This window comes from Colius striatus, chromosome W (genome assembly GCF_028858725.1).
Source record: "Colius striatus isolate bColStr4 chromosome W, bColStr4.1.hap1, whole genome shotgun sequence".
Classification (NCBI taxonomy): Eukaryota; Metazoa; Chordata; class Aves; order Coliiformes; family Coliidae; genus Colius; species Colius striatus.
The window spans coordinates 12,287,376-12,431,554 of NC_084789.1; the positions used below are offsets into that span (position 1 = coordinate 12,287,376).

Sequence of the window (144,179 nt, forward strand, 5' to 3'; positions counted from 1 at the left end):
CCTCTGAACATTTCCCTCTGCAACTAAGGATCTGGTCCTTGCTTTGTGAAAATGCATCTGCATATATGGAAGACAATGTAGATTTGCAACGAGCATGCCAATAAATGCCATCAGGGCAGTGATCTCTTTGGTACCACAGTCTAACCTTCCTGCCGCTCCAAGTCCTACTGTGCTACCTAAATTGGATCTGTACAGGACATGTATACAAAAAGGATTTTTCTTCCTGAAAGTGGCAAAACCAAATTATAACTGTACTGTAAGACAACTCCTTGAGATCAGCAGTCTCAAGTGCAGTTTATCAGCAACAACTCCTGTTGCTTCTGCTTTTAAGAGAGGCGTTCAGAGTTCATTTTTTGAAGTTTGGCAGAAAAATTATCTTCCAATTTCATCTCCAGAGCACAAATACTTGGAGGATTCTTCTCTAACTTGAGATCACTAATAGATTGAGTCAAGGCCCTGGCATTTATTTTTAAGGCTTTTATGCTGTCAGCACTGTCTTCACCATCAGTGATAGGACTTATTTCTTGAATTTTCAAGAGATCTCCAGTACTGCAAGTCTTCTGTGTGTTACTGCAAGTCATTCTCAGGGCTCTTCTTGGAAGGTCTTCCTTTCTCTAGCTAATCTTCTGAAGTTTATAAGGGAGCTTGTTTTTCTCTCCTGCAATATCAATACAGTCAAGTGAACAGACTTGTTCCTTTCTGGTTTTGTTGTTATTGACAAGACTACTCAAAGGAGATGATAGGGACGGGTTCTTTTCTTGCTCTTTCACACTGTAAGGAGGAGTGGGGACTTCAAACGTGGCATGAAACTGGGAGTAATCAACATGGAAAAAGCCATCTTCTAGGGACATTACTGGGAGGAATCTGTGACCCCAAAGAACTTCATCTTCTGTATATGAAGTCCTGGCTTGACACGTCATTCCTATGGAAACAGAAGCATGAGGATGACACTCTAATCTGAGCAAGTAGATCAGCATATGGAACAAAAAAAAAAAAAAAAGAGGTAAGGCTGATAGACAAAAATCAGTTGCACTGATGACAAAATAGAGTGATTGTTCGTAGCTAATCTGACAGTCCATGGAGTTTAACTGAAAGAAGGATAAGAATGCTCTTTGATTAATCAAAACTGAACAAATCCTTGAAGGCAGAGGAAGATCAGAATATCAATGAAGCTACTGAATGGTCTGGACTTTAACAGTATGCACAGTGCTGCTTACATTGTCACAGGATTCATAACAATTAAGTCCTCAAAAACAAGGTCATGAAGTCAGTTGTCATCCAGACACCACCAAAGTTACAGAATAAGTTTCAAACCCCCGAAGTCCTGCTCATATTTGCCGATAACCATGTGCTCCTGCAATCTTTGGGACTATGTGGTCTGTATTTGTATTCTAAAACTGTCTAAAAGTAATTTTGCAGCACTGGCAACTTTTTCCAGTTCAATTTCTTTTGGAATAGTGGTCTTTAAAAGAGAAGGCTCCTAAGGGTGTTGTACTCCTCCTCTACATGCCATATTTAAAGAGTGACAGGGTACATCTCTTCTTGGATATATTTGGGCATCAGTAACACAGAGCCTGTTGGGGAATGGACATCTCCTCTTGGCTAGAGTTAAAGGCCACTGAAGCTCTGTAGCATATGGCAGAACGCACTGGAGCATCCAGGATTAGCATCCTGAAAGGATTAACAGCTGCCTCACTAAATATATCAGGACTGAAAAAAACAAGAGACTAAAAATTAGAGCATTCATAATATTCCAAATCTTACCAGTGGTCTCAACGATTCCTTCAAGGATGACGACTATTTCAAATTGCTTGCTTCTTAGTGATCTTTGTGAGAGACAAAAAAAGGGGCTCTTGGAGTTAATTTTGTGACAGATGGTTAGTGGGGAAACTAAAAACAGCTGATCAGTTCCAGTTCCAAATCCAACATCCAGTTCACACTGATCTAGCAGCAGAAATTCTCCCTCTCGTGTCTGTCGGGACTAAAGGTGAAAAAAGCATTTAGCAATCACTGTGTGAGGCAAAACATGAAATCAATGCAATGGAGGTTCAAATCAATGCAAGGAAGTTTCAACCTGCCTCTTTCAGGATATTATAAACTACATCTTGGCTCGTTATCATCTATATCTGAGCTCTAAGGTCTTCACAATGGAGGTAAAAGTAATGCTAAATACTATAAGGTTGCTATATATGACCAATTTTGACTTCTTTTATGCCACTAGGTCTCATCATAGAATGGTAGGGGTTGGAAGGGACCTTTAGAGATCATCTGGTCCAACTCCCCTGCAGAAGCAGGTTCTAAGATGATCAGGTCGCATAGGAACATGTCCAGGTAGATCTTGAAGACCTCCAAGGAAGGAGACTCCACACCCTCATCTAAAAACTTTACTAGAAGAGATATCTCTATATTTTGACAAAAACTTTGAGTGCCACACTACACACCTTAACAACAGATGTTCACTATGAACACCCTGCATCAAAAGTCCCCTTAATGACAACAAAATCTACAAGCCAGGCACATCTTAACCCATTGCCTGAATTCATCTTTTGTATTTGTCTATGGCACTGATTTGTTTGGCAGCCACTGGGATGTACTAACTCATGGGCATGTACCACCTGCTGTATGTTGATCTTCACAATGAACTTATGATCATGATTAACCCAAGTGTCCCATTTTTATTCACATAATTTCACAGGTCCAATGGATATATTGATATGATGGCTTGCCTCTCTAAATTTTCCTGGTATACAAAGTATAGCTAAAAACTAACATCAGCCAGGCAGCTCCTCAGTTGATGGCTTTGAAGGCCTCTGGTGGAAACTGCCTATTTAAATGAGAAGCTTTGCAGAGTCTATTTATAATCCTTTCTGCTTATTGATTGATTAGAAAGCACTGAACTCTTCAGGAGCTGACTATTGATTATAAATGTAGCTATAAATGTAGCTTGTTCTGTAATTACTACATAGTTTTAGCCTGTGTTAACTTATTCTGTTGCATTGGTATTGACAAATGTATTGGTTCCATTGCTTGGAAACTCTGTCTATTAGTCCTGAGAGCAAGCTGAAGCTGGCAGTTTTGCCTTGGACTTAGATTTGATCAGTATTTTTCTAAAAAAAGAATCCCTAAGCAACTGAAATACCTTCAGATTGTCTCTGCTTCACCTGCATCTTGAAACTGCTGAATTTTTAACCCCTTGGTATTCCCATAACCAATTAGGTAACTGCACTGCAAAGAGGGACCAAGAGAGACAACAGGCACAACCTGAAACAAGAGAAGTTCAGACTGGATTCAAGAAAAACTTGTTCATCATGAGGAACGTTAAGCAGTGGAAGAGCTTGCCCAGCAAGGATGTGCAGTCTTTGTCCTAAAAGGTTCCCAAAACCAGACTGGCAAAAGCCCAGAGCAACCTGGTCTGACCTCCTAACTCACCCCACTTTGAGCAGGAGGTTGGACTACAGATCTCCCAAGGCCTCTTCCAAGCTGAGTAATTAATTGTGTGATATCAAACCTCACATTGTTTGCACCTTCTCCAGGTGCTCTGCTTATTGAGATCACAATATATTAGGGCTTCTTACTTACTTGCAAGGGCCTGACATCTGCCTTCTGTGAACTTTCTGTTACAATTTGTTTGCTTTCAGCTTATTCAAAGCTGTTAATTAGTGCAGCTCAAAAAACAGGCCATAACCCTAAGCACATTGGTTTTATGGCTACTGTGCTTCACAGTTGTATTTTTAAAACTATTGCTTACCACACATTGAAAACAGGCTCTGATGATTTTACATCCCTCGTCTTTCTCAATCAAAATACTAGCTGAAACACTTTACAGATCACTTTACACACTGACATATCAATCAGTGACATCTGCAGCCCCATCAAGAGAACATAAAAATAGGTATTGTAACTGTTTTTTACTAAATCACTACCAATTGCCATAGAGAATCACAGACTCTTAAGGGTTGGAAGGGACCTTGAAAGATCATCCAGTCCAACCCCCCTGTCAGAGCAGGACCTCATCCAGGTGGGTTTGGAATGTCTCCAGAGAAGGAGACTCCACAATCCATCAGGGCAGCCCATGGTGGATGCTGGTTGCTGTTGCCATTGCCAGATCACTCAGGTGCACTAGTGAGATCCAGGAATTAATAGGCAGAAAAACTACAGTTCACTGTGACAGTGAAAAGGCCAAGACCTGAAAATGCACATTTTCAGCAGCCAATTCCAACCAGTTTCTATTTCTTGCCCCAGGAGTTTGGGTGTTTCCTACTTCTAGAGCACTCCATGTAAATTAGGAAGAGTCAGGTTTCTGGATGAGTTTTTGCTGAAACACACACACACACTTAAGTCTTGTAACTGTTTTGCAATCTCTCCATAACTCAGTCCAAAAAGGGCCCCAGACTTTTCCATGACATCACAACACCATGCTGCTGGGCAGTCCCCTGGGTCAAACACAAAAAAAGCCATCACAGCATGATGACACCACTGCAATCTATTGAATATCCTAGGGCATGCCTCACTCTTTCAGTAAATGCCATTCCCACAGACTTAAGCCCATGTACAGAAGACATAGAAACTAATGCCATGCTGTGTAATGAAGACTGAAGGGAGGTAGCTAGTACATAAACATTTAAACTTCCCTGTGTCCACAGCCAAAGGTCACAAAGCAGGATAAAAACAAGTCATGGGTACAGTGAATGGTTGAGAGAAATCAGTTATCAAAGATTCATTGTCTAGTGTATGAAAGAGATCAGATGGTCAAACAGGTCCTTGTGTTTTCTGTCCCAATCAGCTGCATAGCAGCATTGTGTAGCAAGAGAATCACCAGCAGGAAGCACACCAGGTTGTGTGTTTGGTGTCTTATTGCAAAATAAGTTTACAGAGAATTAGTAGCACTGTAAAAACACAACTAGGACACTGCTGTTCTTCCACTTTGACTTACATTCCATCTTAGATGGTTGACTGAATTCAATACTTTAGAGAGGGCAACAAAAATCATGGTTCAGCTGGCTTTCCAATTCCTACTAGAACTGCTCCACTGTCACTCCTGACAGCTAGTTCCCATATAGATCTCCAACCACTTTTGGAAGCTTAGCACATTCTCCACTTTAAATGGTATCTGTGTTCTACCCAGACAGAAGGAAAACAGTCTTCAACAGTGAGCACTGGCCCATCACCTACTGAATCACAACTTGTTTCAGCTGATGATTAAAATGGCCAAAGAGCTGCTCCCAAGAGAGGATTACCATAGAGAATAAAAAGCATTTGTGGTATTCAAATATGATATTCTGAAATGAACATCATCCCTGGGATGCAGCTTCTCATGCTCCCCATTGAGTGTGCTCCTGTGACAAGATATAGCTGGTATGAGCTGTGTCGCTTCAACACCATGTGTCACACACACTGTTTTTCCTTCATTCTACCCCTGCCTGATGTACTTTCTGGAACTCCAAGTCTGTCAAACCCTACAGTCTCTCTTTTTTCTGTTGTGAACTCCTTTGAATTCCAGTTTCCTTGCATGCTGAATTATGCTGACCATTGTCAGTGATTAAGGACCTTTCCACTAAAGCAAGGGTATAACGTCTTTCAAATATTGGGCTGAAATCATGGGGTCAGGAACTGCAAGTTAGAGCTCCTCAAGCTTCCCTAAGGTGAAGAGGCAGTCAAAATGGATTTCATTCTGATTTAATGTCGCCACAAATACATTTCTTAATCCCAGCTGTCACCTGCTAAGGGACATGCCTTAATATCCCTCCCTACAGCTACTCTGTGTTCTGACACATCCATCCTTCCTGACCAAAATGCCTTCCTCCCAGTCTCACAATGCACTGGAATGCCCCTGGGAGGTCTCTGATGGGATTATCTTTTTCCCTATGCCTGTTTGGTTCTTTTTGTGGCTTCTACTATGAGCAGCCACAGCAAATTTTTCCAAAGCCCTTCGTACTGCCTCGGTGATATCCACTCACACGTGCTAAGCAACAGGGCAGAGCAGAACTCACCAGAAGACAGCAGCCTGGGCTGCTCAGGAGAATCATAGAATGGTAGGAGTTGGAAGAGACCTTTAGAGATCATCTAGTCCAACCCCCCTTCAGAAGCAGGTCCACCTAGATCAGGCCTCCCCCATGCTACTCACACTATGGGTTGGTGGTTGCACCATGGGCACATGGTTATACTTGGCCAGCACCTTGTTTGCATAACCCACCATAAACTGGGCACCCCATCCCGCCCACTGTTGTACCAGGCCTCACCTTGATCAGCTTGCAGCGGATCTGGGCAGATACCATGTGGCTGTTGCGGAGGTTGCCAACACGGAACATGAGGCAGAGTTTGCCATCCTGCTGTGAGACCACCGCAGTATGGCTGAACATGAGGGTCTCAGCTCGCTTCTTGGGTTGGGACATCTTGATGAACATGCAGCCAATGACAAATGCATCAACAATGGATCCCAGCAGTGACTGGAAGAGGAAGAGCACGATGCCCTCCGGGCAGCGCTCGGTTATGTAGCAGTGCCCGTAGCCAATGGTGGCTTCAGTCTCTATGAAGAAGAGGAAGGCTGAGGGGGAAGTTGTAGACGTTGGCCACACATGGGCTGTGTCATCATGCATCCGGTGCAGATCACCTCGCAGGTAGGCAGTGCCCCACCACATCGAAGCCATGATCAGCCAGGCCACTGTGTAGGTCAGCAGGAAGATGAGCAGGTTCCAGCGCCACTTGAGGTCTACCAGTGTGGTGAAGAGATCGGAGAGGTAGCGGCTGCTTTCCCCACCCAGGTTCCCGTGTTGCACGTTGCAGCGCCCGTTCTTGTCCACGAAACGCTGCCGATCTCTGCGGCTGCGAGCCGGGCCCACCGCCTGGTACTCGTCCCCAAACTTCCTGCGCACGGCTGACATACTGCTGGCTGAGGATGCGCCCGCGGAGGATGCGGCGGGGCGGGGATGGGTGTGGCAGCCGCGGCAAGTCGCTGCCGAACGCGGAGCCGGACCCCGAGGAACGAGCGGGAGCTGGATCGGGGAGAGCAGCCGTGACGAGACCGAGGACAGCGGGACTGCGCAGCCGGCGGCTGAGCTGGAGCGGGGGGGGGGGGGGGGAAGGCGGAGCTCGCCGGAGACTGAAGCGGGAGCAGAGGTGGAGACCGTCGGGGGGAGAGGACGGACGTGAGCGGCACCGAGGCACCGGCAGCGCTAGTGGTTTTAAAAGGAAATCATAGAATGGTAGGGACCTTTATAGATCATCCAGTCCAACCCCCCTGCAGAAGCAGGTCCCACCTAGATCAGGTCACACAGGAACGGGTCCAGGCGGATCTTGAAGACCTCCAAGGAATGAGCCTCCACACGCTCCCTGGGCAGCCTGGGCCAGGGCTCCCTCACCCTCACAGTAAACCAGGTTTTTCTTTTATTTAAATGGAACTTTTTTTTTTTGTGTTCCAGCTTCATCTCATTACCCCTTGTCCTGTTGTAGACACCATCGAAAAAAGGGATGCCCCATCCTCCTGACACCCACCATTTAGATATTTGTAAATGTTAATGAGATTCCACCCTCAGTCTCCTCCAGACTAAACAGCCCCAGCTCCCACAAACTTTCCTCTTATGAAAGATGTTCCAGTCCCCCCATCATCTTGGTGGCCCTGCATGGGACTCTCTCCAGCAGTTCCCTGTCCCTCTTGAGCTGGGGAGCCCAGAACTGGACACAGAACTCCAGATAGGGCCTCACCAGGGCAGAGTAGAGGGGGAGCAGTGTAGCAATGTACCTGAAGGAAAATGGACATGTGGCCCATCCAGACTCTGGTTATATGAGACCGTAAGCTACAAAGGCTCAGATACAGCCCTCAGACTTTAGCTATATCAGACAGTAAACAATGGGCCCGAAGAATAGTCAAGGATAAGCTCCTTATTAGAATGCAGATATGAAGGCAGCTAGGTGTGTGGGAAAGAAACTGTGCAAGCTTAGAATAGAAATTAGGTAAAATAATGTAGAAACTGCTACTATCAAGATATTCATACATTGCAGCAGTGCAACCTATATTTAGTCAAAGATGTAGAGAATCTAGGTAATGCACAGGCAGCACAGTTGACTCAAAGCTACTTCCTTATATGCTGCTTCCACCCATGTGATCACCCAGGGCCCAATTGATTAACTTGCAGCACCTGTTTCTGATAATTGGAAGTAGCTTGCCAGCTGCATTAACTTGTCCTTACCATCTTTATTCAAGCTGGCTGGTCTAAACCACATTTGTGCCTACAATTCCCCCCTTTTTCTTTTTGGACCAGCCAGCCTTCAGCAACACTTTTCAAAATTAAAGGTACATGAAGAAAACAAATATTTTTACCCATGATCATGAGTTTACAACAAAAGGTCAATAACAGCTACATCGCTGAACAATATAATACAGAAATCCATAAACATAATCTGATATATGTTGCTAGGAGGGACACATACTGGTGAGAAGGGATGAGTTCTCTGTACTTCCACTGATATTTCTGTTTCCTGAATGTAGTTTTGGACTTTTCTTCAACTTCTTTAGCATGCTGATCTGTGAGCATTATCTGTAAGATGGAAATATCTCTTCATCTGTAGAAAACACACCATTTTTGCTTTCAAGTTTCTATTGGTCGTCTTGTTAAGTTCTTCAATTCTTTTAAAGCAATACAGATAGCTGGAGGAATTTACAGCAGCATATGTGGTGCCACAGTTGAGAGGGTTTACATTTTAATAGGGTGATGGATTGAGGGTGGATCACTTGGTTCTTTCCTCAAGATTGTTTTTTCCATTGCTCTTACAGTCATTAAGTCCTTTCTGTTGATGTGGCTTGATCCATTTTGCCGGAATCCACCGGGGACCTTGATCTGTAATGACACAAGCATAGCCTCTTCCCCACGTTAACAGATCTGCAGGTCCTTGCCACTCTCCAGTAGCAGGATTCTTATACTAAACTTTAGTTTTATCAGTAAAATCCAAATCCCGACTCATTTGGGCAAAGTGTGTTAATGCCAGTGGTTCATTCCGGTTTGCCACAATTCTGAGATGATTCATTGTATAAAGGGCTTTCATAAGCCTATCTTGAGGGCTCACCCCCTCTTCCCCCGTTTTTTGTTTTTTTAGCAGTCCTTTTAAGGTTTGATGAGTAAATTCGATAATGGCTTGACTGGTAGAATTTCCTGGGATTCCAGTAGTATGTTTGACACTCCATAAGTTCATAAACTTACGTGTTCTACTGGCTATGTATCCCGAGCCATTATCAGTGTTTATCTCTTGTGGAACACCAAGAACTGCAAAGCAACTCCTCCAATGTCTTATAACATCTCGAGCACTGTCGATTGTTAAGGCTTTGGCCCAAACCATGGCTGAATAAGTATCAATAGTGACATGTATACATTTAAATCGTCCAAAGGGAGCATAGACAATGATATCCGATTGCCATATTCCTAAGGTTGCCAGACCCCTGGGATTGACTCCTACTCCTAAGCCAACTTGATTCTGGCATGCAGGGCGTGTGGAAACAATACCCTGAGCGTCCGATATGGTCAGATCAAACTGTCCTACCCGAGAGCAAGCTTCTATCATGTTGACCAAAGTTGCTGTCCATGGGAGAGTCTGCAGGATCTTTTTACAATCATGGTTAGTGTTAGCAACTGCTAAGTGTAATCTTATTTCCGCTTTTACTTCAGCCAACATATTTGGTATACGATCCAGAGCTGCTCTTAGACGGTCTAAAAAAGTCATAAAAGGTTCATTGGGTTTCTGTATAATGGTTGTGTATGAGGGAAAACTCATGAGGGAAACTAGCACCCCCATGTCAGGGACCATCTTAAATGCTTGACAAGCCAGTGTCTGTGTTTGTTGTAAAATAGCTTCATGGAGTCGGGCTTGTACCTGAGGGTCAGCGAACGGTCCTTTTCCTAACATCATATCCGCTGTGATGACTCGTAATGGATCTCCCTGCTGTAAGTCCATATTTTCTACTATTGCCACATTGACTCTTTTTTCCCATTCAGTCTCGCCTAGTAATATCTGAGTGGGCTTCAGGAAGGTTTCTGCTAGCTTCCAGCAGTCAAATGGAGTCATTAATCCACTGGTGAAAATATGATCTAATAAGGTTTGAATGTATGGGTTGGTCAAGCCATATTGCATCACAGCTTTCTGGCCTTCCCTTACCAACTTCCAATCCAGCAAGGTGTCCTGGTTTAGGCCCATCAGGGAACAAAAGACCATGATTAGCCTCAAGTACCAAAGACCTGAGAATTGCCAAAGGGCAGGGAGTGCTTAATTGCCGCTTAAGGTCCAGGACAAAACAGACCAGGCTACTTGGCTTGGGGAAGAAAACAGAAAATAATTTGATGCAATACCAACTAAAGCATAACCATAAAACCCCAAAACATAATCAAAATAAAACAACACAGAGTGGTACAACAATGAAGAGTCCAACCAGCCCTTTAAGACCACCTTCTCCCCACTCCTCCCCTCTTCCCGGGCTCAGAGCCCTGATCCCGGTGTTTTTACCTCCTCCCTCCATGAACGGCCCAGGGCGGCAGGGAGTGAGGGTTTCAGTCAGTCTATTCCTGATAGCTTCTGCCATTTGTCCCTCCTCAGGACAGGTGGGCTCCGCACCAGTCCTCCCTGCAAGTCCGTGGGGTACCTCACACACACGATAGCCCTGCACGAGCTGCTCTGACATGCATTTATCCCAAAAACTACAGCTCCTTTCTGCCTCTTGTGTGGGTCTGCTCTGCGGCACGCAGGCTCTCCAGCACAGCCTGTGCCATGGCCGCCTCCTCACACAATCTCTCGCCAGTCCAGGTACACTCACATGGAGCTGCTGATGGCTTTCAGTCCTGCCACAGCCCTGCATGGGTTGCAGGGGTACAGCCTACATTGTCACCACGGCTTGCAGAGGGGTCTCTGGTCTGGTGCTCCTCCTTCCTTTCTCCTCTGACTGTGGGGTCCGTGTGGTCACCTCCATCTTGTATCACTCTTACATCTCCTCCCAGCACTTCAAATTCCCGTCCCTAAATAGTTATCGCAGAGGGGCCAGATTGGCCCAGCCAGGCCAGAGGTGAGTGTGAACCTAGGAGCCAGGGGAGAGTCCAGAAACTCTTTACCGGGTCTTCACTGCAATTCCCTCCCCCTGTTACCAAGCAAAAGCTGCTCCTTGCTAAATCATGACACAAGGATATGCTGGAGAGTGTCAATAGGGTTTTCCTCTTTGGTCATCATCTTTCCCATTATACCGGTTTCGGAGAGTAACTTGCCTTTTCAAAGAGGAATCTAGGCGATTTTCTGCCAAAGGTTCTTAATCTAACAAATTTGGCTGATCATGTCAGGGTCACCAAATGTAGCGGTGCAAGCTATATTCATTCAAAGATGTAGAGAATCTAGGTAATGCATGTGCAGACATGTACACAGGCAACACAGTAAAACCAACAGAGTTGACTCAAAGCCACCTGTCTGTGTGATACACCATTGCCAAGAATACCTAGAATACCTAGCTGGGGCACTCTGAATCACTTTCCTCAACATGGCCCGTGTACCCTGGACATCGTCTGGACCTGTGGAGGCCTCAGCATTATCTAGATCACCATAGACGACTTCCAGCACAGCTAATTCCCTTAGGTACTGGATGCCTTCATCTGCTCTAGTCCACTTTCCTCGGGCATTTACAAGATCTTCCTTGAGTGGGTATCTTGCCCTTACACTTGAGAGGAGCTGTTTCCAGAGACTACAAATTGAGGTCTTCTTTCCAATGCTTCTATCAATTCCCTGGTCCCCAGCAAGAGATCCCAGCTGTTGGGCTTCTCTACCTTCCAATTACTGACTGTCAGCCCCATTATCCCAGCATCAGAACAGTCAGGCACAAATCTACTCACCTGGCTGGCGACTGTAATCTTTTCGCATATCTCGAAGTTCTGATGAGGTCAGGGATCGAGTAGTTTCCATTTCCTTTTCGTTTTTTTTCACTCCTTCTCCTGATCTCTTTACCGAAGGACCAGCTTCTTCTTCTAACCTTTCCTTTTCCTCCTCTTCTGCCCTTACTAATCAATGATATGGACTTGACCTCCTTATCCACTGTTTCTTTTTCACTACTGGGGCAACCACTGTGGTTGTTTGATTCCCTGACTCAACCATGGTTGTCTCAGATACAATTTGAGTTTCCACCTCGGCCATAGTTCTCTGAGAGGACTGGACTGCAGCTTAGTAGGCAGAGGCTAGGCCCCAGTATAGTGCCTGAACCTGATGGGCCTCATTGGGGTAGGTAAGACACCCTTCTATCAGGTGGCGTGCCAGTAAAGCAGGGTTTTTTATCTGTTCAGGTGTAAAATCCCAGGTTACAGGAGGTGATAACCATCCTAGGAATTTGCCCAAATTCTTCCACACACCCTGCCACCCAGGGACTGGCCGCTTCAAGGGGCATTTTAACATCTTTCCATCCCAAAACTGTTCTCTCTGATACCTAGATTAATCCAGATTTCACAAAATCTGTAATATACCAGACATGTTAATTAGTAATATTAAAGGTCTCATATAAGGGTGACTAAGGACCTGGGAAGTCTGTGTAACAAAATTGTCTACATCAGTCCGAGCTGAGGAGAAGGAATTGCATTGCCCCATGACCTCCACAAGATAGCTCCCACAGCACAGTAAATTCATCAGAAAGAGAATTATTATTTGGCCATCATGTTCCCAGGCCCTTTCATCCTTTTCACAAAATCATACAGCCAACTTAGCAAAGCTATCAATATTAGAGCACAGCAGAGAGTCAGTGTTAGTAGCAGCATGTTACCAAACATTGTGAAGTGAAAGATAAACTGTATTACAGCAAAGCTCTGTGACCAGCACAGGAGCTTTGCACTCAGCTTACTATAGTTACAATGCATTTAATGTAAAACTGCTATTCTCTCACCACAAGTTGGGCACCAAAAAAGACTGTTAGTTTGAGCCTGGCTGGATGCCAGGTGCCCACCACAACATTCTATCACCCACCTCCTCAGCAAGCCAGGGAAGGGGAGAAAATAAGATGGGAGTCTCGTGAGTTGAGATAAAAGCAGCTTAAGAAAGAAGCAGCAAAGCCGCGTGCACGAGAAGTGAAGCAAAAGCAAATTACTCTCTGTTACTCTCTATTTCCCATCAGCAGCGATGTCCGGCCACCTCCCGAGAAGCAGGACTTCGGTACACCCCCCCCTTCCTGCTCCTCTCCCCCAGTTTATATTACTGAGCTGACGTCATATGGTATGGAATATTTCCTTGGTCAGCCTGGGTCAGCTGTCCTGGCCGTGGTCCCTCCCAAGATTGTATCCACCCACAGCTATTGGTGAAGTTGGGGGAAGGAATGCTGGAGGGACAGCCCTGCTGCTGTGTGAGCAGTAGTCCTAATAGATACCAACAGTAAGCACAGCACTGCAAGAGCTGCTGTGGAAAATCACTACCATCCCAGACCCACTACACAATGTTATGACCTCCTCACCAGTGTGGAATAATGGCCTGACTGTCAGAACTGCCCCAAGAATTTGGTCTTCCACTGCCCCAACCAGGGGAAAAGGAAGTCCCAGACGTACAAGTACGCCACAAAGTGAACTCTGGCTCTTTTTGCATGGCCAAGGAGAGGATATGAGGAAATTGGATGGTGAACTCACTTTTAAGCTGGAAGATCATGTATGTGAACTAAGGGGGAAGACAGCTGTTAGAAAAGGATCACCCAAGAAGGCTGTCACCTCTTTCGATGCCTATGAGGAGACTTCAGGTCTGAAAATTGCAAGGATCGGATAGCGAATACTCTGATGAAGAACAGAAATAGAGGGTTCCTGCCTCCAGCCAGGAGGAGGAAAGGGATGACCGAATCTACTGGACTGTGTGAGTTTGATGGCCTGACACATCAGAACCATAAAAGTATAAAGCCTTAGTAGACACAGGGGCACAGTGTACATTGATGCCATCAAGGTACAGAGGCACGGATTCTATCTGGATCTCTGGAGTGACAGGGGGATGTCAAGAATTATCTGTATTAGAGGCTGAAGTGAGCTTAACAGGGGACAAATGGGAAAAAAACCCCATTGTGACTGGTCCAGAGGCTCCTTGTATTCTTGGCATAGGAGAGGGTACTTCAAAGACCCCAAGGGGTATTGATGGGCTTTAGGTATAGCCACTGTAGATACAGAGAAAATCAAAAAACTCTCTAGTTTACCTGGCCTCTCAGAAGACCCTTTTGTTAAGGGATTGCTGCAAGTTCAAGAGCAACAGGTACCAATTGCTATCAGGACCGTGCACCGGAGGCAATATCGCACGAACCGAGATTCCCTGACTCCCATCCGTGAGTTGATTCATTAACTGGAGGCTCAAGGAGTAATTAGCAAAACTCATTCCCCATTTAATAGTCCCATATGGCGTGTGAAAAAATCTGATGGAGGGTGGAGATTAACAGTAGACTATCGTGGCCTGAACGAAGTGACACCACCACTGAGTGCTGTTGTACCAGACATGTTAGAGCTCCAGCATGAACTGGAGTCAACAGCAGCCAAGTGGTATTCTACTATTGACATTGCCAATGCATTTTTCTCAATTCCTTTGGCAGCAGAGTGCAGGCCACAGTTCACCTTCACATGGAGAGGTGTCCAATATACCTGGAATCGATTGCCCCAGGGGTGGAAACATAGTTCTACTATTTGTTATGGTCTAATCCAAACTGTGCCGGAAAAGGGTAATGCCCCTGAACATTTACAGTATATCATAATTGTATGGGGCAACAAGGCAGAAGAAGTGTTTGAGAAGGGGAAAAGAACAATTCAGATTCTCCTAAAAGCTGGTTTTGCTATAAAAAGGAGCAAGGTAAAGGGACCTGCACAAGAGACCCAGTTCTTGGGCATAAAATGGCAGGATGGGAGTCAGCATGTGCCTATGGATGTTGTGAATAAAATAGCGACTATGTCCCAACCAACTAATAAGAAAGAAACACAAGCTTTCCTGAGGCTTGTGGGATTCTGTAGGATGCATATCCCAGGTTATAGTCAGATTGAGAGTCCTCTTTTTAGAGTAATCAGAAAGAAGAACTGTTTTGAGTGGGGCCTCGAGCAACAAGCTTTTCATCAAATTAAACAGGAAATAGCTCGTGCAATCAACCTCGGCCCATCCGTACAGGATGCCGTGGTTTGGCCCAGCTAGCACAGCAGCACCATGACAGTCTCTTGCTTGGTGCTCACATTCACGCCCACCCTCGTTAGGATGGCAGAGGCCCCAGAGAAATGGGATTAAAAAGATAAGCAAGATCTCTATCTCTCATCTCTCCTTTCTTCCCAGGCCCAGCTCACTGCTCCCAATATCTCTACCTCCTCCTCCTCCTCCCTCAACAGCTCAGGGGTATAGGGAATGGGGAATGTGGTCAGTATCTCACAGATGGACTCTGCCGCTTCTGTCTTCTCAGATGAGGACGACTCCTGGCATTCTTCCCCCGCTCCAACATGGGGTTCCTCCCCCGGGACACAGTCCTTAACAAATTTCTCTGGGGTGGGTTGTTCCCAACAGCTGCGGCTTCTACCAATACAGGATCCCTCACATGGGACACAGTCCTTGGTGAATATCTCTGGCGTGGATTCTTCACTATGGTTGCAGTTTCTGCAGTTACAGGGTCTGTCTCTCAGGACAAGGCCTCTTCTGGGTATAAGTTTAATGAGCTGCTTTGTCGTGGGTTCCTCCCCACAGTTACAGCTGTGGATATTCGGGACACAGCCTACTATGGCCATAGTGATAAAGAAGAAAATCACGGCCCCTGGCTTGAGGTCTGCAGTGAAGTGTTTGGGTCCTCCCCACAGGACACGGACTCCTCTGGCCATAGTCACTGTCCCTGGCTCGGGGCCTTTAATGAAGTGAATCACTGCCCCTGGTCCAGGGACAGCTTTAGCAAAATCAGTCTCTGCCGCTGATGCAGGGTCATTATCAAAATGAGTCTCTACCGCTAATGCGGGGTCTTTAAAGAAATAAAAATAAATCTGAACTTCACCAGTCCTCTCCGTAGAATGCAGGGGAGTCTCTGCTCCAGCACACCTCCTCCTCTCTTTCATCACTGACCTTGGAGTCTGCATGGTTGTTTCTCTCACTGTTCCTTGCACCACCACCAGCCAGAAGAAAGAAGAAGGGGCAGAACAAGGAAGAAGAAGGAGGAAGAAACCTCCTTTTCCGGCTTCTTCTTAAAAAGTGATCATGGAGCCATCTAATTGGCTCAGCCCCAGAAGTGAGTCTGGCTCAGAGCTGGGGAGAGTTGTGAGCAACTTCTTACAGGAGCTGTCTTTACAGCCCCTTCCCCCTTACCAGAAAAGGCTGTCATGTCAAACCATGACACAGGACCAGATGGGCAAAATATCCTCTACACTGCCGCTGGAGAGCATGGTCTCACCTGGAGCCTCTGGCAAAAAACATCTGGATAAACCTGAGGTCGACCATTAGGGTTCTGGAGCTGAGGATATTGAGGATCAGAAGCCCACTACATCCCAACTGAAAAAGAAATACTAGCAGCATATGAGGGACTTTGAGTTGCTTCAGAAGACATTGGCACAGAAGCTTATCTCCTCTTGGCACCACATCTGCTTGTGCTACACTGGATGTTCAAAAGGAAAATCCCTTCTATACATCATACCAGCGCTACATGGAGTAAGTGGATAGCATTGATTACACAACGATCTTGGCTGGGGAAATCTAATCGCCCAGGAATCCTGGAAGAGATCATGGACTGGCCAGAAGGCAGAGATTTTGGAGCATTGCCTGAGGAAGTAGCTCGTGCCCAATAGGCACCACCATATAATGAACTATCAGAAGATGAGAGGCATTATGCTTTGTTTACTGATGGATCCTGCCGCGTGGTAGGAAATCATCGTAAGTGGAAAGCTGCTGTGTGGAGTCCCACACGACGAGTTGTTGAGGCCACTGAAGGAGAAGGTGAGTCAAGTCAGTTTGCTGAACTGAAAGCCATCCAACTAGCTCTAAAGATTGCAGAATGAGAGAAGTGGCCAGTACTCTATCTTTATACTGACTCCTGTATGGTGGCTAATACCCTATGGGGATGGCTATAGCAATGGAAGACCAACTGACAGTGCAGGGGTAAACTCATCTGGGCTGCTGCATTATGGCAAGACATTGCCACACGAGTGGAAAACACGACTTTGAAGGTACAACATGTAGATGCTCACGTGCCCAAAAGCCGTGCCACTGAGGAACAATGGAACAATGAATAGGTAGACAAAGCTGCCAAAATTGAAGTAGCTCAGGTAGACCTAGACTGGGAGCGTAAAGGTGAGCTATTTCTAGCTTGATGGGCCCATGAAACATCAGGACATCTGGGAAGAGATATATAGAATGATAGAATGTTAGGGGTTGGTAGGGACCTTTAGAGATCATCTAGTCCAACTCCACTGCAGAAGCAGGTTTACCTAGATCAGGTCACATAGGAATATGTCCATGTGGATCTTGAAGACCTCCAAGGAAGGAGACTCCACAATCCCTCTGGGCAGCCTGTTCCACTGCTCCATCACCCTCACAGTAAAATAGTTTTTTCTTACATTTATGTGGAACTTTTTGTGTTCCAGCTTCATCCCATTACCCCTTGTCCTGTTGCTAGCTACTATAGAAAAAAGGGATGTCCCAACCTCCTGACACCCACCCTTTAGATATTTATAAATGTTAATAAGATCTCCCCTCAGTCTCCTCTTCCCCAGACTAAACAGCCACAGTTCCCACAACCTTTCCTCATATGAAAGATGTTCCAGTCCCCTGATCATCTTGGTGGCCCTGCGCTGGACTCTCTCCAGCACTTCCCTATCCCTCTTGAGCTGAGGAGCCCAGAACTGGACACAGGACTCCAGATGAGACCTCACCAGGGCAGAGCAGAGGGGGAGAAGAACCTCCCTTGACCTGCTGCCCACACTCTTCTTGATGCATCCCAGGATGCCATTGGCCTTCTTGGCCATGAGGGCACATTGCTGGCTCATGGTTAGTTTATTATCAATCAGGACTCCCAGGTCTCTCTCTGCAGAGCTGCTCTTCAGCAGTTCGACCCCCAGCCTGTACTGGTGCATGGGGTTGTTCCTTCCCAGATGCAGGACTCTGCACTTGTCCTTGTTGAACCTCATGTGGTTCCTCTCTGCCCAACTCTCAAGCCGGTCGAGATCCCGCTGAATGGCAGCACAGCCTTCTGGGGAATCAGCCCTTCCTCCCAGTTTGGTGTCATCAGCAAACTTGCTGAGAGTACACTCTGTCCCCTCATCCAGGTCGTTGATGAAAATGTTGACCAAGACTGGCCCCAGAACCGATCCCTGTGGAACTCCACTGGCCACAGGCCTCCAACTCGACTCTATGCCATTGATCACCACCCTCTGGGCTCTGTCATTCAGCTAGCTCTTGATCCACCTCACTGTCCACTCATCCAATTCACACTGTCTTGAGCTTTGATGAGGATATTATGGGAGACAGTGTCAAAAGCCTTGCTGAAGTCAAGGTAGATGACATCCACTGCTCTCCCCTCATCTAGCCAGCCGGTTATGCACTCATAGAAGGCTATCATGTTGGTCAAACAGGATTTCCCCTTGGTGAAGCCATGTTGACTCCTCCTGATAACCATCTTTTCGTTTATACGTTTAATTATAATATTCAGGATGAGTTGTTCCATCACCTTTCCAGGGATGGAGGTGAGGCTGACCAGCCTGTAGTTTCCTGGGTCATCCTTCCTGCCCTTTTTGAAGACTAGAGTGACATTGGTCTTTCTCCAGTCCTCAGGCACCTCGCCTGTCCTCTATGATTGTTCAAAAATGATGGAGAGAGGCTTAGCAATCCCATCAGCCAGCTCCCTCAGCACTCTAGTATGCATCCCATCAGGACCCATTGACTTATGAGTCTTAAGCTTGGCCAACAAGTCTTTAACTTCTTCCTCTTCCACCCAGGGCAAGTCCTCTGCTGTCCTCAGACACCAGGGGACCCTCTGTGTTTAGCAGCGGGCCCACATTCCCCCTCACCATCCTTCTGCTGCTGATGTATTTGAAAAATGCCTTATTACTGTCTTTAACTTCCCTGGCTAAATTTAATCCTAGAAGGGCTCTAGCCTTCCTAGTTGCACCCCTGCATGCCCTGGCAATGTTCCTATACTCTTCCCAAGAAGCCAGCCACTGTTTCCAACTCTCATAGATGACTGCTTTCTGCCTGAATTATCCCAGCAGATCTTTGGTCATCCATGGAGGCCTCCTATCTCCTTTTCCTCCTTTCTTGTGCATTGGGACACACTGATCCTGGGCTTGGAGGAAGTGATGCTTGAAGATTGACCAGATCTCATTGACACTTCTGTCTTCTAGAATCATATCCCATGCGATTCATCCAAGTAGATCTTTGAAGAGGCCAAAATTGGCTCGTCTGAAATCCAGGGTCACAGTCCCGCTTTGTGTCCTGCCTCTTCCACACAGGATCTTGAACTCTACCATCTCGTGGTCGCTGCAGCCAAGGTTGCCTCCAAGCTTCACATCCCCAACCAGGCCCTCCTTATTTGTCAGTACTAGGTCCAGCAGCACATCCCTCCTCGTTGGTTCCTCGATCATCTGCGACAGGAAGTTGTCGTCAACCATCTGTAGGAACCTCCTGGACTGCGGAGAATTGTGAAGATAGCTCAGCTGTCCAACAAAGGAACAGCAAGGTGCTAATCTTCAGTCTGCATTGGGAATAAAATAAGTATTCCAAGTAAGCATGGCCTAGTCTATCGGAGTTCTTCCCTAAGGACCTCCGTGCATTCCTGCTTCCTGACAAACTAGCAGGGCATCTGTAGGAACACAGCTGGGTTATTAGAAGCTGATGTGATTCCAGTGCAGCTCTCATGTTCTTGATCTGAAATCAGCAATGTTAATTGCTCACAGCTTCAGAAGCTCAAAGCTATAGTGACTTCCCCTCCCCTTGTTATTTTTAATGGTGTTTCTCAAAAATAACTGGTAGTTTCTCAGTTATATAAGAATAGTATTATAATTCAGGTCAGTCATTTCAACACTTTATTTCGAGCAAAGCATTGTTAGTACAAAACCATAGCCCCCAGATATTGAGTTTATAGCAAATAAGTCTGGAGTCACTGATGATGACTCTGTTTTTATTCAGTTCAAGACTGAGAACTAAATAAACTATTTGTTGCAGAGATTTCAGCACAGGGCCACAAAGATGATGGAGTGTCTCCCTTGTGATGAAAGGCTGAGGGAGTTGGGGCTCTTTAGCTTGGAGAAGAGGAGACTGAGGGGTGACCTCATTAATGTTTTCAAATCCATAAAGGGTGGGTGTGAGGAGGATGGAGCCAGGCTGTTCTCACTGATGGCCAATGATAGGACAAGGGCCAATGGGTACAAGCTGGAGGTTCCAAAGAAACACAAGGAAGAATTTCTTCCCTGTTGAGGTGAGGGAGCACTGGAAGGGGCTGCCCAGATGGGTTGTGGACTCTCCTTCTCTGGAGACATTCAAACCCACCTGGACGAGTTCCTGTGTGACCTGCTCTAGGTGGTCCTGCTCTGGCCGGGGAGTTGGACTTTATTGATGTAACTCCAATTTCTTGTCATGCATTCTTTAAGTCTTTGCCATTCTTTGTGAGCAACATCTAGAATTAGAGTTACCATAAATCTTCAGCTTGCTAGGGAAGTGTTCTCCTCAGCAAACTGTTAGTACTGCCGTGTAAGCAGTATGTGAGTGAATGTTGGAGATTCATTAGCAGAAGAGCCATTCTGGTTGCCTGCAAACACCCTCTTCAGTTGTGAGGTGACCTGAAGCTCTTTTGTGCACAGGAGGAATATTGTGTATGCCCATCATGGGAACACCTTCCTCTTTACTTCCTCCTCCTGGCTTGCACAGGATTGTTGTGATAATGTCTTGTGATAGAGTGGATGTGTATCATGGGGCTTGAGTGGACGTTACAAACATGCTGGGCTTTCAAAACAGCAAACTTGGCTAAACTCAGTCTGACTAAGAGCCTCACTGCCTGGAAATATCTCTTTCATGACATTAAAAAACCATATTCTACAAATGTCTGTTCATAAAGTGGAGAACCCTGACTGCATTTTCCAGAGAGTTTTGATTTCTGAAGGCATTTTGATGGCATGCACGGGAAAAAAACCCATTATCTATGACTACAGTGGGTACTCTACAGCAATATCTCAATCTGACTCAGCTACTGCTGAGAAAGACATAATAGCTCTTTTATTTAGTTGCTTAGGAAGAATACAGGACCATTTCTTTTTAGTTCTTTCTTTTGTAAGAATATAGTTACTCTGCATGTCTGATCACAACAACAGTATCCCACTAGCCAGATGTTTATTAATAGGGGTTTCCTATCTCCCTGCACAATGCTCCCATCCACAAAAAGTAGTTATTAAATCCATCAAATCTTGTGCAAAACACAAATGTTTAAAAGAAATGCAATAGCCTACAGTATTTCAGAATCATGTTTGTATTCAGTGAAGCAATCATAGCAAGGTAGTGTAAGTTTAAAACTCCTAGAACCACAAAGAACTGAAAACTGATTTGGAGGGTTTTTGCATTTCATGGGATTCCCCTTCTTTTTGTTGTTTCTTTTTTTGTTACCTTTTTCTCTTGTAAACTAATAAGTGAAAGTTGCTTCAATTCAAATAAGCTTGAGGATACAAGAAAGAGTAATTTCATTTTTTTCTTCCCTGGTAACTGCAGCAGACTGGTAAAGTATTATTAGATGTTCTTGTAATGATTAACTTCTATTTGAAGAGGCCATCTGATCCTGTATACATTTAATAATATTGCTGCCATCATATCTGCAAAACCACACTGAGTAAACCCTTAAGCCATCTGCAGTGAACAACTAACTGTAATGATGTAGAACAGATTTGCCAATGACTCGTGTGCCTGTGACTTGACTGAGGAAACTGCATTCATGGATAAATTTTTCACAAATGAAATGAAACTTTCTTTCCCTGTGATCAAAGCAGCCTGACAAGTCTCCATGTGCTTTTCTCACTCTATTTGGGCAAATTTTAGGAGTTTTTCTATACTTTTACAACCACAGCAGTGACTGCTGCAGGTGGAAGCACTGCTGTTTGTATCCTGACTCAGAAGAGGAAAAAGGTCTTTTCTTTGCCACTATTCTTTGTTCAGGAGAATACAAGGAAGCATTTCTCCTTTGCCTTCAATTAATGCCATTCATCACCATAATACTGTATCACTAATGAACAGCTTTGGAGAAATTATTACTTAATTACACATTAAATTCTATAAAGCAAAAAATTATCAGGAATGTTTAGTAAATACTTTGATAAATAGCCTGGTTATTCTTTCCAGAGTAATGTTCTGAGCTGCAGATTGTTTTAATCCTAAGAGTTTGACTGACCAAAGTAGCTGTAATCCTAAATTATTATTTAGTATTGTATCTGTTAAGTAGCTAATAGATTGCCCTGTCCTTACTGCTGAGGACTTTTAAAGGTTGAAGAGCTAGAGGAATTCTCTGCAAAGTTAAAACTCATCTGATCCTAGCCCCTCTCTCTCCCAAATAATACTGATTTTTTTTTTCTAGGAGTCTAGTGAATCTTCTGCCATATCACTGTGATTTTTCGATCCTCTCTTTTTGTCTCTTCCTTGGCTATCCCACTTTATTTCAATGAATACAGCATTTTGTCTTTAACTGTAAGGCCTAGATCGCTTCTTGTGCATGCTCTGCCAGCTTGCCCTATGCCATCATAGAATGGAGGGGTTGGAAGGGCACTCTAGAGCTCATCCAGCCCAACCCCCTGCTAAAGCAGGTTCCCCTCGATGAGGGGGCACAGGAATGTGTCCAGGTAGGTTTGGAAATCTCCTGAGAAGGAGACTGTAGTGGGTCTGGGATGGTAGTGATTTTCCACAGCAGCTCTTGCAGTGCTGTGCTTACTGTTGATATCAATATTATGACTACTGCTCGCACAGCATCAGGGCTGTCCCTCCAGCATTCCTTCCCCCACCTTCACCTATAGCTTTGGGTGGGCACAAACTTGGGAGGGACCACGGCCAGGACAGCTGACCCAGGCTGACCAAGGAGATATTCCATACCATATAACGTCAGCTCAGTAATATAAACTGGGGGAGAGGAGCAGGAAGGGAAGGCAAGATTCATTTCTGACCTTCCAAAAGCAACCGCTACGTGTACCGAAGCCCTGCTTCTCGGGAGGTGGCTGGACATCGCTGCTGATGGGAAGAAGAGAGTAACAGCTTTATCTGCTTTTGCTTTGCTTCCCGCGCACGTGGCTTTGCTGCTTCTTTATTAAACTGCTTTTATCTGAACCCACGAGACTCCCATCTTATTTTCTCCCCTTTCCTGGCTTACTGAGGAGGTGGGGGATAGAGCGGTGTGGTGGGCACCTGGCATCCAGCCAGGCTCAAACTACCACAGCCCTTTTGGCGCCCAACGTGGGGCGAGATAATAGCAGTTTTACATTAACTGCATTGTAATTACAGTAAGGCAATGAGTGCAAAGTTCCTGTGCTGGTCACGGAGCCTTGCTGTAATGTAGCTTATCTTACACTTTCTAATGTTTGGGAACACGATGCTACTAACACTGACACTGTGCTGTGGTTTAACCTTAACAGCTTTGCTAAGTTGGCTGTATGATTTTGTGAAAAGGATGAAAGAGCCTGGGAACATGATGGCCCAAATAATAATAGCAAGTCTCATTCTGTTACTGATGGATTTACTGTGCTGTGGGAGCTATCTTGTGGAGGTCATGGGGCAAAGCACCTCTTTCCCCTCAGCTCGGATTGATATAGACAATTTTGTTATACAGACTTCCCAGGTCCTTAGTCACCCTTATATGAGACCTTTAATATTACTAATTAACATGGCTGGTATATTACATATTTTGTGGAATCTGGACTCATCTGGGTATCAGAGAGGACAAATTTGGGATGGAAACATGTTAAAATGCCCCTTGAAGTGACCAGTCCCTGGGTGGCAGGGTGTGTGGATGAATTTGGGCAAATTCCCAAGATGGTTATCACCTCCTGTAACCTGGGATTTTACACCTGAACAGATAAAAAACCCTGCTTTACTGGCACGCCACCTGATAGAAGGGTGTCTTACCTACCCTAATGAGGCCCATCAGGTTCAGGCACTATACTGGGGCCTAGCCTCTGCCTACCGAGCCGCATTCCAGTCCTCTCAGAGAACTATGGCCGAGGTGGAAACTCAAACGGTACCTGAGACCACCATAGTTGAGTCAGTCGCAGTCCAGTCTTCTCAGAGAACTATGGCCGAGGTGGAAATTCAAACTGTATCTGAGACAAACATGGTTGAGTCAGGGAATCAAACAACCACAGTGGTTGCCCCAGTAGTGAAAAAGAAACAGTGGTTAAGGAGGTCAAGTTCATATCATCGATTAGTAAGGGCAGAAGAGGAGGAAAAGGAAAGGTTAGAAGAAGAAGCTGGTCCTTCGGTAAAGAGATCAGGAGAAGGAGTGAAAGAAATTGAAAAGGAAATGGAAACTACTTGGTCCCTGACCTCATCAGAACTTCGAGATATGTGAAAAGATTACAGTCGCCAGCCAGGTGAGCGGATTGGTGCCTGGCTGCTCCGATGTTGGGAAAACGGGGCTGACAGTCAGCAATTGGAAGGTAGAGAAGCCCAACAGCTGGGATCTCTTGCTAGGGACCAGGGAATTGATAGAGGCATTGGAAAGAACACCTCAATTTGTAGTCTCTGGAAACAGCTCCTCTCAAGTGTAAGGGCAAGATACCCATTCAAGGAAAACCTTGTAAATGCCCAAAAAAAGTGGACTAGAGCAGATGAAGGCATCCAACATCTAAGGGAATTAGCTGTGTTGGAAGTCATCTATGGTGATCTAGATAATGCCGAGGCCTCCACAGATCCAGACGATGTCCAGTGTACACGGGCCATGTTGAGAAAAGTGATTCAGAGTGCCCCAGCTAGGTATTCTAATATCTTGGCAATGGTGTATCACCCAGACATGGATATACCAACAGTGGAGAGAGTATCTTCTTGGTTACAGAACTATGAAGAGAGCCTCTGCACCTCCTCATCAGTATGGGATGATGGCCTGACTGTCAGAACTGCCCCAAGAATTTGGTCATCCACTGTCCCGACCAGGGGAAAAGGAAGTCCCAGACGCAGGAGTATACCACGAAATGAACTCTGGCTCTTTTTGTGTGACCAAGGAGAGGATATGAGGAAATGGGATGGTGAACCCACTTTTAAGCTGGAAGCGCGTGTACGTGAACTAAGGGGGAAGACAGCTGTTAGAAAAGGACCACCCAAGAGGGCTGTCAGCATAGTAGCTGCAAGGACAAAAGAAGACAATCAGCAATCTCCAATACATAGAAGAACTGCAACCACTTCCTTCGATGCCAATGAGGAGACTTCAGGTCTAAAATTGCAAGGATCAGATAGCGAATACTCTGATGAAGAACAGAAATAGAGGGTTCCTGCCTCCAGCCAGGAGGAGGAAAGGGATGACCGAATCTACTGGACTGTGTGGGTTCGATGGCCTGGCACATCAAACCCACAAAGGTATAAAGCCTTAGTAGACACAGGGGCACAGTGTACATTGATGCCATCAAGATATAGAGGCACAGATTCTGTCTGGATCTCTGGAGTGACAGGGGGATGTCAAGAATTATCTGTATTAGAGGCTGAAGGGGGCTTAACAAGGGACAAATGGGAAAAACAGCCCATTGTGACTGGTCCAGAGGCCCCTTGTATTCTTGGCATAGATTACCTCAGGAGAGGGCACTTCAAAGACCCCAAGGGGTATTGATGGGCTTTTGGTATAGCCACTGTAGATACAGAGAAAATAAAAAAACTCTCTAGTTTACCTGGCCTCTCAGAAGACCCTTTTGTTGAGGGATTGCTGCAAGTTCAAGAGCAACAGGTACCAATTGCTACCAGGACGGTGCACCGGAGGCAATATCACACAAACCAAGATTCCCTGGCTCCCATCCGTGAGTTGATTCATTAACTGGAGGCTCAAGGAGTAATTAGCAAAACTCATTCCCCATTTAATAGTCCCATATGACCTGTGAAAAAATCTGATGGAGGGTGGAGATTAACAGTAGACTATCGTGGCCTGAATGAAGTGACACCACCACTGAGTGCTGCTGTACCAGACATGTTAGAGCTCCAGTATGAACTGGAGTCAAAAGCAGCCAAGTGGTATGCTATGATTGACATCGCTAATGCATTTTTCTCAATTCCATTGGCAACAGAGTGCAGGCCACAGTTCACCTTCACATGGAGAGGTGTCCAATATACCTGGAATCGATTGCCCCAGGGGTGGAAACATAGTCCTACTATTTGTCATGGTCTAATCCAAACTGTGCTGGAAATGGGTTATGCCCCTGAACATTTACAGTACATTGATGACATAATTGCATGGGGCAACAAGGCAGAAGAAGTGTTTGAGAAAGGGAAAAGAATAATACAGATTCTCCTAAAAGCTGGTTTTGCTGTAAAAAGAAACAAAGTGAAGGGACCTGCACAAGAGATCCAGTTTTTTGGCATAAAATGGCAAAGATGGGTGTCGGCATGTGCCTATGGATGTTGTGAATAAAATAGCTACTATGTCTCAACCGACTAATAAGAAAGAAACACAAGCTTTCCTGGGCCTTGTGGGATTCTGGAGGATGCATATCCCAGGTTATAGTCAGCTTGTGAGCCCTCTTTTTAGAGTAATCAGAAAGAAGAACTGTTTTGAGTGGGGCCTTGAGCAACAACAAGCTTTTCAACAAATTAAACAGGAAATAGCTCGTGCAGTCGCCCTTGGGCCCATCCGTACAGGACAAGATGTGCAGAATATCCTCTACACTGCCGCTGGAGAGCATGGTCTCACCTGGAGCCTCTGGCAGAAAACATCTGGAGAAACCGACTATTAGGGTTTTGGAGCCGAGAATATCACTACACTACATCCCAACTGAAAAAGAAAAACTAGCAGTATATGAGGGACTTCGAGCTGCTTCAGAAGTCATTGGCACAGAAGCTCATCTCCTCTTGGCACCATGTCTGCCTGTGCTACACTGAATGTTCAAAGGGAAAACCCCTTCTATACATCATGCAACCAGCGCTACATGGAGTAAGTGGATGGCGTTGATTTCACAACGATCTCAGCTGGGGAAATCTAATCGCCCAGGAATCCTGTAAGAGATCATGGACTGGCCAGAAGGCAGAGATTTTGGAGCATTGCCTGAGGAAGTAGCTCGCGCCCAAGAGGCGCCACCATATAACGAATTATCAGAAGATGAGAGGCATTATGCTTTGTTTACTGATGGATCCTGCCGCGTGGTAGGAAATCATCGTAAGTGGAAAGCTGCTGTGTGGAGTCCCACACGACGAGTTGTTGAGGCCACTGAAGGAGAAGGTGAGTCAAGTCAGTTTGCTGAAGTGAAAGCCATCCAACTAGCTCTAAAGATTGCAGAACGAGAGAAGTGGCCAGTACTCTATACTGACTCCCGGATGGTGGCTAATGCTCTATGGGGATGGCTACAGCAATGGAAGAAGACCAACTGGCAGCGCAGGGGTAAACCCATCTGGGCTGCTGCATTATGGCAAGACATTGCTGCTCGGGTGGAAAACATGACTCTGAAAGTACGTCATGTAGATGCTCACGTGCCCAAAAGTCGTGCCACTGAAGAACAATGGAACAACCAACAGGTAGACAAAGCTGCCAAAACTGAAGTAGCTCAACTGGGAGCCTAAAGGTGAGCTATTTATAGCTCGATGGGCCCATGAAACATCAGGACATCTGGGAAGAGATGCAACATATAGATGGGCTCGTGATCGAGGGGTGGACTTGACCATGGAAGCCATTACACAGGTCACCCACGAATGTGAAACGTGTGCTGCAATCAAGCGAGCCACACGAATCAAGTCTCCCTGGAACAGAGGCCGATGGCTGGGTTTTCAATATGGTGAGGCCTGGAAAACTGACTATGTTGGACCGGTACCACGAACACACCAAGGCATGTGTCATATACTCACGATGGTGGAAGCAACTACCGGTTGGTTGGAAACATACCCTGTAAACCATGCCACTGCCCGAAATACTGTCTTGGGTCTTGAAAGGCAAGTTTTGTGGTAACACAGCACTCCAGAAAGAATTGAATCAGATAATGGAACTCATTTTCAAAATAATCTCATAAACTCCTGGGCAAAGAAACATGGCATTGAGTGGATATACCACATCCCCTATCACCCACAAGGCTCTGGAAAGATTGAAAGATATAATGGATTACTAAAGACCATGTTGAGAGCACTGGGCAATGGGGCCTGGAAGCAGTGGGATAAAAATTTAGCAGAAGCCACTTAGCTGGTTAATAGCAGAGGTTCAACTAACCATCCTGGTCCTGCCCAAACAAAACCACTACATACTGTGGGAGGAGATAAGGTCCCTGTAGTGCACCCAGGGAAATGGCTGGGGAAGGCAGTATGGGTTGCACCTCCCATGGGAAAGGGCAAACCCATTTGTGGGATTGTCTTTGCTCAAGGGTCTGGGTGTACTTGGTGGGTGATGAGAAAGGATGGGGAAACTTGTGGAGAAAAAATGAGGGAGAATGGACATGGATCCCGGGGTATAATGTTAGGCCTGTTGGGGCAAGGCAGCCTGGGCTCTAGTTATATGAATTTAATGCACAATTAAGACCAGAGTCAGAGCCATGGTTAAAGTAGTTGCTGTCACGTAGTCAGCGCAGACAGCAGGCCACTTTCTGCTCCCTCAAGGTCGGGCTGTTTTCAGCTAACGAGCTAATAGCTCAAGGTGGAAAACAACTTCGGAGAAAAACAAGATGTGAAAATGTGAGGGAGCTTGCTTATCGCAGAAACCGCAAGTAGGATGAACATGAGAATGTAATCTATTAGCTGCTGTTGCTGAGCTAGCTTTGAAGCTGCTGGGTATATAAGTTAGAGCCTGCTCTCAATAAAGGAGAAGATTTCTGCTATCACTCACATTGAGTATGACTGATTTCTTCCCACCCAGCTGAGAATCGGACCCTGGGTTGATTGCCGCATGAAGTAGGCTTAGAGCTGGTTTTTCAGGCTTCGAGCCTGGTTTTTCAGACTTCGAGTCTGGTTCATTTTTCAGGCTTCGAGCCTGGTTTCAGGCTTCAAGCCTGGTTTTCAGACTTCGAGTCTGGCTTTTCAGACTTCGAGTCTGGTTTATTTTTCAGGCTTCGAGCCTGTTTTCAGGCTTCGAGCCTGGTTTTCAGACTTCGAGTCTGGTTTTTAGGCCAAGAGCCAAAAACTTCGTGGCAGAAACTCGATGTGTACCTCAAGGAGACTTAACCTTGGGGGAAAAATAACCTGTTATGTGAGTTATCTGTTGTAGATGAACTTCGCAAGAAAAAATGGATAAGTGGACAAACCAAGCCGGTGCTGGTGCCCAACACTGAACACACTGTTTCCCCTGGCCTGGATATCCATCTTGATGGATGAGACCTAAGTTATGGCCTGCTCCAGTGAACATCTACAGAGGATGAAAGATATAAGAATGTTGTTTCTTTGTTTGATGCAAGATGGAATACAAGAATGATGTTTGTCTGTTGAAGAGTGGGGGTACTGGTTAATGAGAGTATATAAGAATGTATATGGATTGTTAAGATGGTTTGTCTGAGCATGACATAAATGGTATGGAGACTGTAGTGGGTCTGGGATGGTAGTGATTTTCCACAGCAGCTCTTGCAGTGCTGTGCTTACTGTTGATATCAATATTATGACTACCGCTCGCACAGCAGCAGGGCTGTCCCTCCAGCACTCCTTCCCCCACCTTCACTAATAGCTGTGGGTGGGCATGATCTTGGGAGAGACCATGGCCAGGACAGCTGACCCAGGCTGACCAAGGAGATATTCCATACCATATGACGTCAGCTCAGTAATATAAACTGGGGGAGAGGAGCAGGAAGAGGAGGCAAGATTAATTTCTGGCCTTCCAAAAGCAACTGCTACATGTACCGAAGCCCTGCTTCTCGGGAGGTGGATGGACATCGCTGCTGATGGGAAGAAGAGAGTAACAGCTTTATCTGCTTTTGCTTCGCTTCCCGCGCGCATGGCTTTGCTGTTTCTTTATTAAACTGCTTTTATCTGAACCCACGAGACTCCCATCTTATTTTTCTCCCCTTCCCTGGCTTGCTGAGGAGGTGGGGGATAGAGCAGTGTGGTGGGCACCTGGCATCCAGCCAGGCTCAAACTACCACAGAGACTCCACACCCTCCCTGGGCAGCCTGGGCCAGAGCTCCCTCACCCTTACAGTAAAGAAGCTTTTACTTGTGTTCCAGTGGAACTTTTTGTGTTTCAGGTTATGTCCATTACCCCTTGTCCTGTTTCTGGCCACTACAGAAAAAAAAGTGTCACTCTATCCTCCTGCCACCCACCCTTTAGGTAAGTTCCCCCTTCTCTTTTCTAGGCCTGCAAGCTTCTGCTGGCCTAGCCGCCAGCCATCCCCCAGCAACATTTGTCCCCATGTATTTCTGTGCATGCTCCAATGCCAGGTACCCCCTCTTGGGAATGAATCCCTCTAGCAAAAACATCCAGAGTCGTTGCAGCATCCTCCAATGCCACAGGGCTGCTGGCAGCTGCTAGCTAAGAGACTAGATGGCTACTGTCATCACCATCAACACTTTCAAAACAGGACTGATTTCAGAAAAGGGGGCTGTGGACTGGCTGGTGCAGGGCTGGGAGAAGTAACGGACACAGGCCAGCTCCGTCAGGCCGCTCTGGAGGCACCCGGGAGCCCCTTCAAGGGAAAACAGTGTCCGGCGCCGCCGCCTCTGAAGCCTAACTCCGGGCCGGAGTTGGCAGCCCCTTGGCCTGACGGTGAGCTGCAGCCCTGACTATACGCTACGGCTTGACAACGAATCCCCAGCGCTGCACAACGAGCCAGGCGGCTGCAACCTCCGTCAGCCCAGGCGCGGCCGCCCGTCCGGTCACAGGCAGCTTGAGGGAGGGAGGGAAGGAGGCGGCGCATAGAGCAGCTCTAAGGGCGCATGGGCGAGACGCGCAGCGGGTTATAGGGACGGGAGTTCGGGGGAGCTGCCCTGTGGCTTGCCGAGACAGATAGTCAGCACCGCACGGCTCCGGACCTGGGCTCGCATCTGCAGATAACGGCCGCCCGGCGGTAGCGTTGTTTGCGAAACACAAATCCTTACCTGTAAGGATGGGATAGGGCGACGCCATTTTGTAGCCGGGCTGGGCTGGGCTGGGCTGGGCTGGGCTTTGCTCGGCTCTGACGCTGTCTTCGAGGCGCGGGTCTCTGATAGCCTGCGGGTCTGTTGGGGTTTCTCAGGTGGGCTGAGGACTCGGAGCCGTGACAGGGGTGGGGGGAGACCTCCGTGTGGCGGAGAGGTGCTGGCAGAACCCGGCCTCGGGTCTGGAAGGAGACGTCTCGATGTCGGCGTGCGAGAAATCTGCTCCAGGCCATAACCTCGTTCGGTATACCGTGGCTGTGAGGGGAGGCGGCCATGTTAGCCTTGCTGCAAGTAGAGCCATCGCTGCCCAAGCTCGGGGGAGAGCTGTTTCCGGGGCTGGAGAGCCGTGTCCTGGGGAGCCGGTCCGCCGCGTCGTGCTCCGCCCCTCGGGTTCCCGCCAAAGCCCCTGAGGGGATGCCCGACTGAGGGGATTTGGGATGGCCTGAGGGGATGCCCACCTGAGGCTGAGACTGTGGGGTTGCAGGTGTGTCGTGGGGTCTCCCACGAAGGGCCTATCCCCGTGGTGTCAAACGGGGAGCGATGTGCAGTTTGCTCCGTGCTCCCATCAGCCATCAGAGCAATGGCTCTTTTAGTGCAGAAGTAGGTGTTGTACCCAGCAAAGGGCTAGTCTGGCCAGATTTGGACTCTTGTACACAAAAGCAAAGCGAGGAGAAATCCTGTGTCATAACTATAAGAAATGATCTTACTAACATGCAGATGCATTTTCTGAGCTAATCACTGGTGTGATCTCCTGGAAAGATGTTAAAATGTAACAGCTTTCCAAAATGAGATCTACTACTTTGGCTAAAATATCTGGATTACAGGAGCTTTATGTTGTATTAGGTTGTGTACCACACTAGGATTATTTTATGCCAAAGCATATTATGCTTCTGTTTAATCTCCTCCTTTGATGCCATGTAGAGCATTAGTTTATTCAACCATTTCCAAATATCAACAATCCTTTTACTCAGCAAGAAAAGTGGCTCAAGCATTATGCCTTGGGAACAGCTGGGCAAAGGATGCATGTGAAAAGTGAATTCTGGTTTAGGGTAGATGGTTTTGAAGAGGGAAAGTGTGTTTGAGATGATTCATACTGCAGTGATGGAAAGACAGTTTCATAGTTTTGAGCCCCTCGGGTGAAATGTCACATGGTGGGCTTGAATTTAATACCTTGAAGCCAGCCCTGAGTGTTGACATGGAGAATCCTACTGACAAATTACTGGATACAGAATACTTTTCATTCCAATAAGTCCTGGCTAGCAGGATTTTTGTAGAGCATGGGAAATGCCTCTAGGGGAAGCTTAAGATTCCGTTTTGATTGCTGTGCCCAACTCATCAAATTCTGGTGCTCCTGAGTTTGCTGTCAGGTTTTTGAGATCTTAAGACATATATTTTTCCAGATTCCTGTGTGGGATGCTTCTTCACTAAGAGTCTGGAGAACAACTTGGGTATTCTTGGGTTCTGGTGCTAAATAAATTTGACTGTGGGAAGCACATATTGTTACAAAGACAGCAGGCTATTAAAGTTCCCTTTCTTGATAATTAGACAAGATCTAAAACTCCATGTCAAGTGAAATGAAGTGGTCAAGGAATTGGCGATTGAATGAGTTGCCTATACATTTCTTTTTGGCATGACATCTTGGGGAGGAATGTGTGTGAGATGTTTCTTTCTTCAAAGCAATAGGTAATAAAAATGGGTTTGGAAGTTAAAGAAATGTGTATGTAATACAATGGAGTATCATCCATGGATTAGAGTGAAATTTCAACCTTCAGGTCACTTGCTTAAAGAACTTGGCTATGTTTAATACCCAGGTGGATTAATTGAGCATAGCAGTAGAAAATACAAGGTGCAGAACACAGATTGAGCTTAATATTTCAGTACATTGTAGAGAAACTCGGGCATCTAGAAAATGCTAAACTGGTAGATGCTAATTTGCAATGCAGTACTTGTGGTATTTTCAGGCAGCTAATCAAAGCTGAATCAGAAAACAATTCAACTTAATACCAAAGAAATACCTACAAATCGAAACACAGGGAGCATCCTTTATTGCATTCAGCAAAGAGCTGGAGCATCTCACATTTCTTTCTAATCCTTTTTGCATGCTGTTAGGGATGTTTCTTTTTCTGCAGACATTAATCTCATTAATCTTATGAGCATGAACAAGATTTTGAAGGCCTTGGAACACACAAAGTGTTTCATCTTGTAGCTGGTGATTAGAAGCATAGATTCAGTTTTGCAGGTTGAAATTAAATTCATCTGGAGTCATTTGCTCTCAGTGACAAGAAAAAATCACCAATAAAATGGAATTTCTGAGCGTTGAAAGTAGCCTTATTACAGCATCCTTAGTACCCATGACCAAGGTTGATGGAGTGACACTCCTACTAGTTTTAATGAGTTGCATGTAGTTGTAGCATGGTCTGCATCAGGATGCCAGGGAGTTGTAAATTGAGATGTGCTTTTAGGAAGCCTCAGAGCATCTTGATCTGATGACATCTTCCTGCATGCTCTATTTCTATGCATATGGTGTTTATTGGTGCTTTTAGACACTCATTCTGTTGCATGCTTTTAAAATTGAAATCTTTTCAGGCCTTCTGAAACTATCATGAGAATAGGATAGGGAAGAATCTGCTCAACATGATGCTCAACATCAGCTTTATCCAAGATACCATATGGTTATCATATAATATATCTTTTGGGTTGTATCTTGTAGCAGAATAACTACAGGACTTTGCCTGACTCAGGTTAAACACTCGAGAGAAAGATATACTAAGGATTTACTATTTTTACATGATTGCCATTTTTGCTTGCATGCTTGAGCCTTAGGTATTATCTTTGCTCATTTCAGGACTGCATCTGAATCGCAGTGCAGAAAGAAGATTTAAGTTGACCATTTCTCTCTAAGATTAAGAACAAAGCCATGCCAGTGCTTTCGGAAGACTCAGGTAACTAATCTGCATGCTTTTAACAAGACCAGTGCCTGAAATCTTAGTGCATGTGTTTTCATAACAGGAAATGAATTCAAATTGGAGTTAAAGAAAGTAGAATTAAGATAGTTCAAGTAGATTTTGTAGCAGTTACCTAGAAGAATACAAGAAAAGTAGAGTATAAATGGTGGAAATGAATACAGTTAGTCAGATTTCAGGAAACACTGAGTTTCATAAGAACCCTAGAGCCCCTGAATATGTAGAATCATTTAGTTTGGAACAGGTTCCTGTGGACAAACTTGGGCTTCTTAGTATAACACTGGCTTCTATGCATGCTTATTAAAGATCAGCCTGCTGCTGATCTCTGCTGCTTGCTGTACCACTTTTTTTACTGAATAGGTGTTGGTAAGCTTTGTTAATATTCTTCCTTTTGACCTTAAAAAACCCTGGTTCTATTCAAGGTGAACCAGCTAACCAGCTTCTCCAGTATGCCACCCAGGATGAAGTCATAGAGCAGAAGTGAGTTTGAGTCTCATGGATCCAAATGCACTCAGAAGTTTATGGAGAAAATAGCCAAAGGAACACATTTTAGCTCCCCTACCCCTCCTTTTTTTACTCCCCCCACCTTTTTATCTAACAGGAAAAAACCTAATGTTTTTGCACTGTAAAATCAGGATATTAATTATTTAAATACTTTTTAGAAAACTAGCCACAAGCTTTGCTTCCATTGCAGTGGAACTACACCAGTCCTTTCCTCCTCTGGTCACACTTGACATCTAAGAGGTGCCTCAGAAGTAGCAAGAGCAGGATAACACTTGTAAACAAAGCTGCTCAGAAGTAAAGCTGGTAGTTGTGCAACAGAGGAGGTAGTTCAGTCATTTTCAGTCTAATGTGGCACTCTAAGAGCTCAAAGTTTGTTAGAGAGCTAGCTGTTCTAGAAACAAGGGGTAATTAAGCATGAAGGGGGAACATTATTGTATGCTATATCTTAAGCTGTGTTTGCTACTAAGAAAGGAGCTTTAGAAAAGGAGTGGAAGATAAGAACAAACCTCTCTGCAAACATAATGATCACCAAGATGATACCCAAGTAAATGAAGTTGATGTTGAGTCTGCAATAGAGGCCCCCAGGAGACAGGCTATCTACAAAGCTTTTGTCTTGAATTTCAATTCAGGATTGCATGAAACTTTGGCCCTCTTGACATCTCAGCTAAGACCTAATTCAAATCATAAAGAGGAAATGGGATTCCTAAGGGAGATCTTCAGTGAAAAGAGTCTGAGCTACCTGATGAAGGTAAAAGTTCATTTACAAACATAACATTTTTCTTTACAGGTTACTTATTCTCCATCCCTTGGATTTATCAACCATTTACTTTGCCAAAGCTTTGTTATTGTTTTGTAGAATTCTATACTGACCAAAGCATGTCTTTAAGCACAAACATTAAGAACTTTTATTCACAGTGAACATATTTTGCTCAGAAAAAAAATCATTTCAGTCTTGATTGCCAAAATGGAGCTACAGTGCCCTGTAGCTAAAAAGCACTGTGAACTGGCTTCAGTTTTTCACTTACACTGATGAAGTCTTAACAGATTTTCTGTCTGTGATACTAGCATGGGCAAAAAGCAAACTAAAACTCTTAAACAAAAAATAACCCCAAAAGGGTTTGTTTTTCAGAGATTTCTCTCCTTAAATAGAACTATATGCCAGTGTAGGTATATTTAAGAAGTTTTGCATCTCTCTGTAGTAATACACCTGAAAAAATCTCTTTCAGATTCATGAAAAGCTCCATCATTATGAAAGACAGAGTCCAACTCCTGTTTTGCATAGTGCAGCAGAATTAGTTGAAGATGTGAGTAAAAATTCTTGACTCTTTATTTTCCTGTTCTTTAAGCCAGCTTTTCTAACAAATCAAAGCTTTGCAATTGTGTTATAGGTGGACATAGTTCTCATCTTCCCCAATTCTTTTTAGAATCTGTTGTTTAGTTTCATTCACGATTGATCAAGGAAAGGAGATCTCAAAAATATCATGTCATTAAAATGCTGAGTGAAGACAGACACAGGCAGGTAGAACAGAAGGACTTAAATCCATTACAACCCAAGCAGTGTTGCTGGTTTGAGCTGGAAGGGACCTTAGAAGATCATCTAGTCTAAGTAGATCAGGTTGCTGAAAGCCCTGTCCAACCTGATGTTGAACATCTCTAGTGGAAACCTGTTCCAGCATCTTACCTCATTGTAAAAAAAAAATCTGCCTTCTATCCAGTCTAAATGTGCTCTCTTTCAGTTTAAAACTGCTGTTCCTTGTCCTGCCACTGCAGATTTTGATAAAGAGCTTTTCTCTTTTAAGCCCCTTTTATATATTGAAAGGCAGCAATAAAGTCTCTCTGGTTCTTTCTCTTCTCCAGGCTGAACAAAACTCTCAGCCTTCTTTCACTGGATAAATGTTCCAGCACTCAGATCATTTTGTGGTTTTATACAGAACTGTAAGGCTTCCCTATCTAGAACTCAATACAGGCAGAAGAAATCTGTCCCTTCCTTCTCCTCCCTCTTTTCTCTGCTCTCTTCCAATCAGCCTAGTGAAAAAGTGCTTCCATTATTTCCTTCATCATTGTTTTTTTTTTTTTGAAGGCTTGAGAGCATATTTTGGTATCTAGGCTTTGCAGGGGAACAAGGGAACTTGTGTTGCATGTTCCACGTGAGTAATGCTACCTGATTACGGAGAAGATGAAACTCTTTTTATCCTGGTACAGGCACATGAGTGTTGTTTCATGTATCACTTGAATTCCATATAGAATTTGAAATTTCAGAACTCAGTCCTGAAATTACATTGCCAGAATCACTTTTTAAATGTATGTTCTGGGGTCAGGATACTGATTCCTGATTATGTCTTCCTTTGCTATCTCATAAAAATAAAATAGATGAAGAAGCTTTCATTTCTTTTAGGAGTCATGCATTATTGATTTGGGTTGGTTTAATCTGCTCACACTACTTGGAAGGATGCTACAAGTTAGCAAACACTCACCAAAAACATTCACTTGCAAATATATGATGGTGAACTATTTTGAGGTTGTTAATCTTTATTTTAAAGGTAATAGAAGAATTGCAGACTGCACCAGTGAATAATGAAGAAAAAGAGTTGCTTCAGCTGTTGTCAACACCACATCTCAGGGTAAAAAACACAGCAGAGACCTCTATGAAATTCCTTTGCAGAATTCCAATAGAATGTTTTGTATGGGAAATGTTGCATTATAGAGTCCCTGAGAGAAAGGAAAAACCTCTCACTAACTAGTTCTGTTCCACTGTGATTTTTCTGCACAGTGAAGGGGATTGAGAAGACACGGTGTAGATCTTTCTTGCATAATGCACCATGTTGTCTTCCCTGCCTTAGTATTTTCTGGAGGAGCAGAAAAGTAAAGGATACCATTTCTCAGATTTTGCTTTCCACAGTCCATCTCCATTCTCTAAGCTTATTTAGGCTGAGCTTTGTTATTTCCTGGCTTTACCTGAAATATTGACAGACCATTCTATAGTTTATCTCATGGGTAAGATAATCGCTGAATCTCTTCTTAATTTATGGTGAGTGTGGGAAGGGGAAGGTTTTAAATTTGCTGTAATATTGAAAACATGAGAACTGGCAACTGTAATATTACCCCATTACATTACTGTTTCTTATTTCCTTTATGCAGGCAATGCTTGTAGTACATGACACCGTGGCACAGAAGAACTTTGACCCAGTCCTTCCACCTCTACCTGACAACTTTGATGATGATTTTGATGAGGAATCAGTGAAAATAGTTTGCCTAGTGAAAAATAAAGAACCCTTGGTACATGTAACTCATAGAATCATAGAATGGTAGGAGTTGGAAGGGACCTTTAAAGATCATCTAGTCCAACCCCCCAGGTCACAGAGGAACGTGTCCAGGTGGGCCTTGAAGACCTCTAAGGAAAAGGAGACTCCACACCCTCCTTGGGCAGCCTGGGCCAGGGCTCCCTCACCTCAACAGACAAGGAATTTTTCCTTATGTTTAAATGGAACTTTTTGTGTTCCAACTTCTTTCCATGACCCCTTGTCCTGTCACTGGAGACAACAGAAAAAAGTGCTGCCCCAACCCCCTGACACCCACCATTTAGATATTGGTAAATATTAATGAGATCCCCCCTCACTCTCCTCCTGACTAAAAAGCCCCAGGTCCTGCAGCCTTTCCTCATCAGGAAGATGCTCCAGTCCCCTGATCATCTTGGTGGCCCTGTGCTGGCCTCTCTCCAGCATTTTCCTGTCCCTCTTGAGCTGACGAGCCCAGAAATGGACACGGGGCTCCAGATGAGGCCTCACGAGGACAGAGTAGAGGAGCAGAACCTCCCTCAACCTGCTGCCCACGTTATTCTTGATCCCCCCTCCCAGGATGCCATTGGCTTCTTGCCCACGAGGGCACATTGCTGGCTCATGGTTAGTTTATTATCAATCAGCACTTCCAGGTCTCTCTCTGGAGAGCTGCTCTCCAGCAGGTCGATCCCCAGCCTGTTCTGGTGCAGAGGGTTATTTCCGAGATGCAGGACTCTGCACTTGTCCTTGTTGAACCTCAGGAGGTTCTTCTGCCCAGCTCTCAAGCTGGTTGTGATCTGGCTGAATGGCGCTACAGCCTCTGGTGAAGCAGCCAGTCCTCCCAGTTTGGTGCCATCAGGGAACGTGCTGAGGGTACACCCTGTCCTACCTCTGGTCACAAACTCACCTCTAGCCACAAAACCCTGTAGTTCAAAAGTGGTGTTGTGTGTATAAAGATTCAAAGACACAGAGAGAAAGCTTGTCCTAAGAAATTCTGTTGTGTACCCTTGAGTGACTTTGATCACCACAATAGCGTAGATAAGTGTAAGCACTGGGAAAGTTAGGAAAGATGTGTGCACCTTCCCCCAATCACATGACTTAAGCACAGGCAAAAGATGCATAATGGTGAAAGTTATCAAGGAGGGGGCCAAAATTTGTAGAACTAATGAATTCCACTTTAGAAAGATGCGTGAGGTTATGTATTATTTCCCTGCAAGCAAATTTCTTATGCTGGTTTGTTGGGGCTTTTCTTTCAGGGAGCTACCATCAGAAGAGATGAGCATACAGGAGCTGTGATTGTTGCAAGGATCATGAGAGATGGTGCAGCTGATCGCAGTGGTAAATATCTGAAGAAAACAGGGTTTGAAATTGCATTTGTCAGCTGTTTGAAGGTTTCCAAAATGATACATGTCTAGAGTGATAATCTCTAACTAAATCTGATGGTTATTTTTTCTGAAACCAGTCCTTTGGACACAGATGTTTAATATATGTATAGAATATTTTGTAAAAGAAAATACTACAGTCTATCAAAGTCTTCATAGGCAGCTATTAGATGTCAGGTCTGAATTAAGATGTAGGTTGACTATATTCAGTGGAGGGAAGTGGATGTTGCTGCACAAATCACCCCAATGAGCTTTAGAGTGGGAAAGGTCACTTCTGGAAATTCCTTTATTGATTTTAAAGGGAGATTACTCAATTGACAACCAAATTTCTGGTGTCCAGTGGCAGGAGCCTTCTGTGCATAGGCTGTCAGGATCTACAGGGTTAATTCATGCAATCTTTGACCTCCCATTTTCTAGAAGGTGATCATCCAAATTCTATTAAATAAACTGAATTATAGACTCCAAGCCTCATGCACTTTTTTTGTTTAATATACAAGTAATACAATCCCCAAATTAATTATTGTGATGAGAAAAAACATATCTGATTACAGTTTGCTTCTTGATTTGGTATCATTCTTCAAATTGGTGTAACCTGATTAATGTGATATGACTAGAACATGCACTTCGCATTTCTGTATTTCATCGGGAGTCTATTAATTTCATTAGATGTGTTTTTTCTCTAAAATAGCTGCTGGGAAAAAATGACAACAGAGATAGGAGAAATAGCTCTCAGCTTTAAAAGAAAGAAAAACATGAGTTTTTACCTTTAGTCTAGTATCTTGGTTTTTCAGTGTATCAGATGTTGGTTTCTGTTTGTCTTAGTGAGAAATTATTTTATATCAGTTAATGGTGTGTAACATAACTTCAATACTTCTAAATGAACTGGAGAAACAAACCTAAAACTTTTAAGGACTTCTTCATGGCTAGTTAAAAAAAAATTACTTCAGCATTCTTTCTGGGACTGTATAGTGTTGATCTGACAGTTGATGGCCATGTCATTTCTGCCTTTATAGTCAGAAGCAGTCCTGATTTGATCATCCTCATGAAGTTTTGAATTCTTAGTGCTGATCCAAGGATAGAAACATTGATTTCTGGAGGATTTTGCCACATTCTCTTGTCCTCGTGTTGTACTCCCATGAGATTGTGCTGGATGAATTAAAAATGCCATATGGAATAAGGGCAGGAGACTTCAGAGGGCACTTGGCTCTCTAGGAGGGGATCCATTAAGCTGGGGAAGGGAGGAGAGGATGTACATGCTGTTGATTAGGTCAGATGTCAGAGGAATGATGCTTTCCAGTCTGTAGACTTACTTTAATTAATTAATTTACTTTTCAGGTCTTGTTCATGTTGGAGATGAACTAAGAGAAGTCAATGGTATCACTGTGCTTCACAAACTGCCCGAAGAAATAAGCCAGATTTTGGTCTGTATTGATTTTCATGTCAAGATCTTTTCTCTTGGCTGATTTACTAATTCCCATAGCTGAGTCTTTATGGCCAAGGCTGGCCCTCGGAAAGCCCAGTCCAGCAAGAATAATAGGATGACCAGGACAACAGAGGACTTGCCCAGCAGCAGAAGGATGGCGAGGGGGAATGTAGGCCCGCTGCTAAACACAGAGGGTGCCCTGGTGTCTGACGACAGCAGAGGACTTGCCCTGGGTGGAAGAGAAAGAGGTTAAAGACTTGTTGGCCAAGTTTAAAGCTCATAAGTCAATGGGTCCTGATGGGAGTGCTGATGGAGCTGGCTGATGGGATTGCTAAGCCTCTCTCCATCATTTTTGAACAATCATAGAGGACAGGTGAGGTGCCTGAGGACTGGAGAAAGGCCAATGGCACTCCAGTCTTCAAAAAGGGAAGGAAGGACGACCCAGGAAACTACAGGCTGGTCAGCCTCACCTCCATCCCTGGAAAGGTGATGGAACAACTCATCCTGAATGTTGTCTCTGAAAATATGAAGGAAAAGATGGTTATAATGGGGAGTCAACATGGCTTCACCAAGGGGAAATCCCGTTTGACCAACCTGATAGCCTTCTATGAGTGCATAACCGGCTGGCTAGATGAGGGGAGAGCAGTGGATGTCATCTACCTTGACTTCAGCAAGGCTTTTGACACTGTCTCCCATAACATCCTCATAGGAAAGCTCAGGCAGTGTGAACTGGATGAGTGGACAGTGAGGTGGATCGAGACCTGGCTGAATGACAGAGCCCAGAGGGTGGTGACCAATGGCACGGAATCGAGTTGGAGGCCTGTGGCCACTGGAGTTCCACAGGGATCGGTTCTGGGGCCAGTCTTGGTCAACATTTTCATCAACGACCTGGATGAGGGGACAGAGTGTACTCTCAGCAAGTTTGCTGATGACACCAAACTGTGAGGACTGGCTGATTCCCCAGAAGGCTGTGCTGCCATTCAGCAGGATCTCGATCGGCTTGAGAGTTGGGCAGAGAGGAACCTGCTGAGGTTCAACAAGGACAAGTGCAGAGTTCTGCATCTGGGAAGGAACAACCCCCTGCACCAGTACAGGCTGGGGGTTGAACTGCTGAAGAGCAGCTCTGCAGAGAGAGACCTGGGAGTCCTGATTGATAATAAGCTAACCATGAGCCAGCAATGTGCCCTCATGGCCAAGAAGGCCAATGGCATCCTGGGATGCATCAAGAAGAGTAGAGCCAGCAGGTCAAGGGAGGTTCTTCTCCCCCTCTGCTCTGCCCTGGTGAGGCCTCATCTGGAGTCCTGTGTCCAGTTCTGGGCTCCTCAGCTCAAGAGGGACAGGGAACTGCTGGAGAGAGTCCAGCGCAGGGCCACCAAGATGATCAGGGGACTGGAACATCTTTCATACAAGGAAAGGCTACAGGAACTGGGGCTGTTTAGTCTAGAGAAGAGGAGACTGAGGGGAGATCTGATTAATATTTACAAATATCTAAATGGTGGGTGTCAGGAGGTTGGGACACCCCTTTTTTCTATAGTAGCTAGCAACAAGACAAGGGGTAATAGGATAAAGCTGGAACACAAAAAGTTCCACATAAATGTAAGAAAAAACTATTTTACTGTGAGGATGACGGAGCAGTGGAACAGGCTGCCCAGAGGGGTTGAGGAATCTCCTTCCTTGGAGGTCTTCAAGACCTGCCTGGACATGTTCTTATGCGACCTGATCTAGGTTGTCGTGGTTTTGCCCAGCCGGAGCAAAGGGGAAGAAAACCGCGACTCCTCCCCCTCCCCCTCTCGACGGAATGCGGAGGGGATCGGAGAGGGAGGAAAAAAAAGTAAAAGAGCCCGCGTAAGTTGAAATAAGAACAGTTTACTGGGGAAATTGAAGAGTAACAACTATAACAAAGACAAGGGAATATTACAAAGAAAACTGGTGAGTGATACAGTTGCTCACCACCCGGGACCCGACGTAAGCGACCGCTCCCGACCGGCGACCGAGAGCCCGCGCCCCCCCCAGGAAGAGCTTATTCCGGGGCAAGAGCTTATTCCGGGGCAAGAGCTTATTCCGGCCAGCCCCCACCTGTACCCTGGGCATGACGGTTAGGATGGTATCGAATACCTGCTGGCCAGCCTGGGTCAGCTGTTCAGGCTGTGCCCTTTCCTGGTTCCTCACGGGAATTAACTCTATCCTGGCTCAAACCAGGACATTCCACCCCTTATTCTATACCATCTACACGTCATGTCTAGGTTTACACATCATAATCACCTACACATACATAACATAGAGCAACTACAGGAATCGTGACATTCAACAGCTATCATTATACAATTTAATTCACGGGTTATTCTCACCCAGAATTAAATTCCCTTGAGGCACACATTGGGTCTTCCCATCCTTACACATCACCCACCAAGTACACCCAGGTCCCTGAGCAAAAATAATCCCACGGATGGGTTTGCCTTTACCTGAGGCAGGACACACCCAGACTGCCTTCCCTAACATGTCTTTTATATGTACCACAGGGACTTTGTCCCCTTCTACAATATGTAAAGGTCCTGATTGGGCAGGGCCAGCTCGATTGACAGATCCTCTAGAGTTGACTAACCAGGTGGCCTTTTCCAAGTGTGTATCCCAATGCTTGAAAGTTCCACCTCCCATCGCTTTCAGTGTGGTTTTCAGTAACCCATTGTATCTCAACTTTTCCTGAGGCTGGTGCATGATAGGGAATATGATAAACCCATTCAATGCCATGCTCTTTGGCCCAGGCATCTATGAGGTTGTTCCTGAAGTGTGTCCCATTGTCTGACTCAATTCTTTCTGGGGTGCCATGTCGCCAGAGGACTTTCCTTTCAAGGCCCTGGATGGTGCTCCGGGTGGTGGCATGAGACACAGGATACGTTTCCAACCAGCCGGTGGTCGCCTCCACCATTGTGAGCACATGGCGTTTGCCTTGGCGAGTCTGTGGCAGTGTGATGTAATCAATCTGCCAGGCCTCTCCGTATTTATATTTCTGCCATCGTCCTCCATACCATATGGGCTTCAATCATTTTGCTTGTTTAATTGTAGCACGTCTCACACTCATGGATAACCTGTGCAATAGTGTCCAAGGTTAAGTCCACCCCTCGATCACGAGCCCGTTTATAGGTAGCATCTCTGCCTTGATGACCTGAGGTATCATGGGCCCATCGAGCTAAAAATAACTCCCCCTTATGTTGCCAATCCAGATCTATCTGAGAAATCTTAGCAGCCTTGTCAGCTTGCTGGTTATGCAGATGTTCTTCTGTGGCCCGCTTTTTGGGTACGTGAGCATCTACATGGCGCACCTTCACAACTAGTTTCTCCATTCGAGCAGCAATGTCCTGCCATAGTGGAGCAGCCCAGACGGGTTTGCCCCGTCTTTGCCAGTTGTTCCGTTTCCATTGCTGTAGCCATCCCCATAGAGCGTTTGCCACCATCCACGAATCAGTGTAGAGGTAGATCCTTGGCCATTTTTCCCGTTCAGCAATGTCTAAAGCCAACTGGATGGCTTTTACCTCTGCAAACTGACTGGATTCACCCTCTCCTACAGCTTCTGAAATTTTGCGTAGGGGACTCCATACAGCTGCCTTCCATCTTCGATGCCTTCCCACAAGGCAACAAGAGCCATCAGTAAACAGGGCATACCGTTTCTCATCTTCTGACAGTTCATCATATGATGGGGCCTCATCAACACGTGTCACCTTCTCTGGTGATATTTCACCATCTTCACACTCTGGCCAGTTTGTGATCACCTCCAGGATCCCAGGGCGACTAGGCTTCCCTATGCGAGCTCGTTGTGTGATCAGTGCGATCCACTTACTCCATGTAGCATCAGTTGCATGATGCGTAGGGAATGCCTTCCCCTTGAACATCCAGCCCAGCACTGGCAGTCGAGGTGCTAGGAAGAGTTGTGTTTCTGTGCCAATCACTTCTGATGCAGCTTGAACTCCTTCATATGCTGCCAGTATCTCCTTCTCGGTTGGAGTGTATCAGGCCTCGGATCCTCTGTATCCCCGACTCCAGAACCCGAGGGGTCGGCCTCGACCCTCCCCAGGTGCTCTCTGCCAAAGACTCCAAGTAGGGCCATTCTCCCCAGCTGCAGTGTAGAGCACATTTTTAACATCTGGTCCTGTCCGGACTGGCCCAAGTGCCATCGCATGAACAATCTCCTGTTTAATTTGTTCAAAACTTTGTTGCTGCTCAGGACCCCATTCAAAATCATTCTTCTTCCGTGTCACACGGTAGAGGGGGCTAACAATCATACTGTAATTTGGAATATGCATTCTCCAAAAACCCACAACACCTAGGAAAGCTTGTGTTTCCTTTTTGTTAGTTGGTGGAGACATGGCTGCAATCTTGTTTATCACCTCTATTGGAATATGACGACGTCCATCCTGCCATTTTACTCCTAAAAACTGGATCTCCTGTGCAGGTCCTTTGACTTTACTGCATTTAATGGCAAAGCCAGCCTTTAGAAGAATTTGAATTATTTTCTTTCCTTTATCAAGGACTTCCACAGCTGAGTCACCCCACACCACAATATCATCAATGTATTGCAGATGTTCTGGGGCCTCACCCTCCTCCAGCGTGGCCTGGATCAGTCCATGGCAAATGGTGGGGCTGTGTTTCCACCCCTGGGGCAGTCGATTCCAAGTATACTGCACCCCTCTCCAAGTGAAAGCAAACTGAGGCCTGCACTCTTTTGCTAAAGGGATTGAGAAGAATGCATTGGCAATATCGATGGTGGCATACCATTTGGCTGCCTTGGACTCCAATTCGTATTGGAGTTCCAACATGTCTGGCACAGCCGCGCTCAGAGGTGGCATGACTTCATTCAGGCCACGATAGTCTACTGTCAGTCTCCACTCTCCAGTAGACTTTTGTACCGGCCATATAGGGCTGTTAAAGGGTGAATGAGTTTTGCTGATCACCCCTTGGCTCTCCAATTGGCGAATCAACTTATGAATGGGAATCACTGAGTCTCTGTTGGTGCGATATTGCTGACGGTGCACTGTTGTGGTTGCAATTGGTACCTGTTGCTCCTCAACCTTCAGCAACCCCACAACAGAAGGGTCCTCTGAAAGGCCAGGCATGCTGGATAATTGTTCAATCTCTTCTGCCTCCACTGCAGCCACACCAAAGGCCCACCTGTATCCTTTTGGGTCCTTAAAATACCCTCTCTTAAGATAATCTATACCTAAGATGCATGGAGCTTTGGGGCCTGTTGCAATAGGGTGCTTGTGCCAATTTGTGCCAGTCAGACTCACTTCAGCTTTTAATACAGATAGCTGTTGAGATCCCCCTGTCACTCCAGAAATACAAATGGATTCTGTCCCTTTAAAATTTGATGGCATCAGAGTACATTGTGCACAGGTGTCCACTAAAGCCTTGTATTCTTGTGGATTTGATGTGCCAGGCCAACGAATCCACACAGTCCAATAAACCTGATTATCCCTTTCCTCCACCTGGCTGGAGGCAGGGCCTCCCTAATACTGGTCATCATTTACTGTTTCCCAGGAAACACCAGAGGTCCCCTCGAGGGAATCAGAATTGAAATCAACCCTCCTATCTTGTCTAGGGGGTTGCTCATTGGAAACTGGAGCGACATTCCTCCAAGGAGAGTTCTTTTAACCCTTCCTTTACGCAACTCCTGTGCCTGTGCTCTTGGAGTAGATGGGGTAGGTGGCCTATCACACTTGCTCAATATTCTCTCCTTGGTCCTGTGGATGGGACCGTGAAACATCCTGGGGTGTATACTCCTTATGTTCCTGCTCTTGAGCATGGGGACGCTTATTCTTAAAAGCTGGAGTACTGGCAGGTGGAGAGCGAGACATGAATTGGTCAAACTTCTGTGACATTTTCTCTACAGCTGAAACAACAGCCTGTAGGGGACAAGACACATTTTCTTCATATTGCCGAAGTTGAGCAGCTAGTTGTTCCACCGTTTGCCTCTCATCTTCTTTCCAGGAGACAACTGCCAACGAACTGGCATAGTTTGGTGGTGCACTTTGTAGGAACTTTCGCCACATAACTCGTGTGCATTGAATTTCATCTGGGTCTGTGGGCGCATAGTCATTATAAATAATCTCCAGCACAGCTAACTCCCTCAAATATTGAATGCCTTTCTCCATGGTGGTCCACTTACTTGGGGGGCTTGTAATATCTTCCTTGAAGGGGTATCTTTCCTTCACGCCCAACAAAAGTCGCCTCCAGAGGCTGAGGATTTGTGACGGTCTTCCCATAGCCTTATCAATGCCCCCGTCCCAGGACAAGGAGCCCAATTGCCTGGCTTCTTTGCCCTCTAAGTCCAAACTGTGGGCTCCATTTTCCCAGCATCGAAGCATCCAGGTGATAATGTGCTCACCTGGGTGACGGCTGTAATCTTTTCGCACTTCTCACAGTTCGCTCAGGGACAAGGATCGGGTGATTATCTCTGGCTCTGGCTCTGACTCTTCCTCCCGTTCCCGTGATGACACTGGTTCATCTTCATCCCTCACAAGGCGAACTGATTTTTTTATGTGTTTCTTTTTCTGGACAGGAGCAACTGACACTGCCACAGGTTGATCCTCTGATTCAGGATCAGTGTCTGCTGTTGGAGTTAGGGCAGCAACAGCATCAGTTGCCTCAGTTTGAGTAGCCACAGTGGTTGCTAGGGTGGCATTCCTAATCTGTACAAGTAAAAAACTCTTCCAGTGCCTGTTCATATTCTTCTGTATATCAATCCCTCCATAGCTACCCAACCTCATAACAGTCTGGAAAACACATTTCACAACTCTACCCAAGAAAAACACCCTACCTAGAGGACAGAACAATAAAACCACAATGGCTGGGACATCCCAAGTGCATTCTGAATTGTCAAAAGCTATTGCAGTTAACTTGAATGAGTAAGGGAGGATGGAAAAAATGGAAAAATTACGTCCCTCCATTTTTTCCCATGAACTGAGTGTCATTACTGTCACTACATTCTGAAAATAAATGTCCAAGTTGCAGAAATGCCAACCAAGTCATGTACAAGTATTGGCCTAGCTCCATACCCAGTGATACAACCATACCATAAGCCAGTAACAACCAGTATATCAGAACGAGTGTTTTCATCCCTTTTCCAAAGGACATAAATACTATCAGAGAGAATACATAGTGCATATGACAAATTATGGGCCAACAGCAGTTAAGCAAATACATCAACATTGTGACAATTGTTTCAGCCTACTGTGTCTTATTTCAACCCTGCGGGCCCCACGTTGGGCGCCAATAAATGTCGTGGTTTTGCCCAGCCGGAGCAAAGGGGAAGAAAACCGCGACTCCTCCCCCTCCCCCTCTCGACGGAATGCGGAGGGGATCGGAGAGGGAGGAAAAAAAAGTAAAAGAGCCCGCGTAAGTTGAAATAAGAACAGTTTACTGGGGAAATTGAAGAGTAACAACTATAACAAAGACAAGGGAATATTACAAAGAAAACTGGTGAGTGATACAGTTGCTCACCACCCGGGACCCGACGTAAGCGACCGCTCCCGACCGGCGACCGAGAGCCCGCGCCCCCCCCAGGAAGAGCTTATTCCGGGGCAAGAGCTTATTCCGGCCAGCCCCCACCTGTACCCTGGGCATGACGGTTAGGATGGTATCGAATACCTGCTGGCCAGCCTGGGTCAGCTGTTCAGGCTGTGCCCTTTCCTGGTTCCTCACGGGAATTAACTCTATCCTGGCTCAAACCAGGACAAGGTGAACCTGCTTCTGCAGGGGGGTTGGACTAGATGATCTCTAAAGGTCCCTCCCAACCCCTACTATTCTGTGATTCTGTGATGAAAGTTAGCCATGAGTTTAAAACATGTGTAGAACTAAAAGATACAATCCCTGCTTGTCTTTGCTTTAAGATTTTTTTCTTCTCCTGGTGGGTTAATCTTTTTCTTTTGACTTCAGGAACTTCTGCAAACGGAATCGGTACCAAGTAAGATACAAATACAAAGTTGAATGTTCTTTCATGCTTTATGACAAGCAAATTGCCAAGTAAAAGTGCATTGCAAGCAGATAAGCAGTTGATTCAGAATATAGTGTGTCAGGAAGCTGAAGAAAATCTTGGTTGTGTGTCTAATAGAGCTGTCAGGCTGTTCTTTACCAGCAAGTTCTGGTTGTGACATCAGCAAGTTCTTGCTTCAAGCTTCTCTAACATTAATGCCCACAAATCCTGGTAGAAAGTGTAGCTCTTATATTCACTTCTCCCCGATTCCCCTCTTGTGGCTCCCCCTTGTCTTGATGTGGAGTGGAGTTGAATTAGGGACACTGTGATAAGAATGGCAGTACTAGAGGACTGAAGTGTTTGGCATTGGTCCCATCACTTAATCTACATTCGGTTGTATATAATCCTGAGTAAGGAGAATAACTGCTTTTAACTTTAAAGGGGAGGATCAAAATAGTGTTTTGAAATACTGTGTAAAGTTTGATTTGTGAGGACCCTGGGATGTTATTAATGTATCTCAGTTTAAATGCATGCAATGTAATAGTTTCCTATTTTGTAGTTATTGTGGTTTATTTCTTGAGGAAGAGTTAGAAATGTTTGTCCAAGCTGATTGTCCTGGTTTTTAATCCATGCAGAATAGCAGGTTTCTGTAGGAACCAGTTAATCTCTTCCAAAATAAAGCATCTAAAGTAATCTAAAGCATCTAAACCTGTTCTATTTTCAAAGCACCTAGAAGTACTTTTTAATTTACTATAACTAAGAATTGATATTTACTAGCAAAGATTTTTAAGAGTGAAGGTAGATGTTTACTTTGTAGATGGTTACAGTTTGACCCTAACCAGCTAGCCACTGTGTGGGGGAAAGTTAGTGTTGCAGTAAAAAGCCCACAGAAGCATTTAATGCCCTGTGAACTGTAATCCAGAAAGAAATGCAAGTTACTTAAAAGCAAATGAAGGAATTTTAATGCAAGTCTTACTGTATTCTAACCAAGTAGTTACTGTGAATGTCTCCATGGGGAAGATAATGTTGTGGAGGATTCATTGAACATCATGATAGTCTCTGTAATGAAATTAAATAGTGGATTAGCTTGGACTGTTTAAGTTCTGAATAGTCTGCATTGTGTCTTTGTCCTGCTTTCAAAGTCAAAACCATTTTCCTCTTTTTTTTTTTTTTTTTTTTCAGGCTCAATCTCAGGGATCAATAACATTAAAAATAATCCCAGCCATCAAAGAAGAAAATCGTCTAAAAGACAGCAAGGTATGCAACTTGGGGAAAAGAACTAAAGTGTGTGTTTCCATATTTACGCAATCCTGGCATCTCTGTAAACGCAAGATTCCTGTTGTTTCAGTGAAGAGTGTCACAGACCCATAGTTGAACTAAAAAGATAATAGAGCAGTTTCTTGTGAAATGCAGTACCCTTTTCTTCAGGAGAATTACCTACATGGCTTCTCCATTGTTGCACACATTCTTTCATAGTATTTCTGAAATCTAGCCTACTCTCTCTGTTCACTTCATTAAAACTGATGTTCCTCCTAGTCTCTTCTTACCATGACAGCTCCTATCAGTCTATTATCTCTGGGCATTTTGCCACTCACTTGAGTCCAAACAGACCTATTTGCAAACAGAGCTGCATTTATCATTTGACCCCATTAGCCCCCTTCAAACATCAACATGCCTCTCTAAGTGCTTCATTTGCCCTCCTTCATCACTAATGACTTACTGCTCAACTAGTCACTTACAGGATTCCTCAGTCAGCATCTATTTCTGCTTCCCCGCTCTCAGTTGCTGAATTTGGCCTTGAAGCCCTGCAAGTCACTTTTCAAAGTAGTTCTACTGTGATGTGGTAAATAGTGGTAAGATACAAATTTGAAACTGAGTAGTAGATTTCAGTGTCTTATAGGAAAATTTATAATTCCTCAAATTTGCCATATAAATCCCTTTTTTATTCTTCTCCGTTCTTTTCTTGCATTATCTACTCATGTGGACAGTGAACTGTTTCTCTTGGGACTTTGGTCTCTGAGTCTCATGTTCCACAATGCAAATACACGATGACTGTGTATATTCTTGAAAGTTTACTTCTTTTTCTGCAAAAGTAAGTCAAAACACAAATGCAACTTGCTAGGTTTTAGTATTTTTGAGTATCATGAGTATATAGATGGCTAGCAGTGTAAGCAGTAGGGAAGCCTTTTAAAGGTAGACCAAGGTAACTACAGACCAATCAGCCTCAACCCTATCCTGGGAAAGGTGATGGAATAACTTATCCTGGGTGCTGTCTCCAGGTATTTAAAGGACAAGAGGGTCATTAGAAGCAGTCAACATGGTTTTACCAAAGGGAAGTCAAGTGTAACCAACCTGATAGCCTTTTATGAAGATGTAACCAGGTGGATAGATGGTGGTAGTGCAGTGGATGTAGTTTATCTTGATTTCAGTAAAGCATTTGACACCGCCTCCCACAGCATCCTCCCTGCAAAAATGAGAAAGTGTGGGCTGGATGATCTAGTGAGGTGGATTGTGAACTGGTTGAAGGGAAGCAGGCAGAGAGTTGTGATCAATGGGGCAGGATCTAGTTGGAGGCCTGTATCTAGTGGAGTCTCTCAGGGGTCAGTGCTGGGGTCCCAGGTTATAGGAGGTGATAACCGTCCTAGGAATTTGCCCAAATTCATCCACACACCCTGCCACCCAGGGACTGGCTGCTTCAGGGGGCATTTTAACATCTTTCCATCCCAAATTTGTCCTCTCTGATACCCAGATGAGTCCAGATTCCACAAAATATGTAATATATCAGCCATGTTAATTAGTAATATTAAAACTCTCGTATAAGGGTGACTAAGGACCTGGGAAGTCTGTATAACAAAATTGTCTAGATCAGTCCGAGCTGAGGGGAAAGAGGCGCTTTGCCCCATGACCTCCACAAGATAGCTCCCACAGCACACTAAATCCATCAGTAACAGAATGAGACTTGCTATTATTATTTGGGCCATCATGTTCCCAGGCCCTTTCATCCTTTTCACAAAATCATATAGCCAGCTTAGCAAAGCTGTTAAGGTCAAAGCACAGCACAGAGTCAATGTTAGTAGCATCGTGTTCCCAAACATTAGAAAGTGTAAGATAAGCTGCATAACAGCAAGGCTCCGTGGCCAGCACAGGAACTTTGCACTCATTGGCTTACTGTAATTGCAATGCAGTTAATGTAAAGCTGCTATTATCTCGCCCCACGTTGGGCGCCAAAAGGGCTGGATGCCAGGTGCCCACCACACCGCTTTATCCCCCACCTCCTCAGCAAGCCAGGGAAGGGGAGAAAATAAGATGGGAGTCTCGTGGGTTCAGATAAAAGCAGCAAAGCCGCGCGCGCGGGAAGCAAAGCAAAAGCAGATAAAGCTGTTACTCTCTACTTCCCATCAGCAGCGATGTCCGGCCACCTCCCAAGAAGCAGGGCTTCAGTACGCGTAGCGGTTGCTTTTGGAAGGCCAGAAATGAATCTTGCCTCCCCTTCCTGCTCCTCTCCCCCAGTTTATATTACTGAGCTGACGTCATATGGTATGGAATATCTCCTTGGTCAGCCTGGGTCAGCTGTCCTGGCCATGGTCCCTCCCAAGATCATGCCCACCCACAGCTATTGGTGAAGGTGGGGGAAGGAATGCTGGAGGGACAGCCCTGATGCTGTGCGAGCAGTAGTCATAATATTGATATCAACAGTAAGCACAGCACTGCAGGAGCTGCTGTGGAAAATCACTACCATCCCAGACCCACTACAGTCTGATACTGGTCAATCTATTCATTAATGACCTTGCTGAGGGAACAGAGGCACTGTCAGCAAGTTTGCTGAGGATACTGAACTGGGGGCAGTGGCTAACACCCCAGAAGGCTGTGCTGCCATTCAACCAGACCTGGACAGGCTGGAGGGTTGGGCAGAGAGAAATACAATGAAATTCACCAAGGGCAAGTGTAGAGTCTTGCATCTGGGAAAAAACAACCTCATGTACCAGTACAGGCTGGGGAATAAGCTCTTAGTAGTGTAGGGGAAAGGGACTTGGGGGTGCTGGTGGGCAGCAGGATGAGCATGAGCCAGCAATGTGCCCTCATGGCCAAGAAGGCCAATGGCATCCTGGAGTGGATTAGAAGGGCTGTGGGCAGTAGGTGGAGAGAGGTTCTCCTCCCCCTCTACTCTGCCCTGGTGAGGCTGCATCTGGAATATTGTGTCCAATTCTGGGCCCCTCAGTTCCATAAGGACAGGGAGCTGCTGGAGAGAGTTCAGCACAGGGCCACAGAGATGCTGAAGGGAGTGAGCATCTCCATTGTGATGAAAGGCTGAGTGAGGGGGCTGGGGCTCTGTAGCTTGGAGGAGACTTAGGGGTGACCTCATTTATGTTTACAAATCCATCAAGGGTGGGTGTCAGGAGGATGGAGCCAGGCTGTTCTCAGTGATGGCCAATGATAGAACAAGGGGCAATGGGTATAAACTGGAACAGAAGAGGTTCCAAAGAAATACAAGGAAGGATTTCTTCCCTGTGAGTGTGATGGAAGGGGCTGCCTAGATGGATTGTGGAGTCTCCTTTTCTGGAGACATTTCAAACCCAGCTGGATGAGTTCTTGTGTCACCTACTCTAGATGGTCCTGCTCTGGCAGAGGGGTTGGACTGGATGATCTTTCAAGATCCCTTCTAACCTTTAAGATTCTGTGGTTCTGTGTGAATTTCCAAATAGGACAAGAAGAGAAGATGTGTTATTTTCTTTTTAAAGGTATTTATGAGGGTACTTTTCTGCTATAATCCCAAAGAAGACAGAGCCATTCCTTGCCAGGAAGCTGGGCTGCCATTCAAGAGACAACACATCCTAGAAGTTGTAAGCCAAGATGATCCCACATGGTGGCAAGCAAAACGTGTTGGAGATACCAACCTCAGAGCAGGCTTGATCCCCTCAAAACAATTCCAAGAAAGGTTTGTCAAAAAGATGATGGATTTTTTTCACACATATAGTGTCACACTGATTTTTATGCTGCTTTTTTTTTTCTGGCTCCTAAGGGAGTATTTGCTTGGAGCTGGGTACCTTCTGGTTCTTGAAGTTACTCTGTTCTCACAGAGAAGCTGTGTATCTTCTAAAGCAAAGATATCCCTCTTGTATTTACAATACAGAAGTCTTCCATTTAAGAAGAAATCTCATTGAGACCACTAGTTTCATTGTGTGATATTTTACTCCATGTGTTGGATGTGTTGACTTTGGATTATAGGTGTTGAAAAGGTTGAGTATCTAAAAAGTAAACAAGCCTGATTCTATTGTTGGCCTCCAGAATTTGCATAAGGTTTCTAACAGAGCACTATATGAATTCTCCTTTGAAATGCTAGGCAAATTCTGCCTGAACAGCTGTATCCCTCTATTTTCTTTATCTTCTATTTTTTTCAGCTGTAAACTACATTTCAATGTTTGCAAGAAAAGAGAAATTCTTTCAATGTCTCTTTCCCCTGAGTAACTGTGTAAATGCCAAAAAAACCCCACTTAGGAAGAATATGTGGTTTCCTTTGCCAATAGTTGAGGGGTTTCTTGGGGACTGGATTTTTGTACTGGATTGGTGGGGGGTTTTTGTTGGGTTTTTGGGGTGTGGGAGTTGGGTTTTTCTGAGCAAATTCAAGACTAGGAGATTAGAAGTTGAGCTCTGGTTTATGATTTTAACACTTCAGAAGAATTTACTTGAAACTCTGTTCTTACATTTTCACCCAAGCTGAATAACTTGGTTTGTTTACTAGTAAATGATAGAAAACTCCAAACTGATCTGGAAGGCAGTGGATCATTTCTAAGTGTGTATAGCTCTAGTAATCATTTTGGACAAAGGTTATCTACTTTAGAGTTCTCTTTGAGGTTAGTAGTTGTAGGATTGTGGCAGACAGAATTTTACCCACCCCTAAAAATTACAAAGAGAGGTTGGATTCTCAGTGGAATTAGATCAAATAGAATAAGAGTAGAATAGTTGTTGTGTTCTTAGTCTTGCAAAGAAGATTAAATGGGGAAAAGGAAATAGAAAACAGATTACATTCCTAAAAGTAACATGCTTTTGATTTCTGTGCTCTGATGAATGAAAGCCTAAAATAGTTTAGAATCTTCTCTCTTAGTTGCTTCCCAGTAATAATCTGGGACCATAAAAGTCTGAAATCACAGATATCTGATATTTTTCAAGGGAAAGCACTCTCTCATTCCTGAATGTCAATGCTCTAGGTAGAACATGCTAGAAATTCTTTACAATTCTGAGCTTGGATGGTTAAAATAGACTTATTTTCTATTTAGACGACTGACTTACAGAAGAATAATAGGCACTCTGCAGAATCCCAGAGCTGTGAAGAAACCATTGTGTGAGTCTCTTCTTGTTCCTTCAGTGATGTCTTAGTTGATACCAACTTCTCAGTATTTTTCTGTTATTTCAGTAATGATGGGTTGGAATAGGTTGAGTGTAGTCTGTCACTGATTGATTTGCATAGATGCAAGCTGCCACATGAGAGGGTTTGTGTTTGAGCTTTATCCAGTGTTCCTAGTGTCTCTTGAATTCCTGTCTTCCTACTCTCAAGAACATGAGGCCTCATACATTGTTTAGATGCTTTAATATTTGCTAGTGTTCACATTTTTTTCTATTATTTGAAACTTGAAAGCTGCAAAAATAAGGCATTTCACACTGTTTCTCACAGTGTTCTCTTAGAGAAATTGGCTGTTCTTGGCTTGGATGGGCAGACACTTTCCCGGGTGAAACACTGATGAGATGGTCGAGTCCAAAGAGTTGTGATCAATGAAGTTAAATCCAGTTGATGTCACGAGTGGTGTCCCCCAGGGCTCAGTGCTGGGGCCACTCCTGATTAACATCTTTATCAATGATCTGGATGAGGGGATAGAGTGCACCCTTAGGAAGTTTGCAGCTGACACCAAGCTGGGTGGAAGTGTTGATCTGCCTGAGGGTCAGGAAGCTTTACAGAGAGATCTAGGTAGGCTGGATGACTGGGCCAAGGCCAATGCCATGAATTTCAATAAGGCCAAGTGCCGGGTCCTGCCTTTGGGCCAGGACCCAGGAGTGGCTGGAAAGCTGCCAGGCACAGAGACCTGGCAGTGTTGGTTGAACAGGAGCCAGCAGTGTGGCCAAGAAGGCCAAGGGCATCCTGGCCTGGATCAGGAACAGTGTTGTCAGCAGGAGCAGGAAGCTGATCATTCCTCTGCACTCAGCTTTGGTGAGGCCGCACCTCGAATCCTGTGTTCAGTTTTGGGTCCCTTTCTACCAGAAGGACATGGAGGTGCTGGAGAGGATCCAGAGGCTGGGCTACCAAGCTAGGAAAGGATTTGGAGCACATCTCAGATGAGGAAGGGCTGTGAGGGATCTGGGGCTGTAGAGCCTGGAGAAAAGAAGGCTCAGGGAGACCTTCTCGCTCTCTCCAACTACCTGAAAGGAAGCTGTAGCGAGGTGGAGGTCAGTCTGTTCTCCCTGGTAACAAGCAATAGAACAAGAGGAAACGGCCTCAAGTTGCACCAGGGGAGGTTCAGGTTGGATCTGAGGTGGAATTTCTTTGATGACAGGGTTGTCAGGCCTTAGAACAGGCTGCCCAGGGAGGTGGTGGAGTCACCATCCCTGGAGGAGTTTCAGAGCCGGGTGGATGTTCAACTGAGAGAAATGGGCTACTGGTTGATAGGGGTGGGACAAAGGCTGCACTCCATGAGCTTAAAGGTCTCTTCCAGCTGAAATGATTCTATGATTCTAACCTTCCTTTCCATTGCGTCTAATTTAAATCACTCATTTGCCTTTCATGCTAACTCCAGATGATCAGTCTTCTGATAAAGGTAGGCACTCTCCTAACTCATATCTGTCTGAATACAACCAATGGGTTTTCTAAAATGATTGCTAAGCCTCTAGGCAAAAGGAATGGTAGATATAGCTTGTTCCTACAGCAGTTTCTACCTCAGTTATTATTTAAACTAATTTCATTTCCCAACCTGCAAGAAAGGAGGAAAAGGAGGTAGGAGGCCTCCATGGATGAGCAAGGATCTGCCGGGACAACTCAAGCAGAAAGCAGCCATCTATGAGAGGTGGAAACAGGGGCTGGCTTCTTGGGAAGAGTAAAGGAACATTGCCAGAGCATGCAGAGGTGCAACTAGGAAGGCTAGAGCCCTTCTAGTATGAAATTTAGCCAGGGAGCTTAAGGACAGTGTGGTAGTTTGAGCCTGGCTGGATGCCAGGTGCCCACCACACCACTTTACCCCCCACCTCCTCAGCAAGCCAGGGAAGGGGAGAAAATAAGATGGGAATCTCGTGGGTTGAGATAAAAGCAGTTTAATAAATAAGCAGCAAAGCCGCGCGCGCGGGAAGCAAAGCAGAAGCAGATAAGCTGTTACTCTCTACTTCCCATCAGCAGCGATGTCCGGCCACCTCCCGAGAAGCAGGGCTTCAGTACGCGTAGTGGTTGCTTTTGGAAGGCCAGAAATGAATCTCGCCTCCCCTTCCTGCTCCTTTCCCCCAGTTTATATTACTGAGCTGACGTCATATGGTATGGAATATCTCCTTGGTCAGCCTGGGTCAGCTGTCCTGGCCATAGTCCCTCCCAAGATCATGCCCACTCACAGCTATTGGTGAAGGTGGGGGAAGGAATGCTGGAGGGACAGCCCCGATGTTGTACAAGCGGTAGTCATAATATTGATATCAACAGTAAGCACAGCACTGCAGGAGCTGCTGTGGAAAATCACTACCGTCCCAGACCCACTACAGTCTCCACCCCTTATTCCATACCATTTATGTCATGCTCAGACAAACCATCTTAACAATCCATATACATTCTTATATACTCTCATTAACCAGTACCCCCACTCTTCAACAGACAAACATCATTCTTGTATTCCCTCTTGCATCTTGCATCAAACAAACAAACAACATTCTTATATCTTTCATCCTCTGTAGATGTTCACTGGAGCAGGTCGTAACTTCTGTCTCATCCATCAAGATGAATATCCAGGCCAGGGGAAACAGTATGTTCAGTGTTGGGCACCAGCACCGGCTTGGTTTGTCCACTTGTCCGGTTTTTCTTGCAAAGTTCATCTACAACAGATAACTCACATAACAGGTTATTTTTCCCCCAAGGTTAAGTCTCCTTGAGGTACACATCGAGTTTCCCCATCCTTTCTCATCACCCACCAAGTACAGCCAGGCCCTTGAGCAAAGACAATCCCACGAATGGGTTTGCCTTTTCCCATGGGAGGTGCAACCCATACTGCCTTCCCCAGCCATTTCCCTGGGTGCACTACGGGGACCTTATCTCCTCCCACAGTATGTAGTGGTTTTGTTTGGGCAGGACCAGGACGGTTAGTTGAACCTCTGCTATTGACCAGCCAAGTGGCTTCTGCTAAATTTTTATCCCACTGCTTCCATGCCCCATTGCCCAGTGCTCTCAACATGGTCTTTAGTAACCCATTATATCTCTCAATCTTTCCAGAGGCTTGAGGGTGATAGGGGATGTGGTATATCCACTCAATGCCATGTTTCTTTGCCCAGGAGTTTATGAGATTATTTCGAAAATGAGTTCCATTATCTGATTCAATTCTTTCTGGAGTGCCGTGTCGCCACAAAACTTGCCTTTCAAGACCCAAGACAGTATTTCGGGCAGTGGCGTGGTTTACAGAGTATGTTTCCAACCAACCAGTAGTTGCTTCCACCATGGTGAGTATATAACGCTTGCCTTGATGTGTTCGTGGTAGCGGTCCAACATAGTCAATTTGCCAGGCCTCACCATACTGAAAACCCAGCCATCAGCCTCTGTTCCAGGGAGACTTGATTCGTGTGGCTCGCTTGATTGCGGCACATGTTTCACATTCATGGGTGACCTGTGTGATGGCTTCCATGGTCAAGTCCACCCCTCGATCACGAGCCCATCTATATGTTGCATCTCTTCCCAGATGTCCTGATGTTTCATGGGCCCATCGAGCTATAAATAGCTCACCTTTACGCTCCCAGTCTAGATCTACCTGAGCTAGTTCAATTTTAGCAGCTTTATCTACCTGTTGGTTATTCCATTGTTCTTCATTGGCACGGCTTTTTGGCACATGAGCATCTACATGACGTACCTTCAGAGTCATATTTTCCACCCGAGCAGCAATGTCTTGCCATAATGCAGCAGCCCAGATGGGTTTACCCTTGCGCTGCCAGTTGGTCTTCTTCCATTGCTGTAGCCATCCCCATAGAGCATTAGCCACCATCCAGGAGTCAGTGTAAAGATAGAGTACTGGCCACTTCTCTCGTTCTGCAATCTTTAGAGCTAGTTGGATAGCCTTCACTTCAGCAAACTGACTTGACTCACCTTCTCCTTCAGTGGCCTCAACAACTCGTCGTGTGGGACTCCACACAGCAGCTTTCCACTTACGATGATTTCCTACCACGCGGCAGGATCCATCAGTAAACAAAGCATAATGCCTCTCATCTTCTGACAGTTCATTATATGGTGGTGCCTCTTGGGCGCGAGCTACTTCCTCAGGCAATGCTCCAAAATCTCTGCCTTCTGGCCAGTCCATGATTTCTTCCAGGATTCCTGGGCGATTAGGTTTCCCCAGCCGAGATCGTTGTGTAATCAACGCCATCCACTTACTCCATGTAGCGCTGGTTGCATGATGTATAGAAGGGGTTTTCCCTTTGAACATCCAGTGTAACACAGGCAGACGTGGTGCCAAGAGGAGATGAGCTTCTGTGCCAATGACTTCTGAAGCAGCTCGAAGTCCCTCATATGCTGCTAGTATTTCTTTTTCAGTTGGGGTGTAGTGGGCTTCCGATCCTCGATATCCTCGGCTCCAAAACCCTAATGGTCGACCTCGGGTTTCTCCAGATGTTTTCTGCCAGAGGCTCCAGGTGAGACCATGCTCTCCAGCGGCAGTGTAGAGGATATTCTGCACATCTTGTCCTGTACGGATGGGCCCAAGGGCGACTGCACGGGCTATTTCCTGTTTAATTTGTTGAAAAGCTTGTTGTTGCTCAAGGCCCCACTCAAAACAGTTCTTTTTTCTGGTTACTCTAAAGAGAGGGCTCACAAGCTGACTATAACCTGGGATATGCATCCTCCAGAATCCCACAAGGCCCAGGAAAGCTTGTGTTTCTTTCTTATTAGTCAGTTGAGACATAGTAGCTATTTTATTCACAACATCCATAGGCACATGCCGACGCCCATCTTGCCATTTTATGCCCAAAAACTGTATCTCTTGTGCAGGTCCCTTTACTTTGTTTCTTTTTATAGCAAAACCAGCTTTCAGGAGAATCTGTATTATTCTTTTCCCTTTCTCAAACACTTCTTCTGCCTTGTTGCCCCATACAATTATGTCATCAATGTACTGTAAATGTTCAGGGGCATCACCCGTTTCCAGCACAGTTTGGATTAGACCATGGCAAATAGTAGGACTATGTTTCCACCCCTGGGGCAATCGATTCCAGGTATATTGGACACCTCTCCATGTGAAGGCAAATTGTGGCCTGCACTCTGTTGCCAATGGAATTGAGAAAAATGCATTAGCGATGTCAATCATAGCATACCACTTGGCTGCTTTTGACTCCAGTTCATACTGGAGCTCTAACATGTCTGGTACAGCAGCACTCAGTGGTGGTGTCACTTCGTTCAGGCCACGATAGTCTACTGTTAACCTCCACCCTCCATCAGATTTTTTCACAGGCCATATGGGACTATTAAATGGAGAATGAGTTTTGCTAATTACTCCTTGAGCCTCCAGTTGATGAATCAACTCACGGATGGGAGCCAGGGAATCTCGGTTTGTGCGATATTGCCTCCGGTGCACTGTCCTGGTAGCAATTGGTACCTGTTGCTCTTGAACTTGCAGCAATCCCACAACAAAAGGGTCTTCTGAGAGGCCAGGTAAATTAGAGAGTTGTTTGATTTTCTCTGTATCTACAGTGGCTATACCAAAAGCCCATCGATACCCCTTGGGGTCTTTGAAGTACCCTCTCCTGAGGTAATCTATGCCAAGAATACAAGGGGCCTCTGGACCAGTCACAATGGGGTGTTTTTTCCATTTGTCCCCTGTTAAGCTCACTTCAGCCTCTAATACAGATAATTCTTCACATCCCCCTGTCACTCCAGAGATCCAGACAGAATCTGTGCCTCTATACCTTGATGGCATCAATGTACACTGTGCCCCTGTGTCTACTAAGGCTTTATACCTTTGTGGGTTTGATGTGCCAGGCCATCGAACCCACACAGTCCAGTAGATTCGGTCATCCCTTTCCTCCTCCTGGCTGGAGGCAGGGACCCTCTATTTCTGTTCTTCATCAGAGTATTCGCTATCTGATCCTTGCAATTGCAGACCTGAAGTCTCCTCATTGGCTTCGAAGGAAGTAGTTGCAGTTCTTCTATGTCTTGGAGATTGTTGATTGTCCTCTTTTGTTTTGGCAGCCACTCTGCTGACAGCCCTCTTGGGTGGTCCTTTTCTAACAGCTGTCTTCCCCCTTAGTTCACGTACACGTGCTTCCAGCTTAAAAGTGGGTTCACCATCCCACTTCCTCATATCCTCTCCTTGGCTACGCAAAAAGAGACAGAGTTCATTTCGCGGTGTACTCCTGCGTCTGGGACTTCCCTTTCCCCTGGTCGGGACAGTGGATGACTGAATTCTTGAGGCAGATCTAACAATCAGGCCATCATCCCACACTGATGAGGAGGTGCAGAGGCTCTCTTCATAGTTCTGTAACCAAGAAGATACCCTCTCCACTGTTGGTATGTCCATGTCTGGATGATACACCATTGCCAGGATATTAGAATATGTAGCTGGGGCGCTCTGGATCACTTTTCTCAACATGGCCCGTGTACACTGGACATCGTCTGGATCTGTGGAGGCCTCGACATTATCCAGATCACCATAGATGACTTCCAACACAGCTAATTCCCTTAGATATTGGATCCCTTCATCAGCTCTAGTCCACTTTCCTCGGGCATTTACAAGGTCTTCCTTGAATGGGTATCTTGCCCGTACACTTGAGAGGAGTCGTTTCCAGAGACTACAAACTGAGGTTTTCTTTCCAATGCCTTTATCAATTCCCCGGTCCCTAGCAAGAGATCCTAGCTGTTGGGCTTCTCTGCCTTCCAATTGCTGACTGTCAGCCCCATTATCCCAGCATCGGAGCAGCCAGGCACCAATCCGCTCACCTGGCTGGCGACTGTAATCTTTTCGCATATCTCTAAGTTCTGTTGAGGTGAGGGACCGAGTAGTTTCCATTTCCTTTTCGATTTCTTTCACTTCTCCTGATCTCCTTACCGAAGGACCAGTTTCTTCTTCTAGCCTTTCCTCTTCCTCCTCGTCTGCCCTTACTAATCGATGATATGGACTTGACCTCCTTATCCACTGCTTCTTTTTCACTACTGGGGCAACCACTGTGGTTGTTGTTTGGTTCCCTGACTCAACCATGGTAGTCTCAGGTATAGTTTGAATTTCCACCTCGGCCATAGTTCTCTGAGAGGGCTGGACTGCGACTGACTCAACTATGTTGGTCTCAGGTACCGTTTGAGTTTCCATTTCAATCATAGTTCTCTGAGAGGGCTGGACTGCGACTGACTCAACTATGTTGGTCTCAGGTACCGTTTGAGTTTCCATTTCAATCACAGTTCTCTGAGAGGACTGGAATGCAGCTCGGTAGGCAGAGGCTAGGCCCCAGTATAGTGTCTGAACCTGATGGGCCTCATTAGGGTAGGTAAGACACCCTTCTATCAGGTAGCGTGTCAGTAAAGCAGGGTTTTTTATCTGTTCAGATGTAAAATCCCAGGTTACAGGAGGTGATAACCGTCCAAGGAATTTGCCTAAATTCATCCACATACCCTGCCACCCAGGGACTGGCCGCTTCAGGGGGCATTTTAACATGTTTCCATCACAAATTTGTACTCTCTGATACCCAGATGACTCCAGATTCCACAAGATATATAATATACCAACCATGTTAATTAGTAATATTAAAACTCTCGTATAAGGGTGACTAAGGACCTGGGAAGTCTGTGTAACAGAATTGTCTAGATCAGTCCGAGCTGAGGGGAAAGAGGTGCTTTGCCCCATGGCCTCCACAAGATAGCTCCCACAGCACACTAAATCCATCAGTAACAGAATGAGACTTGCTATTATTATTTGGGCCATCATGTTCCCAGGCCCTTTCATCCTCTTCACAAAATTATATAGCCAGTTTAGCAAAGCTATTAAGGTTAAAGCACAGCCGAGAGTCAATGTTAGGAGCATCGTGTTCCCAAACATTAGAAAGTGTAAGATAAGCTGCATAGCAGCAAGGCTCCGTGACCAGCACAGGAACTTTGCTCTCATTGGTTTACTGTAATTGCAATGCAGTTAATGTAAATCTGCTATTATCTCGCCCCACGTTGGGCGCCAAAAGGGCTGTGGTAGTTTGAGCCTGGCTGGATGCCAGGTGCCCACCACACCGCTTTACCCCCCACCTCCTCAGCAAGCCAGGGAAGGGGAGAAAATAAGATGGGAATCTCGTGGGTTGAGATAAAAGCAGTTTAATAAATAAGCAGCAAAGCCGCGCGCGCGGGAAGCAAAGCAGAAGCAGATAAGCTGTTACTCTCTACTTCCCATCAGCAGCGATGTCCGGCCACCTCCCGAGAAGCAGGGCTTCAGTACGCGTAGCGGTTGCTTTGGGAAGGCCAGAAATGAATCTCGCCTCCCCTTCCTGCTCCTTTCCCCCAGTTTATATTACTGAGCTGACGTCATATGGTATGGAATATCTCCTTGGTCAGCCTGGGTCAGCTGTCCTGGCCATAGTCCCTCCCAAGATCATGCCCACTCACAGCTATTGGTGAAGGTGGGGGAAGGAATGCTGGAGGGACAGCCCCGATGTTGTACAAGCGGTAGTCATAATATTGATATCAACAGTAAGCACAGCACTGCAGGAGCTGCTGTGGAAAATCACTACCGTCCCAGACCCACTACAGACAGTAATAAGGCATTTTTCAAGTACATCAGCAGCAGAAGGATGACGAGGGGGAATGTGTGCCGCTACTAAACACAGAGGGTGCCTTCGTGACAAAGGATGCAAAGAAGGACAAAGTACTGAATGCCTTCTTTGCTTCAGTCTTTACAGCCACGGCTGGCCGTCGAGAAGCCCAGTCCAGCAAGAACAGTAGGATGGCCTGGACAGCAGAGAACTTGCCCTGGATAGAAGAGAAAGAGGTTAAAGACTTGTTGGCCAATCTTAAGGCTCATAAGTCAATGGGTCCTGATGGGATGCATCCTAGAGGCTGATGTGATTGCTAAGCCTCTCTCCATCATTTTTGAAAAATCGTGGAGGACAGGTGAGGTGCCTGAGGACTGGAGAAAGGCCAATGGCACTCTAGTCTTCAAAAAGGGAAGGAAGGACGACCCAGGAAACTACAGGCCGGTCAGCCTCACCTCCATCCCTGGAAAGGTGATGGAACAACTCATCCTGAATGTTGTCTCTGAAAATATGAAGGGGAAAGATGGTTATTGGGGGAGTCCACATTGATTCACCAAGGGGAAATCCTGTTTGACCAACCTGATAGCCTTCTATGAGCGCATAACCGGCTGGCTAGATGAGGGGAGAGCAGTGGATGTCATCTACCTTGACTTCAGCAAGGCTTTTGACGCTGTCTCCCATAACATCCTCATCAGAAAGCTCAAGACAGTGTGGATTGGATGAATGGACGGTGAGGTGGATCAAGAGCTGGCTGAATGACAGAGCCCAGAGGGTGGTGACCAATGGCACGGAATCGAGTTGGAGGCCAGTGGAGTTCCACAGGGATCGGTTCTGGGGCCAGTCTTGGTCAACATTTTCATCCACGACCTGGATGAGGGGACAGAGTGTACTCTCAGCAAGTTTGCTGATGACACCAAACTGGGAGGAAGGGCTGATTCCCCAGAAGGCTGTGCTGCCATTCAGCTGGATCTCTGCTGGCTTGAGAGTTGGGCAGAGAGGAACCTGCTGAGGTTCAACAAGGACAAGTGCAGAGTCCTGTATCTGGGAAGGAACAACCCCCTGCACCAGTACAGGCTGGGGGTCGAACTGCTGAAGAGCAGTTCTGCAGAGAGAGAGACCTGGGAGTCCTGATTGATAATAAGCTAACCATGAGCCAGCAATGTGCCCTCATGGCCAAGAAGGCCAATGGCATCCTGGGATGCATCAAGAAGAGTAGAGCCAGCAGGTCAAGGGAGGTTCTTCTCCCCCTCTGCTCTGCCCTGGTGAGGTCTCATCTGGAGTCCTGTGTCCAGTTCTGGGCTCCTCAGCTCAAGAGGGACAGGGAACTGCTGGATAGAGTCCAGCGCAGGGCCACCAAGGTGATCAGGGGACTGGAACATCTTTCATATTAGGAAAGGCTGCAGGAACTGTGGCTGTTTAGTGTAGAAAAGAGGAAACTGAGGAGGGATATCATTAACATTTATAAATATCTAAAGGGTGGGTGTCAGGAGGTTGGGACATCCCTTTTTTCTATAGTAGCTAGCAACAAGACAAGGGGTAATGGGATGAAGCTGGAACACAAAAAGTTCCATTTAAATATAAGAAAAAACTATTTTACTGTGAGGATGACGGAGCAGTGGAACAGGCTGCCCAGGGAGATTGTGGAGTCTCCTTCCTTGGAGGTCTTCAAGACCTATGCGACCTGATCTAGGTTGACCTGCTTCTGCAGGGAAGTTGATCTAGATGATCTCTAAAGTTCCCTTCCAACCCTACCATTCTATGATTCTATGATTTGGATTGATTATTTAATTAATGGTAACTTCCAAATTTACTGCTGAGTCAAGAGACAAGTTTTGTGTCTTCCTTGAGAATAATATTCAAGTATTGATATTTCATCAACTTTGTTGAAATAACTAATCATATTCTTTAATTAGCTGGCTGTGACTGGTAGACCTTATTAAAGCATCAATGTAAAACTAGACCTTCATGAACAGAAAATAGCTCTTATCTTAGCTATGATTAACCATATATTGCTACTGATATCGTCAATGAATGTAGGCAGAATGTTTTATGAGTATCCATTGACATTGCTTGATTACATACTTGCATGCAAGAAAAAAACCCAAAGCTCTTTGTCTGGATTAGTGTATTTTGTTAAAGTTTTAAGTTGTGTTTAATTTTGCTTGCAGCTGGTTTTGTCCCAGAACTGTACACCTCCTCTTTAAAATGTTCTGTGGCTATTGCAGGGTACAGATGCCTAAATTTTAACAAGCCAGTAGCCTTCTTTCAGGAGGTATACGATCTTGCTATTTGTCTTAGAACTGCAATATAATGTTTTGTAGTTAAGTCTCATTGTTCTGTTTTGCATACTTTTTAGAGGCCTTGGGAGTGATCGTAGTTTGAGGAGGGGTAGGATGGCTTTTTAAACATAGATTTACATATTATTTTACATGCATATGGAAAATACATCATTTTTTAACTTTTTAAGAAAGAATTAACAAGCATCAATCATTTAACTTAGTCAAAATGAAGAGCTCATATTTCAGTCACATCTGATTTGTCTTTTTGCAAGCCCCAATGATATTGAAATGTCCCAAGAGACAACATTCTTATACAATCATACCCATTTATAAAGCCTTACATGAAAAAAGCTGTGTTTGTCTTCTGTTTTACTTAAGTCTGAATATTACACTTTCAGCAGAAGCACTGTTCAAATGTAATAAATACCAAAGAGCAAAAATGGTGGGAATTGTAAATGGAGAGATGTAAAGTTCTGGTGCTCAATATCGACATCAAAGACATTTTCAAATTTAAACAACTGTTGTGTCATTTGTGTTAGAAAATCATGTACATATAATGCAGGATGTAAAACTTCTTCCTTCACCAATGAGCCAGACATGTCCCTCTTACTCTTTTCCCCTGTGCTCTTACCCACCCCTTCCTGTTTTCAATTTACAGAAGAGTGTGACTGTGAAGGATATTTCAATGGACAGTATATAGGTGAGAAACCAAAATCCCTTTCCTCCTCAACTATAAAACTAAGCTGAGACAACAACAAACCCCTCAGCCCCAAATTAAAACAGAAAACCAAGCTTTTTTACATTAATTACCCATACATTCATCAACTAGACGATTTGTGTGCAAAGCCTAATTGGACTTTGGCATAGACAACACTTGACAACTCAAGGTATTTCATGGGGGGGGGGGTTATTATAGATTGAGTGCTTGGTTTTATATCTGATGTCCACGGATCTGTTAAAAACTTGGGTGAATAACTCCTATTCAAAGACAGAGCAACTTCTAGCTGAAGCAGCTGGAAAATTTAGGGAGGTGGAGATGTGGTTTAATATCTCTTTTGTCTTCCTCTACAGCAGGTTTACGGAGGAGCTTTAAATTAAGTCGGAAAGAGAAGGAGAACAGCCTGAATGATGGAAAGCAAGCAGAGCAGACAGCAGAGTTCCTGACCTATGAAGAAGTCACAAAGTAGCAGCAGCAGCCTGGTGAACAGCAGAGGCTGGTGGTATTGATTGGTAAGATACACAATTGATTCTAATTTCACAATATCACAGAATCTTAAAGGTTGGAAGGGATCTTGAAAGATCATCCAGTCCAACCCCTCTGCCAGAGCAGGGTCACACAGGAACTCATCCAAGTGGATTTGGAATGTCTTTAGAGAAGGAGACTCCACAATCCATCTAGGCAGCCCCTTCCAGTGCTCCCTCATCTCAACAGGTAAGAAATTCTTCCTTATGTTTCTTTGGAACCTCTTCTGTTCCAGTTTATACCCATTGCCCCTTGTCCTATCATTGGCCATCACTGAGAACAGCCTGGCTCCATCTGCCTGACACCCACCCTTGATGGATTTGTAAATATGAATGAGGTCACCCCTCAGTCTCCTCCAAGCTACAGAGCCCCAGCCCCCTCACTCAGCCTTTCATCACAATGGAGATGCTCACTCCCTTCAGCATCTCTGTGGCCCTGTGCTGAACTCTCTCCAGCAGCTCCCTGTCCTTATGGAACTGAGGGGCCCAGAATTGGACACAATATTCCAGATGCAGCCTCACCAGGGCAGAGTAGAGGGGGAGGAGAACCTCTCTCCACCTACTGCCCACAGCCCTTCTAATCCACTCCAGGATGCCATTGGCCTTCTTGGCCATGAGGGCACATTGCTGGCTCATGCTCATCCTGCTGCCCACCAGCACCCCCAAGTCCCTTTCCCCTACACTACTAAGAGCTTATTCCCCAGCCTGTACTGGTACATGAGGTTGTTTTTTCCCAGATGCAAGACTCTACACTTGCCCTTGGTGAATTTCATTGTATTTCTCTCTGCCCAACCCTCCAGCCTGTCCAGGTCTGGTTGAATGGCAGCACAGCCTTCTGGGATGTTAGCCGCTGCCCCCAGTTCAGTATCCTCAGCAAACTTGCTGACAGTGCCTCTGCTCCCTCAGAAAGGTCATTAATGAATAGATTGACCAGTATCAGTCCCAGCACCGACCCCTGAGGGACTCCACTAGATACAGGCCTCCAACTAGATCCTGCCCCATTGATCACAACTCTCTACCTTCTTCCCTTCAACCAGTTCATAATCTATCTATCTCACTACCTGACCATCCAGCCCACACCTTCTCAGTCTTGCTTTGAGGATGCTGTGGGAGAGGGTGTCAAATTTATCACTGTTATCTCCCTCTTCCCTTATGATCAGCACCCCAGGAGGCTTTCTTTAAAGTCTTTGTTTTCTGATGGTTTTTCTTTAAAGGTTTTTCTGCCTTTTGTCAGTTGTTCTTTTAAATGCCATTTAAAATAAACAAGCTAACAAACCACCCAAACAAAACCTCCCAAAACAACCAAACCCTTCTAACAGTAATGATACAGGACTATTTATCTTTTTTTTTATTATTCCATTTCCATTGGTTCTCACTCACATATGTGCAGATTTATGTTGTCAGAAAGGCAGATGTTAGAATTATCTAACAGAACTTTGTATGCACTTTTAATTCTGGATGCTTAACAGCTTTATGTTAAGCCAGTTTCCCAGGATGTCCTAGAAATCAAGGGTATCTCATCAAACTGACTGCTAAGGTAACAGATTTTCTGACTTAGTGCCTGACAAATGTCTGTCCAACCGCTGTTCAAGGATTCCATTTGTTCCTGAAGATGTTCTTCAAAGCAGAAGGTCATGAGGTCTCTCTCATGTACAAGTTTCTTCCAGCACACTCCTGTATCATATTAATTGTATGAAATTGAGAGTATTTTCTTTGCACTATTTAATTCCACACAGATACGTGTCAGTCACTTCTATTTTATTAGGTTGTTTGGGGGCCAGATTAAGTGAGCTCAAGCAGAAGGTTGTGTCAGAGAACCCATGGGAATATGGTGTTGCAGTTCCACGTGAGTCAAATCTACTGACTTTTGGATGTTGTCATTTCATTCCAGAAATCCTTTCTATGAGCATAGTCCTAGATGCATTGATGAATCATCATTTGTGTTTTGACTTTGTTTTTCTCATTGTAATATGCTATGTAAAGACTTATTATAATTTCCTATTTTTTATTTTCTAAGTTTCAAAGAAAATGACAGTTCAATATTCCAACCAGTGAAGAGAATCTGTTTTCCATAGGATACACTCTACTGCTTCTACCAGGTGCAAGAAGTAATGCTTCCTAATTCTTGTGTTAGTTATGGAACACTTGGGAGCAAAACAACTTCATATTTGGTCTTACAATTTTTGAGCTGAATGTTTGATTTGTTTGATGTTACTCTGAATTTTGCTAGTGTGGGATTGTCTTGTTTGATGTTATAAAAATGTGATTGGAACTAAACAGAGAAAAGAGAGTTGTGTGCAACAGCTGATCTCTCTCCTGTGTCTTGCTTCTAGACACCACCAGGTCAAGGAAAAGTCATGAGAAAGAGGGAGTAGAATACAATTTTGTCTCCAAGCAATCATTTGAGACAGATGTGCAGCAAAACAAGTGAGTTCCTTTTAAAATACTGTCAGAATTGACTGGATTCCAAAAAATATTGCCAACGAAAGCTTACATCATATGAATACCAAAAGTCTGGACTGTTAGCATGGACTCAAATTTAAGCAGCAGCAAATTAGAAACAACATAAGACTAGTAGGAGGATCAGAAGTTAGAATTTAAGCCTTCATAAGTAGTATGACTGGTCAGGAGTGAATCTTGTGAAAGTAACAGATACTTTAAAGTGTGTTGCAGATTGCATTTGTGGATATAAAGGTCTTCCTGTAAGATCAAGTGTGTTTCCTGAAAGTAACCATTTTTATCTAGTCTCCCAAAAGAGGGAAGAACTGGCAGTCCATTTCCTGGCCAGCTTTGTTCTGTTTTCATCTATTAGGCTTAAACCCCATTGCATCAACTTCTATTAACACTGCTACTTCCCCTATTTAGCAGTAGTGCTGATTAGCTGTTAGTGACATGTGAGAAACAATATTGCTACTAAGCAACCAGAACAGCAAAAGTAATCAAAAAACCCTCCCACACCACTTCCTTCTCCTGCCTCCCCCTTTTCCTGTGACTTCAGAAAACAACTGTTGAGTGTTTTTAGTTCAGTATTCTTTGTGGGTGGCATTTAAAAACTTATTGACTTTTTAGATTTGTGGAACATGGGGAATACAAAGAAAACCTGTATGGTACAAGTCTGGAGGCAATTTGGTCTGTGATGGCCAAAAAGAAGGTCTGTTTGGTGGATGTGGTACCTAAAGTAAGTTCTGCAGCTTATTTTTAAGAATGCAAGTTATTTCTTACTAGGCTGCCCTAAGAACCTGATGTTCACCATTTGTGGCTACTTGCCCTGCAAAGAACAACAATGCTCAGACGTTGTTTCTATTGGGGAGGCCTGACTGCTAGCTAAGTGGAATAGAGCACTTTAGAAAGCAGTCTGGTGTTAACAGTTCCTAAATCTTTACTTGATACAGTCTAGATGATGCTTTATCACTTCTTACTGGGGGATTTTTCCCTTGCTGTAGAAGAAATGTGTATCACTGGCCGGGCCTGCTCAAATCCTGGGGAGAACACTTGAAGCATTCACGGGTTTTTAATTCTTATTCCTTCCTATTTCCTCTGAAGCATTCACTAGTGTTGAAACCAGTGCCAGTGTACCTGCTTTTAAACCTACTGAGAGTTAATCTTTGACATTTTGATTCACACTTTATAGCGGGGCTAGGAAAACACTTGTAATACTACCTCAGATCTATTCCAGGTTTAATTTTTCTGGTGTTTGATCTCTTAAGCAAAGTTGTTCCTGATATCACACTGCATGTGTGCAGCTAGACCATGCTCCAGGAAGCACATGTAAGCTAGCCAAGACACTGACATTAACCTTTCTTTTGAAGAGCAAAAGGTTACTGTGGTCAGATAGTACACAGGACTTCAAAGTGTGTACTAGTGAAACTGTTGAACCCAGCTTGATTATTGACATATAACATTACAAAAAAGCCCAATGTAACAAAAAAAACATCTGTTCACAGGCAGTAAAGTACTTGAGGACTCCTGAGTTTAAGCCTTATGTTATCTTTGTGAAGCCTCTCATATCAGAAAAGAAAAATCATGTCCTAAAATCTCCCACAGCAGAAGAAATCTCATCCCCCCTTGTAAGTATTCTAACTTTAATCTCCTCTTTTTAGACCTGAAAGAAGGATTTTGGCTAGCATTTCTGTGATGTGGAAGAGCTCCTCTTCCATGCCAGGGAGACTCAGAATGGGGGCATAAAGTGGGTCCTGTGCACATACTGCCTTTCAGCTGGAACTTTAGGATGAGATTTTTGACTCCTTTTAAAACTTGACTATATAAGTACCATGAAGCAAAGTGCACATCTTCCATGTAGATCTATGTATATCACTCAAGGCTGCAGCAGAGGAAGCTGCAACTGAACTTAGGTAAACTCACAATCACTTGACATTCCTATGAGGAACCTCATCAAATGGTCAGGGGTAGCCACCTATTCCTGATACCTCCAGAGTGACACTCACCCAGCACCTGGGTGTCTTATAAGGTCCAAACCTAGAGCCAACTGCAAACTGGTGATGCAGAAATGTGAAAAGAAATACTGAAAGTGCACAATGTTATTAGTTTAGATAACCTGAACTTGAATTTATACATAACAGAACTTAGTTCACTTGCTAAGTTGTCATGTAAGCCCTTAAAATTACTGAACTCGAGGACCCAGGTTCCAGCACTCCTTTTCAGCTTTTGAGGACTATGATTTCCAGCAGTGTCACTATCTTATGTCCCTCCTGTCACATTTTGTCCCCTCTACTTCCTCTTACCTCATGCATTTTTCAAACAGCCTACCAAATCCCAGCAGTAGCATATATAGCTCCTTGATCTCAGATCTTACCTACCCTTTCCTAAAGGTAGCAACTCTTGTTCCATTTCCTTTCAAAGTAATGACTTATTGTGCTATTATACTTTCAACTGCCAGTAATTAGAAAGACATGGTGTGAATTTCATACCATCTTCTTGTGTTTGTTTCATCAGCAGGATGAAGAACAGCAAGAAATTATTGATTCAGCAGCATTCATTGAAGAGCAGTATGGCCATTTAATTGACACTGTACTGGTGAAGGAAGATCTCCAGACTGCATGTAATCAGATGAAAACTGTGTTAGAGAAACTAAACACGGATTCATTTTGGGTGCCAGTCAAATGGGTTAGGTCATAGCTTATTGTGTGTTGAAGGGAAAGACTGTACAAAAATATCTTGTAAATATATGGATTAGAAAGGGGAAATCTGTCAAATTCACTTAAAAACTGCTCATCTGTATAGAAGGGAATACATAAAGACTGTATGAGAACAAAAAGTCAAAAGCTGACACTGCCTTCCTGAATCAAAATCTTGATTATCAGCTGTCATTGACAGATGACTACTCCAACTAAAGAGATCAGTAAAAGACTGGAGTGACTTTTAGACTGTAAATACTGCATTTTGTACAGTGAAGTTACACACAGGGGCCCAACACTTCCAAAGCATTGCCGTAGTGCTAGGACACTAACCAGCTGGAATCAGCCTTTGGTTACGTTAAGGCATCTGAACAAGGTACTTTTCAAGAACCAGTATACCTCCAGAACAGGCAACTTTAGATGTCTCTTGGAGTCTGTTACTCAACATCTCAGCTGGCTGTCAGGCCAGCAAAACCATGTTTCCCTTCACTCAGAATCATTAGTTGCAAATCTAATTAGGCACTAAACATGGGTCAGTTATAGGAGTTGTAGATATTTTAGTCACTGAGAGATGGGAGGGTTATGTCCACCTCATGTTTCCAAATGCTTCCAAGTTGTCTTGCACAGGTATTAAGTCTGCTCAGCCATAGCTTACACCCACTTTCCCAATCTCTATTAATACAAGTGCTAAGCAACCCATGAACGTACCTGTGTGACTAGTTAGCACATAAACCAGAGACTTTTTTTAGTCTATAGGAAAATTAACAGCATATGATTTAAAACAGGACTTAAGAAGCTTATTTTCTACAAACCATCTTTGCAAATGCCACCTGATGAGATACCACCTTGACACCAAAATAGAAGCTCCAACAAGGGCACTAAAAGGAGGAAACTGAAGTACCACGTATCTGAACTACAGGTCAAAATCATCACTCTTCCAGCATTTATAACTACCTTTGTTCCAAATCAGCTAAAGGCTGCCAGAGCATCTAATTAGGTATGTCAAATCCTGAAGAAGAAAACTGTTAAGAGAATTTTGTATATATTTCAGGAGACTTGAATAAGTGGGTGTTCATAAGAAAATTCAGAGAGATTATTCTGGAAGCACCTATGCTTTAGAATTACTTGAAAAATGAGTATTGTACAGTTGCATGTTAGCTGCAACTAGTTCCTATTTTCCATTTCCTGTCTTCTCTGCTCTTTAAATAACACCTTTTGGTGCACCAATCTCCTTCCTTGCATCTTCAAACAGTATGATGTTATTCTTGTTCCACTGCATTTAGCAAATCTTAACACCATTGTATATTAAAAGCACATTATTTATATACTAGTGTCATTGAATCTACATTAACTCCAGCCCCAAAATGTTGTGTAGGATAGTATCTATCTTCAAATGTGCACCCTGGTAACTTTATTGTTCTGTTTATAAGCAGTGAGGTACCCATTCCTACAAGAATAAGCACTTTTCACCATGCAGTAGCTACTCTGCTAGTCTGGTGGCCTCAGCAAATGTACAAGGAAGGACTCCTTGACATGCAGGTGGCTCATCAGCTCCCTCCTTAACTCTCTGCAATCTTGTCCCAGCAAAGCCACCAAAAGCAACATGGTTTACATTAATTTTATGACAGATGAGATTACAAACTGAGTGTAATATTAAAGTAAAAACACTTCAAACTATAAGTCATTTTATGACAATATGCAATGGGCAGGTTCATCTCACCACAGATGGATATTGCAGATTACAGGCAGGTTTGGGTAGGCTGCAAGGCATAAACATGTTTAGAGTAGAAACATATATTAAGAGAAGCAAGAGAAATAGCAGAAGGACACCTAAAGTTAAAACAACTGACAAGATATGGCTGGTAAAAGTGAAATGTATGAACTATAAACATTTCTAGTGAGCATTTGGATTTACATTACTACTTTGAGACCTTAATCAAAAGTGAATGAAAGACTCATTTAGCCCACTTCCCTCAAGAATTACTATAAACAACCATGCAAATTCATAAATTAAAGTGGATTTTGTTCCAGAGGAAGCTCCAGACCATCAGTGTCCCTCTTGGAGTGAAGGGCCCAACAGTGAACCCAGTATTTCAAGTTTGTCTTCTTCTCATAAGTTCATATGACTAAGTATTCCCAAAGACTTTAAAGACCAAAACCAAGGTGGAGGTGTAAAAAGCAGATGTGCTTCCACTGCTAAAAGACATAAACTAAGATCACACATCTCCTTCAGGCTGATTTCAGCCTCTTAACAGACAGAGGCCAATACAAAAACCCAACACAGGTATTTCTTTTCACTTTAGCAAGAGTTACGCAGGCACACTTATCACAGAAGCAGTTCCCCAAAGACCAACTTTGCAGAGACTAAACTAGAATAGTCCTAAAGCAGGTTGTAGCACTCGACAAATCACACTGGTACTCAGGCAGGCACTCCCACTAATAAACTTTACAGCAATGAATCATCAAAACATACATCTTAAAAAAGGACAGGTTTTTTGTTCTGACTTGTCCATGCCCTGTAATAAAAGACTCTCTTTGGATTTGTCAAATTTACAAGCACCTTAGTTTACATTTTAAATGCTTTGAATGTTGTCCCCAAATGTGATACTTTTAGTATTGCAAGCAGACAACCAGAAGTCTTGGAGATGCAAGATCAGGCTAAAATCTTCCATGACTCCATTTCACCACTGATCCTCAGTACAAAGTATTTAAGAGCAGCAAGGGGTAACCAACAGTGCACTGCACAGCAAGTGACTTTTTTTCCCTGCCAAATGTTGATACACCTCTTCACTACAACCCTAAAAGTAAGTAGTAACAACCATCTGGGATGTGGAGCCAATTCCAATGGCCATCTGAAAGAGGGAAACAATGTCACTGCTCAGGATGATTCCTGATTGTTAACTATATTTAAGGCAATCTGTGTGTCTAAAAGACTCCCCAACTTCCCAGAAAAACATCCTGGAGCTAGAAGTGGTGTGGAAGAAAAAGAGCAATTACATTTCTCTTCATTACATTTTGCTAATCAGTTTGGGGTTTGGTTCTACACAATTGGTGGCAGGTCAAAAAAGGCACAGACTCGTGTTTGGAAATCCTCCTGCTTGCTTTTTTAAGAGAGAAGTCCATTCTATTTAGGCAGAACAGCCACCTGAAGATTTAAGAAAGTGCACAATATGCACCACATAAGCTTTTATCCTTCTGTAGTGAAGATTCCTTGAACTGGACTTCCTGCTTATCTATGTTTTTATCCCAAAGACTTGGTGTCTGCAGGATCTTGATGACCAGTTCCTCAAAGGCTTCTTGCACTCCATCCTGTGTCTTGGCACTGGTCTGTGGTGGGAGGGGGAAGAAAGAAGAAAAAAGGATTGTATTTTATTTGCAGGGACTATTCCACTTTGTAAGACGCTTTTGGGACAGAGAGAAGACACATTTTTTTGGATGAGTGAATTCCCCTCTCCATTCTCCCTATTCAGTTGAATAGGATAAGCAGAAATACATCCCAGTCTGAAACATCTCCTATTCCACAGCTTCCTATTCTCTCCATAATGGAGAAAAGGAAATCATTCTCTACAATCTCTACAACAGCATTATTCCATAACTAAGCTGGGAAACAAAAGAATGCAGAAGGAATTAGATGTTTTCCCCATGCCAGTTGTTGAAAAGCTTCACTTAAAAGGTGCTTTTTCTTTAAAACAAAACCAAACACACCATTTGTTCTCCATCTTTCTAGCTTCACATTGTACATGTTGATGTTGGACTAAGAATAGAGTCTTTTATGTAGCTGCAACAGGAACTTGGAAACCAAAAAGAGATGACTCAAGGTCTTTGCCGACACTGGTCAGGAGAAGAACTCCAAGCTTTTGGGTTCTGAATTCAACTAGTTACCAGAGAATGTAAAACTAAAGCCTTTATCGATGTCTATGAACTAATGTAGCAAATGGAACCTTTATTAATTAGGTACTAATTAACCTATCCACATGAAATACAATTGTACACTTCATTCCCACTTAGCAATACCAAAATAAACGTGATTATATACAAGGTTTTGGCACAGAATTACATACCTATAAAAAGCAGGGAGTGTTTTCTAGCAAACTGAAGTCCTTCTCTCTCCACGATCAGGCTGCAGAGAAGAATGAAGAACGTGACTAAAATAAAGTTTCACTTGTCACCTTTAGGAAGTCCCTGAAAAGCACCACTGCAGAAGTTAAGTTTTTTTCTGAAAAGAAGTCTAGAAAAACACGTTGGAATCAACAACTGGATTTTTCCTTACTCTACAGACTGCTAGGCGGGTTGGCAGGGGATCAAATTGAAGAGAAGCAACAGCAAATCAGTGAAAAATGAACATGTTGCAATCTTCTGAATAAACCAGGGGCAAAATACAGGCCAGAAAGTTGGTTTCAGTAGTCAAATAGTAGTCCTATCAAAGGATTTGAAGATTGATACATTTAGAAGGGGTCAGAAGAGAACTTAGTTCAGAATAGCCACACTGGAATCCACTTGTAAGAGTGAAATATCTCACTATGCAACAGGAATCTAAGATCTGTCAAAACACCACAGAAACACAGAGCAACCAGTGAACCTCAGTATCTTAAGAGAATCTTTCTCACCAATTTAGCTGTTCAGCCTGGAGAAGGCTGAGGGGGGATCTCATCAACACTTTACAAGTACCTAAAGGCTGGGTGTCAGGAGGATGGGGTGACACTTCTTTCTGTAGTGGCCAGAGACAGGACAAAGGATGATGGACATAAGCTGGAACACAAAAAGTTCCACTAGAACATGAGGAGAAACTCCTTTGGTGCTGAGGTGAGGGAGCCCTGGCCCAGGCTGCCCAGGGAGGGTGTGGAGGCTCCTTCTCAGGAGGTTCTCAAACCCACCTGGACACGTTCCTGTGCCCCCTGATTGAGGAGAACCTGCTTCAGCAGAAGGTTGGGCTGGCTCTAGAGGTCCCTTCCAACCTCTACCTTTCTGTGATTCTATTAATTCTATCTCTCCAGGAGAGTTTCCTTTAAAAAATTCAACAAGATCTCTTCTAAAATGACATGGTAAGTCAATTACAGAACATATCACTTCCTCACACAACAGATGTGTTAGTTTCAGCACTTCTCACATTTATACTCTATCACAACTGAGTAAATGCATTTCTAAACTGACCTTATCAATTTTACTGCCAACCAACATCTTCACAGCATCACTGTTGGTGGTATACATTTCCTGCTCATTCAGCCAGCTCTCTAGTCCTGTGAGAGTCTCTTTTCTTGTAATATCATACACTGGTAACAGAGGAAATGGAGCTTAAAAACTCTCATCTTGAACAATGTTTACTTCATTAGTCCCTACTAACTACTGTTATCCCCCCCTTCAAAAGCAGAATTAGGGAGTTAAAGAAAGATGCATCAACCATGTCCTCTTCCCAGAACTACAAACACATCAAAAACATTCACCCAAAGTCACTGGGGTGAACACTTTTAAATGTGTAACTACATGCATGTACTGCTGCTGAGAACACAGATTGGGAGTAAAAAGTGGTTTTTGGCCACTTGGTAACTTCCTAATTGCATTCACTTCATCACTAAGCTAGGGGGTTGGACTAGATGATCTCTAAAGGTCCCTTCCAGCCCCTACCATTCTATGATTCTATGATCATAGAATATTTTTGTCCAGCAAGGTGTTCAGCCTTCACAAACCCCCAAGAATGAGCATATCTTTTGCTCACACAGAAAGGGACTAACCATCCGTTAGTAGTACTAAAAACCCTTGTGTCCTACTGTAATCTCATCAAGAATTTGTGGGAAAAGGAAAAAGTGAGGGGAAATAAACCACCACCAACACAAAATCCACTTTACCTTCTTACCAGAAACTCCCCATAGTATTAATAATTACCAAGCTAATAATTCATCCTCTCATCAATTTGCAGTGTGACATCCCTGGATTTGATCTGAAGCAGGATGATTCCCTGCCAGTGGCTTTGCACCCTCAGCTAATGATACAATAACATTCTAAAAACTCTTTAATTGTTCCTCTAAGACAACTTCCTTTTGTAAGGAATGTGCACATTTAGGTTGGAACAAAGACCAGACTTTTTGTAATCATGTTTTTTCTTCCATACACTTCCTACCTAAAACAACCCCTTGAGCTCCTCGGTAATAGCAGGGAGTCAATGTTCTGTAGCGCTGGTGTCCTACAGAAGGGACACAAAAACACCCATACCACAACAAAAACACCAAGACAAATAAACCACCCACACCCACATACACAAAATCAAATGGATTTAGAACAAAAAGAAAAAGCTTTAAACTGGATTAAAATGGATTTTTTTTTCCTGACCAGTATATGCAAAACCACAAGATGACAGAAGGAGGGAAGCAGGCAGAAACCAGCAGCAGCATCCACAGGAAATGGATGAGGAGAGGTAGAAAAGCATGGAAAAGACCTGGCTGAAGGTCAAAGCCACAAACACAGACACCTGTAACATGAATGAGACCACAAGAGACTCTTAACACCTGAAAGGCTGCTGCTGCAAGTCAACCAGCTGGAATAACAAGGTGAACAATAATTGGTTTTCCAGGGAAAAAAGAAGATGTAGTAGTTCCCCAAATCTCCTTTGGCAGGAAAGAAGAATCCAGGTGGAACTACTTCAAGTTTGCTAAGACTCCAAACGGGTATTTAAAAGTCAATCAGTAGTTTCATTCACTTTTTCCCATGAACCTTCAAAATAGCTCATCACCACAACATGAAACCTCCAAGCCCTCAGAACAAACAATAAGGAGGCAAAAGAAGTTAAATAAATCCTTTAAGAATATTTGTGTATGACCAGATTACAACAGACACATTGTCATGGATTTCTTTGTTCAAAAACACCCCCTTCAAACTGACAATTTGGGTCATTGTTAGTAAGGAAGTTGTGCTCCCGGGCAATCACTGGTTAGAGCACTTGTGACCATCACTCTCTGCATTCTGTATACAAAGTATCAATGAAAATGGCAAAATTAATATAAATGCTAAAACTTGAGTTACTTTAATACCAGCACAAAGCAATTGGTACTTATTTTCCAATAGTGCCAATTACTTCATTTGTAAAGGTGTGTCCTTTCACAATTACCTAGGACCAAATCTCTTCCTTTTAGGGCTCTTTCATTCCATTTAGGAGAAGAAACATGCTTTAATATTGTAAATAATCCTGATCACACAACTGCAATATGATTTCTCAGGTGGAAGTAACAGCATCGGGAAGTTCTGGATGAAGACCCGAGTCTCCCAGTAAATCTGAACTAATTCAACAGTTCAGGAATAAGCATTCTACTTTTTTTACCTACGACTTGAACCAAAATAAACCATCTGTGGACTGTTTCTGGTACTGAAGTGCTGCTGGATCATACAGGCACGACATCCCTTCCTTTCTTGCAGGGCCACTTTGTCCTCCTAAAGACAAATCTAACACTTCACTGAGGGTTTGTGAAACCCAGTTGTGAAAGAGCAGGAAACAGAAGTCAAAAATCTCAACTAGAATTGAAAGAAGATGCAAAAGCATTTATCACTACAACTATTGTTGTAGTATCAGGGCAAACGCTGATTCTACGTCCGTTTGGATCGCAAGTACACAGCAGAGGGCTTCAGCGAAGGGAGGGGCGAAAGGTAAAGAAGAAGAAAACAACCTACCCATATTGAAAGCTGTATTGCGTGACCGTTTACCACCATCTTCTTCACTTTAAAATCAACACCTTCGAGAAGGGAAGGCTTGTGAGAACGAGCTGGCAGCCGATTCCCCCGCTCCCCGCTGCTGCCTCTCGCCACCAGCACCGAAACAGAACCGGCCCCACATTCCGCACTCACTGATGGTGGGTTTCAGGCCCGGCTCAAACATTCCCTCAGCAAACCTCAGTAAGAGGCTGTGAGGAAATAAACAGAGAACTCAACTCTGCTTACCGGATATCGGTGGAGGAGCTCAACAACCTTCTGGCTAACGGAAGCGGCTGCTACAGCCTCCCCAGCACGCACAGCAGTGAGGTGGTGCCGCACATCCATGTGGGGAACACGTGAGCGGGGACGGGATCTGCCGTGTCTCTGGGCCCTCCAGGTCTCACAGACCGAGCCTAAGGATCTCAGAGCCAGGGGCAGTCTGGGGCTGCTGCTTGTACTCGACGCGGCAAATGATGAGGCCCAGCTTCTAAATGGCATCTGCTGAAATGTTCAGTACCCAGTCAAAGGCCTAGATCAAAGCTAAAATGTTGCTGAAACAAGGTTAAAACGAATTCAGTTGCTTAAGAACGAAACACACCTGCTCAGCTGCATCAACGCAGAGCTGCTTGTTATTTTTCTCCTGCTCTTGCTAACAAGTGTCCGTCCACACAGAAGAGGGAGGAGAGGCAAGGTGTCGTGATTTGGATGTATATTATTACCTGTGGGTATCACCTCTTACACGTGGGTGTAAGAACTCTGTACCAGATAAGTGGACTAAGCTGCAACACCAAGAACAAAGTAGCATTACAGATATTGGATCCTGGTTTAACCATGTGCAAAATGACATAAAGGAAGCAAGACTGAGTTAACCACCCCATCAGAGATTGGTCAAATGAAGGTTTCAGCACTCTTAAGCCCTAAAACCCCTCATCCTAATTAAGTATCAATGCACATGATGGGAGCCAGAGTGATAGAATTATGGTTATGATGAAGCCCTTAAATGGGGAAAGTCTTCAGAGTTCACCAACAGCACTTCTTTTCTCAGTTGTACGACCTTTATTCTTTGCACCAAGATTATGATTTCACTTACCTGTTCCAATCTTATCTTGATGGTTCTCTTTCCCTTTTTTTCTCCATCTTTATACACTTTATCTCTGCAAAATCTTTTTGATACAGGTGTATAGTATACTGGATCCCTGCTTTCATTTGAAGCTTGTAACTCCTAACAAAATACAAACCCCAAACCCCATAGGTTTTCATTAACTTTCTCCTAAGACAAACCAATGTTTATCACTGCCAATTGATGCAGGAGATGTGTGTTTAGAAACAGAACTAAAATGACTATCTCAATGGCCAATCTGATGTCTGACAGCCACCTTCTCCTTCATATTTTTAGCAGTTAACCTGGAAGAAAATAAGTCAGAGCCTGCAGAGGTGATTTGCACAGTAAATCACTTAGAAATAACTCTAAAACTTACTCTGTAGGACTATCTTCATTGTTCAGTAGTTGGTTTTAATGATACAATTGATAATTGATTTTAATTGACTTGAGCACATTCAGATGCAAGGTTGTCTAGGAACAGAGAATGCATCTGTAGGTTACAGGATGGAAAGTGTCAAGTGAGGAGCTTTACCACTGAGAAGGGTTTTTTAATATAGTAATTGATAACTGAATATATCTAGAGGCATAAGAACAATTTCACTGTTAGCTGGACTAACAGATAACATGCAATTCTACTGTCAGTGTTTAGAAAAGCATGCTGAAAAAATTGTGGAGGATAGCTGGAGGTCAATTGTGGGCTGGAAAAGCTATTTCACAGTGGGAACAGACAACCTACTTTCATTTAACCAGACTTAAATATCTTTTCCTTATCCACAGACAGTGAAGATAATGCTGAGGTCTAGTTGAATGGGTGAATATCTGTTAAGATTCAGTCACTGTAGGGTGAACTTTGATCTTCTCAAACTGCAAATAATATTGATTCTTAAGAGGATTTTTTGGGTATCAAGTGGGATTTTGATGTACTGCATTGTAAGTGGCATTTGCTGTATTAATTGTCATTCTGAAAGCATTGGAAACTGTGCAGATCTCTTCTCACACCATTTCCAGCTACATCTTTTCTGCTTTCCTTGTGTGAAGATAAGGCTGAAGAGAAATCTGGTTTTCTGATTTGACTCCTCTTGTGAACTTCTGGGGAAGGGAACTTCCTTTGCCCTCAGCCTCTCAGGCTTTACCCATATGTGGGTCCAACAGCATGCATTAAAGCTTTTACTGCTGTGTGCAAGCCATAACTGTATTTGGGGCCTGTGTTTGCAGTTCATCAGTTCTGCTGTAGCATCTGCACAGAGCGTGGAAGACATACTTGAAGCTGTCTTGGTGCAGTGCATCTCTCTCATATTTGGTTTGGCCTTTGTTGCACAGATCTCCTTAGGGAATCTCTGAGGTGTCATTGGAAGCACTTTACATTAGGCTGCAGGAAAGGGCGGGAAAGGCAACATAGCAGAACAAATTACTTTGGTAATTTGATCTGACATACAAATCCTTGTTTTGATTTTGGATGGCTCAAACCTTTCTGCAATACAGGGCCACATTTATGACTATAACAAGCAGCAGAGATTTTATAACAGTGAGAATTCACCTCTGTAGAGCTTTAATACAGAGGGACTGGAAATCCACGTGGCATAAAAGCAATAGAACAAGAACTCACAGAAGAAATTAAAGCATCTGAGTGAGATTCAGAAACTCTTGTTGGAAACCTTTTAGAGTATTTTGCATAGGGGTGCTGCTGTCTCTCCTTAAGAGTAATTCATCAACAACAGAAACATTAAATTGAGTCATAGTGTAGAGTAACACTGTCAACTGACTTCAGGTAACAGAGCCAAAGCACTAGATCTTCTCTGAAATATATGAAAGTCAGAATGAATGAAAACACAGAGGTAATAGGAAGAAATATTTTGGAAGCCATGACTTTGCATATTACAGTTCTAACCTCTCAAGAAAATTAGATGAGATCTGTGAAGAATAATGTGATATTGTTGCAGATACACAATTATTTTAGTTAACTTATCACAATAAGTAGTCAAGCACTTGTTAAGCACTTGTTAATCACCTAGTAATAGTTCAATCAAATAGCTAAGCACTTGCAAATAACTAAAACACCTATTGATTAAATAAGTATTCATTTGAATCACATAAGGATCAAACTACAAGAGTTACATACCACACCTGATAGGGACCTGTTACCTTAACCACACGACTCTGGTATATGTATTCGTTAGGTTACCTTAGCTGTTACCTTAGTTGTTACTAAGACCAAGGGACTGATACCTTTTTTTGACCAATCACTGTGATTTTGGAAAGCTTATGATAGTTAGGAACCAATCAATGTAAAGGGGAAAATTAAGAGATGGACATTTTATGCATGCTTGTGTTGGCAAATGTGATTCTTTTGAGGTGTATAAAAACCCTGAAAATGGTAACTAACAACGAAGCACGTTTGGAGGAGCTATCCCCCGTGTTTTCGCAGCGCTGCACAATAAAGAAGTGCCTGCTTATCTGTGTAGAGAAGTTTCTTGCTGATACAGGACATGGAATTTTGTTAGAAGCATGTTTGCACAATCCAAGCTTTCACACAGATAGCCAGGTCGGCTTGACCTTGGGCGCATGCCAGGAAGAAGCTGCCTGAAAACAGTGAGCAGCTGAGAAGAAGTAAAAGCAGGATATTTTTAACCACAGCTGTACTGAGATTTTGCTTAAACTAAGAGTGTGAGGTTTAGGAATTAACCAATTAGCTTGTGCCGAGTAGCATATTGCTTTGCAGATGTAACCAATTAATGTTATGTTACTATCACCGGAATTCTGTACTATTGTATAAATATCAGTGTGTATTACTAATAAACGAGCACTGACTACCTCCGTATACGTCTTTGGCTCTGCAAAGCTCCCGCGCATTAATTCGCGCCCAAACAGGGACGTAGATTGCCTGAACGCAGGTCGCCTAAAACGCGGAATCGCCTCAACGCGGACGGATGCGAGCAGCCTGTTGATCCCGCGGCTGCACCACGGAGGAAGGCTGAAGGGGAGCCGCACAGAGGAACTCGGCACCAGGGATGTCTGACCGAGGTAGGATGGGTCGCTACCTTCTCCCTGTGTCGCGGAAAAATGGAAGATAAATATTTAGCGGCACAAACGTTGCTACTTCGTATACTCTCTAAAAGAGGGGAAGTAGTTGCCGAAAAGGCAGTGGCAAAGCTCGTTAAATGGGCTAGGGAGCAGGGTTTCTTTAAAGATCCCTCGCTGCTCTTTATGAGAGAAGTGGGAAACCCTCTCTGGGAAGCCACTATTAGTGGCTATAAGGACAATAGTAAGATCAGTAAAGATGTAGGTCTCGTTTGGAGAGACGTGATAAATACTTTAAAAGAAATGCAAGCAGAACAGCGAGTGGCCATAGCTGCAGCCCAGGCGTTAGCCTGGACTGGAGCCGAAAGAGACAGATGGGGGACGGACAAGCTCCTGCAGGAAGTATTAAGAAATTGGAGCGAATAGAGACCATCGAGACACAGGCTGTCGCCGTTGAAAGCCGAGCGGGGCGTGTTGCGAGGAAGAGGAGGGGGAGTTCTCCACACAAGAGTTTTTACAAAGTCAAGGAGGCGTAAAGGCCCCGGAACAGAGCCCCCGCGAGAGAGCTGCTTCCCAGTCGAGCCCCACCCACCGAGTTCCCCCTGGGCCGAGTTTCAGAGGATGCGGGCGGGGAATGCCGAGCGGGAGGAGTCGGGCGGGGGTACGGCGCAGGATGATCAGGGGAGAGTGGAGGGGGGGGGGGGGTGCGCGACCCCGTGTTAGACGGCACCATCGGGCCCGCGAGGGGAGACAAAGAAAAAGAAAACGCAGGAGAGAGTAACACCAACTGCGGCGCCGGGGACGGCACGAAGTGAGCCAGCCCCCCCCCCCCCCCCCGCCAGTCGCTTCCCGTGCCCGTTAAGTTTCTCCGGAGTTTCCCCCCCCCCCACCCCGCGCGCCGACACCGCCGGCCCCAGCCCTCACGGACCGCTGGGCTCATCCTTTCCATCCTCAATCCGTTGCCTCAACAAGTGTAAAAAAACTGTTGGCCGTGATGTCACGCATTTTGCTATAAATGTGATGATGAATAGTGGTTTTCTTACAGTGGAAACTTTCTAAGGTGTTTTAGGTGTCAGGAATGGAACTTGAAAGACCACAACATTTTGGCATTGAGAAGTCAGTGACAAAAAAAAAAAAGTTAAAAAGGTTTATAAAAAGTGGTTTGTGTTTTGGACTCATTGGTGAAGGATTTTTTTTTTTGATCAGGAGTAAAAAATGGATTTTGTCATACTGTTGATGCTTCAAATGATTGTGGTAAATGATTTTAGGCAATTTAAAAAACCCAAGCAAAACATGTGGGTTACACTGGCCAAAGCAATCAATCAGTCTACAAAATGTTTATCAATGGCCACTCCATATAATCCTTTTTCTACCTGTTTGGTGGGAGTTCCATTAGATGTGGCACAATGGCCTGTACCAAATGCATTAAAAACAAAACCCTTAGTTAAGGGTAATGGAAAAATTGACAACTGGGATTTGATCATTTCATGGTTGCCAACAATGACAACAGAGCCACAGGAGTTAGAATTACTGGGATCTATAAAGATGGATTTTTGTGTTATGTTTAATTTTACTGGCAATACTGAAAAATTTTTAGACAGAATGTGGATCCCCTCCTGGGCGTGTATAAGAACATGACATCTTGGTGCAATTATACTTCACCAAAAATATCCAGGTCTAGTCTTGTGCCTATACAGTTACCAAAGGGAATTTTTCTGATTTGTGGGGACCAGGCATGGCCTGGAATACCCTCAAGATCACAAGGGGGACCGTGCAGTTTGGGATGACTGAAGATCTTGATGCCTAATCACACAATAATTAAGAAACATTGTCATCCAAAACGATTTGTGCATGCATTTATTAGCGAATGTGATGACCCTGTTACCCTTTGGTCTCCCTCAGCAATAATAGCACCTAGTATATTTGTTCCAGGTGTAGGAGTGTGGAGGAAAATGAGGGGGCATGGACATAGATCCCGGGGTATAATGCTAGGCCCATTGGGGCAAGGCAGCCTGGGCTCTAGTTATATGGATTTGGTGCACAATCAAGACCAGAGTCAGAGACGTGGTTAAAGCAGTTGCTGTCACGTAGACAGCAGGCTGTTTTCTATTCCCTCAAGGTCGGACTGTTCTTGGCTAAAAGTAGTGTGGTAGTTTGAGCCTGGCTGGATGCCAGGTGCCCACCACACCGCTTTATCCCCCACCTCCTCAGCAAGCCAGGGAAGGGGAGAAAATAAGATGGGAGTCTCGTGGGTTGAGATAAAAGCAGTTTAATAAATAAGCAGCAAAGCCGCGCGCGCGGGAAGCAAAGCAAAAGCAGATAAAGCTGTTACTCTCTACTTCCCATCAGCAGTGATGTCCGGCCACCTCCCGAGAAGCAGGGCTTCAGTACGCGTAGCGGTTGCTTTGGGAAGGCCAGAAATGAATCTCGCCTCCCCTTCCTGCTCCTCTCCCCCAGTTTATATTACTGAGCTGGCGTTATATGGTATGGAATATCTCCTTGGTCAGCCTGGGTCAGCTGTCCTGGCCATGGTCCCTCCCAAGATCATGCCCACTCACAGCTATTGGTGAAGGTGGGGGAAGGAATGCTGGAGGGACAGCCCTGATGCTGTGCGAGCAGTAGTCATAATATTGATATCAACAGTAAGCACAGCACTGCAGGAGCTGCTGTGGAAAATCACTACCATCCCAGACCCACTACAGTCTCCACCCCTTATTCCATACCATTTATGTCATGCTCAGACAAACCATCTTAACAATCCATATACATTCTTATATACTCTCATTAACCAGTACCCCCACTCTTCAACAGACAAACATCATTCTTGTATTCCCTCTTGCATCAAACAAACAAACAACATTCTTATATCTTTCATCCTCTGTAGATGTTCACTGGAGCAGGTCATAACTTCTGTCTCATCCATCAAGATGGATATCCAGGCCAGGGGAAACAGTATGTTCAGTGTTGGGCACCAGCACCGGCTTGGTTTGTCCACTTGTCCGGTTTTTTCTTGCAAAGTTCATCTACAACAGATAACTCAGATAACAGGTTATTTTTCCCCCAAGGTTAAGTCTCCTTGAGGTACACATCGAGTTTCCCCATCCTTTCTCATCACCCACCAAGTACAACCAGGCCCTTGAGCAAAGACAATCCCACAAATGGGTTTGCCTTTTCCCATGGGAGGTGCAACCCATACTGCCTTCCCCAGCCATTTCCCTGGGTGCACTACGGGGACCTTATCTCCTTCCACAGTATGTAGTGGTTTTGTTTGGGCAGGACCAGGACAGTTAGTTGAACCTCTGCTATTGACCAGCCAAGTGGCTTCTGCTAAATTTTTATCCCACTGCTTCCATGCCCCATTGCCCAGTGCTCTCAACATGGTCTTTAGTAACCCATTATATCTCTCAATCTTTCAAGAGGCTTGTGGGTGATAGGGGATGTGGTATATCCACTCAATGCCATGTTTCTTTGCCCAGGAGTTTATGAGATTATTTTGAAAATGAGTTCCATTATCTGATTCAATTCTTTCTGGAGTGCCGTGTCGCCACAAAACTTGCCTTTCAAGACCCAAGACAGTATTTTGGGCAGTGGCGTGGTTTACAGAGTATGTTTCCAACCAACCAGTAGTTGCTTCCACCATGGTGACTATATAACGCTTGCCTTGATGTGTTCGTGGTAGTGGTCCAACATAATCAATTTGCCAGGCCTCACCATACTGAAAACCCAGCCATCGGCCTCTGTTCCAGGGAGACTTGATTCGTGTGGCTCGCTTGATTACAGCACACGTTTCACATTCATGGGTGACCTGTGTGATGGCTTCCATGGTCAAGTCCACCCCTCGATCACGAGCCCATCTATATGTTGCATCTCTTCCCAGATGTCCTGATGTTTCATGGGCCCATCGAGCTATAAATAGCTCACCTTTACGCTCCCAGTCTAGATCTACCTGAGCTAGTTCAATTTTAGCAGCTTTATCTACCTGTTGGTTGTTCCATTGTTCTTCATTGGCACGGCTTTTTGGCACGTGAGCATCTACATGGCGTACTTTCAGAGTCATGTTTTCCACCCGAGCAGCAATGTCTTGCCATAATGCAGCAGCCCAGATGGGTTTACCCTTGCGCTGCCAGTTGGTCTTCTTCCATTGCTGTAGCCATCCCCATAGAGCATTAGCCACCATCCAGGAGTCAGTACAAAGATAGAGTACTGGCCACTTCTCTCGTTCTGCAATCTTTAGAGCTAGTTGGATAGCCTTCACTTCAGCAAACTGACTTGACTCACCTTCTCCTTCAGTGGCCTCAACAACTCGTCGTGTGGGACTCCACACAGCAGCTTTCCACTTACGATGATTTCCTACCACACGGCAGGATCCATCAGTAAACAAAGCATAATGCCTCTCATCTTCTGATAGTTCATTATATGGTGGTGCCTCTTGGGCGCGAGCTACTTCCTCAGGCAATGCTCCAAAATCTCTGCCTTCTGGCCAGTCCATGATTTCTTCCAGGATTCCTGGGCGATTAGATTTCCCCAGCCGAGATCGTTGTGTAATCAACGCCATCCACTTACTCCATGTAGCGCTGGTTGCATGATGTATAGAAGGGGTTTTCCCTTTGAACATCCAGTGTAACACAGGCAGACGTGGTGCCAAGAGGAGATGAGCTTCTGTGCCAATGACTTCTGAAGCAGCTCGAAGTCCCTCATATGCTGCTAGTATTTCTTTTTCAGTTGGGATGTAGTGGGCTTCCGATCCTCGATATCCTCGGCTCCAAAACCCTAATGGTCGACCTCGGGTTTCTCCAGATGTTTTCTGCCAGAGGCTCCAGGTGAGACCATGCTCTCCAGCGGCAGTGTAGAGGATATTCTGCACATCTGTTTCTGTACGGATGGGCCCAAGGGCGACTGCACGAGCTATTTCCTGTTTAATTTGTTGAAAAGCTTGTTGTTGCTCAAGGCCCCACTCAAAACAGTTCTTCTTTCTGGTTACTCTAAAGAGAGGGCTCACAAGCTGACTGTAACCTGGGATATGCATCCTCCAGAATCCCACAAGGCCCAGGAAAGCTTGTGTTTCTTTCTTATTAGTTGGTTGAGACATAGTAGCTATTTTATTCACAACATCCATAGGCACATGCCGACGCCCATCTTGCCATTTTATGCCCAAAAACTGGATCTCTTGTGCAGGTCCCTTTACTTTGTTTCTTTTTATAGCAAAACCAGCTTTTAGGAGAATCTGTATTATTCTTTTCCGTTTCTCAAACACTTCTTCTGCCTTGTTGCCCCATACAATTGTGTCATCAATGTACTGTAAATGTTCAGGGGCATAACCCATTTCCAGCACAGTTTGGATTAGACCATGACAAATAGTAGGACTATGTTTCCACCCCTGGGGCAATCGATTCCAGGTATATTGGACACCTCTCCATGTGAAGGCAAATTGTGGCCTGCACTCTGCTGCCAATGGAATTGAGAAGAATGCATTAGCGATGTCAATCGTAGCATACCACTTGGCTGCTTTTGACTCCAATTCATACTGGAGCTCTAACATGTCTGGTACAGCAGCACTCAGTGGTGGTGTCACTTCATTCAGGCCACGATAGTCTACTGTTAACCTCCACCCTCCATCAGATTTTTTCACAGGCCATATGGGACTATTAAAAAACTTTGAGGAAAAACAAGATGTGAAAAAAGGAGGGAGCTTGCTTATCGCAGAAACTGCAAATAGGATGAACATGAAAATGTAACCTATCAGTTGCTGTTGCTGAGCTAGCTTGAAGCCGGCACTGTATATAAGTTAGAGCCCGTTTTTAATAAAGTGGAGATTTCTGCTATCACTCACATTGAGTAGGACTGGATTTCTTCCCACCCAGTTGAGTATCGGACCCTAGGCTGAGAGCCGTATGAATTAGGCTATGAGCTAGTTGTTAGGCCAAGAGCTGGACTTTGTGGCATAGGAGTATCTGCTTTATTAACTCAGCTATGCAAATTAGGATGCTGTCTTAGCAAACAAAGTAATCAAACCTCAATAACATTAGAAGGCTTGAGTAGTGATGTAAGTAGTATTAGACATGCAACTTTGCAAAATAGAGCTGCTATAGATTTTTTGCTTTTAGCTCATGGTCATGGTTGTGAAGACTTTGAAGGCATGTGTTGTATGGATCTAAATGATCATTCAAAAGCAATTCACAAACAAATACAGCAACTTATGGACCACACTTCTAATATCAAGCAAGATCTGGGATTTTTTGGCCTAGATGGTTTAATGTCCTGGATGGGCCTTGAAGGATGGATATGACATTTGTTGAAAACTGGATTGCTTATATTGATCCTAATAATTGTAGGGTTTTGTGTATTTAGCTGTGTGCTTTCTTGTGTAAAGAAACTAATTTTTCAAATAACCAGTGAAGCATGGATTGTGCAAAAAGAAAAAGGGGGGATTGTAGAGAAGTTTCTTGCTGATACAGGACATGGAATTTTGTTAGAAGCATGTTTGCACAATCCAAGCTTTCACACAGATAGCCAGGTCGGCTTGACCTTGGGCACATGCCAGGAGGAGGCTGCCTGAAAACAGTGAGCAGCTGAGAAGAAGTAAAAGCAGGATATTTTTAACCACAGCTGTGCTGAGATTTTGCTTAAACTAAGAGTGTGAGGTTTAGGAATTAACCAATTAGCTTGTGCCGAGTAGCATATTGTTTTGCAGATGTAACCAATTAATGTTATGTTACTATCACCTGAATTCTGTACTATTGTATAAATATCAGTGTGTATTACTAATAAACGAGCGCTGACTCCATGAGGATACGTCTTTCACTCCGGAAAGCTCCTGCGCATCATATCTGCGTTCCTGTGTAGATAAGTTTTTTGCGATTGCGGATCCGTCAACAGTTTTGGCGACCCAGATGGGACCTTCCGAGTGAGACTGGATGGGATCGGATGCTGATCAAACTCCAGTGCTCACGGAGGGATTTTTGGGGAGGACCATCACCTGCAACCCTTACAGCTCCTCGCAATGTTCCCTGGAGTGGTAAGGCACTTCTAATTGGTTGGGGGTGGAACCTGGTGAACTAGCCTGTAAGTCGTGGGGTCGGAGACCCTGCTTGGTTGGGCCCAGGGAAAGCCCAAAGGAGCCTGCCAGTAAGATGGAGCGACAATTCCGCTTGATTGTGCTAGAGGATCCTCTGTATTGGGGGCCTAGGTGCCGCCCATAAGGTGAAAGCGATTGCAGGGTTGATATTGGTAATTGGTATAAGTGGGCCCACATAAGTATATGGTAAGGTACCTATTGGTTTTGGTTTGTACATTGGTTTGTATATATATGCATATTATTGTATATTGTGTCACGAGCTGTGTGTGTGATTGAGACATGCAATTGTGCATGAAGTGAGTGCGGAGCTTTGATCTGCAGTTCTGTGATCCCACGAGGGGTGCAGCCGGAGAGAAGCAAAGTGAAAGAGCTGTTGAGAAAGTATTTGTAACTAAAAGGATTTTGAAATGGCAAACAAAGTACCTGAGAATTCACCCCTTGGGTGTCTGTTATCACACTGGAAGGAATTTAAGAGTGATTTTCGTAAAGAACAACTTATAGGGTACTGTAATCGTGCATGGTTGTTATATGATTTGGATAGTAGGGAAAAGTGGCCCTTAAATAGGACTTTGAATTATAATACAATTTTGCCGTTAATGTTATTCTTTAAGAGGGAAAGAAAATGGGATGAGGACCCATATGTAGATCTTTTACCTTTGAGAAAAAACTGATTGGCAAAAGAAATGTGAATTAGATAAACAGGCATGTAACCAAATGCCATTAACTGTAAAAAAGATGAAGGCTAAAAAGAATTGTTCTGCCTGTACCCTTATTAAACTTGTTACAAACATTTGGCTATAAAACAAAAGGAAAAGAAGCGTGATAATACGGAGCCGGAATTGGACGTAGCTCCATCTGCCTCCATAGCTCCTATTCCATTATATCCCCCTTTTCCATCATCTGATTCTGAGGCCGATAGCCCAGCTGGGTGACCGGCACTAGGGCCTGATGATTTAGGTCCCCGCCCAAATAGTAGTAGATGGAGAGAGGAGGAGGGATCAGATTCAGACTTGTCTCCACCCATATCCAGGAGAATGAGACAGCGTACTCATTTGATAACTTCTCTAAAAACACGGGAGGGGAGATGGTTAATAGTCCCCCTGAGACAGGGAGTTGGGCAACATGGACCAGTGTACGTAAAAGTACCCTTCTCTCCCTCAGATCTAATAATATGGAAAGAATCAGCTGGTCCTTATAGAGAGGATCCTGGTAAAGTGGGGAGAATAATGGGAATGATAATGAAAACTCAAAATCCTGATTGGGAGGATATACAGGTGATTTTAGATACTCTTATGGATTCCAGTGAAAAACAGATGGTTTTGAGAACCTCTCGAATGCGGGCAGAAGAAGATGTCCATACTTGGACAGTAGGTGGTACCCTAGATCAGAATTTCCCTACAGGGGACCCACAATGGGATCCGAATAGGGATGATCATATGCAGAGACTGAAAAGGTACCAACAGTGGATTTTATATGGGGTCCAAAATGCCATGCCTAAAACTATAAATTGGTCTAAATTATATGATATTAGACAGGAGAAGAAAGAATCCTCAACAGCATTCTTAGGCTGAAGGAAGCAGTTCGTAAATATACCAACTTGCAACCTGAAGCCAAAGAAACTAAGGCACAATTAGCCTTAATATTTCCAGGGCAATCACAGGAGGACATTAGAAAGAAACTCCAAAAGTTGGAAGGAACAGATATATGAAATTTGGACAAATTATTGGAAGTAGTTTGGAAAGTTTATAACAACAGAGGTAAAGAAAATGAGCTAAGAAAACAAAGACAATTACTTGCAGTAGTGAATAGGACCCCTGGATTTTCAAATCAAGGACAAGGATGGGGACAAAGCTCGATGAGAGGAAGGGGAAGAGGACAAGTTGGCAGAACCCCCCTTGGAACTAATCAATGTGCTTTTTTGCAGGGAAGAAGGACATTGGAAAAATGAATGCCCTAAATTAGCTGGTCAACAAGCTAAATTGATGGTCTTGGGATTGATGGGGACTGGAGGTGAACCCAGCTGAGCCTCTGGTTACAATTAAGCTGGGAGAAAAAGAGGTTACATTTTTGGTGGATACAGGTGCAACCTTTTCTGTATTAAACAGCCAAAAAGGAAAACTTGGAACTAGAACTGCAAATATTGTGGGAGCCACAGGAAAAGAGGAAAATCAGCCATTCTTGCAACCCTTAAATTTACAATTTGCCCTTAAATATACAATTGCAGCACAGTGAGCCAAGCAGTTCAGCGTGTACCCCAATTGGCAATAGCCTTGAAGATTGGTTGTTTATGCAGAGGATTGAAGAACAATTTAGATGTGACCAGCCTCTGGAAAATTGACTATTAAAGATATATGATTCCAAGCCCAGGACACTTGGTTTGGGCTATGAGTGATGGCACATGGACATCTCACCTGCCAGTAGATGGAAAAGTAACAAATAACTTTGGGATTGCCTACATTATGCCCAATTTGGAAAAAAAAATCTCCCTTTAAGGGCAGTTAAGAAAGTTTGCATTTGACACGAGTGAAAAGATCAAAACTAGATTATGATGACGATGATTGGAATGATCCAGGTACTGGAGTAAAAATTGGCTGGGCACTGGAATCTCTTTTAAATCCTATAGCATCCTACCAAAATAGAGAGTGGCTGTATAGATTGACTGGACAGGTTGAACGATTGGCAAATGTGACAAGAAAGGAATTTAAACAACTGAATTTACAATTACAGGCTACCTCTAGAAATTGCAAAATAGAATGACTCTGGACATGCTGTTGCTGAAAGAACATGGGATGTGTGGCCTCCTAAAAGAGTAGACCATTGTTGCATACACATTCCAAATGTTACCACAGATGTAGAACATGATTTAGATCAATTAGATAACATAGAAAAGGAAACGCAGGAAATTAGGGAAGACATGAACACAAGCTGGATAGATAAAGTTTTTGAGGGACTGGGCCTGGACCTAAAATCCTGGATAAAGTCACCGCTTGAAACACTTCTGCTATTGATTATAATGTTTCTGGCAATCTATTTGGCATGTCGTTGCATCAAAAGCGAAATAATATAAAGAACACGATGGAGCAATAGAATCTTGACAGCATTGTCAAGAGACAATGATCGATTCAAAGGTAATCCACCACCATATGACAATCATGGTTTTGTTATGGAGACAAGGGAAATACAAGAGTGAAAGTATTGGAATGTGATTATCAATACTTTCAAAGGGGGGAAATGTTCCAGATACACAATTATTTTAGTTAATGACTTATCACAATAAGTAGTCAAGCACTTGTTAATCACCTAGTAATAGTTCAATCAATTAGCTAAGTACTTGCAAATAACTCAAACACCTATTGATTAAGTAAGTATTCATTTGAATCATATAAGGATCAAACTGCAAGAGTTACATACCACACCTGTTAGGGACCTTTTACCTTAGCCAGGAGACCCTGGTAAATGTATTTCTTAGGTTACCTTAACCACACGACTCTGGTATATGTATTCGTTAGGTTACCTTAGCTGTTACCTTAGTTGTTACTAAAACAAAGGGACTGATATTTTTTTGACCAATCACTGTGATTTTGGAAAGTTTATGATAGTTAGGAACCAATCAAGGTAAAGGGCAAAATTAAGAGATGGACATTTTATGCATGTTTTTGTTGGTGAATGTGATTCTTTTGTTTGAGGTGTATAAAAACCCTGAAAATGGTAACTAATAACGAAGCACGTTTGGAGGAGCTATTCCGGCCCCCCCCCCCCCCCCCCCCCCCCCCGCCCGGTATTTCCTATCACTGCATAATAAAGAAGTGCCTGCTTATCTGCATTCCTGTGTAGATAAGTTTTTACGTGGGATCTGTCAACAATATCACTAAAACAAGAATTGCTACATAGGTGACAAACTAGCACAAGGATAGATTTGTCAGGCAAGAACAAAATAAGGCTTCAGGATACACTGGAAGTACAAGTCATTTGCTATTTCTTTGTACAAGTCAAGACTTGTTGCAGTGTAACATCTCCATCAGTGACCAGGAGAACTAGATAGAAAACATCTTTATTGACATTGCAGATGCCATTTAAATGGAGGGAACGGTCAGCACACTGGAGGGAAGGGATTTTATTCAGAGTAACCATGTCTTGTCCAAACCAGTGTTTTGCCTGAAAGATATAGGCTTGGCTTTCTTTACTGGTAAAGGAATCTGTGGGTTGTTTTTATTGGAAGCATGTAAATTCAAGCCATGCCTCCAGAATGGTATTTGGTTAAGAAGTTGTGGTTCCAAATGTCCAATCTGAGTTTTCTGCCTGCTTTAATGTGTGGATAACCCATGGAGCAATCCTTTATTCTTAATGTGCCAGAAGTGCAGGTGTGTTGTAAGGAGTATGAAAGATATTCTCCCTCAATTAATGTTAAATTGAGTAACTGTAAGGGAAGAAGTGGTGAGGAAACAATTTGGCATGAAAATAAGAGTGGAAATTGTAATGTGTTAATGTGCTATCATTCATTTTTGCCATGAAGGACTTTGTTTATTTTTTTGTAATCCCATATACCCTTAGTGTGTGGTTCTCTAAGACTTGTGATTTCTGTCTGCTAAAATTGTTCATCTGTATTCAAAAGAAATACTCCTCACTAGTGTTACCCACAGGACAAGGAACACTCAGTCTTATGTACTGAGAACAGCCAAAATCATGTGGTATTTCTTAGGGAAAGAGAAGAAGCCAAGGTTGGTGTCTGTGCTGATGCAGCTGGAATGAAATGTTGAGAATGGCAGAGCTCTGTTTGGAAAGGGAGGAACAAATGGCATCCAAATAGTCTTCTTTTTCACCTCTAAACTGTAAAACCCCATTCACTTGGAATGAGTTTGCCTCCAGAGGAGCCAATCAACACTACCAGATTCATCCATCATTCCAGGACACAAGTTCCTATTGATCCTGACCACTGTCAGATATATACTGATCTATATACTTAACCTATCTACTCATTCCACTAAGCACAGGACCTCACAGCTGAATTAACACTTTCTGGTTTGGCTTTGCAGTGTAGACTTTACATTTTTTGTTGCAAGCAGAATTCCCCAGGCGCTGATATTTGTTCTGTGGCCCAGATGTTCTGCCAGCTGGAAAATCTGTCAACATTTGTTTAGGTAATGAAATCTTTACAAACAATTGGATCATTGCCATAGTTGTTTGACACAGACAGCAGGAAATGTAGAAGCTTCATCTGCTTACACTACAATTTAAAGGGTGAACGGTCATTAGGAGAAAAAGAACATTCTAGATGATGCTATATCTTTGAATTACATTAACATTTTGAGGATTAATATAAGTAGAAACCAACTAATTTTGGTATTTAACCTGTTTTTTTTAGAACACTTCAGTGTGCTGTAAGCCTGAAGTCCATTGCTGCTGCTTAGAAACTTGTCCAAAAAGATACAGCACAAAGGCATATCTGGAGCTCAGCTTAAGGTTAAGACTCATTGTATTTTCAATTTCCAACTTGAGCCATAAGGACATTTTCTAAAGGATTTCTGTTTCTACATCCAATCAGACACATAGTGAAAGCTACCTTTAAAAACAAGAAAGGGATTTATATGTGTTTGGGTGTGGTGGTTTAGTCCTGGCTGGGTGTCACATGCCCACCAAGTCATTCTGTCACTTCCCCTCCTAAACTGGACAGGGGAGGGAGAAATACACTGAGAGGTTTGTGAGTTAAGGACAGGGAGCTCACTCAGCAATTAGTGTCATGGGCAAAACAGACTCAGTTTGGGGAGAAAAGGTTTGATTTATTAATGAACAATCAGAGCAGGGAGATGAGAAAACTGAATCTTAAAATACTTCCCCATACCCCTCCCTCTTCCCGGGACTCTCCTTCCTTTCCCTCAGGTTACGGTCACGTCATTACAGATGGACTTTGCTGCTGCTGCTTCTCAGGGGGAGGCCTCCTCACATTTCCCACTGCTACACTGTGGGGTCCCTCCCCACGGGAGACAGTCCCTCACCAACTTCTCCAGCGTGGGTCCTTCCCATGGTCTACAGTTCCTCATGAACTGCTCCAGCATGGGACCTGCCACAGGGCAGCTCCTCACACCCTGCCCCAACGTGGGTCATCCATGGGGGAACAGTCCTTCAGGTACCAACTGCTCCAGCCTGAGTCCCTCACAGGATCACAAGTCCTGACAGCAAACCTGCTCTGGTGTGGGCTCCTCTCTCCCCACAGACTCCCAGGTCCTGCCAGGAACTTGCTCCACGGTGAGCTTCCCATGGAGTCACAGCCTCCTTCAGGCATCCACACCCTCTGACATGGGCTCCTCCACAGGCTGCAAGTGGGTCTCTGCTCCCTCATGGCCTCCATGGGCTGCAGCGGCACAACTGCCTCACCATGGCCCTCACCACAGGTCATAGGGGAATCTCTCTCCCAGGGCCTAAGCTCCTTCCTCCCCCTCCTTCTCCACTGACCTTGGTGTCAGCAGAGATATTCTCACTCCCTGTTGCTGCTGCAGTTCAGCAACTGCCCAGCAACTTCTTCCCCTTCTCCAATACATTAATCACAGAGGTGTTGCCTCAGTCACTAATTGGCCAGGCCTGGGTCAGCTGTAGGTCCATCTTAGAATTGATTGGCATTGGCCCTGACAGCTACAGGGGAAGCTTTTGGCAGCTCTTTGTTTAAAGAGAGACCACATGGTGAGATAAAACATACAGGGTGTTTTTTTTCTTCCTGGGAAAGGGAGGCAACTATTGGGACTGCCATACAGAAATAATTAGAATAAAAAGTAGTTTTACAACCAAAAGAAATCAATGATCTCCTTAGGTTGTTTAATGGTCTTCTCTTCCTGTACATTCCATTCCAGTGCACAAGCAGAGATTTGTGTGGGATCGGTTTTGTTACCAAGCACATGGATTGTTTGCCATTGTACAACCTGGAGCTTTACTCAGAGCTTATGATGTTAGTAGTGGATCTAATGCATTGCCAGCATCATGCCTGAAAGTTGTGATTATTGTGTATCCTGCTCAATTATTCACCAGCAGGCCTGGGTGCTCTTTTAACCATTTAAATATGGAAGCAGGTGATTTTGCCACAATTATTTGATAGAACCAAGGAGTTAGAAAGGGCTTAGCTGACCTAAAAGTACTGACTGCTTTCTTAAGCATCTTAAATATCACTCATTTGGATTCTTTTTCCATTGATTTCAGCTTAATACTTGTGATGAAAACTCTTGAGTGTCAAAGACTTAATTATATCTCTATATTGCTGGCCTTTGGATAGCCTTTGCCAGATTTTTGTTCATGACTTCAAAGATGTTGAATAGCACAAAGACAGAGAACTACACCTCATAGGAGTCTTCAGATGCAGGAATATTTACTCATAGCTACTTTCTATACTCCTGAGGCCTGAGAAGGAGCCAGTGGTGTTTCACAATGCTTCAAATTGCCCCCTAAAATGTCTGTTTCTCTGGACTGTCTGCTAGAGTAGCAAGTACTTCTTACCTAGCCCTGTAACAGTGGTAGGTGTCAGTAGAGGCTTTTAATAACTAAGTTAACCTTTAGAAGTGACTGCCCTGTGCTTTCTGTTAACTCTAGTATATTCTTACTTTGGTCTGATTTTTATCTTCAGGGTTATAATTATACCCTACCTTCTGGGGACATCATCAATAACATTCGCCAAGTTCTAATTGTTTTCTTGACACTTTTTATCACGCAGGTTCATTATGAAGCTGCAGCATCTAGGGATAACCCATGTTCTGAATGCAGCAGAGGGGAAATCATTCATGCATGTGAACACTAATGTAATAGAAAAGGTCATGTTCGTTAATCAAATCATGAAAGAATAATTGTGCAAGGAACCATTTAAAGTCATTGTAAAAGTCTTGTAAAACTTTAACCGTAAAGTTTCTACAATGTGCACAGGTGCAGTTGGCTAAGGTGCTCATAAGAGGTACAATAGGTTGCGCATGAGCTGATAAGAGCCAAGAGAAGAGTTCATGAGCGGGCCACTAGAGGAAGACTACTGACTTCATCCCAGTGACCACCCTACGACCACCAGGAAGCAGAAGACCCCCTAGTAACAAGACGGGCACATGCGCAGAGTACACCAGGGAGCGATGCACCCAACCAATAAGGATTATATAAAAGGACTGTGATATGGGGGGGGGGGGGATCACGTGCTGTTGGTGGAGCAGAGTCTCCTGGCTGCCCAGCTCTGTTTTGCTTATTTGCCGCTTGCTTAATAAATTTGATCCATGAGTCACTTAAATTGGCTAATGAACTTTAGCACAGCAATCTATAACACTAATGCAGAGTTCTATGAAGGCACAGGCATCAGATACTATGGCATTAAAGCTAATGACAAACAAGACTTTAACCTCAGCTGCTATTTTGAGGAGGCAGCTGATTTTCTTGAGAAAGAACTTTCCCAGAAGGATGGTAAGGCAAACTGAAATACCTTTTCTACCATGTTTTCTGTGCACTGTGTGTGTTCCTTAGCAATTTATTTTCCTGTTTAAAATGGTTCTTTGCTCAGATTATCAACTGAATGACCAAATCAGGAATTCAGATCAAGGCTCTGCATCAAAGATAACCAGAATTCACAATAAGGCATCTTAATAATCTGTCTATACATTTAGGTCTTCACTGTATGGCAAATGGAAGTCTGTCACGTGTAGAGATGACTTTGAAAAGTGAAAACAGCTGCTGCATCCTATAATAGTGAATTTCTGGGAAGATGGTTTCTTCTTTTTACTTACAAGTGGTAAATCATGTGAATAATCAGGATCTAAAAGTTGTTGTAGGATACTATAAATAAGAAACTCAAGGCAGAAGTGATACAAGTAATACCTTGCTGAAGAGCACCCACACAACCTACTCTATGGAGGAGTTTTTTACCCAAATGTACTGTAAGGACAGAGACTGTGGCCTTAGAGTTTTTATTACATGAAGTCATTACATTATTTTATGTGATGATAACCTCTTCATTCCCTTGGATGGCCGGAGGACTAGAGATGATACTTGCAATGTTGTTGATTGCCACATGTCTCTACAGTGCTATTCCTCAGAGCAGAAATTCTAGGGCATAGTACAGTGGGTCAGCTGGTGTTTGTTGTTTGACTATTTCAGCATACTAGTTCTTTCTACACATGCTTAATTTCTTTCTTGCCTCATGAGTGAACAAGAAAAATGAGGGACCAGACCTCCTAGAAGGAGGAACCAGACTAATTCTAGTTCTTTCTCTGAAAGGGACAAGAATGGTACTAGGGCTGTGATGTGCATTTGATAGATGGAAAGAAATTTTACCTGCAGTTTAGTGATTGATTCATAACATGTTGTCTTTGCCACTCCTTTCTCCTCACTCTCTTCCCCTGCTGCAGTGTGGCATCACATCCACAGGAGACAATCCTCCACAAACTTATCCAGCATGGCTCTTTCCCATGGGCTACAGTTGGATCTCTGCTCCACTGTGGCCTCTATGGCTGCAGGGACAGGACCTCACCATGGGCTGCACCACAGGCTACAGGGGAACCTCTGCTCTGGCACCTGGAGCACCTTCTGCCCTCCTTCACTGACCTTGGTGTCTGCAGATTTGTTTCTCTCACATATTCTCACTCCTCTCTCCCAGCTGCTGCTGTATAGAGGCACTGCCACCATTCTCTTGGACTGTCTTGGAGCCAGATGACACTGGCTCTATCAGACACAGGGGAAGCTTCTGGCATCTTCTCACAGCAGCCACCTCTGTATCCCACCCCCACCACCAAACCTTTCCACACAAACCCAGTACAACCCAACAAATACATAGAATGAGTTCCCTAATCACTTAGCTGGAAGTATTTTATTGGTGCTGGCATAGGTGTGATCAGATGTTCCTGATTCTTGTTGCTACACAGTCAACAGTTTTATTTACTTGAGTCTTCACATGGATTCCTAAATACCCAGAGAATTAGCCAGGGATGATCCAACATGAAGCCAGCATACAAATTAGCAGCGATGCAGCAAAAAGGCTGGATATCTTTGAAGAGATGCAAAATAGGACAAACACTATCACTCTGTCTTCAGGATATTTTAGAATAGAATAAAATGGTAGGGGTTGGAAGGGCCGTTTAGAGATCATCTGGTCCAACCCCCCTGCAGAAGCAGGATCACATAGGAACATGTCCAGGCAGGTCTTGGAGACCTCCAAAGAAGGAGCCTCCACACCCTCCCTGGGTGTTCTTGGGCCAGGGCTCCCTCACCTGAACAGTGAAATAGTTTTGTCTTGTCTTTAAATGGAACTTTTTTTGTTCCAGCTTCATCCCATTACCCCTTGTCCTGTCACTAGATACCATTGAAAAAAGGATGCCCCAATCTCCTCACACCCACCATTTAGATATTGTTAATATTAATGAGATCCCCCCTCACTCTCTTCCAGACTAAACAGCCCCAGGTCCCGCAGCCTTTCCTCATAAAGAAGATGCTCCAGTCCCCTGATCATCTTGGTGGCCCTGTCCTGGCCTCTCTCCAGCAGTTCCCTGTCCCTCTTGAGCTGGGGATCCCAGAACTGGACACAGAACTCCAGATGAGGCCTCAGGGCAGAGCAGAGGGGGAGTAGAACCTCCCTTGCCCTGCTGGCCACACTCTTCTTGATGCATCCCAGGATGCCATTGGCCTTCTTGACCACGAGGGCACATTACTAGCTCCTGGTTAGTTTATCATCAACCAGCACTCCCAGGTCTCTCTCTGCAGAGCTGCTCTCCAGCAGGTCATTCCCAGCCTATCCTGGTGCAGGGGGTTGTTCTTCCCCAGGTGCAGGACTCTGCACTTGTCCTTGTTGAACCTCAGGAAGTTCCTGTCTGCCCACCTCTCAAGCCGGTCAAGATCTGGCTGAATGGCAGCACAGCCTCTGCTGAATCAGCCCTTCCTCCCAGTTTGGTGTCATCAGGGAACTTGCTGAGGGTACACTTAATCTTTGCATCATTTATTTATGCTCTTTGGTAATGCTCTTCTGTACTTTAGGGGCAAGTCTTATTTTAACCCTCAAAAGATTGGAAAAGTGGAGTAAATAGAGTTTGATTCTAATGTCCTAGCAAATACATTTCAGTGTGAATATTTGATACACAACCATTTTTGTCCTGCCTTATAGTTGATGACAGACTCTGTAGCTATTAACAGAGTGCCAACACCTTCCTTTCAAGCTCATGACTTTATCACTCCCAATGTACACTTCTTCAGCTTCTCAAGAACTAACACCACTTTATACCTTAGTTATTTCATGTTGCTTTTCAAACATATCTTGTAGGATAACCCAAATTCTGAACTATTTTCCCTGCAGGACAAGTGTTTGTGCATTACCGGGAGGATTACAGCTGTTCTACTCTGGTCATCGCCTACCTCATGCTTTGCCAGAACACAGATGTCAAGTCTGCATTGTGCACTGTGAGGCAGAAATGAGAGATTTGCCCCAATGATTGCTTTTTAAGGCAGCTTTGCTAGCTTAATGAGCAATCAGTGAAAGAAGGCAAACTGAAGCCCTAAAACAGAACACCGTGGTATTGAAGTTTCTCAAACCATCATAGAATGTCTTAGGTGCTTTAGATTCCCAAACCCCAACCACTGAGCTAAATCACATCACATGAGGGAGACAGGATTCCTGTTCTTGTCTAGTGAAAGTATCCTGGTTGAGCTCTTTTTAGATAGCACAAATTTGTGTCACTGTTTGGAGCTGTTGGAATCAAGAGGTGTTTTCAGAGGGGTACCTCAGTGATAACAGCTGTCCTCACACCTATTTCAGAGCCCCCTGCAGACTGTGGAACCTGTGTGGTTTGCCTTGCCATTGCATGTGATTCATATGAGCCAGAGTACCATTTTTTCTGAGCCCTAACAAATCTCTTCCCTCACCCTTAATTCAAGTACTGTATTTTCTAAGGCTTCTTTTTCATGCACACAGGTGCCTGAACTTTGAGTGTAGGAGCTTCAAGGAATTGAGAAGCAAATATACAAAATGCACAGATGCACTGGCTTGTTAAATGAAGTGTTTGCAGTGTTGTGTTTCGTGTGGATTTATGCAATACACAGTGTGTGGTAGTAAAGCCATTCAGAGCCCAATCTTGTTGCACACTGTTATTTCCAAAAATATTTATACCTCTTTGCTGTTGTGATTGACATAAAATGACATTGAATGCTCTTTTATTTTTGTTTTGAAGTCATACTAGAAAAAAATGTCAAGAGGAGACGTTGCGGGGGGGGGGGGGGAAGACTTGAGCAAGAAATAATGTCTGTATTTGAGAGTGTTTGTACTGGTGTCTGATAAAGTCTGAAGTGTCACAACATAATGGCTCCCAAGGCTTGTATTGAATTACAGTGCCTCTCTCCCTTCTTTACTGTCACCATTAATTAACACAGAATGGAATGAGCACATCTGCAGATTACTTCCAGTAGCACAGCACCAGGTGTGCTTACAAAGCAATTTGTAGAAGTACAACCCTTGATTTCTTGGATTGCTTGCATGGTATCATTAAATAACAACAAGCATTGTTCCATAGAATAGGAAACATTGCCAATTCTGTTCTAATAAATGATGTCTTGATTCTGTTGGACATGCAGATGGAATGAGTCCTTATAATGTTGGGAGAGGGAGCTTTGTTTACAGCATGCCTGACTGTGTGTGTAAATGTGTACCTGTGAGTTACAGCACTGTTCATAACACAAAGGGTCTTCCACTGCACACTCAGGTGAACTAACACAACCTGAGATGCACATGGTCCTTTTTTATCTATGCTTTAATGTAGTTCTAGACTCCAAATCTTAACACTGTTTTAAACTGAAGCACTGTTGTGTTAGTAACACCTATAAGCCCAGATCTAGTTTTGTATATTCAGTTCACTAAGCAAAAGTCACAAAGGACATACATGGCTTTATTTCTGGTTGTGGGAGTGGAATTCTGTGTAGCTAGATAACTTCCTTGAAATTAAACTCAGAGGTGATTCAATTAAACTCAGAGATTGAAGACCAGGCTTATTTCTGTTTCCTTGCACAGGATGGGAAATGCCAAATAGAGCAGCTTTTTCTCTTTATGTATGTTCCTTTCATGGTGTTTCCTTTCACCTCCCTACAGTCAGTCAGTATTTAGTGCTTGCTTTGAATCAGGATGGTTTAGTAATAACAAGCAACAGTCAAATTCATTTGCTAATGACATCCCTGTTTGCTTTCTACCATTGTATCAATATTAAATGCATTGTTTCTTCAAAAGTCCTAGTTGCTAACCTCATGGGAAATAGGAATACAGGCCTTATCTTTCCTGCTGTACTGATGTTTCATACCACACTCTTATTTATAAAGCACCCTTTGGAATGGGCATAGATCTTTTTGTTTGCTCTCTTATCTCACACCATGGTATTGCTAATACCCATCTGCACTGCAAGAAACCCCTCCTCCCTGAAAATGGAGATTCATCTGCATGCACTTCGTCTTTGACCTGTTAACATAGAAATCAAAAAACTCCAGTCCATTGAAGAGCTAAGAAACCATTAGGCATTGGATTTTTGTTCTTCTGCCATGGATTGTAAGAAGGCTAATAGTTCTCAGATTAAAACCAGAATGGTTTGTTAAAACTGAAGGTGTTCTGATATTCAAGATATCCTTTTAATTCATAGGACACTGCACACTGATAGTGGTAATTTCAGTGGTACTGCCTCACAATGTAACAAATCTGATGGAACAAATATTTTGTAGTATAAGGGTGTTATAAAGATCTCATAAAGGGTTATATAAACAAAGGGTTGTTATAACTGTAAGTTGCTATAAATTGATTGTAAAACGAGCTCTAAAATGGTATATCCTATTTTAAGTTTCTGGTAGGTGACTCAGTAGTGAAATCTCTGCTTTTAGAGGAGGCTAAATATAGTTAGACTGTCAGGCCACTGCTCTGTTAATGGATCATATCCTTTCTCTTTTTATCTTGCTGGTTTAAGTACAGTAATGCTGCAGATTCCTCAGCCTATTTTAGCTGATCAAGAAGAGCTATCCCTCTAGTCCATAATGATCTGCTGTATACTTCTACATTTCTCTTCCTGATTGTAGAAGGAAAGATTGCATAAAAATGGGAATGAGAGATATGACACTGAGAAAATACTGGGAGAAATAGACTTTTTTATTCTTCTGAAATGACTGTGCACTTGCCCTTTGCTGTGAGATGCTCCCTCCAAGCATGCTAATTGGGGAAGATCTTTTCTAAACCAACAATCACCATGTTTTTGGAGTTGAAACCTTGTGGTTATTAGGTAAAATAATTTGATCTGGGCTTACATGGATATGTTTAGCACTGTGGCAGTCTGGAGAAGGGATGGAGGGGTTTCTGTAAAACATACATCTATCAAAGATATCTGCCATATTTAAGCCAGCACAGTGAAAGAGAAAGCAATAGCTTGGGGGTTTTAAAAGTTAGTGAAGTTAGAGAAAAGGGGAAAAGTGGAGGCAAGAAGCTGTCAGCATTTCATAGCAAAGAGCAAAGAAGAAAGTCCAGATAGACATATTTCTATAAGGCTAAATTTACCTTCTACTTAATGCTGAATTAAATCTTTCTCAACCATTGCATAAGCACAGAAATTTATAACAAAAAACCTCAATATTCAAAGCAAAACCTAACATCATCTGAGTGTTTACTTCACACTTTTGGTCCTGCAGCTGAGACTACAATGTTGAGAATACAATGGTCATGCAACTCTGAACTGTAGGAACTGCCAGAAAATAAGTTGTGAGAGAATATTCCACTGTGTCAACTGCTGGAAACTGGACATTTCATCAAGCTATTTCAAACTTAACAGCATCCAAATACAGAACTAACAGCCCCAATATGTTGTCTTGTAGTTCTATTTTTGCACGATGAATCTGTGTTAGTATGAGATGTGTTTCCTACAACATGAGTATGCCTGGCTTACCTCTCTTGGTGATGTGAGAATGAATTAATCTCTTTAAAAGCTTTGAAGATGAAAAGTACTGTGTCTAAGAACACTACATGCTTTCTGAGTTGAAAACCAAACCTGTGTCAAATCTGTCTTCCTCCTGATGAGAGAGAGAGCAGCAGAAAGGATATTTGCAATGTTTGTTTTCATCATTCAGATGCTTCCACTGAGCTGTCCAGAAAAACCTCTGAAGCAGAGACCCCAAAAAATCCTGAAGCAGTATTTTCCCCCTTCTTGTTTCAAATAAGTTCTGCTAGTTGGCTATAATGTTTTTAGCACAGAGACACTATCTAATGGAATCTCACTTAGTATAGCACAGAGATTTCTTCTAAAATTACTTTCTGAGCTTTGCCAAGGAGTAAAACTGAAAATAGAACAGGCCTGAGAGGGATCTCCTAAGGGATTTCTTCATGAGAAATGGTGTCCTATTAATTTCTTCTAATCTGCAAATGAATCTTGTAAATGAATTGTGTTGTTGCTTGGGGGTTATTTACTTTCATTCCTGTCTGCCCAGGTCACTAGCTGGCTGACTCACCAGATGGAGCTGTAGGCTTGTTATTCTTCACTGGATAGTCATCATTCCATCCCTGAACAATGCTATTGTATGAATCTAATGTATTCTTGTCTTACCACTGAAAAAGGCAAGCCTGCAAAATGATTTCTCAGTGCATTTGCTGGTCTCTGGTAGGCAAATGGAAGAGGGATCATAGCATGGAGATTGATACATTCACAAGGTAGTATGTAACTCAGCAAAATAGTTATGAGATGGAGAAATGTTGCTCAGGTAAGGGTGGAAAAAGAACTGTTTGAAAGGCAAACAAGTTCTTGAACATGTCAGAAACTGAATTCTTTCACCTTAAAGTTTAAATTGCACACACATACCTTGGGGCCTGGCTAGCAAACAGAACAGCCCTTGGCCCAGGTGTGGGTGGAGGCTAAATATAGCTTCTGATTCTTACTTTCATAGATGTATTGGTATTATTTCTCCCAGTGGGTAACACAGGTAAATGCTGTGACAGTTAATAAAGGAGACAAAGTACTTAAAGAAGCTACATCAAGAAAACGTTGATGATTTATGTGATGATAAATGTAGTTCTCTGTAGTAAGCCTCAGACAATGATAGCTCTTGGAAATACTCCCTGGGCAGACAAGACATGAATAGTGTAGTGGGTCTGGGACGGTAGTGATTTTCCACAGCAGCTCCTGCAGTGCTGTGCTTACTGTTGATATCAATATTATGACTACCGCTTGCACAACATCGGGGCTGTCCCTCCAGCATTCCTTCCCCCACCTTCACCAATAGCTGTGAGTGGGCATGATCTTGGGAGGGACTATGGCCAGGACAGCTGACCCAGGCTGACCAAGGAGATATTCCATACCATATGACGTCAGCTCAGGAATATAAACTGGGGGAGAGGAGCAGTCTCATTCTGTTACTGATGAATTTAGTGTGCTGTGGGAGCTATCTTGTGGAGGCCATGGGGCAAAGCACCTCTTTCTCCTCAGCTCGGACTGATCTAGACAATTCTGTTACACAGACTTCCCAGGTCCTTAGTCACCCTTATACGAGAGTTTTAATATTACTAATTAACATGGTTGGTATATTATATATCTTGTGGAATCTGGAGTCATCTGGGTATCAGAGAGTACAAATTTGTGATGGAAACATGTTAAAATGCCCCCTGAAGCGGCCAGTCCCTGGGTGGCAGGGTATGTGGATGAATTTAGGCAAATTCCTAGGACGGTTATCACCTCCTGTAATCTGGGATTTTACATCTGAACAGATAAAAAACCCTGCTTTATTGACACGCTACCTGATAGAAGGGTGTCTTACCTACCCTAATGAGGCCCATCAGGTTCAGGCACTATACTGGGGCCTAGCCTCTGCCTACCGAGCTGCATTCCAGTCCTCTCAGAGAACTGTGATTGAAATGGAAACTCAAACGGTACCTGAGACCAACATAGTTGAGTCAGTCGCAGTCCAGCCCTCTCAGAGAACTGTGATTGAAATGGAAACTCAAACGGTACCTGAGACCAACATAGTTGAGTCAGTCGCAGTCCAGCCCTCTCAGAGAACTATGGCCGAGGTGGAAATTCAAACTATACCTGAGACTACCATGGTTGAGTCAGGGAACCAAACAACAACCACAGTGGTTGCCCCAGTAGTGAAAAAGAAGCAGTGGATAAGGAGGTCAAGTCCATATCATCGATTAGTAAGGGCAGACGAGGAGGAAGAGGAAAGGCTAGAAGAAGAAACTGGTCCTTCGGTAAGGAGATCAGGAGAAGTGAAAGAAATCGAAAAGGAAATGGAAACTACTCGGTCCCTCACCTCAACAGAACTTAGAGATATGCGAAAAGATTACAGTCGCCAGCCAGGTGAGCGGATTGGTGCCTGGCTGCTCCGATGCTGGGATAACGGGGCTGACAGTCAACAATTGGAAGGCAGAGAAGCCCAACAGCTAGGATCTCTTGCTAGGGACCGGGGAATTGATAAAGGCATTGGAAAGAAAACCTCAGTTTGTAGTCTCTGGAAACGACTCCTCTCAAGTGTACGGGCAAGATACCCATTCAAGGAAGACCTTGTAAATGCCCGAGGAAAGTGGACTAGAGCTGATGAAGGGATCCAATATCTAAGGGAATTAGCTGTGTTGGAAGTCATCTATGGTGATCTGGATAATGTCGAGGCCTCCACAGATCCAGACGATGTCCAGTGTACACGGGCCATGTTGAGAAAAGTGATCCAGAGTGCCCCAGCTACATATTCTAATATCCTGGCAATGGTGTATCATCCAGACATGGACATACCAACAGTGGAGAGGGTATCTTCTTGGTTACAGAACTATGAAGAGAGCCTCTGCACCTCCTCATCAGTGTGGGATGATGGCCTGATTGTTAGATCTGCCTCAAGAACTCAGTCATCCACTGTCCCGACCAGGGGAAAGGGAAGTCCCAGACGCAGGAGTACACCGCGAAATGAACTCTGGCTCTTTTTGCGTGGCCAAGGAGAGGATATGAGGAAGTGGGATGGTGAACCCACTTTTAAGCTAGAAGCGCGTGTACGTGAACTAAGGGGGAAGACAGCTGTTAGAAAAGGACCGCCCAGGAGAGCTGTCAGCAGAGTGGCTGCCAAAACAAAAGAGGACAATCAACAATCTCCAAGACATAGAAGAACTGCAACTACTTCCTTCGAAGCCAATGAGGAGACTTCAGGTCTGCAATTGCAAGGATCAGATAGCGAATACTCTGATGAAGAACAGAAATAGAGGGTCCCTGCCTCCAGCCAGGAGGAGGAAAGGGATGACCGAATCTACTGGACTGTGTGGGTTCGATGGCCTGGCACATCAAACCCACAAAGGTATAAAGCCTTAGTAGACACAGGGGCACAGTGTACATTGATGCCATCAAGGTATAGAGGCACAGATTCTGTCTGGATCTCTGGAGTGACAGGGGGATGTGAAGAATTATCTGTATTAGAGGCTGAAGTGAGCTTAACAGGGGACAAATGGAAAAAACACCCCATTGTGACTGGTCCAGAGGCCCCTTGTATTCTTGGCATAGATTACCTCAGGAGAGGGTACTTCAAAGACCCCAAGGGGTATCGATGGGCTTTTGGTATAGCCACTGTAGATACAGAGAAAATCAAACAACTCTCTAATTTACCTGGCCTCTCAGAAGACCCTTTTGTTGTGGGATTGCTGCAAGTTCAAGAGCAACAGGTACCAATTGCTACCAGGACAGTGCACCGGAGGCAATATCGCACAAACCGAGATTCCCTGGCTCCCATCCGTGAGTTGATTCATCAACTGGAGGCTCAAGGAGTAATTAGCAAAACTCATTCTCCATTTAATAGTCCCATATGGCCTGTGAAAAAATCTGATGGAGGGTGGAGGTTAACAGTAGACTATCGTGGCCTGAACGAAGTGACACCACCACTGAGTGCTGCTGTACCAGACATGTTAGAGCTCCAGTATGAACTGGAGTCAAAAGCAGCCAAGTGGTATGCTACGATTGACATCGCTAATGCATTCTTCTCAATTCCATTGGCAGCAGAGTGCAGGCCACAATTTGCCTTCACATGGAGAGGTGTCCAATATACCTGGAATCGATTGCCCCAGGGGTGGAAACATAGTCCTACTATTTGCCATGGTCTAATCCAAACTGTGCTGGAAACGGGTGATGCCCCTGAACATTTACAGTACATTGATGACATAATTGTATGGGGCAACAAGGCAGAAGAAGTGTTTGAGAAAGGGAAAAGAATAATACAGATTCTCCTGAAAGCTGGTTTTGCTATAAAAAGAAACAAAGTAAAGGGACCTGCACAAGAGATACAGTTTTTGGGCATAAAATGGCAAGATGGGCGTCGGCATGTGCCTATGGATGTTGTGAATAAAATAGCTACTATGTCTCAACCGACTAATAAGAAAGAAACACAAGCTTTCCTGGGCCTTGTGGGATTCTGGAGGATGCATATCCCAGGTTATAGTCAGCTTGTGAGCCCTCTCTTTAGAGTAACCAGAAAAAAGAACTGTTTTGAGTGGGGCCTTGAGCAACAACAAGCTTTTCAACAAATTAAACAGGAAATAGCCCGTGCAGTCGCCCTTGGGCCCATCCGTACAGGACAAGATGTGCAGAATATCCTCTACACTGCCGCTGGAGAGCATGATCTCACCTGGAGCCTCTGGCAGAAAACATCTGGAGAAACCCGAGGTCGACCATTAGGGTTTTGGAGCCGAGGATATCGAGGATCAGAAGCCCACTACACCCCAACTGAAAAAGAAATACTAGCAGCATATGAGGGACTTCGAGCTGCTTCAGAAGTCATTGGCACAGAAGCTCATCTCCTCTTGGCACCACGTCTGCCTGTGTTACACTGGATGTTCAAAGGGAAAACCCCTTCTATACATCATGCAACCAGCGCTACATGGAGTAAGTGGATGGCGTTGATTACACAACGATCTCGGCTGGGGAAACCTAATCGCCCAGGAATCCTGGAAGAAATCATGGACTGGCCAGAAGGCAGAGATTTTGGAGCATTGCCTGAGGAAGTAGCTCGCGCCCAAGAGGCACCACCATATAATGAACTGTCAGAAGATGAGAGGCATTATGCTTTGTTTACTGATGGATCCTGCCGCGTGGTAGGAAATCATCGTAAGTGGAAAGCTGCTGTGTGGAGTCCCACACGACGAGTTGTTGAGGCCACTGAAGGAGAAGGTGAGTCAAGTCAGTTTGCTGAAGTGAAGGCTATCCAACTAGCTCTAAAGATTGCAGAACGAGAGAAGTGGCCAGTACTCTATCTTTACACTGACTCCTGGATGGTGGCTAATGCTCTATGGGGATGGCTACAGCAATGGAAGAAGACCAACTGGCAGCGCAAGGGTAAACCCATCTGGGCTGCTGCATTATGGCAAGATATTGCTGCTCGGGTGGAAAATATGACTCTGAAGGTACGTCATGTAGATGCTCATGTGCCAAAAAGCCGTGCCAATGAAGAACAATGGAATAACCAACAGGTAGATAAAGCTGCTAAAATTGAACTAGCTCAGGTAGATCTAGACTGGGAGCGTAAAGGTGAGCTATTTATAGCTCGATGGGCCCATGAAACATCAGGACATCTGGGAAGAGATGCAACATATAGATGGGCTCGTGATCGAGGGGTGGACTTGGCCATGGAAGCCATCACACAGGTCACCCATGAATGTGAAACGTGTGCCGCAATCAAGCGAGCCACACGAATCAAGTCTCCCTGGAACAGAGGCCGATGGCTGGGTTTTCAATATGGTGAGGCCTGGCAAATTGACTATGTTGGACCACTACCACGAACACATCAAGGCAAGCAGTATATACTCACCATGGTGGAAGCAACTACTGGTTGGTTGGAAACATACTCTGTAAACCACGCCACTGCCCGAAATACTGTCTTGGGTCTTGAAAGGCAAGTTTTGTGGCGACACGGCACTCCAGAAAGAATTGAATCAGATAATGGAACTCATTTTCGAAATAATCTCATAAACTCCTGGGCAAAGAAACATGGCATTGAGTGGATATACCACATCCCCTATCACCCTCAAGCCTCTGGAAAGATTGAGAGATATAATGGGTTACTAAAGACCATGTTGAGAGCACTGGGCAATGGGGCATGGAAGCAGTGGGATAAAAATTTAGCAGAAGCCACTTGGCTGGTCAATAGCAGAGGTTCAACTAACCGTCCTGGTCCTGCCCAAACAAAACCACTACATACTGTGGGAGGAGATAAGGTCCCCGTAGTGCACCCAGGGAAATGGCTGGGGAAGGCAGTATGGGTTGCACCTCCCATGGGAAAAGGCAAACCCATTCGTGGGATTGTCTTTGCTCAAGGGCCTGGCTGTACTTGGTGGGTGATGAGAAAGGATGGGGAAACTCGATGTGTACCTCAAGGAGACTTAACCTTGGGGGAAAAATAACCTGTTATTGAGTTATCTGTTGTAGATGAACTTTGCAAGAAAAACCGGACAAGTGGACAAACCAAGCCGGTGCTGGTGCCCAACGCTGAACATACTGTTTCCCCTGGCCTGGATATTCATCTTGATGGATGAGACAGAAGTTATGACCTGCTCCAGTGAACATCTACAGAGGATGAAAGATATAAGAATGTTGTTTGTTTGTTTGATGCAAGATGCAAGAGGGAATACAAGAATGATGTTTGTCTGTTGAAGAGTGGGGGTACTGGTTAATGAGAGTATATAAGAATGTATATGGATTGTTAAGATGGTTTGTCTGAGCATGACATAAATGGTATGGAATAAGGGGTGGAGACTGTAGTGGGTCTGGGACGGTAGTGATTTTCCACAGCAGCTCCTGCAGTGCTGTGCTTACTGTTGATATCAATATTATGACTACCGCTTGCACAACATCGGGGCTGTCCCTCCAGCATTCCTTCCCCCACCTTCACCAATAGCTGTGAGTGGGCATGATCTTGGGAGGGACTATGGCCAGGACAGCTGACCCAGGCTGACCAAGGAGATATTCCATACCATATGACGTCAGCTCAGGAATATAAACTGGGGGAGAGGAGCAGGAAGGGGAGGCGAGATTCATTTCTGGCCTTCCCAAAGCAACCGCTACGCGTACTGAAGCCCTGCTTCTCGGGAGGTGGCCGGACATCGCTGCTGATGGGAAGTAGAGAGTAACAGCTTATCTGCTTCTGCTTTGCTTCCCGCGCGCGCGGCTTTGCTGCTTATTTATTAAACTGCTTTTATCTCAACCCACGAGATTCCCATCTTATTTTCTCCCCTTCCCTGGCTTGCTTCTCGGGAGGTGGGGGGTAAAGCGGTGTGGTGGGCACCTGGCATCCAGCCAGGCTCAAACTACCACAATAGACATGAACAGAAATTGAGCTTTGATAGATACATGTCAATATTTCCAAAGAAAAGAAGAAAAATAGCTGGATCTTAAGGGCTGAAAGCTGAGCTTGAGATCACAAAAAAAACCCAACACCAACATCTGCAAGGAAAGTGGTTCCAGAGCTTTCCAAGCTGGTCTCTGTCTTGTCTTCAGGATCCTTTTTATTTGGCAGTCATGTGGAGCCCCTGTGAAGTTGCTGTTGAATAGATTTCACCTGTAGTTCTAAGCCTAAGACATATTCCTAAGTAAGAGAAATGATGCTTGGAAAACAAAAGGTTTGCAATGGCTCTGTGCTTGGGTTTCCTGTATTTGTGAGACCATCATTAACTGCTTTGAGTAAAGGAGGCAGTTATTAATTCTTATCATCAGTGCTGCTGATGATAGAGAAAAGGGAATCAGCACTTCTGAGGTAAATTATGTGACAGCAGTTAGTGTTAAACATGTCCCAATATATTTCAGGTGTTATTACTTTAGGAAAAGAGCATTGTACAGAGCAGATATTCTAAATCTCAACAAATTCAGTACCACTAGTGCATGTGCCGTGTGTGTGTCTGTGTGAAATGTCCTCAAGTCACTGCTGCTGTTTGTTATTTATCACCAAGGTCACGCCAAGGGACAACACACTTCCCCTTTAAAGATGGTGACAGGTCAGAGGAATTGTCAGAATGGAGTGCAAACCTTAGCTAATGAGCCTTACAGTAATACACAAGAGTCCTTTGCTTTCAGTAGCTCTGATGAGCTCAGTGTTGTATCTAACCTTCCTAAAAGCTGTGATGCTTTATCCACTTAATGTATTTAGCCTGACATAATTTGCAGCCATCACCACTGTCATCTTATTTTTGCAAGGAAGAAGAATATCACAGATGAGATTTTTGGGGATACATTTTGGGCATGGGTGTCCTAGACAGAAAATCATCAGTTCTCTCCTTTTGTTGGTTGTATCATGAATGGAAATCAGTCTGCTCAAGTTCTTGTGTTTCAAATAAGCAAATGTCCTCTATTCAACACTTGCTCAGAGTGTCAGCAGAAGTAGTGGAATGCAATGAATTGAAAGCAAAATGCTTTCTCTGGTTTTTAAAAGGGATAATATGAGAAAGAGCACATCAACAAGCATAATGTCCAGGCATCCTGCCTGTTTACACTAACAAACACATTCCAAGTGGCCTATTTTTTAAGGAAAACTAAACAAAAATTAAACAAAACAACTTATCTTGGAAGCTCTTTCCTCTTCCTTCCAGTATATTTCAAGATGTAGAGCTCCTTGTTTCGCAAAGAAAAACATTAAAAAGCTGCCCCTCTCCAATCATTTGCCTGTAGAGACTGAAAAGCATAAGTACTGAGCTAAAGTTTCTAGATTTGGCTTAACTTTACACCAGGAGAAGGAGAGGAGAAGGGTCAGGGAAACAACAGTAGAAATAAAAAGTCTGCCAAACCTTTGGAGAATATAATAGCCAAAGATTCAAATATGGAAGTAAAAGCCGATTTTCATTGTACCATTGTTAGAAAAAAATCTGCAAAGCTGCAGAAAGACTTGTCAGGTTGCAATTCAGCCTGGTCTTGGCAATCCCCATTGTTGCCAGGCACAAAAATAAAGCTCATATGAGAAGTTTTTTACATAGAAGTTGTAGAATATTGTCACTAACCCACTCCCACACCCTCATTTTATTTCACCCTGAGATGAATGAGTTGTTGTCTGGCCCTTCCCACTTTGTATAGTCATTGGCTGGCTTGGTTCTAAAAAGGATTTAAAAAAGGGGAATAATGTGCCTTTGCCTGGGATCTGAGACTGTCAGGGTGCTGGAAAAGCTAATCTGGGAGCTGCCACCATGCAGATCTCTTGGGCTGTGTTCTCTGCCTGTGTCTTCATCCAACTTGCATTTCGAGCTGTGGAAGGGTGGCAGATGTTTAAAAATGATGCTACAGAAATCATCCCAGAGATCACTAAAAACACAGAAACACCTGTGGAGCAGATCTTCAGTGACAACAACACAATGAACCAGGCAAAGCACGGAGGAAGACACATACAACAAGCTCCAGAACCTAATGGTAAGAAAAACTTAACATAATTCTTATTCTTTTGAATACTTAACAGTTTGGAAAGAATATTTGTTAGGATATATGAAAACCTTTAGGTGTGGTAAGCTAATGCTGAAAGTACCAGGGAGTTAACATCTACTGTCGAGGAAGCCTTGATGAAAATGTTAGAAAGGATATACTGGAATTTACTGATGAAAAGGGTGATGTATTTATTGAACAATCCTTAGGCACTACAATATCCATTCCTATTCTGTCCCACTGCTCTGTTTTGAGTGGGGACTTGAACAACAACGAGCTTTTTATCAAATTAAACAGGAAATAGCTTGTGCAGTAGCCCTTGGGCCCATCCGTACAGGATGTTGTGTGCAAAATATCCTCTACGCTGCCGCTGGAGAGCATGGTCTCACCTGGAGCCTCTGGCAGAAAACATCTGGAGAAACCTGAGGTCGACCATTAGGGTTCTGGAGATGAGAATATCGAGGATCAGAAGCCCACTACATCCCAACTGAAAAAGAAATACTAGCAGTATGTGAAGGACTTCAAGCTGCTTCAACAGTCATTGGCACAGAAGCTTACCTCTTCTTGGCACCACGTCTGCCTGTGCTACACTGGATGTTCAAAGGGAAAACCCCTTCTATACATCATGCAACCATGTTCTGGTTTAGCTTTTGGCTTAGTAACAGGGGGAGCGGGTTGCAGTGAAGACCCAGTAAAGAGTTTGCGGACCCTCCCCCGGCTCCTGGGTTCAGACCCACCTCCGGCCCGGCTGGGCCAATCTGGCGCCTCTGCGATCACTATTTAGGGGACGGGAATTTGAAATGCGAGGCAGGAGGTGTAAGAGTGATACAAGATGGAGGCGACCACGCGGACCCTTCAGCCAGAGAAGGAGGAAGGAAGGAGAAGCAGTAGACCGGAGACCCTTCTGCAAGCCGTGGCGAGAATACAAGCTGTGCCCCTGCAACCTATGGAGATCCGTGGCAGGACTGAGAGCCACCAGCAGCTCCATGTGAGTGAGCCCGGACGGGCGAGGGACTGTGTGGGGAGACGGCCATGGCCCAGGCCGTGTTGGAGAGCCTGCACGACGCAGAGCAGCCCCACACGAGAGGCAGAGAGGAGCTGCAGCCTTTGGAATAAGTGTGCGTCGGAGCAGCCCGTGCAGGTCTGCCGTGTGTGTGAGTTACCCCATGGACTTGCAGGGAGGACTGGTGTGGAGTTCACCCGTCCTGAGGAGGGACAAACGGCAGAAGCTATTGGGAACAGACTAACTGAAACCCTCACTGCCTGCCCCCCCCGAACCGTTTGGGGGGGACAAGGGAAAAACACCGGGATCAGGGCTCTGAGCCCGGGAAGAGGGGAGGTGTGGCAAGAAGGTGTTCTTAAAAAGGCTGGTTGGACTCTTCATTGATGTATTACTCTGGGTTGTTTCATTTTGGTTATGTTTTGGGTTTTTGGGGGTATGTTTTAGTTGATGTTGCATTAAATTATTTTCTGTTTTCTTCCCCAAACCGAGTAGCCTGGTCTGTTTTGTCCTGAACCTTAAGCGGCAATTAAGCCCTCCCTGCCCTCGAGCAATCCTCAGCCTCTTCGGTACTGGAGGCTAATCGTGGCCTTTGTTCCCTGATGGGCCTAAACCAGGACAAACCAGCGCTACATGGAGTAAGTGGATGGCGTTGATTACACAACGATCTCGGCTGGGGAAATCTAATCGCCCAGGAATCCTGGAAGAAATCATGGACTGGACAGAAGGCAGAGATTTTGGAGCATTGCCTGAGGAAGTAGCTCGTGCCCAATAGGCACCACCATATAATGAACTATCAGAAGATGAGAGGCATTATGCTTTGTTTACTGATGGATCCTGCCGTGTGGTAGGAAATCATCGTAAGTGGAAAGCTGCTGTGTGGAGTCCTACACGACGAGTTGTTGAGGCCACTGAAGGAGAAGGTGAGTCGAGTCAATTTGCTGAAGTGAAAGCCATCCAACTAGCTCTAGAGATTGTGGAATGAGAGAAGTGGCCAGTACTCTATCTTTACACTGACTCCCGGATGGTGGCTAATGCCCTATGGGGATGGCTACAGCAATGGAAGAAGACCAACTGGCAGAGCAGGGGTAAACCCATCTGGGCTGCTGCATTGTGGCAAGACATTGCCACACGGGTGGAAAACATGACTCTGAAGGTACGTCATGTAGATGCTCATGTGCCCAAAAGCCGTGCCACTGAAGAACAATGAAATCACCATCAGGTAGACAAAGCTGCCAAAATTGAAGTAACTCAGGTAGACCTAGACTGGGAGCATATAGGTGAGCTATTTCTAGCTTGATGGGCCCATGAAACATCAGGACATCTGGGAAGAGATGCAACACATAGATGGGCTCGTGATCGAGGGGAAGCCATTACACAGGTCACCCACGAATGTGATACGTGCTGCAATCGAGCAAGCCACACAAATCAAGTCTCCCTGGAACAAAGACCAATGGCTGAGTTTTCAATATGGTGAGGCCTGGCAAACTATGTTGGACCACTATCACAACACAACGAGGCAAGTGTTATAATACTCACCATGGTGGATGCAACTACCGGTTCATTGGAAACATACCCTGTAGACCATGCTACTGCCCAAAATACTATCTTAGGCCTTGAAAGGGAAATTTTGTGGCGACATGGCACTCCAGAAAGAATTGAATCAGACAATGGGACTCATTTTTTAAATAATCTCATAAACTCCTGGGCAAAGAAACATGGCATTGAGTGGATATACCACATCCCCTATCACCCACAAGCCTCTGGAAAGATTGAAAGATATAACAGATTATTAAAGACCATGTTGAGAGCACTGGGCAATGGGGCATGGAAGCAGTGGGATATAAATTTAGCAGAAGCCACTTTGCTGGTTAACAGCAGAGGTTCAACTAACCATCCTGGTCCTGCCCAAACAAAACCACTACATACTGTGGGAGGAGATAAGGTCCCTGTAGTGCACCCAGGGAAGTGGCTGGGGGAGGCAGAACGGGTTGCACCTCCCATTCGTGGGACTGTCTTTGCCCAGAGTCCTGGGTGTACTTGGTGGGTAATGAGAAAGGATGGGAAAACTCGATGTGTGCCTCAAGGAGATTTAACCTTGGGGGAAAAATAACCTGTTATGTGAGTTGTCTGTTGTAGACAATGAGGTATGAATTTTGCAAGAAAACGGACAAATCAAGCCAGTGCTGGTGCCCAACACCGAACACACTGTTTTCCCCTGGCCTGGATATCCATCTTGATGGATGAGACCTAAGTTATGGCCTGCTCCAGTGAACATCTACAGAGGATGAAAGATACAAGAATGTTGTTTGTTTGTTCGATGCAAGAGGGAATACAAGAATGGTGTTTGTTGAAGAGTGGGGGTACTGGTTAATGAGAGTGTATAAGATTGTTAAGATGGTTTGTCTGAGCATGACATAAATGGTATGGAATAAGGGGTGGAGACTGTAGTGGGTCTGGGATGGTAGTGATTTTCCACAGCAGCTCTTGCAGTGCTGTGCTTACTGTTGATATCAATATTATGACTACTACTCGCACAGCAGCAGGGCTGTCCCTCCAGCATTCCTTCACCTACGTTCACCAATAGCTGTGAGTGTGCAAATCTTTATTCAAGCTGGCTGGTCTAAGTCACATTTGTGCCTACACTGATATAGTTAAGCTTAACAAATCATATTCTTCTATAAGGCGCGTGAACAGAGCATGATAGACTGAGCTATCCAATCATAATAGAATACATCATGTATTTAGAAAAGAAAAACATATATAATGTGATTGAATGCTAAAATAAACAGCTTCTGCATTGATCATGTTGGTCTGATGCATGGTCCGTGAATCCCGTCCTGCAATGCAAGTGGAACCAAAATGCCATGATTACTCATACACCTGGAGACTGGGTGCAGTCTAAAGCCTCCCACTGCTCAATAACGAATCAAAAAGAGTGTAAAACTACAAAGTGCTCTGAAAAGCCTGGTTTTAGCTATCCTCTAGGTCAAAGCATGTATGTGCCTTTAGCACATGATGGATTCTTGATCACTAGCCTGAGAAAATACAGCCATTCTGATCTTTTACTCATTTTTCTTTCTTTTAATGAATCATCACTTTATCACAATTATAGTTACAAAAATCAGGCAATAATTTCTAAATCAGGCACGTGAATTTGCCAAATGAGTTTCTATTATAAACTGGGAGCTTACCAGCTGGAAACGATGAAAAGGATGAAGCAGGGTGGACAAGATCTGGGTATATAAGCTAATGCTAAGATGATTATGGGCTGTTCCAGGATATGGTTATGAATTGCAGAGCTTATAGATTATATCTCTAAATACTGTGACTCAAGTGAATTGAGGAAAACTTGAGGGTTTAGGCCTTATTTTCTGTATTTTCTGTATTTTCTGTATTTTCTGTATTTTCTGTATTAGGACAAAGAGTTGTCCTAAACTCTTCTTTTAAAAAACAAATTAAACAGTTATAAGATAAGAATGCTTTAAATCTGGCATCAAAAGCTATTCATGCTGTACACAGGGAGGTTAACTGAGTGCAACGCGCTCATGTTCTATGTTCCATCACATATGTATGTATGTAATCAGTTTTCATCTTCCATTCTCATTCCTCCCTGCCTTTGTGCTGACAAACACGATTTGCCTTAGAAAAGAATTTACAAAGCTGAATTTAATGCATTGCCTTTGCAGAAAAAGCATTTCTGATGGTTTTTTTTTTTTCTACAGATACTTCCATTTCATGCCACGAGGTGGAGATATCGACCTGTAATTCTTGGCAAAATGAGCTAAGGTTTAAAAAAAGCCCTTTTTAAGGTTTTAAGGTTTAAAAAAAGCTGCCTTCCTTCTCTCCTCCTGCCACTTAATTAGAATAGAGTTAAAGGATCACAATATCACAGAATCTTAAGGGTTGGAAGGGATCTTGAAAGCTCATCCAGTTCAACTACTGGATGGACCACCTAGAGTAGGTCACAGGAACTCGTCCAGGTGGAGGTTGCAGGTGTTTTATTGAGAAGCTCCATTATTCTTTTGCTTTGCACTTTTAAACTCATCACTGAATTGTAGTAGCCCACTGCAGGGTGGATGTCAGCATTTTTGTGGTTTTGCACTGACTGTTCCATAGACCTACTGGCAAGATTTGCTTGCATAACCTCCAAAGCTGCTGTTGAGAGCCAAGGAATCTGCTTTCAAGCTAAGAGGCAAGGAGGAACTCCTTTACATGAAAGATATCCACACCTAAGCATATCAAACAGTTGTTAAATTCCCAGCTGGATTCAATTCCTTTAGGAAAGGCCAATGCTTAAGTGTCCAGTTAGCGAGAGCAAACAAGTTCAGGCACCCTACGCTACAGCTAATGGCAAAGGATGAGGGAAACCATGGCTTCAGATAGGACAAGATAGAGCTTCTCAGGGAGATGCTGGAGTCATCATTCCTGGAGGTATTTAAAAGACACATGGATGAGGGATATTGCTTAGTTTAGTGAAGGGCTTGGCAGTGTGAGGTTTGGACACTTTTGTACTCAATGATCTTAAAGGCCTTTTCCAACCATAATTATTCTCTGATTCTATGACTATTATTCTGTGTTACTCAGAAGTGTGAAGACTTGTTTTTGCAACAGGAAAACTTGTCCAAGTTCAGGAGCTGGTGTACTTTTGGACTCCATGAGTCCTGTATGGCCATTGACTCCAGGGATAAGGCTCTCCACAGATTTGCTGAACTCATGCTCCTTTCTCTCTTATTACAACCTTTGCCTCATGGCTCTATCCTAAATTGGTTTCATTTTATGTTTATGGCTTAACACACTCCAGGCCCCTTCAGCAAATTATAAGTGTGTTTGCCAGATTGTTGTCTGGGAGTAAAAGAAGCTATTCTTTTCTTGTCATTGGCCTGTTGCTATTGTGGGAGAAATGGGCCTGAGGAACAAAATCCTTTGCTAGAAGGTGACCGCGACTGTCACTCCTGTGGTTCATTGCTCGAAGACAGAGAGGCACCACAGTTCCTGCCATGACTCAGGATGTGACAGTTATGGTTTATGGAGACAAAAAAAGTGATTTTTATCATGCTTTCTTCACTACTACGTCTTGCTATTTTTACTTCCATATATGACCAAAAAAAGAGCATGAAATGTTTCTAGTGGATGCCCCAAAACAATATAAACATGAAGATGAGGGAAATTGAGGTGAAATTTGTTAACACACACACACACACACACACACACCACTCACATGCAGGGTCTGACATGCTGAAGAAGCAGAATTGCATAGATAAGGATGCTACAGAATAGTTTAGGATGGAAAAACCTATGTTACAGAGTCACAGAATGGTGGGGTGGGAAGGGCCCTTCAGAGCTCATCCAACCTAACCCCCTGCTAAAGCAGGTTCCCCTCGGTCAGGGGGCACAGGAATGTGTCCAAGCAGGTTTGGAAACCTCCTGAGAAGGAAGATTCAACACCTTCCCTGGGCAGCCTGGGCCAGAGCTCCCTCATCTCAGCATCAAAGTGGAACTGTTTGTGTTCCAGCTTATGTCCATTACTCCTTGTCCTGTCACTTGAGACAACAGAAAAAAGTGCCACCCCATCCTCTTGACATCCACCTTTTAAATACTTTTAAGTGTTAATGAGGTTCCCCCCTCAGCCTTCTCTTCTCTAGGCTGAACAATCCCATAAGAAAGATGGATCTCATAAGAAAGATGCTCCACTCCCCCGATCATCTTGATGTTACATTAGAGTAGGGCTACTAAGCATTTGCAGAATATAGGCCAGAACAAGGAATAACCAAGGGAGAATGTGTTGTGATCAGGCACTAAGGGAATTCAATTTGACAAAGGGAAGAATCCACCTCAGGCTGAACAAATATTTAGTTCCAGATAAAGTTTCCAGAATTGGAAACTTTAGCCCTCATCTGGGAAGGTGAAACCAACAACACTCAGGGGTTTAAAGTTTCACCTCTGCCCTTGGCTACTACTTCAAACGTTCCCTCTTCTGACAAGGCAGATGACAGAGTTCATGTGTGGAACTGTGCTGTGACCAACCAACCCCTTGTACAGGTCAATCGACAGCCATTGTGCAGTGTCCACTGCCAGCTCAAGCTCACACCTACACGTCAATCCCATCAGTTAGCCAGGGTTCACATATGAAAAGAAAAGACTCTTGGCATCTGTGGCATCTGTAACAGGAGTGTTTATAAACTAGAAATCAAGCCTGAGGTGCTGAGGCATGTGAATGCACAGAATCCTGTTTCTCCATTAAAGAGAGAGAAGCAGTAATGTGAACTGATCACCTAAGGAAGTGAATTTGGGACTTGAGAAACACCCTTCTGTAAGACAAAACAATTAAACAGGCAATCAAAGGAAAAACTTTTACAAGCTCAGAGTAGAACTGTGTTGATTTTTATTCTTACAGAATTTGCCTCAAATAAGTTGTCAGGTGCTGCTAAAATGCTCTACATTTAATATCTTATATATATGTGTCTATATCAGAAGCTGTAAAGGTTTTGGGAGACTTTGACCAGTCCTAAAGCTGCAAAACAGCAAAATTAGACATTTTGGACACTCTCTTCCTGATGGCAGTGATTTCTCTAAGCAAACAAGAAAAAAATGCAGTTAATGTATTCCAAAAGATAAAATGAGCTTTTCTGTAGGGGACTGGGTTGCTTCATCAGTTACTTTACAGTTGTTTCATCAGAGAAAAACAAGTAAATACAAGTTTGAGTAATGGAAGGTGATGCAAGAAATCAATCATCTTTTCATAGAAGCCTAAATGAGAATAAACTCCCAGTAAAGGTGTGTGAGCTTTCTGGGATGATAATGTTTGTTTCCCTGGAACTGTTCTGTGCCTTCATAGGCAGATGGAGGAATGTGGTGAAGGCCACAAACATCTTTGTGCAGTCTTCCCCATTAGTTGCAGCCAAAGGGGCTCTTTGTACTCAGATCCATCTTTGAGGAAACCTTTCCAGGCTGTTTTTTTCTTTACTTACATGAAAATTTACTAGTAGTTATCATGCAAAGTTCCCACTGCACTGACTCCTTCCTCACTCTTGCCTCCTCCACAGGCTGTTAACTTCAGAGCTTGGATTCTGAGTCCACAGGCCTCATTCTAATTGCCAAGGCAGTTTTCTCTGCTGGAATGGCCTCTGTGGTTGCCATGACAGTGACTAGCAGGATCATAATACAAAGGTGAGGAGCCTGTAAGTTGAAGGGAGGCCTCATGTAGGGTTTGATTGAAACAAACAAAACAAAAAAAAAGTGATTTTTAGCTTGGTAAGAAAGAGTGTGAGAAGCTCCTCCACTTGCCCCTCACTGGGTTCCCAGGCCCTAAGCCCTCTTGCAAATAAGGAGGCCTTTACACATAAGCTATGAGAACAGAAGCTTGTCTTAAAAACCCAAGAGATTCTTCCATTTCTCTCTGAAGGTTTCTAAATTGCACAAAGAAGCTAAAAATGGGGCAAAGAGAAACTAGTGATCCATCCACTCCAAAGTGTGTATGATGCTGTGACAACTGCAGCTAGGAGTTAAACACCCTGACACTTGTTTTTTTCCCATATCTGCCATATATTTGGATATGCTTAGAAGTCAGAGAACTGTTATTTTTGTAAAGAGTAACATGTTGTTATATTTAATGATTCCAGACTCTACTAAGGACTAACTTTTTGGATGGGATGTTTCTCTTTTGGCCAGTCAGTGTTGCAGTTAATGTTACTCTTATTCATTAAAATGAGCTACAAGACTTCAGGTTGATGCCCAAAAGTGCTCTTTATCCCAATTCCCACAGTTGTTTCTTACCCATATGGTTTTTAGGAGACTCATAATGGCACTGCTTCGATACCTGCTCTAATGAACAGACTTTCTATTCCCTCTTGGTGGTTTAAAGACAGCAATAGAACAGTAAGGAAAAATCTTTCACTGAGTTTTCATGACTATAGTGGTCTAATTCTCAAATCAGCTGAGCACATGTAATATTCCCATTACCAACTAGTGGAGTTCCTAGAGAGACAAAAAAGGGGGGGAATGTCAGAAGTAATACTTTCATTAATAATTTCTTAATATTTTTTAATATGCCTGCAGTGTTGTTTCAGGCCTGCAAGAATATCTCAGGTATTTAGGTCAGTAAACTGTAGGGAAGAAGAGTGGAAAACATACTTGTGTTATGCCTGTGATTAAATCCATATTGGATAGGCAGGTGGAGTGGAGTTATCTGTGTGTCATGACAGCTCCTCTTTTTACTCAGCATCAGTCAGAAATCATGGGGTTTAGCCATGAATGACCCAAATAGTATAATATGACATTTTTAACTTAGGAAGAGTGTGGTTTCATTAGAAAAGGTGAAAGAACAGGGACCTGGAAAGTCAAAAGTCACATGTCAGCTGAATTGCCATATAGCTACAGGCAATTCATGTAGAGCCAAATAACCTGTAGCTGGAATTAGACTCTCAAAAGAACTTCACATACACTTACAGGTTGCTTTATCAAGCTCTCTGTTTTACCAGGAGCCTGTGCCACTAGAAGCTAATAGCAACAGAAGACTTGGAGGAGTTGGGTGTCTGCTGATGTTGAGTTCTGTGCTAGACAGCCTAATGCAAGCAGGAAGTGGCCAAAATTAAACACAAACTGACATGCATTTGAAAATAATGTAGGCTAGATCCAATTAGCAATTACCACTTCTTTATAATGAACAAGTAGCATTAGGTTGATTTGAGCCTCAGCTACTCCCTCAGACTGGATTGGTAATTAAGGTACTATTTGTACTAGTAATTATGGTTTGCCATGAAATTACCCTCCCTTCTCCATTCTTCCTCCTCTCCTCAAACCATCAAATTAGCCAAGAGTGGAATTATATTTATTACAGGACCCTGTGACAGTAGAGACTTTGCAAATAAATACAAACAATTAGAAAAACCACTGAGAGTCCTGTGCCAGCACAGTAATTAGGGTTTGAAGACAGGAATTTTTGCTGAAGCCAAATTGGTTGGGTTGTCATGCAAGTGTCTTCAGCAAGCACCACTGAGGGTGTAGATCCAGTCACTGCCTTCCAGGTCCCTTTGCAGAAGGAGACCCAGGAGAAGGAATGCAGAGGATAGAGTGTTCTCTCAATATAAGCCTGTGGTAAGGAGCACACTTTGTGAATTCCCCATTTCCAAGATGTTAGTGTTCCAAGATGTCAGTGACCCCAAGGGATAACAGGCAGATGCCCAACTGTCAGACCAATACAAGGCAAAGGCAGTGGTTTTCAGGAGAAAAAAGTGTTAATGAAAGGATAGCAAGCATAAACTAAATCAGAATTGGATTGCTTGCCCAGAGAGATAAAAATCACGCTTCTTCTACTAATATTCAAATGCCAGTCCCTATAGTCATAACCTGTTGTTTCAGTGACAGTTCCCAAGTGTCATGCTGCTGTACCTGCTTCTGAATAAATCAGCTTCTGAAATTCTGACAGCTGGCTAAATGAGGGGAGAGCAGCAGATGTCATCTACCTTCACTTCAGCAAGGTTTTGACACTGTCTCCCATAACATCCTCATCAGAAAACTCAGACAGTGTGGATTGGATGAGTGGACAGTGAGGTGGATCGAGAGCTGGCTGAATGACAGAGTCCAGAGGGTGGTGATCAATGGCACAGAATCAAGTTGGAGGCCTGTGGCCAGTGATCAGTGTTCCAGTTTCATCCCATTACCCCTTGTCCTGTCACTGGATACCATTGAAAAAAGTGCTGCCCCGACCTCCTGACACCCACCATTTAGATATTGGTAAATATTAATGAGATCCCCCCTCAGTCTTCTCCAGACTGAACAGCCCCAAGTCCCACAGCCTTTCCTCATAAGGAAGATGCTCCAGTCCCCTGATCATCTTGGTGGCCCTGTGCTGGGTCTCTCCAGCAGTTCCCTGTCCCTCTTGAGCTGTGGAGCCCAGAAATAGACACAAGACTCCAGATGAGGCCTCAGCAGGGCAGAGCAGAGGGGCAGCAGAATCTCCCTCGCCCTGCTGCCCACACTCTTCTTGACACCCCCAGGATGCCATTGTCTTCTTGCCCATGAGAGCACATTGTTAGCTCATGGTTTATTATCAATCAGGATCATTTCAGTCAGATGTGATTTCTGATTGTGCAAGGACTTAATAATAGAGCAAGGAATGCAAGTAAAGGAGAGCTTATAGTGCATCCTGAATGTTATCATCCATGATTACATTGCAATTATTAATAAAGATGCTTGTCACCAAAGAGGAAAAGAGCAGGGAGAACAAGAAATTAACTTCATCAGATCTACAGATTGTGTAACTCAAACTATATTGATGAAAACATGCTGTCAGTTCGATGACTTGCCTCCCTGTCTGGGGACACAACACGATCCTTCTTCCCATTTCAGTTAGAACAATCTAGGACAAAGACAGCGCAGAATAGAACATTTGTATCATAGTCATTCCAACTACCTGTTTAAGTTAGACAAATGAAAGAAATAGACTCCAGCCCACACATTGTGGCCTGGCACAGAGCAGCATCCAAAGATGAATGTAGCTGATGAGATTAATTTGTTTGGGGCCCTTACTTATCACCTACAGGCTTGAGGCTTCGTATATTATGAGATCATTTCCTGATACACGCACAACGTTCTATTTCAGCTTGGCTCCTTCCAAACAGGGCAATTCACTGTGGCCAGGAGGGGCCAGAATTACCACCAGATCACATTATTCAAATGGTCTCATGGTTACTTCAGCCATTTGACCCTCAAGTATTAGGTCTACCACAGGCTTCTGCCTAAGAATGGCATGTGAAAGGTCTTTTCTTTATGGTCTCTCTTATGGCTGTCACTTTTTGTCCCTTTGACATTTTAAAGATGAAAAATTCACAGGCTTTGGTGCAGGATTTTCTTGTTTGCAGTTGTGTGTGTGCTGGGATTTGTTTGACTGTGTTCTCTTCCTGAAATCCTAGAGTAATGGATAATTTGTCTGTAAGAAAGAGATAATATCCAGTGCTACAGAGTCTCCTGCATGTAGGTCACTCCCCCTTTCCCAGGATGTAAGCAGTCCAAGGAACAGAACTAGGTCACTCAGGGTGGCCAAACTGCCATAATCCCACAAGCTGCTCAACTATTTTCTTTATGAGAGTGAAAGTGTGCCCTGAATCGTGCTAGTGATTCATGCTTTAACAAGTACTTCAGTGAGTCACAGCTTAATCCCATTCTCTAAAGGCAACCAGAAGGAAGGAAGATTCTGGCAGTCACTGCAGGAATCCAGCATTTTTTCCTGGCCTTCAATAGCCAAGAATGATTCAGCTCCTTCAGAGTCAGCCTAAAAAAACAAACCAGAGGTGCTCCATCCTTTGCCTTTAGCAGGCACAGGAAGCTCTGTCTGCATCCACAAATGAACATTTCTCACAGTTCAGTTTATCCTGAGCAGCACCTCTAATGAACAATTAACTTATTTACCAAAACTGGCTTGTATTTGGAAGTGTGTTACTCACACTAGCTGTGTCCACCTTCTCATTTCAGTTAGAAGAGATCTTTCCCACAAAACCCTATCAACAACCAAAGCATTCACAGAGAGGAAGTTTTTCTGCTTGACTCTTAGAAGCAAAAACCTGTCCAGTACCCAGAACAGCTCTGAGTATTCTTAATGATGGTAGATTAACAATTTACTTCTCCTGAACCACTTTAGTGTTTAGTTCTGTGATATGAAACTTAGATACTGCTCTAATGACATTTGAAGACAGTAAAAAAGCTCAGGTTGATGTCATTATCTGACTGTAACCTTTTCCCCACTATCTCAAGGACCCATTTATGTGCATGTCTTTCCTCCCAAAACACTCTTCCATTTCAAATCCAGTTGTAAACACCTTATCATGAACTCAGGGACTGAACTAATAACTGAGACTGATTTTCAACGAGGTTTCCATGTGCATGTGTTTTCCTTTGCCATTATATAAATAGCTGCCCAGCCCTGAGAGCCAGATAAGATGCAAAAGCCTTTGAACTCCAGGAAGGACAACAGTGAGTGACAGCAGCTTGAGACTGGTTGAGGCAACTTTAATTTCTTTGTCCAGCATGCATGTGGAAGGGTCCTCACCTCCCCTTTTTGGTAATGATAAATGACAAGATGTCAACAGTTATTAATGAAACTGCCTGCCATAGCAATGTATACGATAATAAGACCTAAGAAATGTGTAGCATTCCTTCCTACCCCATCATGAGAATGAGGCCCCTCTACTGTTCTCTAGCACAGCAGAGATTAGACTAAAGCATCAATATTCCAGTACAAGCTGGCTACCTAGTAACTGCCTGAACACAGGGCTCTAAAAATTGAAATCCTCTCTCATGTACTGTGTAGTAATTAAACTTCAGCATTCTTGCTGCAGGAAATGTTTCTCCTGTGTTGTTCCCACAGATTGTGCTACAACAACAATTTTAGCCCCATGAACTATTAACCAATTATAAAGGGATTTTCTAAGTCTGCTTTAACTGAGGATCAAAGGTAAAAATGTGGGGTTTTTTTTCTTGTCAGATATTGTAATTTAGGATACAAAACACCAAGTGTACACAGGACTCAAGGCTTTGGTCAGTCAAACAGAATGGACTCAGGGCAGGGGAGTCACATCCCATTTCAGCTTTTCTGAGTTGACTTGCCAATATTCCAGCTGCTTTTCCTCCTTAAAAAAAATCCATTGCCTCACAATTACAATGCATTTGTCCTCTTCTACTTTGATTTCTGTCTTTCATATCTATACCTTTTATGTTTGTGCTACTTGGAGCTAATTATGTCTATATACTGCTCAGAATTTAACATATACTCAATTTCTCACCAGCTTACTTACCTCATGAAGCTTTAGTTTACCTTTCCTTTAAAATTTTATGCTGTATAAGAACAGCCCACTGAGCTAATTCTGTTTCCTAATACAGACCATGATGATTTTTGTCTGCATTTGCTGCAGAAAGCAGCAAATAAACTCTCAGTGAGGTAAATTATTGTTATTAAGCATCGGTGTTTAAAATGAACCAGGAGACTCTCTTCAAGCTTTGTGTTTCAGTGAGTTTAGAACATACAAAGCACTGCCAAAAGAACTGAAGTGATCTTCAAATAACATTGGTGTTAAGGAAAGTTCTTTGACTTAACCACTGGCATTGGAGGTCCCACAAGTCAGAGTTTTCTTCCAAAGAGGAGAAAAACAGCCCTGACACAAGCAAACTCATTATACAGCCACATGGTTGAGGTTAGAAGGGATCTCTTGAAACCATCTAGTCCAATCACCTTGCTCAAACAGGGACAGCTACACTAGCTTGCCCAGGACTGTGTCCAGTCAGGTTTTGAATATCTGTGGATGGAGATTCTACAACCTCTCTGGGTAATCTCTTCCCAGTGTTTGACCACCCTCACAGTATTCCAAACTGTGAACCCAAGGAAAGCTTGTGGTCATACTACATCTTGTAATCAGGAGCTTGTTGTTCAACAATGAATTATTTAAACTGGAAAGGAATGTGGCTTAGATATAGAATCAGTTAGCCATGCTAACTAGAGACACACAGGTTTAGAACCTGCTCAACACAGTCAAGAGTGTTACAGTGCTAGTCTATCAAATTGTCTTTATGTTCAAGAGCCAGAAGTGAAGCACTGGGATTCCTGGTGTCTGGGCTATCTTGGTTCATGGTAGTGATCAAAAAGTGCCTAAATGGCAGTAAGACTTTAGTCTGTGCCATTGTCAGAGCTTGTGGGCTAGTGCTGAGAACACAGATGCCAAGGCTCCAAACAGTAATGACAAGTCACGAGGCAATTCAATAGCAGAACCTCCCTCGCCCTGCTACCCACACTCTTCTTGATGCCCCCAGGATGTCATTGGCTGTCTTGGCCATGAGGGCACATTGCTGACTCCTGATTAGTTTATTATCAACTAGCACTCCCAAGTATCTCTCCTGGAGCTGCTCTCTAGCAGGTCACCCCCAGCCTGTCCTGATGCTTGTGGTTGTTCCTCCTCAGATGCAGGACTCTGCACTTGCCCTTGATCACATGCAGCTTGTCTGTCCAGACTATGCTACAAATCAATTGTATACACATTTGATGGCCACTTTGAGGTTCCCAGTATCTTAAAATAATAAAAAACTAGCTGAAATCTTTAAATTCTATCATTTTGAACAGGAAGAAAGGGGCATGTTGAGGATATGATGCTTAAATTCCTGAATTATGCCAGTTTTCCTCTAAGGATATCCTATTCACTAATTCCTGTCACTGAACTATGCATTTTCTCCCTTTGTTGGTGTGGTAGTTTGAGCCTGGCTGGATGCCAGATGCCCACCACACCGCTCTATCCCCCACCTCCTCAGCAAGCCAGGGAAGGGGATATCGTCTGGATCTGTGGAGGCCTCGGCATTATCTAGATCACCATAGATGACTTCCAACACAGCTAATTCCCTTAGATGTTGGATGCCTTCATCAGCTCTAGTCCACTTTCCTCGGGCATTTACAAGGTCTTCCTTGAATGGGTATCTTGCCCTTACACTTGAGAGGAGCCGTTTCCAGAGACTACAAATTGAGGTCTTCTTTCCAATGCCTCTATCAATTCCCCGGTCCCTAGCAAGAGATCCCAGCTGTTGGGCTTCTCTACCTTCCAATTGCTGACTGTCAGCCCCGTTATCCCAGCATCGGAGCAGCCAGGCACCAATCCGCTCACCTGGCTGGCGACTGTAATCTTTTCGCATATCTCTAAGTTCTGTTGAGGTGAGGGACTGAGTAGTTTCCATTTCCTTTTCGATTTTTTTCACTCCTTCTCCTGATCTCCTTACCGAAGGACCAGCTTCTTCTTCTAATCTTTCCTCTTCCTTCTCTTCTGCCCTTACTAATCGATGATATGGACTTGACCTCCTTATCCACTGCTTCTTTTTCACTACTGGGGCAACCACTGTGGTTGTTGTTTGATTCCCTGTCTCAACCATGGTGTTCTCACATATAGTTTGAATTTCCACCTCGGCCATAGTTCTCTGAGAGGACTGGACTGCGATTGACTCAACCATGGTGGTCTCAGGTACCGTTTGAGTTTCCACTTCAATCATAGTTCTCTGAGAGGACTGGAGTGCAGCTTGGTAGGCAGAGGCTAGGCCCCAGTATAGTGCCTGAACCTGATGGGCCTCATTAGGGTAGGTAAGACACCCTTCTATCAGGTGGCGTGCCAGTAAAGCAGGGTTTTTTATCTGTTCAGATGTAAAATCCCAGGTTACAGGAGGTGATAACCATCCTAGGAATTTGCCCAAATTCTTCCACACACCCTGCCACCCAGGGACTGGCCGCTTCAGAGGGCATTTTAACATGTTTCCATCGCAAATTTGTCCTCTCTGATACCCAGATGAGTCCAGATTCCACAAAATATGTAATATACCAACCATGATAATTAGTAATATTAAAACTCTCATATAAGGGTGACTAAGGACCTGGGAAGTCTGTATAACAAAATAGTCTATATCAATCCGAGCTGAGGGGAAAGAGGTGCTTTGCCCCATGACCTCCACAAGATAGCTCCCACAGCACAGTAAATCCATCAGTAATAGAATGAGACTCGCTATTATTATTTGGGCCATCATGTTCCCAGGCCCTTTCATCCTTTTCACAAAATCATATAGCCAACTTAGCAAAGCTGTTAAGGTCAAAGCACAGCACAGAGTCAGTGTTAGTAGCATCGTGTTCCCAAACATTAGAAAGTGTAAGATAAGTTGCATAATAGCAAGGCTCCGTGACCAGCACAGGAACTTTGCACTCATTGGCTTACTGTAATTGCAATGCAGTTAATGTAAAACTGCTATTATCTTGCCCCACGTTGGGCGCCAAAAAGGCTGTGGTAGTTTGAGCCTGGCTGGATGCCAGGTGCCCACCACACCACTCTATCCCCCACCTCCTCAGCAAGCCAGGGAAGGGGAGAAAAATAAGATGGGAGTCTCGTGGGTTGAGATAAAAGCAGTTTAATAAAGAAGCAGCAAAGCTGCGTGCGCGGGAAGCAAAGCAAAAGCAGATAAAGCTGTTACTCTCTACTTCCCATCAGCAGCGATGTCCGGCCATCTCCCAAGAAGCAGGGCTTCAGTACGCGTAGCGGTTGTTTTTGGAAGGCCAGAAAATGAATCTTGCCTCCTCTTCCTGCTCCTCTCCCCCAGTTTATATTACTGAGCTGACGTCATATGGTATGGAATATCTCCTTGGTCAGCCAAGGAATATCTCCCAAGATCATGCCCACCCACAGCTATTGGTGAAGGTGGGGGAAGGAGTGCTGGAGGGACAGCCCTGATGCTGTGCGAGCAGTAGTCATAATATTGATATCAGCAGTAAGCACAGCACTGCAGGAGCTGCTGTGGAAAATCACTACCATCCCAGACCCACTACAGTTGGAAATTTATGCAGTTGTCTCTCCTCTCTCCCTTCAGTCAGAATTTCACCCTGAGTGCAAAGTTCTTCAGATTAAGGCACCACCCTTAATCTGAAGAACAATTTATATAAGAAAACAATCACTTTTAAAACTCACTTCTGCTAATTGGGCTAGAAAGAAAAAAGACCCTGCAAATAGCCAAACCCTCCAAATGGGAGAGTAATTACCTGAAATTAAACCTTATTTCTGGTTATAAAAAAAACACCCCACAACACAACAAAACCCAACCACCACCCAATTCTAAAAGCATGTTGTTCAGGCTGGAAGCATTAGAGTTAAATACTGGCCATATTTTTTTAGTGAAAGGAAAGGAATTAGACAGGAGTAAAGAAGGAAGGAAGGAAGGAAGGAAGGAAGGAAGGAAGGAAGGAAGGAAGGAAGGAAGGAGAGATTAGAGAATCTGACAGATGTAAATAGTCTCAGAGGAGCCACTATGTACTAAGGCCTCTCCTAAGGGAAGTTTTGACACCAAAGAATCTGATAGCCTGAATGAAGAATGACATCACTTATTTATTTAGCCAGAGCTGGGCTGTTTTCTTAAGCCATTGAAATAACTTCATGCCACAAGCATTAAATTGTTGGTGAAGTGATAAAGATGAGTGTTTAATTTGGAGGCTTGATAACCTACAGAATAAATACCCTTTTAATCCTTGTTTGGAGAGTATATTTAAATTGCCTGGAAAGCCAGGAACAAGAAAGCTTGAGACTGAAGGTTAATACTACAAGCAGGCTGATGTGGGAGTCTTCAGGAGGGAGTTGCATGACTTTGGACTTGTAACTCAGTCAAGGAGTTGGGGCTGTTTCCCTCTGAGATTAAAATGATGGTGTTACCCTTATAGACATCAAGCACGGATCAATGTTTCCACATCCTGGGTGCTGCACAAATTAATATGAAAGGGATCCATTCAATCTGAAGTGTTAGTGCCCAAGTGTCATAAAGGCCTCAGTTAGAATCTGAGTAGTCAATATGTGGCTAAAAATGGGCTTCATATCACACACTTCCTCACCTGAGATGGCTAAAATGAATGTTCATGGCATCAGTGGGACTCAGTCAGCCCCTGGTAGCATCAGGGAGATGCAGGGCTGGGTGAATCATGAGGTTAGATACTAAAGTGTTCACAATGACAGCAAGCTGAGTGGTGTGGTTGATAGTCTAGAGGGAAGGGATGCCATCCAGAGAGACTTTGACAGGCTAGAGAGCTGGGTCTGTGTGACCTTAATGAAGTTTAATAAGGCCAAATGCAAGGTCCTACATCCAGGTGAAGGCAATCCCAAACATTGGTACAGGCTGGGCACTGAGTGGATTGTGAGCAGCCCTGGCAAGAAGGACTTGGGGACATTAGTGAATGAAAAACTGAATATGAGCCAACAAAGTGCACTCACAGCTCAGAAATCACCCATGGGCTGTATCCAAAGCAGTGTGGCCAGCAAGTTGAGGGAGGATATTCTGTCCCTCTACTACACTCCCATGAGATCCCCCTCACCTGCAGTACTGCATTTAACTCTCAGGGCCTCGGTGTAAGAAAGATGGAAACCTCCTTGAGCAAGTCCAGAGGAAGGCCACAAAGGTTCCCAGTGGGTTGGAGGACCTCCTATAAGGACAGGCTGAGAAAGTCAGGGTTGTCCAGCCTGGAGAAGGGAAGGCTCCAGGGAAGCTTTAGAGCAGTACTAAAAAGGGTCCTACAAGAAAGATAAAGAAGGGCTCCATCAGGGAGTCTAGTGATAGGCTTTACTGATTAATTATCCTCTTTTCACAATAATAACCTCATGAAAGAGCAGTGAGAGCTTTTAGGGTTGAAGGGAATAGCTAGCTCATGAGGTAGTGTCAGGAATGGTTAACAGAGAGAGGAGGATCAGCATTTCTACCTTCCTTTTTGGCTTCAGGCAAAGCATGTTTATGACAGTGAGAATCAAATTCACATTGGCATCCAAAAATACAGAGAAGCACCATCTTCCTACTTCAATGAAAAGACAGCAAGGCCTCATGAGACTGTTTACCATAGAAAAGTTGTTCTGTGTGCTCATATACTGCACTAATTTGAGTGAAATGAGCTAATTATAAGTTGATGTCATGTGGCTAAAAACAAATACGTGTTTATTCCTTCTGTGTTTCACAACACTGTGTTTCTCAACCACATTTGGAGAAGATACCACAACGTGCTCTCTGGGCCTAAGACCTCACTGGTTCAAGTTCTGTTCTTTATTGTGCAATTTGTAATGAAAAAGCTGAACCTCATGAAAAATCTTTGGGGGCAAACAACCCATCAGGTTGTTTGTGTCAGAAAAATAGACAGAAAGGGCAGAAAAAATAGACAAACTGTTTGAAGTCAGTGAGTATAGCACAGGGAATGCTCTGTGCTTCATTATCTACACAAGTTGGAAAGAAAACTGAGGCACAAATGAATGTTCAAGTCTCCTTCCTTAGAGGTCTTCAAGACCCGCCTGGACATGTTCCTATGCGACCTGATCTAGGTGAACCTGCTTCTACAGGGGGGTAGGACTAGATGATCTCTAAAGGTCCCTTCCAACCCCTACCATTCTATGATTCTATGATTCTATTATTTGGGGGATGAATGTTCAAAGCTGATTTAGAGAATGAATGTTCAAAGCTGATTTGCGGAAATCATGACTAAAAAAGCAACCTGACTTTTTCTGCAGTCTACCCATGAGAGTTGCTCAGGTGCTGACAGGCAGCTGTGTCTCCAGCCCAAGTGAAGGTAAATTCAGTGCCCTGTTACTACTTGTAGTTGATTAGCACCTAAATTCCTTACCATTGTGCTATATTACAGTAAAAATGACAATGAAGGGAGTCACTCTTGGCCTGAAGAGTTTGTAGTCCTGAAGCCAAAACGATTTCATGCTCCTGTGAAATGAATCCACAGCAGATCTCTGCCCATTACAAAGGTTCTTTGTAGTATTTGTTACTCTGAAAGAGCATCTTTCATGTATGTCTTATGTCTAGTAATGTTTTGCTGATGTAAGGACAATCCATAGTCACTCTCTTTTCAGTCATTTCCTCTGTCATTTCCCCTTTGGAAAGAATTGGAAGTGTATAGATTTGGCCTGACAGCCAAAGTGAAATCACAAAGAATGCTTTCAGCAAACACTACATGGATTATTAGACCACTAAGTCACCCTCTAAACTTCAGTCTTGGTTTTAGAGCCTTACTAACAACTGTAAGTAACTTGTGTACTATGGTGAGGCTAAAATAAGGTGCAGCTTTATTAGAGATTAAAACAAATAGAATGTGAAAAGACAGGAAGAAATCTATAAGCTCAAATGCTGTACCTGAAAAGAACCCACATGGATGTGTCAGTGGGAAGGGAATGCAGCAGCCTACCTCTATGAATCATCCCACTTTCTGACCCCACAGGATGCTACTATCTCCTTTTCCTCTCCTGATAACATAAATCCCCAAAGAGGTGGTTGGAGGGGACTGTTTCAGGAGGAAGATTACAGAAGACTAAGCATACCTGCAGATTGCTCATCTAATCCACTTTTAAGCTGTGGTAAAGGAAAGAAGGAGAAATAACTGTAAACAGGATGGGCGTTGATTGGAAATAGAGCAATGTGTGTGCCCTAGGCCTCCCTGTCCACTGGTGTTCTTCTAAAAGAACATACAAAGAGCATTGTAAGTCAGGAAAAAAATTATTCTGAATGGCAGTTTAACAGCAGGAAACTTCTGCACTTTTGGTAGAGAACTGTGTGGGAGGATTGGGGTGGAATGTTTTTTGGTAAAGGATGTCTTAAAGGTGAAATATTTGGGAGAAAACTATCAGTGGTTTACCTCAAACACAGGCCCTGTACTTCTGAAGAGCCTGGAATCTAGCATGAAGCCAGTAAGACTGTGGAGTAGCTTTTCAGAGGAACTGAACTGCTTTTCTTACTTCAGAAGCACTTGCAGGTGTTGCTGCTGATGGCTGAAAATCAATCCCCATATGCCAAGTTCATCCAGTCAAAGATAAGTGTGGAAAATGTTGTCACAGGAATGACAACTGTTTGTATTAGGTTTTTATATGGGGTATCAAATAATGGTAGTGGAAGGTCATTTTGTCTACTGACTGTCTTGCAAAAGCTATTCATTTTTACAGCTGTATTGAAAGATCCTCAAGCTAGGTGCAGGCTAAGTCAGTTTTCCCTGACTTCAGTGCAAAATGTCTTTGTTTCTTAAAGAAATGAAAATGGGTATAGATCTACAATATCAACTGGTTTAAAAGTTTAACTGTTGCTTGGCAGGACTTCTTCTTTCTTTTCAATGAGAGAAATCTGAAGTAGTCAGATTTCAGTCAAGAAAACTCAATCAACAGTTCACAAACCTCTTTTCTTTGTTGGCTCTATCAGATTGTGAACATATGAACCAGGAAATGTGACTGGGAGTAGGAGGGAAACTGAAATCAGCTGGTTTTTTTCTTTCCAGGGGAAGTAGAAATGAGAATATTGAAAAAGTACTGAGCTTCACATCTGCCCAGGAAGACTTTTTCTATGAGAAACATTGTGCATTGGAGCAAGAAGCTCCAGGATTGAGTTTCACAGAATGTTAAGGGTTGGAAGGGACCTTGAAAGATCATCTAGTCCACTCCTCCCCCTGCCAGAGCAGGACCACCTAGAGTAGGTCATACAGGAACTCATCCAGTTGGGTTTGGAATGTCTCCAGAGAAAGAGACTCCACACTCCATCTGGGCAGCCCCTTCCAGTGCTCCCTCACCTCAACAGGGAAGAAATTCTTCCTTGAGGAACTTGAGACTCTCATATCAGAGAAACTGGAGTCAACACCTGATTTGTGTAATTCAACGGCTTTGCAGCAGATTCCACTTTAGACTGTAGCTGAAAATCATCGAGTCTTCCTGTAATTAATCATTGTTTCTACTTTATTAACAACATATTTCAAATCAAAACCAAGAGACTAATACTTTGAAAGCAAGATGACTTCTCATTCTCTACAAGGAAAAAAACATTGCATAAATGATTTCTGAGGAAACAAAAAATAAATACACAATTCACACTCTTGAAACAAGGCTTTTCTCTCTCTAGGTTCTGGTCCCACAGATCTATCAACATTTTCCCATAGTTTCTACGATTTCAGCATAAACTCTACAGAGAAAATAAGAACAGTGAGGAACTGTCTTCATCCCAAACTGTGTTCATCTGATATTAGGTTTAGCACTTCTACAGGATGGATATAGCACGTTGATGATTCACTTTCTAATAATACTCTTTAATGCAAAAGCACAAACATTAGTCTGAATTTTGAGAAGCAAAGTTGCTGTCAAACCCAAAGTTGCACATGCTAAATGTTTCTCTAGAGAAATTAATTACTTTAAAATAAGCAGAGGCTCACTTTTTAAGGCAGAACCAGCACTTTACTCCCAGAATTTGTTTTGTTACAGTCTTAGTGCTGTGAAGTGTGTGGCTAGATAATGCAAAGTCTACAGAATAGGAAATGTAAAGTGAGATATTGAAGATGATACTAAAGTCATGTTCTAGGAAATAAGAAATAATCAGTATCTTTTCTGTTAAATGATGCACATCCTTCTGTTAAATGATGCACATCCTTAGCTGCTTACAGGACAAACATCCATGAGGTTATCTGGTTTGAGAGGAGCATTCATTTCATTAACCTGCTCCATTTTACTTAGTTAGAATTGAATTGTTCCTACAACAAATCCTTGTCCCTAAAACCAAGAAAGTTTTTTTGTTGGCAGATCTCAGCTTTGAATCTGTTAACTGTCCCTAAAATCAAATCATTCTCTCTAAAACAAATTTAGTTGTCAAATGTCAGCTTGGAATCTGTTGATCCTGCAGTCTTTTCATTAAAACTATGAGAGAGATTTGTCACACTTCTGAGAACGTGAGTGACATAGTTAGATTGTTGTGGTTTAGGGGAAACAAAAGGGGCATGAGGACATCTGATAGGGTGTTAATTCCCCCAACAATTTCACTTCAGTCACTGTTGAAATCTCTGCTATCACTAACTTTCTACAACTCATTCAGAGAGTGGGAACTCTCCTGGTGCTTCCCTAATTGCACTCATAAAAGTGGGAAAGGGATCTCAGTGCTCTTTTCACATCAAGTGAGGAGAATGACTTCTACCAAAGTGTGATTGTCACTGTATCAGCCTCACTTTCCTCCACCTTCCTACTTGTACGAGCCACATGACCTCATATCAATCTCCAAGGTGTACTTCTCCAGCTGGCTTTATCTCATTCTCTTATCAGACCATAACTGCTATAATCTGATTTTTGTTTGGACTAGGTGAGCTTTTGACTCAGCTTAGCAGAAGGAATTGGAACCTACTGCAGTCAGAAACATCGTGCTGTGTGGTCTGTGAGTACCGTTTGATGTTGTGCATCATATCCGGAGCTGCTAGGCCGTATCGCTCAGAGCCACCCTTCTAATAAGCATTTTCTAACTCGTGCTGGTTAGATTTGCTGCTCCTAGATCTGGAGAGATGAGACTTCTTGTTTTTTTGAGGCCTGATGGTTTCCTTGCCAAAATCCTTCAGCTCTGACTGGTTGTGGTAACGAGTGTAGCGTTTGCATTTGCAGGCCGTAACAGCTCGGAATTTGTAAGTCTGAGTCTCTTCCCCTGGACAAGTCATCTGGATGCGTTGAGTGCGAGTGTGAGCGGGGATGCAGCGATAATCCAGGGAGTTCTGACGCCACCACTTCCCTCTGCCAATGGAATTGGGGAGGAGGTGTGAGGGGACACACTGCCCAGAGCAGATCAATTCTTTGATGGGTTTGATGCTGTGGCAGGGCCCCTCCGTCAAGTAGCGGGTTGTTCGCATTTCTCTGCAGCTAAAGTCAGAAGCATCTGCAAAGGAGGAACAAGGAAATTGAAAGCTGGGAGAGCTGAGGCTGTTTAGCCTAGAAGAGAAGACTGAGGGGGAAGACATCAACAACATTTATAAGTACCTAAAGGGTGGGTGTCAGGAGGGGAATGTGGCACTTTTTTGTGTAGTTCCAAGTGACAGGACAAGGGGTAACGGGCACAAGTTGGAACACAAAAAGTTCCACTGGAACATGAGGAAAAGCTTCTTCGGTGTTGAGGAGAGGGAGCCCTGGCCCAGGCTGCCCAGGGAGGGTGTGGAGTCTCCTCCAGAGGTTTCCAAACCCACCTAGAATCCTAGAATGGTAGGGATTGGAAGGGACCTTTAGAGACCTTTAAAGATTATCTAATCAAACCCCTGAACACGTTCTTGTGCCCCCTGATTGAGGGGAACCTGCTTTAGCAGAGAGTTGAGCTGGATGAGCTCTGCGAGGCCCTTCCAACCCCCACCATTCTATCATTACTGATTCTTCCCTATCCTTGAGAAATCACTTGTTTTGATTTTGTAGCAGGTATCTCACTCTGAGCTAGATACAAGGTGAACATCTTGAATGGTAGATTTAGGGAAGAGTATCCAAAGACTCACTTGTGTAGCCCCTGAATATTTGTCTACTCTAATTATAAGACCCTTGAATAACAATGTACACATTGAGGAATAAAACCCTTCTCTTGCTACTAAGTAAATTCCTTGTTGGGGTTGTGCAAGTGGGCAGTGAAGCTTCAGAAGTATAACTCCAGCAGCAGCAGTTACTTAATGGGAAATTTTGATGGGTGTCTCCTGGGTTCATTTACCTGGGAGAAAACCTTCCCCCATTGCTCTAGTTTAACTCGAGGTTGACCCCAGTTTGCACTAAAGAATGTGTTCTTTAAGTGATTTTTAATCAGCAGAATGTGTTCTAGGTTAGGGAAATAGCAGGTTAACAACAGTGTTAAGGAATTTCCACTCTTCAGGCTATTAGGTTTCCCAAATTTAATGCTCTATGTGATTAATAATTCCACATGTCCCCCATCATTTCCTTCAGATAGCTTGAGGCATCTTCTGGCTAATTAGAAACCTTACAATGGTTTCCTTCCCCCTTTTTTTTTCTATGGATAGCTCCAGGCAAATGAAACATGAGGAAATACAAGACTTTTTTTAGCATTAAGGACTTAGGAAACCTTTCCAATTCTAAGAACAAGCTTTTTCTAAAAGGCATCTTTATAGAAAAAGGAGGAATCCCTTTTTTCTATAGTAGCTAGCAACAGGACAAGGGGTAATGGGATGAAGCTGGAACACAGAAAGTTCCACTTAAACATAAGAAAAAAATATTTTACTGTGAGGGTGACGGAGCACTGGAACAGGCTGCCCAGAGGGCTTGTGGAGTCTCCTTCCTTGGAGGTCTTCAAGACCCGCCTGGACATGTTTCTATGCGATCTGATCTAGGTGAACCTGCTTCTGCAGGGGAATTGGACTAGATGATCTCTAAAGGTCCCTTCCAACCCCTACCATTCTATGATTCTATGATCTTACTTCACCTAGAGAAGCAGATATTCATGTTCTCTTAGTCCAAAGGATAGTTTTTTCTCAGGAATGCTACTTGTGATGGAAAGATCAGCTTAGAAACAGAAAGCTGTGTCTATTGGGCCCATTTTTTGCTATGAACAAGGTGGTTCTCTCCTTAGGACACCCAAAGAGAATTCAGACCCTGGTTCATTAGTGATGGAACAATGTTTGTAGAGCCATTTTCATTTTTGGTTTTGCTGTGAAGTACAGAAACATGATTTTTTAGTGCTCAGGTTTGTATTTAGCAAAGCACAGCTAGCAAGATTTCTTTTTTATAATGACATTAAGTTATCCTTGTCATAATGCTGTGTTAAAGCTCCTTGTGTTAAAGCTGTTTAAATAAGGATGCCAGATCATTGAATAACTGTCAGTCTTCTTCACTCTCTAAGGAAATGTCCAGTCCATGTCACAAAATATGTACAGATCAGTGGGACAGATTCCCCCCAGTCGATGTCAGAGTAGTAAGAGGCTTAAAAAATTAAGGTATTCAACAAAACCAACCTGCATTGACCTAGTGGTTGGTGGAGCTGCCTGTGAGAAGGATTTCAGACCCTTATAAAGCTGAACTCTCAAAAATATAACTTCAGGGGTATTTTTGTCCTTTTAAATGCTCTAGTTTTAAACACCTTAACTGACAGCTCCAGCAGATAAACACAATTCCCTTCCAGTTGTGCCCAGAAAAAAGAAGGCCAATTCAGACAGGCAACACACAATAGTGCAAATGGTTAAGTTTGACTTGTTGCTACGTGCCTCTGGGAACCAAATGTGTCAGTCTGGAGGACAAGGTTTACCCTATTTGTCTTTCTCTGTTTGGTGCTAACTCCCCAGCTTCCATCTCCTCACAAAGCTTGTGGTTTCCATCATTGCTACTCTTAAGACTTTTGGCCAAATGCAGTGACAATGTAGTATGAAGTATATCAGTGCTGTTCAAGTAGCCAAACTGATTCCAAGGATTGCCCATGTCTGCAAAATAAAGTTCCTTCTAATTCCTTTGGATATGAATTGCCCTTGGGAGTGCTTTAACTGTTCATAGCAGCTTTTTTGGCTGTTGGAATCTGGTTGTTGGCAGAGGCCAGTGAGCAGCACACTTCTCTGATCTAGTCTGAATACAGCCTCCAGGTGCCACTTGTTTTTGCTGTGTGATCTCAAGCATCTTTCTAAACAGCAACAACTTCTATTATGAACTCTGCTGTCCACCCCATCACCCCATCAAAGAGAGGAGGATGACTTGTGGGATTTCCTCACAGTGCTTAGAAATAGAGAAAATGGAAACAACTCCTACCAGCTTTATGTGTTGGAGTTGTGTCTGCAGAGAGCAGTGGGACAGAATAGGAATGGATATTGTAGTGCCTAAGGATTGTTCAATAAATACATCACCCTTTTCATCAGTAAATTCCAGTATATCCTTTCTAACATTTTCATCAAGGCTTCCTCGACAGTAGATGTTAACTCCCTGGTACTTTCAGCATTAGCTTACCACACCTAAAGGTTTCCATATATCCTAACAAATATTCTTTCCAAACTGTTAAGTATTCAAAAGAATAAGAATTATGTTAAGTTTTTCTTACCATTAGGTTCTGGAGCTTGTTGTATGTGTCTTCCTCCGTGCTTTGCCTGGTTCATTGTGTTGTTGTCACTGAAGATCTGCTCCACAGGTGTTTCTGTGTTTTTAGTGATCTCTGGGATGATTTCTGTAGCATCATTTTTAAACATCTGCCACCCTTCCACAGCTCGAAATGCAAGTTGGATGAAGACACAGGCAGAGAACACAGCCCAAGAGATCTGCATGGTGGCAGCTCCCAGATTAGCTTTTCCAGCACCCTGACAGTCTCAGATCCCAGGCAAAGGCACATTATTCCCCTTTTTTAAATCCTTTTTAGAACCAAGCCAGCCAATGACTATACAAAGTGGGAAGGGCCAGACAACAACTCATTCATCTCAGGGTGAAATAAAATGAGGGTGTGGGAGTGGGTTAGTGACAATATTCTACAACTTCTATGTAAAAAACTTCTCATATGAGCTTTATTTTTGTGCCTGGCAACAATGGGGATTGCCAAGACCAGGCTGAATTGCAACCTGACAAGTCTTTCTGCAGCTTTGCAGATTTTTTTCTAACAATGGTACAATGAAAATCGGCTTTTACTTCCATATTTGAATCTTTGGCTATTATATTCTCCAAAGGTTTGGCAGACTTTTTATTTCTACTGTTGTTTCCCTGACCCTTCTCCTCTCCTTCTCCTGGTGTAAAGTTAAGCCAAATCTAGAAACTTTAGCTCAGTACTTATGCTTTTCAGTCTCTACAGGCAAATGATTGGAGAGGGGCAGCTTTTTAATGTTTTTCTTTGCGAAACAAGGAGCTCTACATCTTGAAATATACTGGAAGGAAGAGGAAAGAGCTTCCAAGATAAGTTGTTTTGTTTAATTTTTGTTTAGTTTTCCTTAAAAAATAGGCCACTTGGAATGTGTTTGTTAGTGTAAACAGGCAGGATGCCTGGACATTATGCTTGTTGATGTGCTCTTTCTCATATTATCCCTTTTAAAAACCAGAGAAAGCATTTTGCTTTCAATTCATTGCATTCCACTACTTCTGCTGACACTCTGAGCAAGTGTTGAATAGAGGACATTTGCTTATTTGAAACACAAGAACTTGAGCAGACTGATTTCCATTCATGATACAACCAACAAAAGGAGAGAACTGATGATTTTCTGTCTAGGACACCCATGCCCAAAATGTATCCCCAAAAATCTCATCTGTGATATTCTTCTTCCTTGCAAAAATAAGATGACAGTGGTGATGGCTGCAAATTATGTCAGGCTAAATACATTAAGTGGATAAAGCATCACAGCTTTTAGGAAGGTTAGATACAACACTGAGCTCATCAGAGCTACTGAAAGCAAAGGACTCTTGTGTATTACTGTAAGGCTCATTAGCTAAGGTTTGCACTC

General features: G+C 43.9%; 3 protein-coding genes and 1 pseudogene across 3 annotated transcripts; 2 read left to right on the top strand and 2 right to left on the bottom strand.

Moving 5' to 3' along the window:
* Positions 1-614: 614 nt before the first annotated feature.
* On the bottom strand, positions 615-6,881 carry LOC104554961 (G protein-activated inward rectifier potassium channel 1-like). Its single transcript, XM_010198180.2, has 3 exons — positions 6,240-6,881; positions 1,765-1,981; positions 615-922 (listed from the first exon to the last, which is right to left on the bottom strand). Exons 1-3 carry the CDS (start codon positions 6,879-6,881, stop codon positions 615-617), a joined length of 1,167 nt encoding a protein of 388 aa, XP_010196482.2.
* Positions 6,882-30,969: 24,088 nt separating this feature from the next.
* LOC133628537 (MAGUK p55 subfamily member 3-like) lies at positions 30,970-72,282 on the top strand. The gene is given in 21 exon segments (XM_062016842.1): positions 30,970-31,117; positions 34,000-34,096; positions 35,251-35,369; positions 35,848-35,925; positions 36,279-36,287; positions 36,908-36,922; positions 37,162-37,242; positions 37,760-37,897; positions 39,153-39,234; positions 40,614-40,699; positions 49,850-49,924; positions 53,407-53,603; positions 54,943-55,007; positions 56,452-56,472; positions 66,539-66,580; positions 66,952-67,110; positions 68,888-68,968; positions 69,456-69,549; positions 70,192-70,300; positions 71,067-71,189; positions 72,079-72,282. Coding segments are annotated over 20 exon segments (1,779 nt in total). The 5' UTR covers positions 30,970-31,117; positions 34,000-34,071; the 3' UTR covers positions 72,259-72,282.
* A 6,320-nt stretch (positions 72,283-78,602) lies between these two features.
* Positions 78,603-102,622, top strand: LOC133628617 (dual specificity protein phosphatase 3-like; annotated as a pseudogene).
* Positions 102,623-139,253: 36,631 nt separating this feature from the next.
* Positions 139,254-143,021, bottom strand: LOC104551900 (sclerostin). Its single transcript, XM_010209839.2, has 2 exons — positions 142,802-143,021; positions 139,254-139,675 (listed from the first exon to the last, which is right to left on the bottom strand). Exons 1-2 carry the CDS (start codon positions 143,019-143,021, stop codon positions 139,254-139,256), a joined length of 642 nt encoding a protein of 213 aa, XP_010208141.2.
* Positions 143,022-144,179: the final 1,158 nt, after the last annotated feature.

Excerpts from the sequence above, each read along its gene's own strand:
- LOC104551900 (XM_010209839.2), bottom strand. The coding sequence starts at position 143,021 with ATGCAGATCTCTTGGGCTGTGTTCTCTGCCTGTGTCTTCATCCAACTT. Across the intron at positions 139,676-142,801 it reads ACAAGCTCCAGAACCTAATG|ATGCTTCTGACTTTAGCTGC; the intron begins GTAAGAAAAACT and ends CCTCCTTTGCAG.
- LOC104554961 (XM_010198180.2), bottom strand. The coding sequence starts at position 6,881 with ATGTCAGCCGTGCGCAGGAAGTTTGGGGACGAGTACCAGGCGGTGGGC. Across the intron at positions 1,982-6,239 it reads TCCGCTGCAAGCTGATCAAG|TCCCGACAGACACGAGAGGG; the intron begins GTGAGGCCTGGT and ends TTTCACCTTTAG. Across the intron at positions 923-1,764 it reads AGGAATCGTTGAGACCACTG|GAATGACGTGTCAAGCCAGG; the intron begins GTAAGATTTGGA and ends CTGTTTCCATAG.